A 113,772-nucleotide genomic window follows, 5' to 3' on the forward strand; every position below is an offset into this window, starting at 1 on the left:
CATCTTCACAAAATGATAAAGGTTAGCAGCAAATATTTAATTACAAGGATGGTCATAGTAGAATTATTATTATTATTATTATTATTATTTTAAGACAGAGTCTCACTCTGTTGCCCAGCTGGAGCACAGTGGTGTAATCAGAGCTCACTGCAGCCTCGAACTCCTGGCTTCAAGCAATCTTCCCATCTCAGCCTCCTGAGTAGCTGAGACTACAGGTGCTCGCCACCACTCCTGGATAATTTTTTTTTTCTTTTACAGAGGCAGGGTCTCGCTATGTTGCCCACGCATATTTTTTTTAAAGTGGAAGAAACATCTTAGATCAATACAGGATTGCTTACATAAATTATGTTCACACAATGGGAAACTAGGTAATATTAAAAAGGATTATGTAGAAATGTCTTCATTGATGTGGAAAAAATTCCATGATAGATTAGAAAGTGAAAATTAGAAGTTTCCTTGTTGCTTAGGTGTCCAGGACGAAAACAAGTCCTGACTGTGCTCTGAGCCTGAGCAAGACACTTGACCTCACAGACTCAGTTCTTCCATCTGTTATGTGTGGAATTTGTGTTACCCTCAAATTCATATGTTGAAGTCCTAATCCATAGTGCCTTAGAATGCAATCATATTTGGAGATACAGTTTTTAAAGAGGTAATTAAGTTAAAACGAGGCTATTAGGGGACCTTAATCCAATATGACTGATGTCCTTGTAAGAAAAGGAGATGAGTACACAGGCTGTACAGGGGTAAGACCATGTATACACACAGGGAGAAGACAGCCTTCTGCAAGGGAAGATGAGAAGCCTCAAAGGAAACCAACGCTGCCAACAACTTGATCAGAGACTTTTAGATTTCAGAACTTTCAGAAAATAAATGTCTGTTGCTCAAGCCACCCCATCTGTGTTAATTTGTTACAGCACTCCTAGCAAACTAATACACTATCCAGAAGAGGGAAAAAATCTCAATGTCATCTTTATTTAGCTCACAAGTTTGCTGTAAGTCAAACAGATGTAATCCCTTTGTAAACTGTAAAGCACTACATAAATGTGAACAATTGTTATTCACATGGTCCTTGAAAATGCAGTCATGTTGTTATGATTTGAATTTTATATTCCTTTAGTAGGGCAGACACTCAGTATCAGTACAGGGGACGGGGAGAAGCAAGAGATTTCCTAGGGCTGTAGCAAAAAACACAAATGATTTGTCATTGAAAGAAGAGGCAAAATAAAAGGAATAGTTCCTTACATTCATGCTGCAAATTTTAAAGTAAACAGATACCTAAACTACATATAATAACAATATCTGATATGTATTAAGCATTTACTAAGTACCTAGCATAATCCCAAGTACTTTTAATATGTGTTCTTGGCCAAGTGCAGTGGCTCACGCCTGTAATCCTAGCACTTTGGGAGGCTGAAGCAGGAGGATTGCCTGAGCTCAGGAGTTCGAGACCAGTCTGGACAACATGGTGAAACCCTGTCTCTACTAAAATACAAAAAATTAGCCGGGCATGGTGGCATGGGCCCGCAGTCCCAGCTACTCAGGAGGCTGAGGTAGAAGAATTGCTTGAACCCAGGAGGCGGAGATTGCAGTGAGCCAAGATTGCACCATTGCACTCCAGCCTAGGTGACAGTGAGACTCTGTCCCTCTCTAATTAAATCTCATATCCACCCTATGGTAAAAGTGCTTGTTGTGTGTATGTGTGTAGTGTACTCTGTGTGTGTGTGTGTATATAAATATATATATGTTTATTTATGTACGTGCATCTATTTTCGTTTTGTTACATGTATCTCTTTTTTTTTTTTTGGAGATGGGGTTCACTCTGTCACCCAGGCTGGAGTGCAGTGGTGCAATCTTTGCTCACTGCAACCTCTGTCTCCCGGGTTCAAGCGATTCTCCTGCCTCAACCTCCCAATTAGCTGGGAGTACAGGCGCCCATCACCACGCTGAGCTAATTTTTAGTAGAGACGAGGTTTTGCTGCTGGGCAGGCTGGTCCCAAACTCCTGACCTCAAGTGATCCACCCACCTTGGCCTCGCAAAGTCCTGGATGACAACAGCGAAATTCCGTCTCAAAAAAAAAAAAAAAAAAAACAGCTCTTTTAGGATGAAATACTATATTCCTCCTAAAGTGGTTTAGATAGTCACCAAACTAAGGATACCAAATATTCTTACACTTTCAATTGCAGTGAGCCGAGATGTCACCACTGCACTCCAGCGTGGGTGACAGAGCAAGACTCTGTCTCAAGAAAAAAAAAGGGGGGGTGGGGAGGAGGACTATCATTTTAACCTAGTAGATTGGCAAAGATTATTTTTTAAAAATATTTAAAATAATTAGTTCAGTAATTTTCCCTTGAGAATTTGTTCAAGGGAAATAATGAGACTAGAGTTAAAAAACATATGTGCAAGTGTATTCATTACACAATTGTTAATGGGTTTAAAAAATGCAAGTAATTTAATGTAGCAATTGACGTTTGGTCAAATTAACCAAGATATATATTCTTTCATTTAGCAATTCTGTTGGAATCTATCCCTTGGAATAGTAAATAAAACCAACAGTTCTTAGGATGCAACATTTACAAAAGCAGTTTGTAGAAGCAAAAAATGGCAAATCCACAGCACAGAGGAGGAAAAAGAAAAAAATTGCACATGGCCAGGCACGGTGCCTCACGCCTGTAATTCCAGCTCTTTGGGAGGCCGAGGCGGGCGAATCACCTGAATTCAGGAGTTCCAGGCCAACCTGGCCAACATGGCGAAACCCTGTCTCTACTAAAACTGCAAAAATTAGCTGGGTGTGGTGGCACATGCCTGTAATCCCAGCTACTCGGGAGGCTGACGCACAGGAGAATCGTTTGAACCCAGGAGGCTAAGGCTGCAGCGAGCCGAGATCATGCCACTGCACTCCAGCCTGGGCGACAAAGCGAGACTCCGTCTCAAAAAAAAAAAAAAAGGCACATAATGATCATCTTTATGCATTCAGGTAAGATATTGTGTGCACATTCACGAAATAAAAATAGACTAAAGAGTGGTTTATAGAATACCAAGCAGTTGTGTGTGTGTGTGTGTATATATATATATACATGGTTGTCTGAAGATATTTTGGGACTCCAAACACCTTGACAATGACCACTGAATACCCCATTCCACAATGGACTCCACCTAAAAGCTGAATTGGAGTTACAAGATTTGGTTACCAAGGCATTTATTTGAGTATTAACTTTTATCTTGCCCTTGAAAAGCTCCTAATTCTAGTTATCTTTACCCAAGCGTAAGAGGTTCAAGACCCGCCTGAAGATACAGATGCAAACTAAGACAATGAGCGAGTCTCACACAGCTCGGCTTTGTATTTTCAGACAACCCTTTACTTACAAACTCTTCTGGGCCAATGGTCTGAAAATGGTTGGGACTGAGGTGCTGGGGATACAATGATGAACTGCAGCCGCTGAAGCCCTGTCAGGTGGAGACCCGGTCACCTCAGACCCTCACTGAGCCTTTTCTTTTTTTTCTCTTTTGAGACGCAGTCTCCCAGGCTGCAGTGCAGTAGCTCACTGCAACCTCTGCCTCCCGGGCTCAAGCGATTCTCCTGCTTCAGCCTCCCGAGTAGCTGGGATTACAGGCGGCGCCACCACGCCAGGCTAATTTTTGTATTTTTGGTAGAGACGAGGTTTCACCATGTTGCCCAGGCTGGTCTCGACTTCCTGACCTCATGGGATCCGCAAGCCTCAGTCTCCCAAAGTGCTGGGATTACAGGCACCAGCCACTGCTCCCGACTACTGCGCCTTTTCTAAATCTTGGCTCCTACGCACTTATCAGAAGAGAGAGCGCAGAGAATCGGTCTACGACTTCCAGCCAATGGCTACACTTCTTTTCTCAGCCCTCGTCCACTGTTCTACTTAAACCAATCAGAAAGGTTTTTCAAACGTTTGCCCTCCCCGCTAAGTGCGCAGGCGCCTGGAAAGTTGTCTTCACTTCCGGGCCGCGGTCTAGGGCGGCTACGTGTGTTGCCATAGCGACCATTTTGCGTTAACTGGTTGGTAGGGTCTCTCCTGGGGGTTGAGCGACTGCGGGCCAGCTCTTCCCCTACTCCCTCTCCGCTCCTGGTGGCCCAAAGGCCTAAGCGGGGTCCGGCGGTCTGGCCTAGGGATATTCCCCGTTTCCCCTTTGGGGCGGGATGGCTGCGGAAGAAGAGGACCAGGTGGAGTGGGTGGTGGAGGGCATCGCGGAGTTCCTGCGAGACCCAGACTGGTCCATCCCCATCTTGGACTTTGTGGAACAGAAATGCGCAGGTAAAAACCAGAGTCCGAACCGACAATCCTCTTCTCCTCTCTCACACCAGCGGCGGGCAGGGGGTTGGTAACCACAAATCATCTCTCGTCTCCCCCATCCCCCGTGTCCACCCCTGTCGCCAGGTCTTGTTCCCCTCACCCCCTTCTCCACCCCCGTCGTCAGGTTTAGAGCTGGTTATGTAGGAGCAGTTCCTTTCACCCTGCCGATGTGTTCTTTCGCAGAGCTGAAAATGGGGACCGAGGCTCCCCTTCCCTAGGGCCCAAGCGCACGTCCGAGGAACATTAGACTTGAATCTTCAATTCGGTCTCTCACTCTGTCCCGAACGTTTCCGCCCTGGGCAGGTGGACTGTTTGGCTGAGCTTCTTCAACAGCTTTCCCAGACTTGAGAGGAGAAGCGTCGGTTTACCTGAGTTCCTTATGATCCCTAGCATTTCGCCCGGTGTAGTCAGCTTAGGAAATGAGAAATGATTCACTCCAAACCAACAGTTAACTGCAAAGGAGGGCTTGTGATAACTCCAGGAAGCCCAGAGCCGGTGATTTTGGTGGCCTGTATTCCCCTTGGTGAGCTCTCTACTCTTGGCTATACTAAAACTTTGCGAGGTGGCGCCGGGAACCATTCTTGGAACAAATGAGGCGTATAGATAGGGCATTATATTCCCTGTGAAGGACAGACATCTCCGGGTTCTGAGCAGTTCTTCACGCTTGGAGTTCTGCGTTCAGTTCGTGGAGACTTTGCAGCGCATTCGCAGAAAAGGAACTAGCAAACACGTCATGTAAATGAGTGCCCAAGCGTTATTGTGGTTGTTTAGTCGGGCAAGACTTTGAGGGTAGTAATATTCATCAGTTATTTGAACACCTGTTTTGTGTTGTAAGGTTCAATGGAATAGAGCTAGGGTCAGTTGGTACAAGCTACAGGAAAACAAATTTCAGTGAAGGAAGTGCTTCATGACAGAATGTATTCAAGATGAGTTAGCCTGTATCAGAAGGTAATGAGCTTCCCGGCTCCAGCTGTGTTTGAATGGATCTGATAGCGACTTAATAGGGTTAGAGGGATTCAGCTATTCAGCTATCAAATGGTCGGTTATCCTGGATGACCTTTTAAGACTTCTTTAAATTCCAAGATATCATGAATCTGGTAAAGATGAAATTCAGTTTGACCACTGAATCTTTTTATTACGTTTTCATTGCTATAATCGAAATTCAAATAGTAGTTATTAAAGGGTTGTTTTTACAGGTAATTTTAAAACAGTGTTCAAAAACAAAATAACTTCTATTTGTACTCTTTTTTTTTGGGTGGGGGAGACGGAGTGTCTCTCTGTTGCTCGGGCTGGAGTGCAGTGGCGCGATCTTGGCTCATTGCATTGTTTTATACATATGAGTATTCAGTAAACACTTGTTTTGATGTTATTTAACTTCATTATTTATCTGTGGTAACAAAAATGAACTGGTCACTTTCCATAACATTTACATCAGCAAAATTCCAGTACAATAAAATAATCTGGAACCTATTGTAAAAGGATTTAACCATTAACAATAATATTCCATTAAAAGTGATGAAGAAATTATTGCCTCATATTGATTGAAATGTGTTTTTGTCTTAAATATGAGGTAGTATTCATTTTAAATATTTTCTCAAGTAGGCAAAAAAGCTGGTTTACAATTAATAGTATATATACATGTGGTATATATATATATATATACTTTTTTTTTTTTTTTTTTTTTTTTTTTTGAGATGGAGTCTCACTCTGTCGCCCAGGCTGGAGTGCAGTGGTGCAATCTTGGCTCACTGCAACCTCCGTCTCCCGGGTTCAAGCAGTTCTCTTGCCTCAGCCTCCCGAGTATCTGGGTCTACAGGCGCGCGCAACCACGCCTGGCTGATTTTTGTATTTTTAGTAGAGACGGGGTTTCATCACATCGGCCAGGGTGGTCTTGAAGTCCTGATCTTAGGTGATCCACCCACCTTGGCCTCTGAAAGTGCTGGGATTACAGGTATAAGCCACAGTGCCTGGCCAATAGTATATATTTTTAGATATATTCGTTTATATATTTTTCAAAGATAAACCCTAAGAATTCAAAGCTGAAGAGCCAGGTTATAAGAATGATAGTTCTATTTCTAAGGAGTGGATTTTTAAATTTGCATTAATAAAATGATTTGTTTTTTACACTGTGTAATATCTTCTTTTAAATTTAGTTTTTGATGATGAAGAAGAAAACAAATTGACCTATACAGAGATTCATCAGGAATACAAAGAACTAGTGAGTATTTTTTTTCACTGATTTTTAAAGGTAATTAGGGTAATATTACTTATAGCTTTTCTAAATGAAGAAAAATATTTTTACATTAAAAATCCTTAATTTTACAAAAATCCAGTCTACCTTAACAATAGTGCTAGTTGTATCTGTCTCCACAGGTGCTCTGAGTGTCTCATTTGGATGACTTCTTATCTCCTGTACTCTACGTAATGATTTTACAATTCTTTATGGGTTCTTGCATGTATTCTTTATATCTTATTCTAATTTTGTTGATGCATCCAGGGACATATGATTCACTTAGTCATGGTTGTCCTATGATTTTTTTGTTTTTTATTTTTGAGACAGGGTCTTGCTGTGTCACCCAGGCTGGAATGCAGTGGCACTATCACAGCTCATTGTAGACTCCACCTCCCCAGGCTCAAGTGATCCTCCCATCTCAGCCTCCAGAGTTGCTGGGACTACAGGTGTGCACCACCATACCCTGCTAATTTTTTTGTATTTTGTAGAGATGGGGTTTCTGCATGTTTCCCAGGTTGGTGTCGAACTCCAGAGCTCAAGTGATCCACCTGTCTGGGCCTCCCAAAGTGTTGGGATTATAGGCATGAGCCACTGTACCTGGCCTGTCTTGTGATTTTAAAAAATGCCTCTGGCAGTGGGGCGCAGTGGCTCACACCTGTAATCCCAGCACTTTGGACGCCAAGGCAGGTGGATTGCTTGAGCCAAGGAGTTTGAGATAAGCCTGGGCAACATGGTGAAACTCCATCTTTATAAAAATTACAAAAATTAGTCAGTTGTGATGGCATGTGCCTGTAGTCCTAGCTGCTCGGGAGGCTGAAGTGGGAGGATGATCTCTTGAGCCCGGAAGGTCAAGGCTGCAGTGAGTCATCACTGTGCCACTGTATTCCAGTCTGGACAACAGAGTAAGACCCTGTCTCAAAGAAAGAAAATAAAAGAAAAGGCCAGGCGTGGTGGCTCATGCCTGTAATCCCAGCACTTTGGGAGGCCAGGGTGGCAGATCACCTGGGGTCAGGAATTCAAGACCAGCCTGGCCAGCGTGGTGAAACCCCATCTCTACTAAAAAAATAAATAAATAAAAATTAGTCGGGCATTGTGGTGGGTGCCTGTAGTCACAGCTACTCAGGAGGCTGAGGCAGGAGAATTGCTTGAGCCTGGGAGGCAGAGGTTGCAGTGAGCCGAGATCACACCACTACACTCCAGCCTGGGTGACAGAGTGAACCTCCATCTCAAAAAAGAAAGAAAGAAAAGAAAAGGAAAAAAAAAAGGCCTCTGGGTAGCAGAAGAGTTGTGCCACACTGAACTTTATAATCCTGACTTCAACTATTTCTTTTGGAAGAAATACAATTTCATGTGATTTTCAACAAAAATACTAACTTTTAATTTGTGTTTTGGTGAAAGACAATGTCACTGTCTTGTAATATTATGTAGATTAATATTTGCAAAAAATTCGATGATACGTTTCTAAACTCAATACTTAATATGCAAACTGTCATGTAGAATTTTTCTGTGTAATTATAAAAGTTAAACTTTTTTTTTTTTAGGTTGAAAAGCTGTTAGAAGGTTACCTCAAAGAAATTGGAATTAATGAAGATCAATTTCAAGAAGCATGTACTTCTCGTCTTGCAAAGACCCATACCTCACAGGTTTTTGCTTTGTGTTATTATGCTAACAAACAGTTTTAACAAATGCCCAGGGTTTCACTTAAATTTGAATGTTTGATTGACAAAGCGTAATATTTTAGACATTGTGAGAGGTAGAAAGATAATTCGTCACATAAGAGTTCTTTTTGAGAGCAACCCTGAAAAATGACACTTTGAGGCATTAATGAACTGATGCAACTCAAAGTGACCTTTCTAAACTCAGAACTAGAATACGATCACAGGGTTTATACAAACTACTGCTTTATTTACATAGATCTCCAATCATTCTGCAGTTGCTCCTTTTATAATTTTAGCAGATCCACAGTCACTTGCTCCTGCGGCTTCCTTCTCTTGGAACTACTTATATTATCTTACTGGTTGTGTAGTGCTAGGCTGAAGTAGTAATACATATGTTTATAAACTAATGTTTGTTTTTGTTGTTTTTTTTGATATGGGGTCTCACTCTGTTGCTCAGGCTAGAGTGTAGTGGTGCAATCGCAGCTCTTTGTAGAGCTCAGGTAATCCTCCCACCTCAGCTTCCCTAGTAGCTGGGACTACAGGTGCCACACCAGCACACCTGGCTAATTTTTGTATTTTTTTTGTAGAGACAGGGTCTTGCTGTGTTGCCCAGGCTGGTCTTGAACTCTGGGCTCAAGGGATTTGCCCATCTTGGCCTCCCAAAGTGCTAGGATTACAGGCGTGAGCCACCACACCCAGCTTATAAACTAATGTTTATTGAGGGCTTGTGCTAGTTGATATTTTGAGCACTTGACATGTTTTATCTCATTTAATCTTCCTGACACCTCTTAAGAAACTGGTACTATATAACTTCCATTTAGAAATGAGGAAACCAGGCCGGGCATGGTGGTTCACTCCTGTAATCCCAGCACTTTGGGAGGCTGAGGCAGGTGGATCACTTAAGGCCAGGAGTTTGAGACCAGCCTGACCAACATGGAGAAACCCGGTCTATACTAAAAATACAAAATTAGCCGGGCATGGTGGCGCATGCCTGTAATCCCAGCTACTCTGGAGGCTGAGGCAGGATAATCGCTTAAACCTGGGAGGTAGAGGTTGTGGTGAGCTGAGATCGCGCCATTGCACTCCAGCCTGGGCAACAAGAACAAAACTGTCTTAAAAAAAAAAGAAAAAGAAAAAGAAGGGAGGAAACCAAAGCACAGAGATATTAAGCAAATAGTCCAAAGTCCACAGCTAACTAAGTAGTAGAGCCAGTATCCCCAGTCCTGGCAAGCCAACTGAGTGTCCTTGCTTAGAGGGTGAGGATTGGGATCTGTTGCTACTACCCAAGTAGCCTTCTGCTCAAAAACTGAAAGCCAGGAAGTGACTCATGCCTATAATTCCAGCATTTTGGGAGACCAAGACAGGAGGATTGCTTGAGGCCAGGGGTTTGAAACCAGCCTGGGCAACATAGTGAGACCTCATCTTTAAAAAAAATATAAAAGTTAGCTTGTTGTAGGTTGTGGTGGTGTTCTCCCAGAGTACCCCTACTCAGGAGGCTGAAGTAGGAGCATCACTTGAGCCTAGGAGGTTGAAGCTGCAGTAAGACAAGATCATGCCACTGTACTCCAGCCTAGGCAACAGATTAAGACCCATCCCCAAAAAACAAAACACTGGCTTTGGCATCTCATTTTCTACCAAATAAACTGTAATTTCTTAGCAATATATGGTAAGAATTGTTTAAGATGAGACTCCACATTATATTTTTAGCCATGATCCCTTGCTATAGTTCCCCAATATATTATTTTCTACTGCCATTCCAGGTAACTTTCTCTCTTTTTTTTTTTTGTTTTCTTTTGAGACGGAATTTTGGAGTTTCGCTCTTGTTGCTCAGGCTGGAGTACAATGTTGCAATCTCAGCTCACTGCAACCTCTGCCTCCCAGGTTCAAGTGATTCTCCTGCCTCAGCCTCCCAAGTAGCTGGGATTACAGGCTCCTACCACCATGCCCGGCTAATTTTTTGTATTTTTAGTAGAGGCAGGGTTTCGCTATGTTGGCCAAGCTGGTCTCGAACTCCTGACCTCAGGCAATCCACCTGCCTCGACCTCCCAAAGTGCTGGGATTACAGGCGTGAGCCACCGTGCCTGGCCGCCACTTGCTCTTATAGGCATCTGTGCACCTACCTTTGCTCATGCTGTCCCTTAACCTGGAATATATGGCCCCCTCCCCACACCACTCCATCATTCCTTTCATAATGTGAAGAAATCCTCATTATCAGGGCCTGGTTGAAATGCTACTTGTTATAGCAGCTTTGCTGCTTATTCTAGTCAGACCAGGATTCATTCTACTTAACTAGGTCAATTTTAAATTGATATTTTTGTTACTCTACCTTGAATTATAGTTTCCTACAAGTCTACTTGCCCTACTAAATTGTAAGTCCTTTGAGCTGTTTTTAGTATCTCTGCACTCTCTGCTGGTAGAACAGAGATGAAAACTTAGTTCTTAGTACATAGTTCTCAATAAATGTTTATTAATTTAAATTATCTTGTTATGATGGCCTAGAAGAGGTTGCTTTGACTACTTTTTAATGCAGCACTTCCTCTTTTGCACAACTTTTCATTTGATGATTACCTTTAATTCTAGGAATAGAAAATATATTTTGTTTGTTTGTTTTTGTTTTTGAGACAGGGTCTTTCTCTGCCACCCTGGCTGGACTGCGGTGGTGCAGTCACAGTTCTATGCAACCTCTGACTCCTGGGTTCAAGTGACTCTCCTGCCTCAGCCTCCTGAGTAGCTAGGACTATAGCTGTGTACCATTATGCCTGGCTAATTTTTTAGGTTTTTTGTAGATAGGGGGTCATTCTGTGTTGTCCAGGCTGGTCTTGAGCTCCTGGCATCAAGCAGTCCTCCTGCCTCAGCCTCCCAAAGCTCTGGGGTTATAGGTATGAGCCACTATATTTTGGCTGGGTGTGATAGCTCCTACCTGTAATCCCAGTACTTCGAGAGGCTGAGGCAGGAGAATTGCTTTAGGCCAGGGGCTCAATACCAGCCTAGGCCACAGTGCAAGACCCCATCTCTACAAAAAATAAAAATATAAGAATTAGCTGGGCATGGTGACACACTGCTGTAGCCCTAGCTACTTGGGAGACTGAAGTGGGAAGATTGCTTGAGCCTGAGAATTTGAGGCTGCAGTGAGGTATGACTGTACCACTGTACTCCAGCCTGGGCTGCAGAGTGAGACTCTGTCTCTAAAATAATAATAATAATAAAATAATTAAAATGTTATTGGTATGCCCACATTAATGTGAAAAAATCTGGCAGTTTCCAAGAAGACATAACAATCTTTAATGTGTATGCACCTAATAACAAAGCAACAAAATGTGTGAGGCAGAAACGGAACTGCAAGGAGAAATAGATGAATACATGATTATAGTTGGAGACTTCAACACCCTCTATCAGTATCGGTCAGATCCAGTCCTTAGGAAATCAGTAAAGACATAGTTGAACTAAACAGCGCCTTCAGGCCAGGCATGGTGGCTCATGCCTGTAATCCCAGAACTTTGGGAGGCCGAGGTGGGTGGATCACTTGAGGTCAGGAGTTCGAGACCAGTCTGGCCAACATGGTGAAACCCCATCTCTATTAAAAATACAAAAAGGCCGGGCGCGGTGGCTCAAGCCTGTAATCCCAGCACTTTGGGAGGCCGAGACGGGTGGATCACGAGGTCAGGAGATTGGGACCATCCTGGCTAACACGGTGAAACCCCGTCTCTACTAAAAAATACAAAAAACTAGCCGGGCGAAGTGGTGGGCGCCTGTAGTCCCAGCTACTCGGGAGGCTGAGGCAGGAGAATGGCGTAAACCCGGGAGGCGGAGCTTGCAGTGAGCTGAGATCCGGCCACTGCACTCCAGCCCGGGCTACAGAGCGAGACTCCGTCTCAAAAAAAAAAAAAAAAAAAATACAAAAATTAGCCGGGGGTGGTGGTGGGCACCTGTAATCCCAGCTACTTGAGACTGAGGCAGGAGAATCGCTTGAACCTGGGAGGTGGAGGTTGTGGTAAGCTGAGATTGCACCACTGCACTACAGCCTGGGCGACAGAGGAAGACTCCATCTCAAAATAAATAAACAAACAAACAAACAAACAGCACCTTCAGTCAACTGAATTTAATTGACATACACCAGTTCATCCAACAATCAAAAATACACATTCTTCTCAAGATCACAGAGAATGTTCATCAAGACAGACTACATGATGGGCCATAAAACATACCTTAACAAATTTAAAAGAAGAGAAATCATACAGTGTCTGCTCTCAGACCACAACGTAATTAAACTGGAAACAAATAACTGTTGGAAAAAACCAAAATACTTGGAGATTAAACAACACACTCTAAAACTAAACACATGTGGGCCAGGCATGGTGGCTCATACCTATAATTCCAGCACTTAGGAAGACCAAAGTGGGCAGATTGCTTGAGCCCAGGAGTTTGAGACAATCCTGGGCAACATGGTGAAACTCCATCCCTATGAAATACAAAAAATTAGAAGGGCATTGTGGTACACACCTTCCACCATGTTGACCAGGCTGGTCTCAAACTGCTGACCTCGGGTCTGCCCACCTCAGCCTCCCAAAGCGCTGGGATTACAAGCATGAGCTAGTGTGCCTGGCCACAATTTTTGTTTTATAAAATTATAAGGAATTATGTAATTATACTATATATAAAATACATAATCAGAATAATCATAAAGTATTATATTTTATAGAATTATAAACAAGTGCCTCTCTTTATTCCTGATCCTCTTTCTTGTTCTGAGGTCTACTTTATCTGAAATTAAATGAAGCTACTTCAGCTTTCTTTTTTTTTAAACCACTTTATTGAGTTGTTAAACAACTTTATTGAGGCACTCAGCCTGGGCAACAGAGTGAGACTTCGTGTCAAAAAAAAAAGATATAAACTTCCTGATTGGTATTTGACATCTCAAAAAAAAGGAGACCAGAATTCAGTGATACTTTGGATTTCACAGAGTTCAATGTTCTGCCCAGCGATTATGTTTATGACACTGAGTATTTTTGAATGGTTGTAGTTGTTACTGTTGAGAGGTGTCCATCCTTTTTCTGACTTATGATTGTTAGGACCTTGGTAGGAAGCAGTGGTTCTTTTTTTTTTTTTTTTGAGACAGAGTCTCGCTCTATAACCCAGGCTGGAGTGCAGTGGCCGGATCTCAACTCACTGCAATCATAATATTCATCTTTTTGAAAACTTTTTTTTTTTTTTTTTGAGGAGTCTTGCTCTGTTACCCAGGCTGAAGTACAGAGGTGCGATCTTGGCTCACTGCAACCTCTGTCTCCTGGGTCAAATGATTCTCTGGTCTGGGACTACAGGTGTGCGCCACCACGCTCTGCTAATTTTTTAATTTGTTTTTTTAGTGGAGACAGGGTCTCACTATGTTGGCCAGGCTAATCTTAAACTCCTGACCTCAAGTGTTCTGCCTGCCTCAGCCTCCTAAAGTGTTGGGATTACAGGTGTGAGCCACTGTGCCCAGCCGAGAACCCTGTTTTAAAGGCTATTAAAATACATTTTAAAATTGTCCTTTTGAGACATCTAATCATAAATAACAATGTAGCATTCTTGAATTAATCTACTGTTTTGCAGTAGAAATGGTTTGAATGTGTGGGAAATAGTTTTAAAACTTGAATCTTCATTTCACTTGAGACTTCTTTCCACAGGCCATTTTGCAACCTGTGTTGGCAGCAGAAGATTTTACTATCTTTAAAGCAATGATGGTCCAGAAAAACATTGAAATGCAGCTGCAAGCCATTCGAATAATTCAAGAGAGAAATGGTAAAACGTTGAAGTTAGAAATCTAAGTGCTAAATGCTTTTTAAAATAGTTTTGACTAATTCTAATATAGTCTTAAATGTAGCTGTCTCGTATACATTTATTTCAAGTTTGAAAGACTTCAGCTGACTTGAGATTTCAGAGTATATGGCTGGGCACAGTGGCTCACACCTGTAATCCCAGCACTTTGGGAGGCTGAGGCGGGCGGATCACGAGGTCAGGAGATCGAGACCATCCTGGCTAACACGGTGAAACCCCCTCTCTACTAAAAATACAAAAAAATTAGCTGGGCGTGGTGGTGGGCACCTGTAATCCCAGCTGCTTGGGAGGCTGAGGCAGGAGAATGGCGTGAACCCGGGAGGCGGAGCTTGCAGTGAGCTGAGATCATCTCACTGCACTCAGCCTGGGCAACAGAGTGAGACTCCGTGTCAAAAAAAAAAAAAAAAAAAAAAAAAAGAATATAAACTTCCTGATTGGTATTTGACATCTCAAAAAAAGGAAACCAGAATTCAGTGATACTTTGGATTTCACAGAGTTCAATGTTCTGCCCGGCGATTATGTTTATGAAACTGAGTATTTTTGAATGGTTGTAGTTGTTGTTACTGTTGAGAGGTATCCATCCTTTTTCTGACTTATGATTGTTAGGACCTTGGTAGGAAGCAGTGGTTCTTTTTTTTTTTTTTTTTGAGACAGAGTCTCGCTCTATAACCCAGGCTGGAGTGCAATGGCCGGATCTCAGCTCACTGCAAGCTCCGCCCCCTCGGTTTACGCCATTCGCCTGCCTCAGCCTCCCGAGTAGCTGGGACCACAGGCGCCCGCCACCTTGCCCAGCTAGTTTTTTGTATTTTTTAGTAGAGACGGGGTTTCACCGTGTTAGCCAGGATGGTCTCGATCTCCTGACCTCGTGATCCACCCATCTTGGGCTCCCAAAGTGCTGGAATTACAGGCTTGAGCCACCGCACCCGGCTTTTTTTTTTTTTTTTTTTTTTTGAGATGGAGCCTCGCTTTGTCACGGAGGCTGGAGTGCAGTGGCGCGATCTTGGCTCACTGCACGCTCTGCCTTCCGGGTTTACACCATTCTGCCTCAGCCTCCCGAGTAGTTGGGACTACAGGCGCCCACTACCACTCTGGCTAATTTTTTGTATTTTTAGTAGAGATGGGGTTTCACCCTGTTAGCCAGGATGGTCTCGATCCCCTGATCTCGTGATCTGCCCACCTCCGCCTCCCAAAGTGGCCGGAAGCAGTGATTCTTAAGCGTTAGCAAGCATTGGAAATGTTTGGAGGACTGCTGAAGCACATATAGCTGCCTCCCAGTTTCTGATTTAATAGGTCTGGGGTACCGATAGTTTGTATTTTTAACAGTGATATGGTTTGGCTGTTTACCCACCCATATCTCATCTTGAATTCCCACATGTTGTGGGAGGGACCCAGTAGGAGGTAATTGAATTTTGGGGGCAAGTCTTTCCCATGCTGTTCTTGTGATAGTGAATAAACCTCATGAGATCTGATGGTTTTGGGAAACGGGAGTTTTCCTGCACAAGCTCTCTCTTTGCCTGCTGCCATCCATGTAAGACGTGGTTGCTCCTCTTTATCTTCTGCCATGATTGTGAGGCTTCCCCAGCCATGTGGAAATGTAAGTCCCATTAAACCTCTTTCCTGTGTAAATTGCCCAGTTTCGGGTATATCTTTATCAGCAGCATGAAAATGGACGAACACAAACAAGTTCCCAGGTGATGCTGAAGCTGCTGGTCCTGGGACCACAACAACACTCACTGTTCTAGGGCACTGGGCAGAGACAGATAAGCTTGTACCAGCATCATGTGGAAGAGAAAGTGGAATTCAAAGCCCTATTAACCCTCGTTGGCTTTATCTTTTCCCTGCCTCTGTGCTTAAGTTCACTTTCTCTCTAGCTCTTCCTGCTCTTGTTCCCTTATTGTGTACCTGAACTACATTTAACATCCGGACTCAAAACAGCTGAGTTTCTAACCATGCTACTTGTTATTGTGCCATCTCCTTTCTAACCCAGATTATCATCTCTGTTTCAAATTTCTTGCTGTGGTAACCTCGCCTTAATTTCTATGTCTTCCTTAGCTCAATAGATTGCCATGATATTTTTTTTTTACCATGGCCCATAACCTCTTTAATGGTTTGGCAGCAGGACCTTTCCTTTGATTGTTTCTTGAAGATAAGGGATCTATAGTTCAGTTGTATCATTGGCTCTTAAGGGCCTGGAACATGCAACAATAGGGCTTCCGTTGTTGCCTGGCAAACATGAGAATTTTGCAGAGCCCTTCTTGGGAAGTTTCCTTCTCATTTGACTGATGTGAGTAGAGACTATTAGAGCCAGCCACCATCATCATCATCTACTAGAATCCCAAGATGCTTTCCCTAGCAGCTAATAGCACTGTTGTCTGTGTGTAGGGGAAGAACACCACCCTAACCCTGAAGAATGCATGACACGGTGCTATTACTTTGATATAAATAAGTTTGGAAAACAGTCTCTTTCCACTATGGTTTGCTCTATAAAATCCTTTCCTCTGAATTTTCCTGAAAATATGCTTTATTCTGACTTATGGGTTAGATAATTTTAATAAGAATGTTAGTAAACAAATTTTTTTAGGAGATCAGGAAAAGAAATAGTGAACTTGACAATGGCATTCTTTAGTTTTCAGTTTGGAATTTTATTGGAAACTCATTTAGATTTTAATAAAAAGGGAATAAATACATACCTTGTATCATGTGGATGCCTCAGGCTGTCAGTAACAGAACACTCCAGTGAAGAAAAGATCTCCCAGAACAAGAAGTCCAGAGGAAGGGAGAGAAGGAAGACAGGTTCGGGATTGGTTAATTTAGTGGCTCCGTGATGTAATCAAGGACCCTGACACTTTGCATCTTTATACTCTGCCATTCTCAGGATCTTCTCTCATGATTGTACTCTGGCTGCATTGAATGCAGACTCAACAATGTCTTATGAAGAAATGGAATATTTCCTCCTCTACATCTCTTTTTGTTAGCAAGACAACAATTTCATGGAAACCCTCCAGTTTTTCCCTCAAGTCCTATTGATTAGGATGGGGGTCACTTGCCTTTCTTAAATCATCTGGCAAGGAGAATGGGACTTGATTTCAAGCCATTATGATTGGCTTGAACCAATTAGGAGTCACTCTCCTGGGATGGGGGAGGGCCCTGCCTCCAAGTAGTTAGCTGCCTGATAATTCTGCAAAAGCTGACTTCTATTAGCAAGGAAGGAGGAGGGGAATTATGTAGAATAATGACTGTTGTCAGGCCACAGCATGGGGCATTTTACTTACATTTAAACATAAGCCAATACTTAGTTTCTGCTACGGAATTTCTAATACATGTACTTAAGAGTTTTGCTGGCTGGGCATGGTGGCTCATGCCTGTGGTCCCAGTGCTTTCAGAGGCTGAAGCAGGAGGATCGCTTAAGCCCAAAAGTTTGAGGCTGCAGTGAGCTATGATAGCACCGCTGCATGCCAGCCTGGGCAACAGAGCAAGACCCTGTCTCAAAACTAAAAAAAAAAAAAAGAATGTTGCCTAACTAAGATCCAGGGGTGGATACCTTAGATTAATGTCGATTATACTCAAAACTGCAGACTAATTTGAAAATAGTTCTAATGATGAGAAAAATTCAAAGGCTCTCTGGATTCTTTTTATCTTTTTGGTATCTTATTAAATAATTTAGAGAAATTGCAAATGAGAATATTATTTTGATGGTTTTTTAACTACTTCATACTGTTGTATTATTCTTAGTACTTTCAGTTTTCCTCAGAAATATTATTAGGAGAATAATAGTTTTATATCTTTTGACTGAGCAAAAATACACTTAAGATTAATGGATTATTTAATGTCAGTTTTCTGGTTGTGATATTGTACTGCTATAGTTTTGTAAGATGTTACCACTTGGGGAAACTGGGTAAACAGTACATGGCAGCCTTCTGCATTATTTCTTACAATTGCACTTACCTCAGAAGAAAACATCTAATTTTTAAAAATGTGTTTAAACATCAGGAGGATTAGAGTAATAAAGCTACTTCAGAGTGGATCCAAAATCCTACAGTCATATGTGGATAAAGAAATGGAAGGTAAAAATTAAGAAGCATTCTGCTAATGTTGTGGAATGTAATAATTATAGATGCAAACAGAACAATTATTACCAGTCCACCTGCTTTGAAGGAAGATAAAAGTAATGAAGTAAATTAAACCAATATTTTAAGTTACCTTTTATTTTCTTGGGCTGAAGTTGCTACTTCCCTGGTTTATAATTATTAGACCAACATCTGAACAGAAGCTTCAAGGGCAGAGATTGTTTTATTCATCTTTGTATCCCCCCGGAGTGCTTAGCACCATGGTTTTATTACACATAGTAAGCAGGGCCCTTTTCAATAGCATCCATTATTATATAAATGAAGACTTCTAATGCTATTTCAATTAACAAAATTATATTTTGTTTTGTGACTCTTCTCATTTAAGGGACACCTTTGAGAGCAGTTTCATTATTAAGCCTAACTCAATGATTTCCATAGTATATTCTTAGACACTATATGATTATGGAAGAGAAAAACATATTAACAAATTTTTGTTGCCATACATTGTTATTTTTAATTGCCAATAAAATAATTACTAAGATATTTCTAGTTAAAAGTGTGGGGTTTTTGGTGAGGCTTATTCTGTAAAATAGGAAAAGGCTTAAAAGATGATAGTTAAAAATGGCTGGGAGTGGGCCAGGCGTGGTGGCGCACTCCTGTAATCCCAACACTTTGGGAGGCCGAGGCGGGCAGATCACGAGGTCAGTAGATCGAGACCATCCTGGCTAACATGGTGAAACCCCGTCTCTACTAAAAATACAAAAAATTAGGAAGGTATGGTGGTGGGCACCTGTAATCCCAGCTACTCGGGAGGCTGTGGCAGGAGAATGGTGTGAACCTGGGAGGCAGAGCTTGCAGTGAGCGGAGATTGTGTCACTGCACTCCAGCCTGGGCGACAGAGCAAGACTCCGTCTCAAAAAAAAAAAAAAAATGGCTGGGAGCAGTGGCTCACGCCTGTAATCCCAGCACTTTGGTAGGCCGAAGGGGCAGATGACTTGAAGTCAGGAGTTCGAGACCAGCCTGCCAACATAGTGAAACCCCATCTCTACTAAAAATTAGCTGGGCATGGTGGCCGGCAGCTGTAATCCCAGCTACTCCGGAGGCTGAGGCAGGAAAATCGCTTGAACCCAGGAGGCAGAGGTTGCAGTGAGCCCAGATCGTGCCACTGCACTCCAGCCTGGGCGACAGAAAGAGACTCTGTCTCAAAATAAATAAATAAATATAAAATGGATGATAGTTAAAAAGATAATAGCTTAGGATGTTACAGTGATAGATCTAAAGGTAACTTGTACGTAAGGAACTAGAACGGTGAGAAATTCATGTTTTCAATTGAGTTGATACTATTCCATGTGGTCTTTGGTTTTGAACAGGTATATTACCTGACTGCTTAACCGAGGGCTCTGATGAGGTCAGTGACCTTGAACAGGAAGAGATGAAAATCCTGAGGGAAGCTCTTAGGTACCATTCTTCAATTATTTTTAAAATGAATCATTATTATATGATCTGTACATATGCTTTTTGCCCAATAAATGTGAACTAATAAAATTGCTAAATTCTCTACTGAAGACTATCAAAATGACTTATCATTTTATGACTGTGAATATATTTCTTAATGACAGAAAAAGTTATTTTCAGGTAACTTATACCAGATCAGCCCAAATGAGAGGGTCTTTTTACACCCCCATCATAGGAATAGGAAAGTAGCTACCAGTGGGAAAAAGTTGCGGTAGACCTAGCCTGATCTCTGGAGAGAAGTATAATGACTTGAGCTAAACAAGCTGTTTAGCTTACTCCATGGCTTCTGGATCTCACTATGGAAGTGGCATATTCTAGGTGTCACATAGTAGGTGGCTGGGCATCCAGACTCCACAGATTGAATAGCTGACTTGGTGATAGTAACCTTCAAGGGAGGGAGGACAGTGAGAGGGGTCTATCCCAGATGAGTATCTTGCTGATCTCTTTGTTTCCCCAGTTACATGATTCTCAGCCAAATGCCTGACAAGGAGTATGCAGACCACTAAGGGGATCCACACAGAACTAAGAAATGTTAATGGACATTTCTTTTTCTTTTGGGCCTGTTGTGCCCTGACCTTTATGGGAATTTTGGAAGGAAGGGGCAGTAGTAGCTCCTAATTTTTAAATCTCCTGTGAGAATATGTTAGGTTTAGGGCAAAAGGATGCCTATAATCACAGTGTCACCTGCAGACTATGGCCTTGGCCTTTGGGGTCACTTCTTCTCCAACTTTACTACCACACATGACCATCTTCTAGCATCCTACAGTTCCCCCCACTTAGGTACTTTGTCCCACCTCCGAAGCAGAAGAGAAGATCCACCAATGGGCTGGTGGGAAACTATGGCAGGAGCTCCAGGACACAGCGCTTAATTTCAGGGGGTTTGAGTGATTATGGAGAGGGTGGCAGATAGGCAGGTGAACTCAACCCTTTCTTGCCAGATCCCTCTTTGGATGGCAGGGGCAAATGGGAGCCTGAGACAACACACAAAGCTTTGAGTTTACAGGTTTGAGAGGTAAGGGTGTTTGGTTCAGAGGACTGGTAAAGTTTTGATTTGGACTGGTTGTGTTGGTTGATTGGTGGCCTGAAAACTGGTCAACACTGTATTTTCAGATTTTATTTTCCAAGACCTTTTGAGGGGATATACTACTGTAAGTAATAGAACTTAGTTATGAACATGTATAACAGTTGAACTTGGTTACTTTCCAAAATCAGACTGTCTCAGCAGTTTACAAAAGTTGATGGGCTTTGGCACAGTGGTATCACAAGTGCTTGCTAATAGCTCAGATGCCACTGGAACAATGACATTTTATTGAGAGGGGTGTACTGGCTCTTATCAAGAGGGATGTAACTGATCACTCTAAAGAGGGAGATTGAAGTCCTTATTAATGGGATTTGCCATTCACATTTGGGTTCAGGATTTCAAATCTGTTGATCTTTGTTCAGCTAGGGTTCATTCAGAGTTCTAGAAGGAATGAGTAGACCTGTATTTTATGTCACTAACTGTATTATGCTGTATGCCTATGTATGTCTTTCCCAGTTGACTGTAAGCCACTTTAGAGCAAGGTTTGATTATCTTCCATCTTTGTGTCTAATGTGCCTTTTATTGTAAGCTTAGGTTACCATGTTGCTTAGTTGAATATTTGTTCTTTGACCAAAAAAGGAAATTTATCTTTTTACTTTATTTTTGGGTATTTCAGAAAATCAAAAGAGGAATATGACCAGGAAGAAGAAAGGAAGAGGAAAAAGCAGGTGCCTACAGAATATATAACAGAAGTATTTTATTGCTATTATCTCTTATTAAATTTACACCTAGTTCTTACTATTAAAATTTATACTTATGTGGAACTACATAATTTTAAGTACAATGTAAATATTGACCAATAATATTAATATATCAATAATTCTAGGTACTTTGTGCATTACTGCTAGACACCATGAATATTATATAGTACTGTATATACTTAACTGTACATAGTACCTACAAAGACAACACAGTACTAATTAATCTTACAGGACATGCATATAAGCAAGAATTAGATAAGTCATTTTTTTTTGGCGAGTTTAGACATTTGTATTTAACTTTTTATACTTTTTTCCCCTTTATTTTTGTCCTGGTAACTCACAGAACAACATTTTTTTTTTTTTTCTTGAGACAGAGTCTCTTTCTGTCACCCAGGCTTTAGTGCAGTGGTATGATCTTGGCTCACTGCAACCTCCACCTCCTAGGTTCAAGTGATTTTCCTGCCTCAGCCTTCAGAGTAGCTGGGATTACAGGCACATGCCTTCACGCCTGGCTAATTTTTGTATTTTTAGTAGAGACAGGGTTTCACCACGTTGGTCAGACTGGTCTTGAACTCCTGACCTTGTGATCTGCCTGCCTTGGCCTCCCAAAATGCTGGGATTACAGGCATGAGCCACCATGCCCGGCCAGAAAAGCCTTTTATACTTTTTTTTTTTTTTTTTTTTTTTTTGCAGACATAGTCTCACTCTGTCACCTGGGCTGGAGTGCAGTGGCGCAGTCTCGGCTCACTGCAACCTCTGCCTCCTGGATTCAAGCGATTCTTCTGCCTCAGCCTCCCAAGTAGGTGGGATTACAGGTGTCTGCCACCACTCCTGCCTAATTTTTGTACTGATAGTAGAGACAGGTTTTCACCATGTTGACCAGGCTGGCCTTGAACTCCTGACCGCAGGTGATCTGCTGGCCTTAGCCTCCCAAAATGCTGGGATTACAGACATGAGCCACTGTGCCTGGCCTAAAGTATATACTTTCTTATAAGAGTGTATGCTTTATACTTTCTTTTAAAGAGGCCAGACATGATGGCTCACTCCTGTAATCCCAGCACTTTGAGAGGCCGAGGTGGGTGGATCACTTGAGGCCAGAAATTCGAGACAAGCAACATGGCAAAACCCCATGTCTACTAAAAATACAACAGTTAGCCGAGCATGGTAGTGCACACCTGTAATCCCAGCTACTCAGGTGGCTCAGGCATGAGAATCGTTTAAATCCAGGAGCCAGAGGTTGCAGTGAGCCGAGATCGCACTACTGCACTCCAGTCTGGGTGATAGAGTGAGACTCTGTCTCAAAAGAAAAAAAAAAAAGAAAACTATAATATCTTTGGATTCTGAGGTTGCAGTGAGCTGAGATCACACTACTGCACTCCAGTCTGGGTGACAGAGTGAGACTGTCTCAAAAGAAAAAGAAAAAGAAAACTGTAATATCTTTGGATCCTTTAGATAGTGAATTAGTTAAAATGAATCTAAATTGTGTGTGTTTTTTTTAAACTGTATTATGGAATCCTGAAGTTATCAGAGGCTAAAACAGAAGAGCCCACAGTGCATTCCAGTGAAGCTGCAATAATGAATAATTCCCTAGGGGATGGTGAACATTTTACACACCCACCCTCAGGTAAGGTTGAGGTGTACTGAACTTTCTCCAATAATATGAATACATAAACACCATATAGAATGTGCCAGTTTCTCACACTTATTTAACTTCAAAAGCCCTGGGAGGGAGTATTGAATGTCTTTGGTATTTAACGTTCTTTGTGAATTTGGTTAAAGAGGTTGCAGATGAGATGCTGACCTGAAAGAGAGTGTATAGTCCCCAAGTTTCCACGTGAAGTCTGAAACCCAGAGTAGAGAGCAAAACTCCTTGAGAGAGTAACTGGCCTTTGTGCACGGCTGTAGCTTACAAGAGAGGTTCACATAACATTTGGTATTCTCTTCGATGCTCGTAGTTGTATGGTATTTGAGAGTGGGAAGCTGAACTTGGAAATATAATATCAAATTTCTTTTCTAATGAATTAAGTACAGCTAGAAAATAAGAGGTAGCCATTTTGTTCAGATATTTGGTCAGAAATCGTATCTTTGAAACCAAAATTGATAGGAATCCTTGTAGGAAATATTAGTGGATGACCTTTTCAACATGTGGCAAATCTATTTTCAATATGAACTGATTTTCTATATAAGAAAACAAGTAATTCTGAAACAGAAATTATGGTCACGAATTCAGTTCATTTTATTATGGATTCCTGTGGTTTTAAATAAATGTCCTTTTCTCAGTTAAAAAAAATATAACTCTGTGAGGTAGATATTATAATCCTTGTTTTTCTTTTATTTATTTATTTATTTATTTATTTATTGAGACGGAGTTTTGCTGTTGTTGCCCAGGCTGGAGTGCAATGACGTGATCTCGGCTCACCGCAACCTCCACCTCCCGGGTTCAAGCGATTCTCCTACCTCAGCCTCCCGAGTAGCTGGAATTACAGGCATGTGCCACCACGCCCAGCTAATTTTATATTTTTAGTAGAGACGGGGTTTCTTCATGTTGGTCAGGCTAGTCTCGAACTCCCAACCTCAGGGGATCCGCTTGCCTCGGCCTCCCAAAGTGCTGGGATTACAGGCATGAGCCACTGTGCCTGGCTACTCTTATCTTCTTTAAAAAAATTGTTTTTGTTGGGTGTTGCTGAGTTGCCCAGGCTGTTCTCAAACTCCTGGCCTGAAGTGATCCTCCTGCCTCAGCTTCCCAAAGCGCTGGGATTACAGGCATGAGCCACTGTACCCATCCCTTCTTTTTTTTAAAGAAATTCAAGGAAGCTGAGCGACTTGTCCAACCAAGATCACTGAACTCTTCAATGGTGAAATTATGGCTTACCTTTGTCTTCTGACACCAAATATATTCTTCTAAACCTTAGTTGAGAAGATATAATTGAGATTAGTGTGATGTTTACCCATTAATTTTTTAATGTAAGTTGGAGAACAACTTTCTTTTTTTAATATGCTTAATTTAAGCTGTTTTAGGTTCACAGTAAAATTGAGCAGAAGGTACCGAGATTTACCCCATATAGTCCCTGCCCCAGTACATGACTAGCATCTCCCATTTTCGACCCCCTCAAAAGTAGTACATTTGTTATGTTGGTGAACTTTCCTTGACACAACATTACCAACCAAAGAGCATAGTTTACTTTAGGGTTCACTCTTGGTATTGTATATTCTGTGGGTTTTGACAAATGTATGATGACATGCATTCACCATTATAGTATCATGTAGTATATGGTTTCACTGCCCTAAAAATTCTCTGTGCTCTGCCTATTCATCCTTCCCACCTCCTAACCCATGGCAACCACTGATCTTTTACTGTTTCCAGAGTTTTGCCTTTTCTAGAATGTCATGTAGTTGAAATCATACAGTAGTACGTAGCCTTTTCAGATTGGCTTCTTTCACTTAGTAATAATCCATTTAAGATTTCTCCATGTCTTGTCATGGCTTGGTAGCTCATTTCTTTTTAGTGCTGAATAATATTCCATTGTCTGGATGTGTCATGGCTTGTTCATTTATCTGCTGAAGAATATCTTGGTTGCTTCCAAGTTTTGACAATTATGAATAAAGCTGCTATAAACATCCATGTGCAGGTTTTTGTGTGGACATAGCTTTCAGCTCCTTTGCGTAAATACCAACGAGCATGATTGTTATATCTTACAGTAAGAGTATGTTTAGTTTTGTAAGAAACTGCCGAACTGTCTTCCAAAGTGGCTATACCATTTTGCATTTCCACGGCAGCAAATGAGAGTTCTTGTTGCATCCTTGCCAGCATTTGGTGTTGTCAGTGTTCTGGATTTGGACTATTCTAGTAGGTGTGTAGTGGTATCTCATTGATGTTTTATTTGCATTTCCCTGATGACATGATGTAGAGCATATTTTCATATGCTTGTTTGTCATCTGTGTATCTTCTTTGGTGATGTATCTGTTGAGGTCTTTGGCCCATTACATTTGTTGGGTTGTTTGTTTTCTTATTGTTAATTGGGTTCATTTTCTTCTTGTTGAATTTTAAGTGCTTGTATATCTTGAATAACAGTCCTTTATCAGATTTTGTCTTCTGAAAATATTTTCTTCCAGTCTGTGGCTTGTCTTCTCATCCTCTTGATACTGTCTTTTATATAGCAGAAATTTTCATGAAGTTCAGCTTATTATGTCTTTCATAGGGTGTGCCTTTGGTGTTGTATCAAAAAAGTCATCATCATGCCTAAGGTTACCTAAATTTTCTCCTATGTTATCTTCTAGGATTTTTACAGTTTTACATTTTACATTTAGGTCTGTAATCTATTTTGAATTATTTTTTGTGAAGGGTGTAAAGTTTGTGTCTAGATTCATATTTTTTCTTTCAGATGTCCAGTTTCCTTTCCTCATTGTATTGCCTTTGCTCCTTTGTCAAAGATAATTGATTATATTTATGTGAGTTTATTTCTGGGCTCTCTATTATGTTCCATTGATCTATTTCTCCATTCTTGTGCAAATACCACACTGTCTTGATTACTATAGTTTGAAGTCTTCAAGTTGGGTAGTGTCAGCCCTCCAATTTTGTTCTTCAATATTGTGTTGGCTATTCTGGGTCTTTTGCCTCTCCATATAAATGTTAGAATCTGTTTGTCAATATCCACAAAATAACTTGCTGAAATTTTGATTGATATTATATTGAATCTGTAGATCATGTTGGGAAGAACTGACATCTTGACATTGAGTTTTCCTGTCCATAAACATGGAATAGCCCAGGCATGGTGGCTTATGCCTGTAATCCTAGCATTTTGGGAGGCCAAGGCGGGAAGACTGTTTGAGCTCAGGAGTTCAAAATCAGCCTGGGCAATTTGGCGAAACCCTGACTGTACAAAAAAAATACAAAAATTAGCCAGGCATGGTGGTGCATGCCTGTGGTCCCAGCTTCCAGGGAGGCTGAGGCAGGAGAATTGCTTAAGCCCAGGAGGTGGATATTGCAGTGAGTCGAGATCGCATCATTGCACTCCAGCCTAGGTAACAGTGTGAGACCCTGTCTCAAAAAAAAAAAAAAAAAAAAAAAAAAGCCAGGAGCAGTGGCTCACACCTGTAATCCCAGCAGTTTGGGAGGCTGAGGTGGTGGATCACTTGAGGTCAGGAGTTCAAGACCAGCCTGACCGACATGGTGAAACTCCATCTCTACAAAAAATATAAAAAATTAGCTGGGCATGGTGGCAGGTTCCTATAATCCCAGCTACTCGGGAGGCTGAGGCAGGAGAATCACCTGAACCCAGGAGGAAGAGGTTGCAGTGAGTCAAGATCCTGCCATTGCACTGCAGCCTGGGCAACAAGAGCAAAACTTCATCTCAAAATAAAATAAAATTAAATTAAAACATGGAATATCTCTCTATTTGGTTCTTTGATTTCTTTCATTAGAATTTTCTAGTTTTCCTCATATAGATCTTGTGCATATTTTGTTATATTTTATATCTAAGTATTTCATTTTTAGGGGTGCTGTGCTAATGTAAATGGTATTTTTAATTTTAAATTCCATTTATTCATTACTGGTATAAAGGAAAGTGATAAATTTTTGTTTATTAATTTGTATCCTGTAACCTTGCTATATAATTATTCACTTCAGTTTTTCTGTCAGTTCGTTTGCGTTTTCTACATAGATGATCATGTATTGTGCAAATAAGGACATTTTTATTTATTCCTTCCCAGTGTACATTTTATTTCTTTTTATTGTCCTACTGGATTTCGTAGGACTTCTAGTATGATGTTGAATCAGAACGGTGAGAGGGGACATTTTTGCTTTGTTTCTGATCTTAGTGAGAAACCTTCTAATTTGTCACCGTTAAGTTTTGTGTTAGGTTTTAGAGTTTTTTGTAGATACTCTTTATGCAGTTGAGGAAGTTCCCCTCTATTCCTAGTTTACTGAAAGCACCATTAATTTTAAGGAGGTAGATTCTTATTTGACAAAACAATAAGAGTATATTGAACCAGAAGCAGATTTGTTAAGTTACTTTGCTTCTTTCTTTGCACCAAGTCAAACCATTTATCTCTTTTTTATATATATGCTACAGATTGTAAGTAGAAATAGCCTCAGTTTAATTATATCCATGAAAGCCCCCGCTTTAGGTTTGTCTATGCTCTAGTTTGCTGACCCAAATTAACTTTGTTTTATATACACCTAAGTACATATACTATTTAAATCGTGTCTAACATAATTTGAATAAATTTGCTTTGTCTGCTTTCTTATCTAAGTGAAGCTATAGAAAACTTGATCTCAAACCACATATGATTCAGTTATACACATTAATGGCACAGCATAAATGGTAATTTCAAAAGTAATGATTTGAGTTTTTAAAATTATTTTTTTAAATGGGCATATCTGATATTTCAGAGAATCACTTCATACAAAGTGATGGAAGCCCAGTATGAAAACCTGAGTTTGGAAGAATCATGAAGTTGTTTGAGCTCCTGTTTTGTCCTTTTGCCTGTCTTTCCCTCATTCCTGCTAGCAATTGATAGTATCTTTTCTCAGATTGATGCAGAGTTGCCAGAGATGAGATGATCTTTCTTTAGGTTTTCTGGCTGTCTGATCTTCCCATCCTAGAAATTAGAGAAGCTAAGTATTTTGGCTTCAAGTACTTTCCTTTCTAGGTCTGAGAATATACGTCTGTTCATAATTAACAAACCCAAGGCAAGAACTGTCCAGAGAAAGAACATGAGTGGAATATATATGCTTCTATGTATAGGTTCCCCCCTCCTCAGGAATTATTTGAACTGTCCCTTCTCCAGTTCTGTGAGTCCATTGAGGGCTAAGCCTACCTCTGCTAACATCGCTATCAGTAACAACAGCAGTGTTTTACCTCTATCTTTATTTCTGTTAGTTATGTAGCTCCCTGTCTAGGTTGGCTTGGAGTGCTGGTTCCAGCTTGTCTCTTCCATGGACATTTCCCCTATTGTCCAAGGGCCTGGAGAGCTTTTCTTCCTCCAACGTCTCTGGCACTGTAGTCAGTCTGGTCACTGCTAGAGCAGTGGTCTGCTGTCAAGTTTCTTGAACAGACAAAATTCTGTTTTCTGTTTTAGTATGTATGCTGGCAAGGTTTTTTTTAAACTGGCAGGATCAACCAGGTGTGGCAAAAATTTTAATCATTTAGAGACATGTGTGCCATGTTTTCCCATCATGCTTTTAAATCTTAGCATCATTTTAATGTCTTTGCTTGTCTCACTGTGCTTTCTTTCATAGCCTATGTATTTACACTGAAAATGTTTTCTCTTTTTAAAAACAATCACCTTATAATAATAAATGGCTCAGAGGAGCAATTAGAATGTTAACCTCTCTCTTGGTTGGCACGGTCACCAAATGGCTGGGAAGTATTTAGTGCTCATGTTTATATGTGCTTCCAAGTTCTGCTTGCTTTAGAAAACTTTACATTTTCATAATGCACTGGCAGGTTTATAGTTATCTTCAAAACATAATTATAAACAAAAATTATTGACATTACTGGCACACACTCTTGCAATACAAAAAATTATAGTTTTACATTAATTGTTCTGAAAATGTAGGCTGACTTTTTACATGCAAGCAAAAGTTTGGAAACCAATTACATTGTAGTAAGGAATTAGTATACTGTTTATTTGGCTTATGTGGCAATCTTGTATTATATTATAGTGTAGTTCTAATCTTTAGACAAGAATTTTACCTTTTTGTAGTTATAGTACTGTACAAACAGCAGGAGCGTGGTACTTGTTGAGATGTAGGTAAGAAACTAGTTCCAAGCTCCTTAAGGGTAGAGATATGATGTTTACTGTTCTTACCCAGTGGCTGGCACAATATAGGCATTGAATATATGTTGACTGAATATGAGGAAAAACAAGTATTATTAACATTAGCTCATTTTGGTAAGCCTAGCCTAATACTTAATATTTCTCATAATATTCTAATTGGTCTTATTGTCTACTTATTGCCAGAAGTTAAAGTGCCTTTTGCTAATCAGTCAATAGAACCTTTGGGAAGAAAAGTGGAAAGGTCTGAAACTTCCACCCTGCCACAAAAAGGCCTGAAGATTCCTGGCTTAGAGCACGTGAGCATTGAAGGACCAATAGCAGTAAGTAAAAGACATCACTTTTAATAACTATAAGCAAAATGGCAAGGAAATCAAACTTCGAATTGAATCAGTCAGTGGGCATCTGTGCTACTTAATAAATGGACTTGAATTTAGATAGCTCCTTTTCTTACTTGACCCAGAATTTATCAGTACTTGGAACAGAAGAACTTCGGCAACGAGAACACTATCTCAAGCAGAAGAGAGATAAGTTGATGTCCATGAGAAAGGATATGAGGACTAAGCAGATACAAAATACGGAGCAGAAAGGAAAACCCACTGGGGAGGTAGAGGTATGGCTAGCCTTAATATGTCAAGATTTACAAATCGGTAGTGGAACTCTCAAAATCAGAATAGGTGCAAGAAAGCCTCTAGTAAATTTTGCTTGCAGACCCATTCCTATTAACCACCTCCTAGTGCAGTAGCTGCTAAGTCTTTTCTAGGAAGTGAAATTGTTGTGATAAGGATTTTTTGAGGCAGAAAATAAGAGTGGTGTCATTATACATTTTTTCCTTATGCTGTTTCTTTACTTGGTCTTCTTTGAGTATGTCAGGGTCAGTGGTCTGTTTCACCTGAGCATTCTGAAATGTTTTATCATAGAGCAGCATCAGTAACCCCAGCCCCCACTTCCAAGAGGGCTTCTCCAAGAAGAGACTTTATGAAGAAGAGATTTAGGAAACCTAGTCTATTTCTGTCTCTCCCTCCACCCCACAAGAAAGTGCCCCTGATTTTTGTTCATTTGAGGCAGTATGTTGGGAATTTTAGACAAATGATCCTATTTCATACTGTAGACAATTTTTTCTTTTTTTCAGGAAATGACAGAGAAACCAGAAATGACAGCAGAGGAGAAGCAAACATTACTAAAGAGGAGACTGCTTGCAGAGAAACTCAAAGAAGAAGTTATTAATAAGTAATCACTAAGAACAATTTAACAAAATGGAAGTTCAAATTGTCTTAAAAATAATTTAGTCCTTCCACCGAGGTTTTTAGTTTCAAACACTTTTGCAAATCCAAGTATCTTATTATTTTAAACACTTTAGGTAATGGACAGTAGGGAAGGCAGCTACTCATACTGATTAGTTTAATACAAATTCCTGAATGTTTTCCCTTGGAAAGAGGGTATAGAAAGAAACCAGTTGATAGTATGTTCATTCATTCAAACTTGGTTACCTACTGTTTGTGCCAGGCATTGTGCTAAGCGCTAAGGATACAGTAGTCAACGAGATTGACAAGGTCATTGCCTTCATGGGGCTAGTGGAGAAGGCCCAAAGACCAAACTGTTAGAAAGGCAAAGTGTAGAGTCCTATGAGCAGGGCTGGCTAAGCCTCTTTAAGCTGAATGGAAGGTTAATTACACAAAGAATAGGTAAGGAACAACTCAGGTTCTGCAGCAGGAAATAAAGCATATACTGAAAACCTGGAATATACGTATGAGTGGAGAGGGTTAGCATATGAAATTGGAGACAGGTGGGGTACTGATAGTGCAGTCTTGTAGGGAATGTGAGGATTTAATTTTTTTTTTTTTTTTAGAGACAGGATCTTGCTTTGCTGCCCAGGCTGGAGGTAGCACAATCCCAGCTCTGGATTTTAAATTTTGTAATACCAGCAGTGTCAAGTCATTGAAAAATTTTAATGCAGGGGCTGGGCACGGTGGCTGACACTGTAATCCCAGCACTTTGGGAGGCTGAGGTGGACAGACTGCTTGAGCCCAGGAGTTTGAGACTAGCCTGGGCAACATGGCAAAACCCCATCTCTACTAAAAATATAAAAAATTAGCTAGGCATGGTGGCACACACCTGTAGTCCCAGTTACCTGGGAGGCTGAGGTGGTAGGATCACCAGAGCCCTGGAGGTCAAGGCTGCAGTGAGCTATGATCACAGCACTCCACTCCAGCCTGGATGACACAGGGTCTCAAAAAATAAAAATAAATAAAATAAATAAATAAATGAATAAAGCATGGAAGTTACATGATCAAAATTTTCATTTTTATTACTGTATGGTGACTAGTGCATGAGGTAGAGTAGTTCTGGGTGTCCCACGTATGAGACAGTCCAATCAAGGGTAGAGATACCCTGGGCAATGGTAAAGTAGATTTTACATTTATCATTTACACCTACATAAGGCAGGAGCAAATAGGACTTGGAAAATAGATGTGCGGGATGTAAAAAATAATGACTCTTTCTAGACAAACTATTACTAAAACACAGGCAAAGGGAATAATTGATTGAGCCTGTTGAAGGAGATGCCACCACTGGGTGTTGGTGTTTAAGAGAAGTGACCCTAGGATAGTTTTCTGTGGTCTATTTAAAGATAAACACAATAGGAGACCTACCTTTCAGAAACTTCCAGGCCTGGTGTGGTGGCTCATGCCTGTAATCCCAGCACTTTGGGAGGCCAACGCAGGAGGATCACTTGAGGTTAGGAGACCAGCCTGGCCAACATGGTGAAACTCTGTCTCTACTAAAAATACAAAAATTAGCCAGGCGTGGTGGCGGGCACCTGTAATCCTAGCTACTTGGAAGGCTGCGGCAGGAGAATCGCTTGAACCCGGGAGGCGGAAGTTGCGCTGAACTGGAGCTCACGCCACTGCACGCCAGCCTGGCTGACAGAGCAAGACTCCATATCAAAAAAAAAAAAAAAAACAACAACAAGGCCAGGCACAGTGGCTCACGCCTGTAATCCCAACATTTTGGGAGGCTGAGCGGGATCACTTGAGATCAGGAGTTCAAGACCAGCCTAACCAACATGGTGAAAACCCATCTCTACTAAAATACGAAAATAAGCTGGGCGTGGTGGTGCATGCCTGTAATGTGCCAGCTACTCGGGAGGCTGAGGCAGGAGACTCGCTTGAACCTGGGAGGTGGAAATTGCAGTGAGATCACGCCACTGCACTCCAGCCTGAGCAACAACAGAGCAAGACTCCATCTCCAAAAAAAAAAAAAAAAAAAAAAAAAAAAGTCCAATCTTGTAATATCCCACGTCCACCCTTTTCTAAGTACAGGATACTCCTGAGATTTAACTTATAATCACATTTTATCTCCTTAAGTCTACGATTATAAGCTTTTTAAAAAAAGAGGCCGGGCGCGGTGGCTCAAGCCTGTAATCCCAGCACTCTGGGAGGCCGAGACGGGCGGATCATGTCAGGAGATCAAGACCATCCTGACTAACGCGGTGAAACCCCATCTCTACTAAAAAAACACAAAAAACTAGCCCGGCGAGGTGGCGGGCGCCTGTAGTCCCAGCTACTCGGGAGGCTGAGGCAGGAGAATGGCGTAAAACCCGGGAGGCGGAGCTTGCAGTGAGCTGAGATCCAGCCACTGCACTCCAGCCTGGGCAACAGAGCGAAGACTCCGTCTCAAAAAAAAAAAAGGATACCAAAATTAATGTAACAAGAATTACTCAGTTTCAGTTACACAATTCCAACCTTCAATCTGCAGAAAAACCAGTATTTACGTTTTGTTACATTTTCATCACTAGATGGATAAGAGGAAATGCTAGTGATTAAAACACAGAAATCTGTTTCATGTAACTTTTTATTAAAAATAGTTTTTATATTGGATACATGTTTACAGATACCATTTTAAGAGGACCTAAGGCATACAAATGTGGGCTCTTGGCTTGCTTCACTGAGTAAAGATGAAGATACAAAAACCCAGATCTGTCTGAGAGTAGTCATTTAAAGACAGCTGCTAACGTGGAATTCTCACAATTGTTCTTTTAAGGGATATTTTAAGCCTTATTCTCTTATCGTCGTAGGTAAGCACTTGTACCATGAAAACCATAACCTGTACTTCAGGAAAATATTCACAATTCTACTACAAGAAAAGGTTCAGATGATGATTTAAATGTTTAAGACTTATGGCAGCTCTTCAGAAAGAAAAAGGAAGTCTTCATAAGATACAGAGACAGGGAGGCTGAGGCGGGTGGATCGCGAGGTCAGGAGCTCAAGACCAGCCTGGCCAAGATGGTGAAACCCCGTCTCTACTGAAAATACAAAAATTAGCCTGGCATGGTGATGGGCACCTGTAATCCCAGCTACTCAGGAGGCTGAGGCAGACAATTGCTTGAACCCAGGTGGCGGAGGTTGCAATGAGCTGAATCGTGCCACTGCACTCCAGCCTGGGCGATGGAGCAAGACTAAATCTCAAAAAAAAAAAAAAAAAAAAAAAAAAAAGAAAAATAGTACTTCCTACTAGGACTTAAAGTTACTTAAGAGGAGTCAAGAGTAATGAGGAGGGCTGGACACGGTGGGTCACACCTTTATCCCAGGACTTTTGGAGGCCAAAGCAGGCGGATCACTTGAGGTCAGGAGTTCAAGACCAGCCTGGCCAACATGGTGAAACCCTGCCTCTACTAAAAATTAGCTGGGTGTGGTGATGGGCGCCTGTACTCCCAGCTACTCAGCTACTCAGGAGGCTGAGGCAGGAGAATCACTAGAATCCAAAGGTGGAGGTTGCAGTGGGCTGAGATTGCGCCACTGCACTCCAGCCTGGGCAACAAGAGCGAGATTCAAACAAACAAAAAGTAACTAGGAAACTGTTTTACATGTGGGCTTATTATAAGAAGAAATTTAATAAAAGCTGAGAGATGGGTCTGGATAAAACTTGCTGATTCAAAGAAAGTGGATGGGAACTTTACTGATCTTGGTTTAAAATATCCTGAGTCACCTGCCTTATGAGGTGGAAGGTCTTTCTTTCTTTTTTTTTTTTGAGACGGAGTCTCGCTCTGTCGCCCAGGCTGGAGTGCAATGGCCGGCTCTCAGCTCACTGCAAGCTCCGCCTCCCGGGCTCAAGCCATTCTCCTGTCTCAGCCTCCCGAGTAGCTGGGACTACAGGCGCCCGCCTCGTCGCCCGGCTAGTTTTTTGTATTTTTTAGTAGAGACGGGGTTTCACCGTGTTAGCCAGGATGGTCTCGATCTCCTGACCTCGTGATCCACCCGTCTCGGCCTCCCAAAGTGCTGGGATTACAGGCTTGAGCCACCGCGCCCGGCCAAGGTCTTTCTTTCTTATTATATGTACGCCTTTAACTGAAGAGGTGAGAAAAGCTCCATACCATGATGCTTTGATTTCCCCAAGGCTTACCTTCTATAAGTAGTCAGTGATAAAGTGCCGTTGACCCGCATTTGTTTAGAATTATTTCATTAAAACTGGGGTATGACCTAGCAGTTTATAATAAATATTTATGTATAATTTTATTGCCTTTTAAAAGATACTGTAAAATTGACATATCTCAAAATGGAGTTAATTTATATTTACAACAAACCAAACACAAACATCAATTATGGAATTACAGGGTCACATTTTAATTCCTGAATTTTACAGTTTAGCATTAATATCACCACATGTATACAAATGGTGTAAAACAAGTACAGTGGTATTTTTAATACAAAATAAACATCTGTTTTATGGAAAAACTATACTTCATATCTACACAGACAGCTCATCTTTTCCAAACAGCCAAAATTAAAATTAACTACAAAATCTCCAAAACAGGGGAAACTGCTTCAGATTAAACTATTCCAGGAAAAATGGACCCATAACACATTACAAGGGTGATCTAAAGATTGTGGCTGGAATTACTATTAAAAATTTTTTTTCCCAATGCATGAAATTGTATTTTGGGGACATTTTTCTCACTTCGGCATGATCTCAGATCATAGATGAGCAAACTAACATTAAAATATGTACAGTTAACTTGTTGCTCTAAAAATAAAACGTAACTGTTTGCCTCAATTTAATTTTAAAATTCACTTACGTACATGGAATGTGCTTTTACTCTTCTTAAAAAAGCAGCTTTCATATCACACCCTTGTTTACAGAAAAGCTACATGTGCTGCATGCTGACTTTGACAAGTTGCTTCTTGGATCAAAATGGCTTCCAGATACTAAATGCCACTTAATTCAGCACTATTCTTTGTTGGTCTGTATAAGTAACACTTTAAAACTTGCAGCTCTGGAAAGAGAGAGAACTTTACTAACAAAGCAAAAAGTGATTTCAAAGTATCTTCCACAAAAGATTGTACTGGTAGGTGGTTGAAAACATTCTGTTCTATCCACTTTCAAATTTCTAGAGAAAATCATTTTGGAATACTACTGTACTGATTCTTGGCCTTCATTGTCTCTAAAAGTGCTGATTTTAACATTATCTTAAAACTGTCCAGTTTGAATTGAGCTTGTTTTCATCAATATACATATTGAAAATTCCTGGTGTAGAAAATTCAACATGTGCTGAATATGGGGTGTACTTCCCTTCAACTACCTAAAAGGCTGAACTTTTGTTAAATCTTAAATAAATGGTCCCAACAGCTTAACTTCATTTTTTTTATGATAGTTGAATGTGTTTTCCATAAAAATTTCTTTTAAAAAGAGGCAACTGATTAAAACAACAACATGGCCAGCACCATTATACAAGTAATGTTATTGAGTTTACAACTGAAGTTCTGTAAAATTGTTTTTAGATCAACACCCCGAGGAGCAACCCTGCATTATTTTATCAACCTTTTCCCCTCCCCTAAACTGTCCCAAAATCTGTGACTTTTCCTTGCTGAGAAGCTGTCTCCCAGGTTCTGGTTATTAACGTTTGTTTTGACAGCCTAAAAGGCAAACCCTTTAATTACTAGCAAGCAATGAAGTTCCTGGGAAGCCTGTTTTTTTATTAGAACTAAACTCCCTTAGCTGATATATTGAGTGTCTTTTGCTACTCCTTGTATATTTTCTAAGTTCAATTGAGAAAGCTTTCTGATTCGGATTTACAGCTCATTGAACAGTTGCAGCATTTTAAGACCACATGTTGAGGGTCCCCTAATTAAATATTTTATGAGCCAAGACGAGGTCTTTTCCTGGGGGACGTTTCTTCTTCTTCATCTTCCTCTTCATCATCTGGATAATCCACTAAGCCAACCAAACTTCCCTAATGAAGAATTAACAAAAATTTTCTTTAAACATATATAACAAAAAAGAGCTTTTAGTACAAATCCAATCACTTTTAAAGATATCAGAAATCATTTTTCTAAATCATTATCAGAAATTAACACATTTGAATTTGATAAAGGAACTGCTTGAAATTACGAACGTCTGAGTACTAATTAGTAGCACTTGCAGTAACCCTTAACTTTTCTATCTGGTTCTTGGATTATTAATGATACTTCAAAACTCAATTCTGCAAAATTTTACTGTGGGAAAATGCCTACTTTTCCAAATAGGGATAACAATTATAACATTTGGAAGCTAGAAAGGACATTGGAGATGCACTAGTGCATTTCTCTAATTTTATTACCACAAGAAATCCCTTTGTAGTCTTTGTTCATCTTGTGTATATTTCATCACTAAGTACACATCATTGTTTTCATTGTGCTTTTGAAGTATAGCTTAAATGGCTGAAGATAAACACATGAAATGATTCCTATAAAATAGTAAGTAAAACATTCAGGGCTGGCTCTCTGACCAAAAGAAAAATAAGGATGAGGTAATTCGTGGTCTTGGCCTTTGATGAGTAACTTCTGTGTGAAAATCCTAGAAAAACTCTGGGTACTCTCCAGAAAATTATACATCCACAGCGTTTCATTCATTTTGAGCCAATCCCATGAAAACTTATGTCCTATAGGTTAAGAGGGCTTCTGCAAACACTGTATTTAGTTCAAACCCTTCAGACCTCTAGGAGATAAACAAATGCAACAGAAGTAACTCATTCTTTATCTAAAGTACTGAGATACCTGGTTTTACCAGAATGTAACCAAATCACTATAATATTAACCAACCAAAAAAAGGCCTCTGGGCAGCTAGAAACAGTTATCAGAAAGACTTATATACCTGTCTGATAATCTGTTTCTCAATCACATACACATCTTAAGTCTGGATATGCAAGAAGCAACATGGCTAAATTGTTGAAAACAGGCTAACTGTAGGTCTGATGTCAAATTCTAATGACAGCACGTTTTACGTAAAACAACAACAACAACAACAAAAAAACAAAAAAAGCTTTGGGGGTGGGCACAGTAGCTTATGCCTGTAATTCCAGCACTTTGGGAGGCTGAGGCAGACAGGTCACCTGAGAGATCATGAGTTTAAAATCAACCTGGCCAACATGGTGAAACCCTATCTCTACTAAAAATAAAACATTAGCCTGGCGTGGTGCCAGGCACCTGTAGTCCCAGCGACTCGGGAGTCTGAGGAATGAGAATCTCTTGAACCTGGGAGGTAGAGATCACGCCACTGCATTCCAGCCTGGGGAACAGAGCAAGACTCCATCTCAAAAAAATAAAAAAATAAAACCACAAACCCTTGGGCAAGTAGTTTAATATTTCTGCCTCAGTTTGTCTGTAAAATTGGTATAGTAGTATTTAGGCCTCAGTGAACTATATTGAAAATTAAATTGATGGCCAGGCGCAGTGGCTCACGCCTGTAATCCTAGCATTTTGGGAGGCCAGGGTGAGTGGATCGCCTGACGTCACGAGTTCTAGTCCAGCCTGACCAACATGGTGAAGCCCTGTCTCTACTAAAAATACAAAACTTAGCCAGGTGTGGTGGCGCATGCCTGTAATCCCAGCTGCTTCAGAGGCTGAGGCAGGAGAATCGCTTGAACCCGGGAGGTGGAGGTTTCAGTGAGCCAAGATGGCGCCACTGTACTCCAGCCTGGGCAATAAGAGCAAGACTCCGTCTCAAAAAAAAAAAAACAACAATAAATAAATAAGTTGACAACAAAACATCTAAAGCACTTCAGCACAGTGCTTGGTATGTAGTTAGTGTTCAATAAGTGCTATTAGCTGCTATTACTACTATTGTTTTTCTATTATTTTGTTTCTAAGCCAAACAAATTGGACGAGAGGAAAAACAAAATAATTCTCGTATAAAAAGGCACCAATCTGATAATTAAAACGATGACAGCAAAGTTTTAATTATGCTTAATATTACATATCATAATATATAAACATATGTATTCCAAATGGTTAATACTTGTTTTTGCCCAAGATTAATAAATTGTCTGAAAAACTCAGTTATACAATTTGAGTTTTACTTATATTATCTCTGCAAACTAACATACATTTAAAACATGCTTACAATAAAAATAATAAAAATGCAAAATGTGAAATGTTGGAAGTAAAATGGCCTGAATCTAGAGATGCACTTTGTGAAGCTGATTCCATACTTTTAATATGTATCTAGAAACGTACTGTTTTAAAATAGCAGATTGAAATTATACTTACTCTTTTACAATCATGTTCATATAAAAAAAAGCTTTTGATGTCAGGACATAAAGTTCCATTTCATTGTTTTAAACTCTTGCATTCCATGGTATGAATATATATATATTTTTATAGTCTTGCTCTGTCGCCCGGGCTAAAGTGCAGTTGTGAGATCTCAGTTCTCCAGGGTGCAAGTGATTCTTGTGCCTCAGTCACCCAAGTAGCTTGGACTACATGCACGCACCAACATGCCTGGCTAACTTTTGTATTTTTAGTAGACACGGGGTTTCACTGTGTCTTTCACCAGGCTGGCCTTGTACTCCTGGCCTCAAGTGATCTGCCTGCCTCAGCCTCCCAAAGTGTTGGGATTACAGGAATGAGCCACCATGCCCAGCTTCTCATATACTTTAATTCCTGAGTTTCTGGTGGGACATTTGGGTTGTTTTTGCAGGGTATTTACGTAAGAAATTTAAAAAGTAAATACCAGCAAAGAAAACAGGAGAAGAGAAAACAGCAGTTTAGAGTTGCCAAAGCATTTCTGGAAAAGAGAAATCAGAGGCAAGGCAACTCATATAACAAGAAGAAGCCAAGAACTAAGTATTTGCAGAGGGATACAGAAACGAGAAACTGGCGTGTCTTAAGAGAACCCCAGAAAGAAGCTAGACAGTAAAGGCACCAAAATACTGGGGAAAGCAGGGAAGACAGTTAAATTATAGTAAAACAGACAACTGGTTCATTGATTCTACACCTCTGACAGCCAGGAGATTTCTGTCCCTCCACCATCACCAACTATAGGGAATTCTACAGAGAAAATGACTCTATAAAGAATAAACTCTATAGAGAATGTAATGAACTTTATAGAGCAAAGGACCGTATATTTCATGATTTTAGGCAAAGAAAAGGGCATGGGTAAGGCCAGGCTGAAAATGAAAGAATACATTTAAATTTTGTATACTGAGCAGACATGCTACCCTACAATAAGCTTTGCTATGTAGGCTCTCAGAACACTAACAACCACGCTTATACTTACAAGGTGTAAGAGACTAGCTTTGTCTGTAAAAATTAGATGGCTTCACAGAAGGGGTATGGGGGGAACTACAAACAACTAACACCTCCCCCAAAAAGCAGGGCACTACTAAGTCCATACCATAAAGTCAACTTTTTAAAGTGTGTAATTTTCACACACCATAAACTCACCCTTTTAGAGCATATAATTTAGTGGCTTTAGTATATATACAAGTCATGTAATCACTCACCACTAATTCCAGAACATTTCCATCATTTCACCCACCAAAAAAGTCCCCCAAAACAGTCCTCATTCCCCCACCACACCCCCCCCCCCCCAACCACCCAGCTCTTGGCAACCACTAACTTACTTTGTTTCCGTGGATTTGCTTATTCTGGACAGTTCATATAAATGGAATCATATAATATGTGGTTTTTTGGTGACTGGTTTACTTCAATTACCACAATGTTTTCAAAGTTAATCTATGCTTAGCATATCAGGACTTTATTCCTTTTTATGGCCAAATAATATCCACTGTATGAATATGCCACATTTTGTGTATCCATTCATCATAAGCTGAGAGACATTTGCGTTATTCCCACTTTTTGGCTATTATGAACAGTGCTGCTATTAACATTCATACACAAGTTTTACAGTGGACACGTTTTTAGTTTTCTTAAATATATACCTAGGAAATGAAGTAGTTGGGTCATATGGTAACTCTGGGTCATACGGTACTCTGACTTTTTAGGGAACCTCCTGACTATACTCCAAAGCTGTTATACCATTATATTTTTATTTATTTATTTATTTATTTATTTACTTATTTATTTTTTGAGACATGGTCTCACTCTGTTGCCCAGGCTGGAGTACAGTGATGTGATCTCAGCTCATTGCAACCTCTGCGTGCTGGGCTCAAGTGATCCTCCCACCTCAGCCTCCCGAGGGACCACAGTCATGTGCCACCATGTCCAGCTAATTTTTGTAGAGATGGGGTTTTGCCATGTTGCCCAGGCTGGTCTGGAGCTCCTGGGCTCACGTGATCCTCCTGCCTCGGATCTCCGAAAGTGCTGGGATTACAGGCATGAGACTCTGCACCTGCCTGTTGTGCTATTTTATATTCTCACTAGCAACGGATGTCACAGTTTACATTCTTGCTAACACTTGTTTTTGTGCATCTTTTTTATTATAGCTATCCTAGAGGATATGAAATGCTATCATATTGTGATTTTGATTTGCATTTCCCTTACTAATGATGTTAAACATCTTTCCACATGCTTACATGGGCCACTTGTGTATCTTCTTTGCAGAAATGTCTATTAAAATCCTTTGCCCATTTTAAAACTGGGTTGTCATGCCGAGGTGTAAGAGTTCTTTATATATTCTGGATACCAGTTACTTATCAGATATATCATTTACAAATATTTCTTCCCATTTTGTGGATTGTCTTTTCAATTTATGGTAGTATCCTTTGAGTACAACATTTTTAAATTTTGATGGAGTCCAATTTATTATTTTTCTTTTTTCAATTGTGGTATTTGTGTCATATTCTATGAAATCATTGCCTAAATCCAAGGTCATAGACATTTATGCTTTTTTTTAAAAAAAGAGCTTTAGACTTACAACTTTTACATTTGGATCTTTTCATCCATTGTGAGAGTTTTGTATATGATGTGAGATAGGCCTCTAACTTCATTCTTCTGCATGTGGATATACAGTTGTAACATTTACTGAAAAGGGTATTCTGGCCAGGTGCAGTGGCTCACACCTGTAATCCCAGCACTCTGGGAGGCCGAGGCGGGCAGATCACGAGGTCAGGAGATCAAAACCATCCTGGCTAACACAGTGAAACCCCGTCTCTACTAAAAATACAAACAATTAGCCAAGTGTGGCGGGCGCCTGTAGTCCCAGCTACTCGGGAGGCTGAGGTAGGAGAATGGCATGAACTGCGAGGTGGAGCTTGCAGTGAGCCAAGATTTCGCCACTGCACTCCAGCCTGGGCGACAGAGCGAGACTCCATCTCAAAAAAAAAAAAAAAAAAGAAAGAAAAGAGTACTCTTTCCTCCATCCAATTGTCTTGGCACTCTTATTAAAATCTGCCTTTTTTTTTTTTTCCATGAAAGGAAATCCTAAGATTACCACTTGAGTAGTTTCCAATGTGAATGAAAGGATCAAAATAAATGACAACAATAACCTATGAAAAAGCACTTTGGGAGGCCGAGGTCGGTGAATCACTTGAGGCCAGGAATTCTTGATGAGCCTGGCCTGCATGGTGAAACCCCATCTCTACTGAAAATACAAAAATTAGCCATGCATGGTGTCACACACCTGTAATCCTACAACATTATAATAAATGCACATTCTATACAGAAATACACATGTATATGAAACGATGTATGTAAGTGGTCACACATTGCAGCAATGATTATAACTACAAAAAGCTGGAAACAACTTGAATGCCCATCGATAGAGGCTAATTATAAATTAAGGTATATCCATACTTTTGAGTTCTATGCAGGAAATCTCTAATGTCCTGATATGCAGAATTCACCAAGATAAATTTGCTACATAAAAAAGTAAGATAACAGGTTTCTCTACTGTGAGTCTGTGACAAGTGTTTATTTTAGTATCCACAAATGGCTTCTCATTCTGATTTTATATTTTTCCTCATAGAAAACATGCAAGTTTTACAGTTATACAACTAAAGAAGTATTTTGTGTCTTTATGGCATTTATATCATAAAAACAAATGTTTTGTTTAAATTCATTACTAGCTAATGTCTAGCCAGCCTTCAACTATAGCAATTAACACTGTTGGTGAAACTGGCTAAACCAAAGGGCAACTGGTGATAAAGAATCTGCCACCCCTTAGGAATGTGGGCACACTTTGTTAAGAAGGCTGAGAGCAAATTAAAGTGGTGCTTAACTTCTGTCACCTCCTATCTTGCTTAATTTCAAAATTCTGTGTCTACAGTGATTGAGCAACTGTTTTCCGAGAACATTGTTTTTATCCCCGTCTCTAAAAAGGATGTATAACAGATGTATTCTGTAATCTGCTGTTAGTGTCAAGAAGAGTGAAAAAGGTGTTGGTGTTTGCATTTAATTTTGCTCATTCGTAAGTAAATTATCTGGAAGGATAATAAAAACTCAGGGAAATATCACAGAAAATATAATAGGAAAACAAAATGAACAGGATATAAAAGTAGGATAGAAAAGGTATGCAGTACTGACATATTATTAGAAATAAAAGACACAGCTAAAAGAGTTCAAAGGGGTCTTTGTGGAGGGGAACAGAGGGACTGATTTTTTTCTAATATAAACTTGCCTTTTGGTAATATTTGACTTTTGAAAGTAAGTGCATGTATTACTTCGATTTGAAAAAAAAAAAAAGCTAACATACATTGAGAAGGTATTAAGCAGTGTTCTCAGCATTTATACATTTGTTAAATAATTTAATCTTCCCAACAAGCTTATAAAGTAGCTACTATTTTATCCCTTTTTAAAACAAGAAAGTCAGCCAGGCATGCTGGCTAATGCCTGTTAATCCTAACACTTTGGGAGGCTGAGCAGGACTGCTTGAGCCCAGCAGTCTGAGACCAGCCTGGGCAACATGGCGAAAACCCATCTCTACCAAAAATACAAAAATTAGCCAGGCATAGTGGCATGCACCTGCATCCCCAGCTACTCGGGAGGCTGAGATGGGAGGATCAGTTGAGCCCAGGAGGTAGGGGAGGCAGTGAGCTGTGATCGCACCACTGCACTCCAGGCTGGGTGACAGAGTGAGACTCTGTCGCAACAACAACAACCTGGAAGCAGGAAGTTAGGCAGCTTAAGGCCCAGAGAGATTAAATAACTTATTCAAGGTGATACAGCTAGAAAGAGGCAGAGTCAATATTTGAACCCAAACAATACAACTCTATGGCAAATACTCTTTTTTGAGACAGGGTCTCACTCTCTTGCTCAGGCTGGAGTGCAGTGGCAAGATCACGGCTCACTGAAGTCTCCACCTCTCAGGCTCAACCAACTCTCCTGCCTAAGACTCTTGAGTAGCTGGAACCACAGGTGTGTGCCACCACACCCAGCTAATATTTTAATACTTTTTGTAGAGATGGCGTCTCACCTTGTTGCCCAGACTGGTCTTGGACTCCTGGGCTCAAGCGATCCTCCTGCCTTGGCCTCCCACAGTGCTAGGATTACAGGTGTAAGCCACTGTGCCCAGCCCAAACATTCTTAATGTAGTGTCACAATATCACTCTAAATTGTCCTACCATAAAGTTGAAAATTAATTTTAAAATTTTCCAGTTAAAAAACATAAAATATATTTCAAATACAGAATATCATGAAAATGCTACTGTCAAAAGCCTATCTCACTATACTACTGAATGAAAATTCTTCATTTTTGTAAAATAAACTTAGACTTATATTTTGTGTTCCAAACAAGAGGCATTCCTTCAGTAAGGTGTGCACTGCCATGGTGTTTCTGCTTGTCTTTCTATCTTTATACAATAGTTGTCCCATATTTATGCCTTTTTATTTTAAGCCACTCCTTTTTGGGGAAAAAGGATGATTTCATATAACATATGAACAAGAAAAATGTTTCATATAAAATTTAAACTTGTTTATAAAAAAAGGTAACCAAGGGAAATACATTTGTTATAAGAACAACAGAAAGTCTAATATCCTTAACTAAAGATTCATCAACAATAATATAATCCAATTTGCAGAGAAGAGCAGATTCATTGGGAGGCCGAGGCGGGTGGATCACAAGGTCAGGAGATCGAGACCACAGTGAAACCCCGTCTCTACTAAAAATACAAAAAAAAAAATTAGCCGGGCGCGGTGGCGGGCGCCTATAGTCCCAGCTACTCAGGAGGCTGAGGCAGGAGAATGGCGTGAACCCAGGAGGCGGAGCTTGCAGTGAGCTGAGATCCGGCCACTGTACTCCAGCCTGGGCGGCAGAGAGAGACTCCGTCTCAAAAAAAAAAAAAAAAGAAGAGCAGATTCAAAAGGCTAATATTTAGCCTTACTACTAATAAAGTATACACAACTGGAAATGAGATATTATATACTGTCTCCCCTACCTACCTGGCAAACACTAAAAATAATTATAGCGCTGGCAAAGCTGCAATTGGCCAGGCACACTCACACACAGTTTATAGTAACATAAACTGGCACAGACTTTCTGAAGATGAATGTGACTGTATGTATGAAGATATTCTACTACTCACCTATCCAAGAAAATAATTTAAAATGCAGTAACACTAAGTAGTCAGTGAAATATTAGAATCAACTTAAGTGCTCCAAAATAGAATGGGGGACAAGGAGGAAGGATGCTTACATTTATTATCATAAGCCTAAATAAAATGAAATTCTCCTTGGGAGGCCAAGGTGGGTGGATCATGAGGTCAAGAGATCAAGACCATCCTGGCCAACATGGTGAAACCCTGTCTCTACTAAAAATACAAAAATTAGCTGGGTGTGGTGGTGTGCGCCTATAGTCCCAGCTAGCTACTTGGGAGGCTGAGGCAGGAGAATTGCTTGAACTCGGGAGGCGGAGGTTGCAGTCAGCCGAGATCACTCCACTGCACACCAGCCTGGCGACAGAGTGAGACTCTATCTCAAAAAATAAAATAAAATAAAATAAAATAAATAAAATAAAATTCTACAATCAACAATGTTTTGATAACAAAAATTCTATTGAAATTGTTTTGATTATCCAAATTTTTTTCAGTAAACATGAAAAAATCTCACAGATGGGAAAAGCAAAGTTTGTGTGTCATGCTGTTTCACCTACCTTGGTGGCTGTTACTGACGTAGCCAAGTTTGTGGTTTTGGAAGAGGATCCATTAGAAGTTGCTGGTGTTGTCTGAGCCACTACAGATTTACTGTTTGTTCCATTAGCAGCACTGGCAGAGTGGGAGAAAGTAAATTTGAAGCCACCAGGAGATGTCCTTTTGGGAAGGTTTTCCTTGTCTTCACTTTCTTTTGCTAAAGCAAAAGTAAAATTTTGAACGTATATCAATAAATACTGCTAAGTCAAAACATCTAAAAAGAGCAATAATTTAAAAACTTATAAAACATTGCTGCCTGGGCACAGTGGCTCACGCCTGTAATCCCAACACTTTGGGAGGCTGAGGTGGGCAGATCACCCGAGGCCGGAGTTCGAGACCAGCCTGACCAACATGGAAAAACCCCGTCTTTACTAAAAATACAAAATTAGCTGGGTGTGGTGGCGTATGTCTATAATCCCAGCTACTTGGGAGGCTGAAGCAGGAGAATCACTTGAACCTGGGAGGCAGAGGTTGTGGTGAGCCGAGATCATACCATTGCACTCCAGCCTGGGCAACAAGAGCGAAACTCTGTCTCAAAAAAAAAAAAAAAAGAAAAAAGAAAAAAATTGCCTTTGTTTCCTAAGAACTTTTTTAAAAGTAGAGCACGATGTGTACAGTGATGATACGGTTTGGCTCTGTGTCCCCTCCTCAAATCTCAAATCAAATTGTAATCCCCACGTGTCAGGGGAGGCACTTGCTGAGAGGTGACTGGATCATGGGGGTGGATTTCCCCCTTGCTACTGTTGTGACAGTGAGTTCTCACGAGATCTGGTTGTTCTAAAGGGTGGCATGTCCCGCCTTGCTCTCTCTCTCCTGCTGCCATGTAAGACACGCCTTGTTTCCCATTCACCTTCCACCACAAGTTTCCTGAGGCCCCCCCAGCTATGTGGAATTATAAGTCAATTATACCTCTTTTCTTCATAAATTACACAGTCTCAGGTAGTTCTTTAGAGCAGTGTGAAAACGAACTAACACAGAAAATTGGTACCAGGAATGGGGTACTGCTATAAAGATACCTGAAAATGGCAGGGCGCAGTGGCTCACGCCTGTAATCCCAGCACTTTGGGAGGCTGAGGAGGGTGGATCACTTGAGGTCAGGAGTTCAAGACCAGCCTGGCCAACATGATGAAACCTCTTCTCTATTAAAAATACAAAAATTAGCTGGGGGTGGTGGCACACACCTATAATCCCAGCTGCTCTGGTGGCTGAGGCAGGAGAATCGCTTGAACCCTGGAGGCAGTGGTTGCAGCAAGCCGAGATTATGCCACTGAACACCAACCAGCCTGGGTGACAGAGTGAGACTCCATCTCAAAAAAAAGATACCTGAAAATGTGGAAGCAACTTTGGAACCGGGTAACAGGCAGAGGTTGGAACAATTTGGAGGTCTTAGAAAAAGACAAGAAGATATGGGAAAGTCTGGAACTTCCAAAAGACTTGTTGACTGGTTTTGACCAAAATGCTGACAGTGATATGGACAATGAAGTCTAGGCTGAGGAGGTCTCAGATGGAGGTAAGGAACTTATTTGGAACTGGAGTAAAGGTCATAGTTGCTATGCTTTAGCAAAGAGACTGGCAGCATTTTGCCCCCGCCCTAGAGATCTGTGGAACTTGAGAGAGACGATTTAGGGTATCGTCTCGATTTAGGCTCATGCCTGTAATCCCAGCACTCTGGGAGGCTGAGGCGGGTGGATTACTTGAGGTCAGGAGTTCAAGACCAGCTTGGCCAACATGGTGAAACCCTGTCCCTACTAAAAATACAAAAATTAGCTGGTGGTCATGGTGGCACACACCTGTAGTCCCAGCTACTTGGGAGGCTGAGGCAGGAGAATCGGTTGAACCTGGGAGGCAGAGGGTGCAGTGAGCTGAGATCATGCCACTGCATTCCAGCCTGGGCGACAGAGACTCTGTCTCAAAAAAAAAAAAAAAAAAAAAAAAAAAGGCTTCTGGCTGTTTCTAAAAGTGTATGCTCATATGCATGAAGAAAGAGATAACCTGAAATTAGAATTTATATTTAAAAGGGAGCAGAGCATAAAGTTTGGAAAACTTGCGGCCTGACCATGCAGTAGAAAAGAAAAACCCATTTTCTGGGGAGAAATTCAAGCTGGGCTGCAGAAATCTGAATAAGTAACAAGGAGCCAAATGTTAATTCACAGGCCCAGAGGCCTAGGAGGGAAAAATGGTTTTGTGAACTGGGCCCAGGGACCTACTGCTCTGTGCAGTCTTGGGACACTCTGCATCCCAGGTGCTGCAGCTCCAGTCATGGCTAAAAGGAGCCAAGGTACAGCTTGGGCCATGGCTTTAGAGGGTGCAAGCCCCAAGTCTTGGTGGCTTCCATGTGATGCTGGGCCTGTGGGTGTGCAGAAGGCAAGAACTGAGGTTTGGTAACCTCTGATTCTCAAACCATCTAGATTTCAGAAGACATATAGAAATGACTGGATGTCTAGGCAGAAATCTGCTGCAGGGGCAGAGCTCTTATGAAGAACCTACTAGGGCAGTGCAGAAGGGAAATGTGAGGTTGCAGCCCCCACACAGAGTCCCCACTGGGATACTGCCTAGTGCAATCATGAGAAGAGGTCCATCATCCTCCAGACTCCAGAACAGTAGATCCACCAACAGCTTGCACCATGTACCTGGAAAAGCCACAGGCACTCAACTGTAGCCCATGAATGCAGCTATGGGGGCTGTACCCAGCAGAGCCATAGGGGCAGAGCCAGCCGGGGCCTTGGGAGCCTACCTATTGTATCAGCATGCCCTGGTGTTAGACATGGAGTCAAAGGACACGATTTTGGAGCTTTAAGATTCAAAGACTACCCTGCTGGGCTTCGGACTTGCCCAGGGCCTACAGCCCCTTTGATTTGGCCAATTTCTCCCATTTGGAATGGGAGCATTTACCCAATGTCTGTACCCTCATTGTATCTTGGAGGTAACTAACTTTTTTCTTCTTTTATAGGCTCATAGGCAGAAGGGATTTACCTTGTCTCATATGAGACTTTGTGCTTGGACTTTTGAGTTAATGCTGGAATGAGTTATGACTTTGGGGGACTGTTGGGAAGGCATGATTGGTTTTGAAATGTAAAAAGGACATGAGATTAGGGAGGGGCCGAGGTGGAATGATAAGGTTTGGCTCTTGTCCCCACCCAAATCTCATTGTGAATTGTAATTGTGTTGGAGGAGATGACTGAATCATGGAGGCAGAATACCCCCTTGCTATTTTTGTGATAGTGAGTTCTCATGATATCTAGTTGTTTAAAAGTGTGTGGCACATCGGTCGGGCTTGGTGGCTCATGTTTGTAATCCCAGCACTTTGGGAGGCCAAGGCGGGTGAATCATCTGAGGCCAGGAGTTCGAGACCAGCCTGGCCAACATGGTGAAACCCCATCTCTATTGAAAATGTAAAAATTAGCTGGGTGTGGTGGTGCATGCCTGTAATCCCAACTACTTGGGAGGCAGGAGAATCGTCTGAACCCAGGAGGCAGAGGTTGCAGTGAGCTGAGATCACGGCACTGCACTTCAGCCTGGGCAACAAGAGTGAGACTACATCTCAAAAAGCAAACAAACAAACAAACAAACAAAAGTGTGTGGCACCTCCTTCCTTCACACTCTCTGTCTCCCGCTCCACCATGGTTAAGATATGCTTGCTTTCCTTGCGCCTTCAACCACGACTGTAAGTTTCCCGAAGCCTTTCAGCCATGTTTCCTGTTAAGCCTAAGGAACCGTGAGTCGATCAAACCTCTTTTCTTCATAAACTACCCAGTCTTAGGTAGTTCTTTATAACAGTACTAAACGAACTAATACAAGTGATAAGTCTTTATCAGCTAGAATCTTAGAAATCTCAGTATTAGGAAGGACCTTACGGATCATAACAAAATTAGCCATCCTATGCTAGAACTCTACATTGTGGTATCTAGCATATCCATCTAAAATCTCATGAGCTGTCTGACTCTTCCTTTTATTGTCTCCTTGTAGCTTCCACTCACTGATTCTACACTTCTTTACTCATTGTAAAAACCTAGTAATCTCTCTCACAAGTCAATATTCCAAATGCCTAATGACAATGATCAAGTCTGTAAGTCCTAAACATTCCAGGTTCCTTTTTCTGTTTGTTTTACGACATAGGTGTCCAATCCCTTTTAACATCTGGTTACTATTTTTATATATGATTCTTAACAGTGTCTCACTCAACACTGGATACAGAACTTCAAATATGGCTGTATTGCCTCTTTTGACTGTAGTCAGGGCAGTACCTATAATGAGTAAAGGCAGAAGAATTTGTCTAGCAAAGGTATCCATTCCTTAGGACATTTTAATAGGCTTTTTGCTCCACCACGCTGAGGCAAAAAAAACTTATCAAATTAATGAGTTGAAAATGAGTAGGAGCAATAGTTTCAAAGAAAATGTAATAAATAAATCTTCTGAGAATTGCCTTCAGAAAATGTCACATTTAAAATCACAAACTTACATAATAAATCCAAGAAAGGCTTTTATCTTCTAAGACATACATTTTTTTGTTTTTGTTTTTGAGATAGGGTCTTTCTCTGTTACCAGGCTAGAGTGCAGTGGCAGCTCATGGCTCACTGCAGCTTCAACGTCCTAGGCTCAAGTGATCCTCCAGCCTCAGCCTTCCTAGTAGCTGGGACTCCAGGTAAGTGCCACTGTGCCCATCTAATTTTTGTGTTTTTTTGTAGAGACAGGGTTTTACCATGCTACCCAGGGTCGTCTGGAACTCCTGGGCTCAAATGATCCACCTGCCTCAGCCTCCCAAAGTGCTGGGATTACAGACGTGAGCCACCATGCCCAGCAAGGTATAAATTTTAATTAAATATTTAAATGACATAGACAGGGCAGTATTCCAAAAAATGGTAATTACTCAGGCCACAGAAATAAAATGACTAGTTCTTTTGAAAGATATAGTACTAGCAAGATCTTCGTTTTATAAAACAAGTTAAGCACATCTGAAAGCCAGGGGAAGTTTTACTTTTTCACTTCTCTTGATAGTATAACTTTATGCAACTTTTGTAATTTTAAAATTTCAAAGAGCAAAGTTACTTGTTTGAGTTCAGTTTATCAGCTGTAAAAGACACAGGCAAAGTACTCTAGAAGGTTTCTATGAAGCTATATGGTCTCTGTTATTACTGAGAATTTCAGTATAGAAATAAAGCCAAGACTATTCACAGAAAGAAAAGTGTAAGTAGATAACTCAATTTCTAACTAGCAAATTAATAGCATTACAAAATGGCAAGTTTGAAGAGAAACATTTTAAACATGAAAAGAATTCCCAGACAGATTGGGAAAAAGTACATAATTTTAAAAGAACACAATTTGGTATAAAACTCTTTTCTTGCTTTATAAACTACAAACCTACCTTCACAAGCAACAAAGTAATTTCTACACTAAATAAGAGGGTACACTGTGCAAAAATTCAGAATTTGAATACCTTTTTTAGTCTCCATAAACTTTTCATAATTATCTGGAAAATCATCTTCTGGTTTAGATTTTTCCACTGGTGCCACAATCACTTTTCCTTCCTCTTCTTCATCTTCATTAAACCACATTTCTTCATCTTCTTCCAAGGCTTTTGCATCTCTGCGAAATCTGTTACTACGCAATATAGATGGTACACTGTAAGAAATATATCACAAATACTGAGTAGTGATTTAAAGGTCACGATCAGATTGAATTGAAGGAAAGATATGTATAACCAAGAGGAACTGAAGTAATTTTAACTGACTATAATTTATATCAAAATAATCTCTGTAATGATAGAAGATGTAGCCAGAGAACACTCCAAAATATTTTAGAATGTTGTAAATTAAACTAAATATTCTTCTTAAGTTACAATCTTAATACAAAAATTAAACTAAATATTCTTCTTAAGTTACAATAAAATACAACTACTTAAGATAAAGTAGTAATTTATCATATAAATGATATAGGGTGGGGGGGACACCTTACCCTCCTATTCAACTCTATGCTATCCAGTGATGAAAAGAAACTTCCTCAATAAATTTCCCATGGAAAATCTGAACTACAGACAATTTTGGACACAATTTTTTAGGCTATAAAAGCAGTATACTTAAACCATACCTGTTCAGTTTCTGATTTTGTCTGTCTTTTTCTTGTTCATATTTAGTCTTCAATCCTTTGAACGTCTGAACATATTCAATCGATTCAAGTGCTTTATAAAAGTTTTCAACTATATGTGCAGTAAGAGACTTGATATCTTCCTGTATAAGCACAAAATTTACATTTAATTAAAATATAATACAATGCTTATTAGAAGAAAAACTGTAAAATTTTGTTTTGTAGTTCTAAAGCTGATCAAAAAAGGTTTTTCAAAATCACCTTCCAAAATGTAATGTCCTGGTTTCTTTACACATGAGTCAGGACTGCACAGAAAACTTGAAAAAAAAGGAGAAGCAATTTACTGGAGCCCTTTTGTAAGACTATAAAGAACATTCGAAAAGTAAATAGATTTATTTTACATCTTCTGCTTATTTTTTGCATTTATATATATATATATAGCACTTTATAATTTAAAAAGCACTTTTACATACAATTTCATTTGATCTTCACAACAATTCTTTGAGATAGGTTTTATTATCCCTGTTTTAGAGAAAAACAAAATTGAGGCCCTAAGAGAGGCTGGATGGTTCGATCCAGAGCACACAGCTGGTTAGAGGGCAGATGTTAAAATTACGTTTTCAAAATACTCACGGTGATGGATATCCCAAATACCCGGACTTGATCATTACACATTCTATGCATGTTAAAATAAATATGTGTACCAAATACATCTGTACAGTATTATGTATTAATAAAAGAAAAACGTATTTTTCAACAAACAGGTGTTATTTAATGACTGCCTGTTTAACTGCTATCAAAATGGGATTTGGCTGTGGTGGTTTTCTTTCTGGTACATTTCTTAAGTTTTTGAATGAGCCTAACTCCGCCACATATATTACATAGGAGCTGGCAAAGGCTCGATGACAAAGAGATCTCTCACAAGTCTTTCTCACATCAGAGGGTGGCTCTCACACATAGAAGAAGAAAAAACAACAGAGGATACATCTTACCTAAGTAATAAGAAGCACAGATTTCTCTGACTATATTATATACACAGATCTGATAAACTATCTGGAATTCTACTTGTCTATTCCTATAGTCTTCCAATAGTATAATCTTTGTGAAATAAACTACTTGATAGTAATAACTTCTAAATTCTAAACCATCACTGCAGATGCATGCATGCCCAGTAGGCTTATTTAAAAAAAAAAATTAAAGTTGTGATTCAGGACTTTATAGATAATACTACATAGTAAGAAACCCACAGGCCATTTCTTAAAAAGATACACCATAATTTGGTTGCATTATGGAATTTAAGTCTTAAAACTAGTTCTCCTGTACATCTCAATTAAAAAAACATGCAAATTAGAAATTAGAAACCTAGGCAATAGCTCTGTAATATGTGAAACGAAAAAATACATTAAGTTTTGGGGCACAAGGTACACAGATCAACCACTCAAACTTATTTTCAGAAAAACAATTCCATCATGGGAATAGGGACGGGGCTGTAAACCCTACAATTTGCTTTATCTGTATCTCACCAAAATGTTAAAGGAGAAAAATATAAAGTAAATAAAACAGAAAGCTTTGATTTATTGTAGCAGTACAATGGGGAACTAGTGAGCTAGTTAACCATGTTTCTTCTTTTACAAGGTTAAAGACTTCTATCCCCTTCATCCTTTTAAAAATCATATACTTGGCAATTGACCATTTTTAGAAAAACAGTCCAGTCAGCTAAATAATCTTCATATGAGAACAGCATGTTATCAGCAGATATCTGATTTGTAAGAAATAAAACTAGAGAATGAATTTCTAGCTTCGACTTTCTTTTTTCAAATTATTTCCAGCCAGGTGCAGTGGCTCACAACTGTAATCCAACACTTTGGGAGGCTGAGGTGGGAGGACTGGTTGAGCCTACGAGTTTGAGAACAGCCTGGGCAACAGAGGGAGACCCCATCCCTTAAAAAATTTAAAAATTAGCCAGGCATTTTAGTGAATGCTATTTTCAACTACTCAGAAGGCTGACGTGGAAGGATCTGCTTGAGCCCAGGAGGTCGAGGCTGCAGTGAACTCTGATTGCATTATTGCACTCGAGCTTGGGCGACAGACAGCATGAGACCTTGTCTCAAACAACACAAAACAAAAAATAAAACCCAAATTCTTTCCAACCATGTGGCCATTTCCTCAGTAGAATGATTTCAGCATATTTAAGTACAGGCGAAGTAAATTTGTTGTAGAGGTTCTACAGTTATCTGTCGCACTCCTGTTATTCACATAGATTGCCCTCCAGACTGTTTATGACAAATCTTCTGTTGCCTAAAACTAAGCTGGGACAAAGCTTCAAGTTCTGACTGGTCCTGATTGTGCTACTATCCAAATGGATGTTCTTGAATAGGTCACTTAATAACTTTGGGTGTCTTAGTTCCCTGATCTATAAAATACAGTAATTGGAGTAGTCCATCTAACTTCCTGTTCTGTTTAACTTAAAATTCTAGGATTCCATTTTACCTTTTATGCACCTTGTATAATGTCTACCAAATGAATTTTTTTTTGAGACAAGAGTCTTGCTCTGTCACCCAGGCTGGAAGGAAGTGATGTAATCTTGGCTCACTGCAACCCCACCTCCTGGGTTCAAGTGATTCTTGTGCCTCAGCTTCCCAAGTGGCTGGGACTACAGCTGTGTGCCATCACACCCAGCTCATTTTTGTATTTTTAGTAGAGACAGGGTTTCATCATGTTGGCCAGGCTGGTTACGAACTCCTGACCTTAAGTGATCTGCCCGCCCAGGCCTCCCAAAGTGCTGGGATTACAGATGTGAGCTATCACACCCAACACCAAATGAATTATTTTTCCATCCTTACTCTTTTTAAATCACTACCTTTACAATAAAAATATCACCTTCTCCTAAAAGATCACGTGACTAAGGCATGATTGACTGAAATGTCCACATACACCAAATGAGATCATAAAACATTTGGCCAATAAAAATGGAACTGAGAAAATCAAGTAAATATGGGCTGAAAGACTATGCTGAATTTCACTTTTATATTTCACAATTAAAAATATTAGCGTCTAAAAATATTAGCGTCAAAAATAAAAACCACTAAACTATAACCATGTGGTAAATAAGAATTAAAAAGCTACTGATTTTTTAAATTTCAGTTCATTAGAAATAGATTCTAAGACACATGGAATATATAATTTCAGGGGTGAAAAGGGAATGAAGTCACTTTGCTTACATATAATTCTTTTACTTTTACATAAAAAATTATTTATATACATAAAATTACATATAATAACAGTTGTTTTATATAAACTTACCACTCTTATAAATTCAAACAACTCAATAACAGCTGAATTCAATAGATTGTACCGAGTTCCATTATCCAGAAGTGCATTTATAACTGGCTCAAAAAGATTTCCCTTGGTGATGTAACGATTATAAAATTCATCTTTAAGTCCAATTATCCGCCTCATAAAGCGAAGAGCACCTAATAAAACATAATATAGGGAATAAGTTAATGATCTTACTAAAATCAATTATTATACAGGTGTTTTCCCACCATAAAACAATGTATATGCTCTTCTAAAATGAAAAGTAAAACTGTGCACAAAGTAAAAAGTAAACTCCTTTAAAATGAAAAGTAAAACTGTGCACAAAGTAAAAAGTAAACTCCTTTAAAATGAAAAGTAAAACTGTTCAGTACAACCGGACTTGGAGGAAAACAGAGCTGCAGAGGACCGCTCAAAACCTGTACAACTCTGTAGCCAGAACTAACAACAACAACAACAACAAACAGTAATTGGAATCTAGGAGATAAACTACCCAGGCAGGTAGCTCTACGACAGAGATTAAAAAATATGCAAAATGCTAGCAGTATTTAGAGCAGTGCTGGTGGATGCTGAGACAATGCAGTGAAGGCAGCTCAGAATCAGTTGGGGGCACTGTCATTAAGGTGGGCACAGGAGTGGGCAACCTGCCATGAGCTAAGATTGCCTTGCCTCTCTGAGGGAGGGCGATTTAGAGGCAAAAGCTTGTTTTTAATTTTCTGAAAATACAGCTAAAGAGGCTCCTGATGCCAGATGCCAATCACATAACAGGAGATCTAAAGGTTTTTTCCTTCTTTGATGAAGGCTATTTCCACTCACACTATTCTACTTTTCTTTGCCTTGAAAAAAGATTTGTGCCAAGGCGGGCGGATCACGAGGTCAGGAGATTGAGACAAGCCTGGCCAACATGGTGAAACCCCGTCTATGAGACTCTGTCTCAAAACACAAACAAACAAACAAACATTTGTGAACCAATCCTATCTCCATATTATAATGACATCATTCTCTTATGTACCAATTGCTTACAAGCTATTTTACCTGGCTAAACATGCACTGTGGCAGATCAGATTGTATTTGTTAAAAGAAAAACAGAGTAATCAATAAGAAGTATAACTTCACTTCACATTTTAGGATACTGAATAGAAATCTCATTTTTAACTCGTGAGCAGCTAAATAAAGCTTACTAAATTTAGCAATATTACTGCTAAAAATTTTATGGAAGAGGAAGGACTGTAATTTCAATCCTTTAGTTTTATATTTGTTGATCCTTTAACTTGTATCCTTTCCCCTAAGTAGTTTAATTTATTCTACAGATACCACTACGCAAATCTTCAAAACACAAGGGTTCTGATTTTATAAGTCATTTTCTCATTCCAACCCTCTATTCATAGATGAAACTCATTAAATAAAGAAGTGTGCCTGTCACAAGAGGTTCTAAACATTATCTGAGAATAAAACAGAAATAGGCCACATAAGGTATAAATGTTAAACTGTAACACCAAACAAGTATGGGGAGAAATGTTAGACTTGCAATCTCCCCTCTTTTTGTGGCAGGATAAGAAATGGTTTACTTAAGATGCAACAGACTGAAGCACTGGCAAGTGTGTGAGCAAAGAGGCAGACTTATACACTGCTGATAAATGAACTGATACGTACACAAAACTATAGTTACAACAGCCCTGCTTACAATAATAGAAACCTTGAAATGATATAAACATTTAAATATTGGAAATTGTGGCTGGGTGCAGTGATTCACGCCTGTAATCTCAGTGCTTTGGGAAGCTGAGGAGGGTGGATCACGAGGTCAGGAGTTCAAGATCAGCCTGGCAAACATGGTGAAACTCCGTCTCTACAAAAAATACAAAAAATTAGCCAGGTGTGGTGGAAGGCGCCTGTAATCCCAGCTACTCGGGAGGCTGAGGCAGGAGAATCACTTGAACCCCGGAAGCACAAGTTGCAGTGAACCGAGACTGCACCACTATACTCCAGTCTGGGCAACAGAGCGAGACTCTGTCTCAGAAAAAAAAAAAAAAAAAAAAAAAAGGAAATGCACTCAATTGACATGTTCATATTAAGAGAAGTACTCTGCAGTCATCAAAAAGTACTATTTATAGAGAACCAAACAGGAAAATCTGTCTTAAGAACATCAACCATTCCAAAATTAATATAAAAATATAATGTAATTCCAATCAAAATGAACTGGACATAATCATTTAGTTATTATGAAAGAAAAAAATGTCTAAGAACAACCAAGAAAAGTATGAAAAACAAAAGTGAAGGGGTCTCAGTAGGTATTAAACCTTACAACAGAGACACGATAATGCCTGGCATAATATAATAAACACTGGGTTTTTTTAATTTGTTTTTTTTTTTTTTGAGACAGAGTCTTGCTCTGTTGCCCAGGCTAGAGTGCAGTGGAGCAATCTCAGCTCACTTTAACCTCCGTCTCCCAGGTTCAAGCGATTCTCCTGCCTCAGCTTCCTGAGTAGCTGGGATTATAGACATACACCACCATGCCTGGCTAATTTTTGCATTTTCAGTAGAGATGGTCATGTTGCCCAGGCTGCTCTCGAACTCCTGACCTCAGGTGATCCACCCACGTTGGCCTCCCAAAGTGTTGGGATTACAGGCGTGAGCCATTGCGCCTGGCCAACACTGGTACTTTTTCATTTGGTGAAATTAAACGACAGTCCAGAAATAAAACAAAAGTATATATATGTTAACTTACTGTATAAGAGAAATTATATTTCAATTCAGAAGGAAAGGGGAAAGGTATGGTTGCCTTAATAAACGTGCTGATACTGTTGGCTATATATCTAGGAAACACTCATTTCAAACACTCTCATTTCAAAGTATATGCAAAAACAAAGTTCACATGTGCTACATATATAAATGTAAAAAAGAAAATGAAGATATCAGAAGAAAGTGAGAATATCTGCATAATCTTAGGACATAGACTTTCCTAAGCAAAACAAAAAACCTAAAAGTCATAAAAGGAAAACAAAGACATTTTTGTCATCACAAAGAAATTTTAAAGTTATTTGGAAAACAATACTATAAATAAAGGCAAAGACAAAAGACAATGAAGATAGACATGTTTGTTCTCCTCAAAACATGATAAACCGTTAATATCTCTAATATACAAAAAGCTCTAAGAAAAAGATAACTGGCAATTCACAACAGATAAAAATGCAAAGTACACTAATATATGAAAAGATGCTGTCAGGGAAAATGCAAATTAGAATAACAATGAGATACCACATTTTCCATTATCAGATTGATAACATTTTAAAATTAGTAACACTGAATGCTGGGAGAATGTCAAAGTGCTTCAATTTTGGGGGAAGTAATCTGGCAGCTATATGGTAAATTAAAACTTAAAGGGATACATTAAAAAGTATAAAACAGATAAACATTTTGTCTTACCAATCCCATTATTGAGAATCTATCCTATAGAAAGAAATAAATCAGTACTTAAAAGATTTATGTACTAGACTATTTACTACAGTGAGGTTTGGAGTGGCAAAAAAGCAAAAACAATCTTGTAATTTATTCACTGGAGAATGGCAGAAGAATCTGTGGAAGAGCCACACCATAAAATCTTACTCAGCTATCTCCAGGAATAAAATCAGTCTACACAATATTGATTAAGCTAGAGTAGTATTAGGGAGCTGAGAAATGAGTTGGTATGATCCTGTTTTGTAAATATAAAAAACACAAAAAAATCCTCTATACATGTGTGAATATGTTTATTATTTAAATTGGTATGGGTATTAAAAAAAGAAATAATGCAGATAGTTAACACTGGCTATTTTAAGTCCATAAAAATAAAGATTAGGGAGATTAACATTTTCTCTTTACATTAAATTAAATGTCTATATTTAAGCTATAATTTTTATGGTCAGAATAAAACCACAAAGTCCTTTTCATTTGGAGAGAGGATGTTTCTTTCTGTTTGCAGGTGAAATTATGAAACTTTTTTAGTTTATAGTATGCCAAAAATCAACATTGATGCAAATATCAGGATAATTATAAAGAGTGACTACTAAATGACAGTTTGATGAAGTAGATGTAAAAAAAAACAGCAGGACTGGTTCTGTTAGTAAAATGCTGTCACTGCACATGGTATTGTATCACAACAAAAGTTAGGCTCATTGAATCTAAATGTGAGCAATATGTGGGTGGGAAAATCACTACAACCTAGTCCTCTTGCGCTTTACATAAGAACAAAAGAGTAGGACTTCTCACAATCATCTCATTCATAGAATATACACTGCTAATAAATAACTTCAAATGGGTAACTTCAGCTTTATCTCTATTAAAAATGTTGCTCCTTAAAACATTTTATACTTACACAAGGCCAGAAAAGTGTGCTTTGAATTCATCAAGACCAAGACTCTTCTTAGCAAGTCCTTGTTCATAATATAGTTTTTAATGTGATATGTGTGATGTTCCACACAAAATGTGAGTAACTCTAAAATTAAGGCAAGTAGCTGTGCTGTTTGATAATTATCTACAAAAGAAAGTAATCTCATGAAAATACTGAATATATCTAAATAAAGAATAAATAAAGCTTACATCCTATTTCATAACAAAATCTAAACTGTAATTACTCCTTTTTTTTTTTTTTTTTTTGAGACAAGGTCTCACTCTGTCACCCAGTTTGGAGTGTGGTGGCGCGATTATGGCACATTGCAGCTTCCACCTCCCAGACTCAACTGTTCCTCCCACCTCAGCTGCCAGAGTAGCTGGAACTACAGATGTATGCCACCATGCTAGCTAATTTTTTTTTTTCAATTTTTTGTAGAGATGCGGCCTCACTATGTTGTCCCGGCTGTCTCAAACTCTGGGCTCAAGCAATACTCCCACCTTAGCCTCCCATAGCGCTGGGATTACAAGTGTAAGCTCCTGCGCCTGGCCCATTTCCTCCATTTTCACATCCATTAAAAAGGCTGTAGATTTTTACTTTTTCATTAGGCAGAAGCATATTATCCGTTTTACCTACTAGATAACTAAGACTCATATTTGCATAAAATATGAAATACAGAAAGAAGAGCAATAAAAATATATGAACATGATAATAATACCTTGATGGCATTGAGGAGTTCTTGGTAATGTTTCTGTAATAAATGCTATATTATTAATATTAATAAATCTATAAAAGGGCCCACCATTAAAAAAAATACTTAAAACTTTTTGCCTAAAGTGGCTCAATACAAATTTCTCAAGAAAAATTCTATGCTTTTAGAAAAGACATTTTAAGAAAAGGATATTTTTGGCTGTTTGAATATCAAATGAAAAATATTACATCAAGATTCTTTTTTTTTTTTTTTTCATACGGAGTCTTGCTCTGTCACCCAGGCTGGAGTGCAGTGGCACGATCTTGGCTCACAGCAAGCTCCACCTCCCGGGTTCACGTCATTCTCCTGCCTTAGCCTCCTAAGCAGCTGGGACTACAGGCGCTCACCACCACGCCCGGCTAATTTTTTTGTGTTTTTAGTAGAGACGGGGTTTCACCAAGTTAGCCAGGATGGTCTCAATCTCCTGACCTCGTGATCTGCCCACCGCAGCCTCCCAAAGTGCTGGGATTACAGGCGTGAGCCACCACGTCCAGCCTAAGATTCTTAAGCATAATTTAATATAATTTCATATACAACTTTTTTTTTTTTTTTTGAGACAGAGTCTGGCTCTGTAGCCCAGGCTGGAGTGCAATGGCGCTATCTCGGCTCACTGCAAGCTCTGCCTCTCGGGTTCACGCCATTCTCCTGCCTCAGCCTCCCGAGTAGCTGGAACTACAGGCGCCCACCACCACTCCTGGCTAACTTTTTTTTCTTTTTGTATTTTTGGTACAGACGGGGTTTCAGCATGTTAGCCAGGATGGTCTCAATCTCCTGACCTTGTGATCCGCCCGCCTTGGCCTCCCAAAGTGCTGGGATTACAGGCATGAGCCACTGAGCCCCGACTATATACAACTTTTAAAATATCAACTCATGATATCCATAGAGAGGGACTTACTGAATAAACTTGCATTTTTTCTTTTCCTGAGGCTTTGGTTTATACATCCATGAAATGATTTTGAACTGCTTCTTGAACATCAAATTTTAATTTATGTCAAGGGCTCATATGGACAACCACACACCCCTATTATAAGTGCTTTAGACAAGGAAATATTTTCTTGTTGTTTCAGACAAGGTATCACTATGTCACCCAGGCTGGAGGGCACTGGTGCAATTTCGGCTCACTGCAGCCTCAACTTCCCAGACTCAAGTGATCCTGCCACCTCAGCCTCCCTAGTAGCTTGGGACCACAGGGACATACCACCATGCCCAGTTTATTTTTTGTAGAGACAAGGTCTCACTATGTTGCCCAGGCTGGTCTCTAACTCCTGGGCTCAACCGATCCTCCTGCCTCGGCCTCCCAAAGTGCTGAGATTACAGGTGTGAGCCACCACGCTTGGCTAGACAAGGAAATATTAAGCTGTAAGGAAATTATAAAATCACAGTCTTACAGAATTTTTTAAAAAATGACATCATCTAGTACAACTATTTTATTTACTTGCGATTATATACATAAATATTTTGGGGAACTACAATGCTATGGGGAATAAATTAGCATTCTTTCTAATAACAGAATGACCATCACATATAAATACACAAAATAAAATTCTGATATTTCAAGGACTGTTTATACTTTAAATGCAAGTAAAGAGTTTCACTTGCTCCAGACCAATTTCTACAACAGCCAGTACCACAGCCAAAAACTGAACTAGTCCCTCACCATTAAAGGCAATTCCTGGCCAGGTGCGGTGGCTCATGCCTGTAATCCCAGCACTTTGGGAGGCCAAGGTGGGTGGATCGCCTGAGGTCAGGAGTTTGAGACCAGTCTGGCCAACATGGTGAAACCCCGTCTCTACTAAAAATACAAAAAATACTAGTTGGGCGTGGTGGCATGCACCTGTAATCCTAGCTACTTGGGAGGCTGAGGTGGGAGATCGCTTGAACCCAGGAGATAGAGGCTGCAGTGAGCCGAAATCATGCCACTGCACTCTAGCCTGGGTGACAGAGTGAGACTCTGTCTCAAACAAACAAACAAACAAAAAAGCAATTCTTCTTTATTTCTCAATTCCCAAATTTTATTACAAAAGATTTTTTAACCTTGACCCTCAATGCTGTATGTGGAAATTAAATTGAAAAAACAAAAACAAGCCGGGCGCAGTGGCTCACACCTCTAATCCCAGCACTTTGGGAGGCCGAGGCAGGTAGATCACGAGGTCAGGAGATCAAGACCACCCTGGCTAACACGGTGAAACCCCATCTCTACTAAAAATACAAAAAGTTGGGAGGCTCAGGCAGAAGAATCGCTTGAACTTGGGAGGCAGAAGTTGCAGTAAGCCAAGACTGTGCCACTGCACTCCAGCCTGGGCGACAGAGTTAGACTCCATCTCAAAAAAAACCAAAACAAACAAACAAAACAAAACAAAAACCAATGACCTACAGTGTTAAACAAATGTCTTGTCTTCATAACTGGGACAAGAAATTACTCATATCTCTAAATAGTCCAATCTCTAAACAGCCTCCTTATTTGAAACTGCCTCCCCTTTGAGATTTGATGAGGCTGGCAGAAAAGGCATGGGACACTAGGTGTACACAGCACATGTCTTTATTAGTATCAAGCCCATACCTACTATGCCTGTTCTAAATAGGAACAACTACTTTTTGATTCAGATTCATGAACAATAAGCATAAAGTGGTCATGAAAGTTAGTTGCAAAGTAACTGGTCTTAGTTTACTACATTTCAAAATAAGAACTAAATCCTCGACTTTCAGACAATGCCTTCTCATAACAACGTCAGAAAACAAGCTATACATTTTCAGGGAAAAAACAACAGAATTCCAACTAGTTTTCTATTTTTAATACTGGAGATAGTGGAATTTTTTCTTTACAATACAGACAAAAGTAAATTTGTTCTTGGATTTTGTTTTTATGCCAAAATATGCTTTTCTTAGACTTATATAAGTGCATTACACTAAAAGCAGAAAAAAAGTTTATAATTTGCATGTATTCGTAAAGTATGAATTTATACTTACCAGGGCAAATTGTGTTGTTTTTGTTTGATCCAACTATATTATCTAATAAAAAAATTAAAAATTAAAATCAAATACTTCAGTAATAATATCCCACCTTTCCCTAGTACTTTATAATATACAATGCATGACTTCAATCATAATCCATTTTACCCTCAAAATAACCATTAAGACTTGGTTGCTTCAGCAAAATTATAACTGTATCTGCAATCTTTTACAAAAGTGGATGTAGCTGTAGAATTATTAAAAGACAACATAGCATATATATTCTGATAAAAAGTAAGATTACAACCAGGGATAAAACCGACATATCTTCTTTTACCTTCTCCTATTCATCATTCAACAATTAGGATATTTCTCTTCATATCATGTTTGTTTTTTTATTTTTAATTTTTTAAAATAATATTTGCATTTGATCATCCATTATACATATCATTTTTAAAAACAGAAAATACAAGAATTTTTAAAACTCCAGAGTAATAAATGTGTTTATGCTTTAAATTAAAAAAACAAAAAACTCAATTAAGTAGGCCATTATAAATAAGTTCCAATTTCTAGGCATACATTCTAGAGCACATCAAGGCACATGTGCATAGGGAAACACAAGAATGTAACTGGAGCATTATTTGTAATAGCAAAAAGCTAGAAACAAATGCACATTAGAGGCAGAATGGCTCTATTACAGCATACTCGTAAGAGAGGATTATGTAGGAGTTAAAAATAAATAAGAACTCTATTTCAATATGAATTAGATCAATATGAACAGGTATCAACACGAACAGATCTCAAAAATAACACTGGATAAAAAAATATGCAGAATAATACGTATGACAGACATTAAATTTATAGCAACTTTGAAAATATGAAAAATAATACCATATATACACATCATAACAACATAAGTAAACACAGGAGTGATAAACTCCAAATTCAGCATACCTTGAGAGATGGAGGAAGAGGGGGTAGAATGGGAATGGGAATGTGAAGGGGTACATACGAAACTCCAACTATATCTGTAATGTTTTAAAAAAAAATCTGAAAAAAAATATGGCAAGTTAGTTTTTATAAAGCCAACAGGGAGTATATGAGTGTCTGTTATACTATTATCTATATATTTCTGTAAGCTGGAAGTGTTTTATTAAAATGAACATAAAAAATGCATTATTTTTATTTATATAAATGGAACCATTCTGCAAGAAAACCCTCTGTGATGTGCTTTTGTACCCATTCACCTTGATATTTTGGGGAATTATTCAGTTGATACATCAAAATTCAATTATTTTAACTGCTATATAGTATTCCATTATATGAAAAAAACATATTTTATTCATTTTCCTACCACAAACAATGCAGCAACATTCTTGTACCTGTCATGCATATGCACATTCCCTAGAGTATATACTCAGAAATGGAACTGATAGTATTACACAGGGTGTGCTCATGTTTCAACTTATTAGTTTCATAAAATTCTCCTAACTAACTTCCTTTTAAGTGACTCTTCAGGTTAACAAATATTTTCAGATAGTGGCTAATGTTCTACTATGCTCCACATATTTCTGATTTCACTAAGTAAGTTGTAAGCTTTTCAAAGTCCTTTGCTTACGTTAGTATGTATTATGGTCATATGGTAACATATGAGATTGATGAAATCTCTGAGATTGATGAAATCTCAGAGAACTGTAATATCTATGGCTAAGCTGAATATAGTAGAACTCAATTTAAAAATTGCCTCCAAATTAGATATATGCAACTATGATTACCTAGAGGGATATACTAAAACCATAGTAGGATTCTGCACTCAGACTCCTTCAAAAATATTTTTAGATTTTCACTCCATTTTAATAAACTGAAACAGAAATTGCAGCTGATGAATTACGGGTGCTGATTATATAACAAAGAGAATATGGAAATGCAATTTTAAAAATACTAATGAAAAAGCCTTGCCCATATATATCAGCATATATTGGCATATGAATGTGCATTTGGAGACTAAGTTAAAATATTTATACTATTTGCTCCTACTCATTCTAGATATCAACTCTCACAAATTTGGGGACAACGCTTTCTTTTGATAAGTGTCTACATCTCAATTCCAAGTGTGTAATACTGTTTGCCACATTTTCTTTTTTTGTTTTCCGCCAGTGGTCTACACATTCAGAGAAACTTCTGTAGTAACAAACTACAGAAATGGCCCCTGAAAGAATAGTCTTGCCACATTTTACCATTCACTTCCATAACCCTAAGAAACAAGAAAATCATAATTTTATATTGCAGTTTAAGTTTTTCAGTCGTAATTTCCCTGTCATATAAAGTCTCAAGTAAATTGCCTGTTAGTTTAATATTTATCTCATCCTTCTTTAAAAACAGAAATCATAGTAGATAAATAAGAGATCCTACCCTTTTCACATTTGTCTTCTGAAGTATTGGTCAAAAGTGGTGCTGTGAGAACATGCATACAATGGTTGTAGAAGAAATTTAGAAATTCACTTTTTTCAGTTTTCTGAAACACAGAATGTTTAAAAGAATACTGTTACTTTTGTAAATAAAAAATATCTTCAAGATTAGCAGTACATACCTTTTCTAGAACCAAAACAAAACAAAAAGAATTAGCAGTACAGATCATATATAAGCAGATACTTTAAGATACTGTAACAAAAATCAAACACTTGGTTATATCTTGTGAAAGAACCAAAAACTAACTATATTCACTTTAATCTTATTTCTGTGGAACTGAAAATTAAGTCTACTTCATATTATATACTAAGTAAAAATGAAGGCAAGATCAGATAGCATCACAAAATGTTTTTTTGAGGAAAATTATTCAAAATAATTTTTTCCAAAAGATGCCTGTGATATGAATATGAAATTCAATGAAGAACCAATCTATTGTACAACATATATAATAACAATATATTACCAACAATTTATTACACTTGCAAACTGCTAAGAGAGCAGATTTTAAGTGTTCTCAACACAAATAGAAAACATAAAACACACACAAAATAAACAACATGTAAGTCAGAACAGCATACACCATAATCACTATTGATCCCATTTGTCTCTCTCTCTTTGCAGTGTATTGAGTTTTTCCCAAGAATGTAACAAAGAAAGAAAATTCTCTCAACTTTAAAAATAACATTCAAATGTGTGGAAAAGGCACATATGAATCTGTTTTGGAAAAATAAAAATATTTAGAAAGAAAAAGAACCAATTAAGCCCATGTGATAGCAACTTAACTACTTAAAATTTGGAACCCCAGATTTCACTAAATCTATCCAAATTTTAAAAACCACTGAATCACGTTATCAAGCCACTAGATGAAGAGACAAAATTTAAATCAATTTTTAGCATTTTAAAATTTTGTAATTTGAAAATTTGGAAAATAATGTCTATGGATTTTGCCACTATTTTTTACACAATTGGGCATACAAACTTGTAATGATTTAAAAACAACGTACATATTCTCTAAATATGAAGGAAATTTTATAAAGAAAATATCCCTCCATATTGAGAGAATGACTATTAATATTCTGGAGTATCTAATCCTTAAGTATTAAGGACTTACTCCTTAAATCTTTTTAAATGTCTTATGTAATTAAGATCATTCAGTATAAATTTTTCCTTTTTTATTGTGATAAAATCACACAACATAAAACTTGCTATGTAAAAATTTATTGGTCAGGCGCAGTGGCTCACACCTGTAATCCCAGCACTTTGGGAGGCTCAGGTGGGTGGATCATCTGAGGTCAGGGGTTCAAGACCAGCCTGACAAACATGGTGAAACCGCATCTCTACTAAAAATACAAAAATTAACCAGGTGTGGTGGCATGCATCTGTAGTCCCAGTTACTCGGGAGGCTGAGAAAGAAGAATTGTTTGAACCTGAGAGGCAGAGGTTGCAGTGAGCCAAGATTACGCCACTGCACTCCAGCCTGGCGACTGAGTGAGACTCCCTCTCAAAATAATAATAATAATAATAATTTTATCATTTTTAAGTGTACAGTTTAGTAGTGTTAAGTATATTCACAATGTTGTGTATTAAATTTCAAGAAATTAACACACAGAGGCCAAGGGCCATAAATGGAATTCTTAACATCTTACTAAGATTTTAATAGATTACAAGTTCGTATTTTACCACAAATGAATTGCTGTAAGAATCCACTGCTACTTAAATACCAACTGGACAAATACTTAAAATATTTGTTTCTCAAAATTTTTATTACAAAGCCACCTAAAACTGACTAGGTCAAAACATTTTTTTTTTTTTTTTTTGAGACGGAGTCTTGCTCTGTTGCCCAGGCTGGAGTGCAGTGGCCGGATCTCAGCTCACTGCAAGCTCCGCCTCCCGGGTTCTCGCCATTCTCCTGCCTCAGCCTCCCGAGTAGCTGGGACTACAGGTGCCCGCCACCTCGCCTGGCTAGTTTTTTGTATTTTTTATTAGAGACGGGGTTTCACCGTGTTAGCCAGGATGGTCTCGATCTCCTGACCTCATGATCCGCCCGTCTTGGCCTCCCAAAGTGCTGGGATTACAGGCTTGAGCCACCGCGCCCGGCTGGTCAAAACATTTTTATCTCAGAATAATTTCTTACGTTAGTTGTAGCCAGCATGTTCTCTGGATCAATTAGAGTACGAAGAAGTCCCATTAACTGAACAGCGCCTCCTAGCTCAGGATCAGTATCACAGATCATTTGTTCAATTACCACATTAATAAGAAGAATATCCTGGTGGCAAAACAAAACAAAACAAAACATATTTCCATTAGACCTAGTTTAGATCTAAGACAAAAACACCAACTGAAAGAGCAAAGTGAGAATCATACAGAGAAAAAACAAAGAATGGAATAGCTTATTTAAACTTTTATTCCTACTGCTTTTGAAGGTTCTATAAAATACTACACACTAGAGTGAAAAAAAATCCCACTCCGGAAAAAAAAAAAAAAAAAAAGAAGAAGAAGAAGAAGAAGAAGAAAACCCACAAAAGCAGAGCATGCTGCAACTTATAGGAAGTGGAAAACAATTCTTTAGCAGTAATTCTTATTCATTTTGAGTTTCAGTTTCAGGCATAAATTTAGAGGTTGACTAAACTAACAAGATCATGTAACCCTAAGACATAAATTATCTCAGCCTCTAACTAGTAAATCCTTCCTAGCAAAAAAAAAAAAAAAAGAAAAAAGAAAAAAACAGAAAAAATGACCAAAAATAACCCAGTACACAACTCTTCATGCAAGAAGACACTGTGTTATATAACAATCTAGTATCAGATAGATTTGCTACATTAGTAATATGCTCTTGGGTTTTATTTATTTATTTATTTATTTATTTATTGAAACGGAGTCTCATTCTCTTGCCCAGGCTGGAGCGCAGTGGGGAAATCTGGGCTCAGTGCAACCTCACAAACGAGTCTCCTGCCTCAGCCTCTTGAGTAGCTGGGATTAAAGGTGTGAGCCACCATGCCTGACTAATTTTTGTATTTTTAGTAGAGACTGTCCTGATTCTAAGCTGGCATCTCTATTTTGTGATTGGGAAATATAAATAAAATCAGATGTTTACATTTGTTTCATTGATTCTAAAACAGATTTCTTAAAAATTTTAACCTCTTGGCCGGGCGCGGTGGCTCAAGCCTGTAATCCCAGCACTTTGGGAGGCCGAGACGGGCGGATCACGATGTCAGGAGATCGAGACCATCCTGGCTAACACGGTGAAACCCCGTCTCTAATAAAAAATACAAAAACTAGCCGGGCGTGGTGGCCGGCGCCTGTAGCCCAGCTACTCGGGAGGCTGAGGCAGGAGAATGGCGTGAACCCGGGAGGCGGCGCTTGCAGTGAGCTGAGATCCGGCCACTGTACTCAAGCCTGGGTGACAGCGAGACTCCGTCTCAAAAAAAAAAAAAAAAAAAAATTTTAACCTCTTAAAATTAAGATACATTTTGTAATTGATGACATTTGACAGTCACTATCAGCCAAGTAGTAATCATGACAAAATTACATAAAAATCTTTTACTGACACTGTCTTGTAAGATCAAGGAAATATTAACATCTGCATATCTTAGGTTTGATGGATACAGTAAATAAGAGGAGAAAGGAGAAAAGAAGAAATGGCAAGAGCAAGAATATTTTGAATCAGAGTAAAAATAACTGGTGAATGTTGTGAAAACATTTCCAGTTTGCTTAATACAAACACAAGAATTTAATAAAAAGTCCATTAACTGGCTGGGTGCAATGGCCCACGTCTATAATCCCAGCCATTTGAGAGGCTGAGGCGGGAGGATGGCCTGAGGTCAAGAGTTTGAGACCAGCCTGGCCAACATGGTGAAACCTCATCTCTATTAAAAATATAAAAAAATTATCTGGGTGTGGTGGTGGGCACCTGTAAACCCAGCTACTTAGGAGGCTGAGGCAGGGAGAATTGCTTGAACCCAGGAGGCAGAGGTTGCAGTGAGCCAAGATTGTGCCACTGCACTTCAGCCTGGGTGACAGCAGGACTCTGTCTTAAAAAAAAAAAAAACAACCACTAACATAATTTGCTTTACAGCAACTTTAATGAATGCTTCTAAGTACGTGTGTGTGTGTAAGTAATACAGTTGGTCCTCTGCATCTGTAGGTTCCATGCTCATGGATTCAACCAAGTAAGGATGAAAAATACTCGGGAAAGGAAAAAAAAAAGGGATGGTTGTATCCATACTGAAACATGTACAGATTTTTTCTTTTATTACTATTGTTATTATTCTCTAAACAATGTTTATTCCCTCAACAATATAGTATAACAACTATTTACACAGCATTTGCATTGTATCAGGTATTATAATCTAAAGTATAAGGGAAGATGTGCATAGGTTATATGCAAATTTTATGCCATTTTATATAACAGACTTGAGCATAAGTGGAGTTAGGTATCCTAGTGTCCCAGTGGGAGGGGAAGGTGGTTTCCTGGAACCCATCCCCCACAGATACTGAGGGATGACTATATATAACATATACATACACATACATATATAAAAACCGATACTTCTTTCAACCCATTCTGATTTGAAGAGCGCAACTATAAGTAGCTCCTCAAGTTCTACAGAACGTAATGGTCCAACTTCTTACGTCTGTGGAATGACAAACAGCCTGGACAGAAAAAAATGAAAACTCAATCGTTTTGTTTTGTTTTGTTTTTTTGAGCAGGATCTTGCTATGTTGCCCATGCTGGTCTTGAACTCCTAGGCTCAAGAGATCCTCCCACCTCATCCTGCCAAGCAGCTGAGATTACAGGCATGCACCACCACCATATCTGGCACATTCATTTTTAAAAACTGGGGGGATTTCCTGATATGACACACTGAAGGAAATGATACTTCTATGCCATTTCTGCCACAAAGAAGTAACTAGAATCTATCTAACTGTGAGGAAACAACAGACCAACCAAAGTTGTTGGATAATAGATCAGAAACTTTTTGTTTTTGTCTTGGTTAAAATGGACATTACTGGGACAATGAATAAAATATGAATGAGTACTGTAGTTAGATGATAGTATTATAAAAATCTTAATATCATGATTTTGATAATTATACTGTAGTAATATAAGAGTTTTTAGTTGCTGACAGTGAAGTAACTAGGGGTAAAGGGACAGTTTGTCATCATTTCTGCACCTTACTCCTCAATGGTTCAGAAAGAAAATAATACCCACGTATGCATATGTATTTATACAAATGTAAGCATAGAAAGAATGACAAAACAAATGACAGATAAAATATTAACAATTGGGCCAGGTGCGGTGGCTCACGCCTGTAGTCCCAGCACTTTGGGAAGACGAGGAGGGCGGATCTCGAGATCAGGAGTTCAAGACCAGCCTGACCAACATGATGAAACGCTGTCTCTACTAAAAATACAAAAATTAGCCGGGCGAGGTGATACGCACCTGTAATCCCAGCTACTCAGGAGGCTGAGGCAGGAGAATCGCTTGAACCAGGGAGGCGGAGGTTGCAGTGAGCCGAGATTGTGCTACTGCACTCCAGCCTGGGTGACAGAGTGAAGACTCCGTCTCAAAACAAAACAAAAAAAACACAACTGGGGAATTTGTGTGAAGGGTATCTGGGAGTTCTTTTTGTTATTATTGTGACTTGGAGAAATTTTAAGAAATAAAATGTGACCTAATGCAAAATACTGAACAATCTATAGAGATTAGCTTATGTATTTCCTAACTTCTTTTTATGATAAATCTCAGATATATAAAGAACTAGAGAGGATAATATAATAAATCCCATGTATCCATCCCAGCTTCAACAATTACTAATTCACGGTCGATCTTGTTTAATACACCAACTTATCTCTACACTACAGAATTTATTTTGAAGCAAATTTCATATAAATATGCCAGCATAAATCTTTAAAATATAAGGATTCTTTTAAAATAACACAAATGTTATTATCATATCTAAAAAATTAATATGAGATTTTATTCTTAAATGAGAAAACACCTAACTAATCCAGTCAGGTTCTATAAGTTTTACTGAATGTTTCAAAGGCCATTAATATAAAAATACATGCAATCTGTGGTATAACAAAAAGATGACATTATTGCTAAATTTACCCTTTCTGCTTGGATAGAAACAATGACTATAGTAAAATATGTTAATATTTCCTTTTATCTTAATACATATTTAAATATTGTAACCCATGTTGCCATAATCAAATCTGCTCCATAATACTTTACCAAAAGGAAATGTTTGAATGCTGAGCATTTATTTTAAAAGGGCACTAAAATATCAACTGCCACTGAATATACAGATAAGTCATTTTCTGTTTCCTTCCTAAAGGTCACCACCAGCCCAATATAGAATTCAGCATGTAGAAGACTTAATTTGGGTTTCTTTTTGTAATTAGATTTATCTTCTCTTGTGGACTAAATTATTTTGAGGCAACACAGTTTTAAAATTGTAAAATTGTTACTTCTCAGAAAATTCAGGAAAATGAAACCCCTTGAAGGTTGTTATAAGAAAAAAAAACACTGAGAAAGGAACTTTTCATAGTGAAAAAATCAATCGCTGCTTTTCTAAGTCTTATGCATCAATTAAACAAGAAATATTTCTAATTAAAACAGGAACCAAAACTTGAAGAGTTAAGAATTCTGAAGTTAACAGTTTACTATGATCATGGTCTGAGATTGATTCATGGTCATTTTATGATAAATGGCTTTAATCACACACATCACTGAAGATGGAGCAATGGGAGTGTTAAATTTCAAAGTTATCTTTTGTAAAGGGTGGCATTAAGATAAACCAATGAGATTATAAAATTATTAATAAAGTAGGCATTTCTCTTTAAAGTCAGAATTAGCATTGTTTGATTTTTAAAATATATATATATAGAGAGAGAGAGAGAACACAAAATATTACTTCTCTACTGACTATACTGCATTAGCCCAAGTTGATTCTAAAATAAAATCACTTTAAAAAACATTGAAAATAACTAACAAACATAGAAAGCACAAAGCTAAGGACACATTACAAGATTAAACACAAAACACATAAAACAACTATAATTTAATTCAATGGTAACTCATGTAAGCATCAAACTAAAATTGGGAATCAAAAACTTTCCTTAAGAAGAGGATTGGACATGGTGGCTCATGCCTGTAATCCCAGCACTTTGGGGGGCCGAGATGGGTGGATCACCTGAGGTCAGGAGTTCGAGACCACCCTGAACAACATGGTGAAACCTCGTCTCTACCAAAAATACACAATTAGCCAGGCATGGTGGTGCATAGAGGTTACAGTGAGCCGAGAATGTGCCATTGCACTCCAGCCTGAGCAACAAGAGGGAATCTCTGTCTCAAATAAACAAACAAGAGGAAGACAATTATAATTACCTTCTACTTAAAACTAAGGCATTTTTAATGTAAAAAAAAAAAAAAGTACTTGGCCGGGCGCGGTGGCTCAAGCCTGTAATCCCAGCACTTTGGGAGGCCGAGACAGGCGGATCACGAGGTCAGGAGATCGAGACCATCCTGGCTAACACGGTGAAACCCCGTCTTTACTAAAAAATACAAAAAACTAGCCGGGCGACGTGGCGGGCGCCTGTAGTCCCAGCTACTCGGGAGGCTGAAGCAGGAGAATGGCGAGAACCCGGGAGGTGGAGCTTGCAGTGAGCTGAGATCCGGCCACTGCACTCCAGGCCCCGCGACAGAGTGAGACTCCGTCTCAAAAAAAAAAAAAAAAAGTACATTAAATTATAGCTCTACGTTCATCTTGTCCTTAAAATAGCTTAAGGGGAAAATTTAAATATATCAGTAGTGGGAAAACACAATATTGGTCTCATTATTAAACTTTCTTTTTAAATTTTTTTTATTTCCACAGGTGGTTGGGGAACAGGTGGTGTTTGGTTACATGAGGAAGTTCTTTGGTGGCGATTTGTGAGATTTTGGTGCACCCATCACCCAAGCAGTATACACTGCACCCTATTTGTAGCTTTTTATCCTTCACCCCCTTCCCACCCTTTCCCTGAGTCCCCAAAGTCCACTGTGTCATTCTTATGCCTTTGCATCCTCATAGCCTAGCTCCCACTTGTAAGTTGAGAACATAAGATGTTTGGTTTTCTATTCCTGAATTACTTCACTTAGAAAAATAGTCTCTAATCTCATCAAGTCATTATTAAACTTTCATTCCTACTTAAAACATATTCTTTGAACAAACAAAAGCAAATTTTTAGTTATCCTAGGTAAGTACCTGACCTGTAAATCTCCTAAGGCTTGAAATTACATTTTATTAACACTTGAAATTTAAGACCAATATTTACAAATCTGATTCTATTATAATCTGTTTATCTCAATACTGGTTCGAATATCTGGGTGTTTTTTTTTTTTTTTTTTAACAATAAACAAAATCAGTTGCCACATATTCTAATTTGGCCAAAGTCACAACTAGTCAGAAATCTATTATTTTATTCCCAAGAAAGATTAAGATTATGTTATGTTTTTTCTCTCAACAGTTTGCAAACACCACTTACTCTACAAGTAATTCACACAGAACCACAGCATTATTACTTACGTCATCACTCTGCTGAGCTTCTTGCATTACAAACTCTCGGACCATAGATGGACTAAATTCTACTAGATAAGAAAATATATCTGTAGCAGCTGATCTGACTTGCAAATCATCCATGCCCTGATAAAAGGAAAACTACGTTACTTAAGAGACTGTTAACAAAAGTTATTCTCACATTTCTTTTTTCTTTTCCAAATCCATACATTAGCTCTCAACTTTTTGGATTAAGATGTTTTACTGTAATCAATATGCATAACCTCGCCAGTATGGTCTTCCTTTCTTTTTATAAATATTAAAACTTTTAGGCAATTCAATGATCAGTTTCTACAGATTTTTACCACTGCAAATAAATATTCAGAGATTTTAAATATAATAATTGGCACAGGATTATAAGGCAATGCTTTACAAATGCTGTAAAAAATATGGGAAGGGGTTTTATTTAAATATATGTAAAAATTTGAATAATGTCTCCTAGCCAAGACTTCAAAGTCTTCCAGAATCTGCCTTTTGTCCTGAATTTGCCAAGGTTACCCTTAGTAAGTGTTTCTATTTTCTGTGACTCACCTAATAGAGCATGCTTTTGAAAACTCTTTTTGGGCACTTCTACCCTTTGGTGCAACTTAGTTTTCTAAGGTAGTAATCCTAAATACTTTTCCCTTCCAACACATGAAGAGTATGTGACTGATAAGTTACAAAATCTTGAGGTGATTCTGAAAACACTCCCCAACCCAGCAGTTCTCAAAAGTGTGGTCCAGGGAATCCTGGTGAGAGGAGTCTAACATCCTTTTAGGAAGTATACAAGATTAAGACTATTTCATAATAATAAATAATACTGAGGCTTTGTCATTTTCACTCTCATTCAATCATAAGTACAGTGGGGTTCTCCAGAGGCTGCGTGACAAATCATATCACCACAAATTAAACGTAGAAGCTGCTTTGTGAATCTAGACACCTTCTATAAAGCAAGGTATTAGAGGGATTAGCAGAAAAAAAAAAGTAAAAAATGGTACTCTTCTCACTAAATTTTTTGTTTTGAAAAAATTATTTTTTCATAAAAGTTATATTGATTTCAATCTCAAGAAAATGTGGTGAAAAAAGTTCTATTATTTATGTTAACATATAATGGGTTATCATTTTTAAATGAATACTTTAAAAATTTGTTTTAATTTTCCATAAAGTAAATACCAATGGGTAAAACTCATATAAACAAAAGTCTAAGAATTATGCCCTAACCCTGTGTTGCAGCATGAATCCCCTTGTTTCAGTCTGTCCTCATTCCACTTACTGATCTAAAAACAAAAGATATTTTACTGGCTTCTATGAAACATACTTAATACTGTTACAGAAAAGAACAGTCTTGCAAAAACGTGGGTTTTTTTTGCTCACTTGAAAGCATACTATATGCAAGTGATTACATACTGATATTAAAAATTAAATAAAATTCTGAAACTGAAGATATTCTTGTAGTAATTCAATATAAGATAGCTAAACTATAGAACTGAATATACATTATTATAATATACACTTTCTCATCCATAATATAAGTCTATTACAAATTCACAACTTCAAAAACATGAAAAGAAACAGCATAATTACCATTACAATTTCAAGAGCAGGAAGAATTCCCAATTTTGCCAATGTTTTGAAAAATGCATCCCTGTTTTGAGGTTGTAATGTCTGAGAAAACGCACAAAATTCCTTGAAAAAATTAACCTGTAATGTTAGAAATTTTAGTGAGACACTGATAAACATAAACTTGGGGCACACTATAGTAATAATCTACCATGGTGTGGTATTCACCCTTCTGAAGGATCTCATCTTTTTTGGAGTATCCTGGCTCCTCAAAACTACATTAAAAACAAATGAAAAACTAGCACCCCATTAAAAGTAAAACTTGCATTACTGGACGCTGCTAAGCAGAAAGAGAAATCCACCAGTAAAAGGTAAATGTAAGCTGGCTTTCTGAAAGATGCATCATAAGCTGCTTTTTTCTTTTTTTTCCAGTGAATAGCAGTGTTTGACAACACATCTTTCTAAGTGAACCTTTGAAATATGTTATTAGAACATTTTTCTTACTCCATTGGGACCTTACAGGTCAACAGAGGTATTTGGTGATAAAAGGCAAATGAGAGTATGCATACTTTGTTTAAGATGCTGGATGTGCCTATTGGTCTATTAGTATGGAAAAATGCAAGATATACTTTTAATGGGGTGCTAGTTTTTAATATGTTTTTAAATGTCAGTTTTGAGGCACCAGGATACTCTGAAAAGATGACATTTGGCGGGGCATAGTGGCTCGCGCCTGTAATCCCAACACTTAGGGAGGCTGAGGCCGGTGGATCACTCGATTCCAGGGGTTTGAGACCAGCCTGACCAACAGATGAAACTCTGTCTCTACTAAATATACAAAAATTAGCTGGGCATGGCAGCACACACCTGTAATCACAGCTACTCGGGAGGCTGAGGCACGAGAATCACTTGAACCCAGGTGGCGGAGGTTGCAGTGAGTTGAAATTGTGCCACTGCACTCCAGCCTGGGCAAAAGAGCAAGAAAGACTCTTTTTCAAAAAGAAAAAATTAAAAAAAGGAGATCTTTCAGAAGGTTAACATTGACCAATTAACTCTTTAAAGACATTCAGTGCAAAAATGCCAGGTAAGAAATTTGTTTTGAATTACGAACATATATTTTCACAGAAACCATCCTGTCACTCAACTCTAGCTGGGTCCCCAGTAATCTCTCAAAAACATAATACTGGTTTAAGGACTGAAATGCACATTAAAGCTTCCCTAGTCTAAAACACCACCATTACAATTGAGAAAACTAAGTAGGTTACTAATAAGTAACTACACTAAAGATGACTTACAGGTTTTAAATCAGCCATCTTTCATTATTTTGTGAAATACCAATAAATAAAAATCTGAAACTGAAGATATTCTTTTAGTAATTCAACATCAGATAGCTAAATTACAGAACTGAATATGCATTACTATAATATATACTTTCCCTTCTCATCTCATTATATTTGAAAAAAATGTCAAACATCTGGCAAATGGCAATCACTATTCTCTTCCTCAAAATGGTTTATATCTCAAAGAAAATGCTTATAATAAAAACAAAAAATTTCCAAAGAACCAAATTATTTACATCATTTATTCAGGAAGCATTTTCCTTACCTCTCGTTTAAAAAGAAAAGCATCATGGCTGGGTGCAGTGGCTCATGCCTGTAATCCCAGCACTTTGGGAGGCTGAGGCGGGTGGATCACCTCAGGTCGAGAGTTCGAGACCAGCCTGACCAACATGGAGAAACTCCGTCTCTACTAAAAATACAAAATTAGCCGGGCATGGTGGCGCATGTTTGTAATCCCAGCTACTCGGGAAGCTGAGGCAGGAGAATCACTTGAACCTGGGAGGCGGAGGTTGCGGTCAGCCGAGATCGCACCATTGCACTCCAGCCTGGGCAACAAGAGCGAAACTCCGTCTCAAAAAAAAAGAAAAAAAGAAGCATCGCTATAATGTAAACTTCTGCAACCACAAAAATGTCTGAGTTTTGTAATTGTGTTCTGATATAAGGTACTTATCTGGTTTGGGGATTTATAAGGCATACAATGGTGGGGGGTGATACATCAGAGTATCCTAAGAATTTTCTAAAATATACAAATTCTAGAAACAAATTTTAGAAACTCTGAACAACCATTTCATAGTTCAATTTAAATACACACTTTTAATCTCTTACTAATCTAATTACAAAAAATTGTCTCAAGTTAGCAAATTCAAGATTAAAAGCTGTGCATGCCAAAAGAATAAGTGCTCTTCAAGAGTTTAAATTTTGTAACTTACCAATTCACGCCGTTTATCATCATCTGTAGCCTCATCTGTTAATTGTGCAAAAACTTCAGACAAAAACTTCTCATCTTCCTGCATGAGAAAAATAATTACTATGAAATATTAACAAAAATATAAGGTTATACTCATTTATATGACTTACACAAATTATAAAAAATAGCTGAAAAGTAGCATTTTCATTATGAAACCTAATATTCTGGGGTATATTTGTGTGTTAAAATTTTCTAAAATTTGACTACACCATTCAATTCTTGTTATAAATACATCAATATCTACTTTAATTAAAAACCTCAACTACAAATAACTCTTTGGAAACCAAAAATATTTGTTCTAGAGGTGTTACGTGAAAACTCACTGAATTTAGATTCTCTAGCCCCCTTTCAGGGTCTACTTTCTCTTAATTTAAACATAATTCAAACAAGTCTAAGGATCTTATTGTTAGTCCATAACAGATTAGAAAAACAGAAGAATTGTAAGACAAGGAACAAGGAAAACAGTAAAGGAGGCTGAATTCTGGCAGCAGATAAAGTTACAAAGCTATTTAAAATACAAGAACTCATAAAATACAGTAACCTACAACCAACTGGTGCAGAGTCTTACACATTCTTGTGGTCCCCAAGGATATAACTAAATGATATAACACTACAATAACTGCTTTTCATACTAATGACTCTGAGGTATTAAAAAGAAAGACAAGTGCTAATTTCTCCAGGCATTGTTTAAAAGGACAAACAGAAAAATATAGTCAAGCACGTACTTTTAAAAAATAAATTTGTGGGCTGGGTGCGGTGGCTCACGCCTGTAATCCTAGTACTTTGGGAGGCTGAGGCGGGTGGATCACCTGAGGTCGGGAGTTTGAGACCAGCCTGACCAACACGGAGAAACTCCGTCTCTACTAAAAATACAAAACTAGCCGGGCGTGGTGGCACATGTCTTTAATCCCAGTTACTAGGCAGGCTGAGGCAGGAGAATCGCTTGAACCTGGGAGGCGGAGGTTGCAGTGAGCCAAGACTGTGCCATTGCACTCGAGCCTGGGCAACAACTCAACAACAACAACAACAACAAAATAATAATAATAAATAAATTTGTGTGTCTAAAGTCTAGAAGGAGTACAGGTTAGAATGTTAACTATGGTTATTGCTTGGTGATAGGTTATGAGTGATTTTCTTTTTTGGTTATCTATATTTTCTAATTTTCTACAACGACTATTAAATTACAAAAGAAAAAACGGGCATAAATATTAAAATTCACCTTAGAGAAGATTTCATCAAAATCTGCTAAAAAATTGATGGAAATTATTGGTGATTTTAAGCTTCAGTTATCTTCAAAATTCATTTTTATGAAATGTAATTTCCATTAAAGTAACTTGTTCTAAAAAAGTTTATAACAATAATATCTGTAGAGTTGATAGTAAAATAAAACCCTAACATTTAAAGGATACATCCCCAACTACCTGTCCTTTTTCTTACTGAGGATCATCCACTAAGTGGTATCAATCCCTTAAGTCCTTTTTGAAATAAGGTAGAGCATATATTTTTAAAAAATGAATAGAAACCACTACGTACAATCAGAGAGTATAACATGCTTTTCCACTAAAAATCAATTGGTGCTACTCAAAGAGAAGACACTGGTGGATAACTCATTTAGTTTGACTCAGAATGGTGTTTCCTTTGGTATTTCATTGACTCGTTTTGGACCTTATGCACTGCAGCCTGAACATCCATCTTTTGAGGGAGTTTATATGCATATGTAATCTTTTATTTAGCCCTTAAGTTACTTTTTCCTTTTTTATTTTTCTTGAGTCTCACTCTGTTGCCCAGGCTGGAGTGCAGTGGTACAAACATGGCTCACTGTAGCCTGGACCTCCTGGACTCAAGCAATCTTCCTCCCTCAGACTCCCATGTAACAGAGACCGCGGGCACATGCCACCATATCTGCCTAATTTTTTAAACTTTTTGTAGAGATGGTGGGGGGGGGATTCACTTTGTTGCCCAGGCTGGTATTGAACTCCTGGCCTCAAGCAATCCTCCCACCTCAGCCTCCCAAAGTGCCAGGACTACAGACATGAGCCACCATGCCCAGCCTACTTTTTCCAAATACTTGTAGTCTCAATATTTTAGGTTAGGGTGAGTAAGTACATATTTACCTCCATTCACACCTTTTATAAATTTCTATTTTCCTGCATCTGTTGTAGATTATATCTTCATCCTTTACTACCTGAAAATTTAACTTTTTCAAAATATTTTCATAAGAAAAAAGTTCCAACTCCTTGATAAATGCAATTTCCCACTTGAATTCTTCTTATATGATTCGGTACTTGTGAGCTGATAAGTAGAACTGCATAAAATATTACAGATAGAGGCAATCTCAATTATTACAGTCCATTAAGAGAATGTGGATTCCTAGTATTTTTTTCCTGATTTCCAGCATTACTCTTGTTATCATTAAGCTATAAAAGCACTCTGTTCCAATATATTTATGAAGGAAGCAAATAATCAATAACTTAAAGCCTATCATATAGTTGAAATACTTACTCCAAAATCTCTGGTTCTCCAAGTAATCAAACTAATCTCTTTAGTTTTTCTTTTCTATTTGGTTTTAACAGCTCTTGTTTTAATAAAACCTATATATTTAAGTCAAAATTTGTGTGGCTGCTTTTCTGGATAACATAAAAAAAACACTGTGGGGAAAAAAAGAGGTTGCTTCTAAACAGTCTAAATCAAACTCTTTTCTTTGCAGTAATATAAATACAGGCCAAACAAAAGAAAAAACAGAACCCATTCATTTTTAGAAACATATAAACACAGAAACTTAGATCAGATTTTGCAACATTGTTACAGAGACTATCAAGTGCGATTTTAAATTTCAAGAGACTGAGGTCCAAAAAGTGAATTTTTCTGAGGGTAGTCAGTGACAGATGGATTTAGAATCCAGGCCTCCCAAATAATTAATGAGGTTTTTGTCACTCCTACTAAGTAAACCACAGGACAGGTTCCTAGTATTTCAAACTTCAAACATAAGTTTGAAGTTGAATCAAACTTATGAATCAAATCAAAGCAAAAGATACACACACAAGCCGGAATGGGCCAAATCTAGTAAGATAAAATTTAATATATTAAATCCTGTACTTGAATCCAAAGAAAAATCCTAAAAACAAAATGAAAAGCCCTATTACTCTAAACAGTCTTTTAAAGAGTATTTGAAGATTTTACATATTTAATTTGTAACTGGGATGGAAAGTTAGAAATTTTTCTCTCTTGGTGCCAAAACCTTAGTATCTGCAAAATATGTTAAAAAGAAAACTAAACTGCTGATCCTGCTGGGCTAATTTTAAGCTTAACTCTTACCTATGGAATAGCAGAAATATGTATATAATATAATATATGTAAATGTGTTAAAATGTCAACATTTGAGATTCCTGTCCTCCATCATTTCTAGTAAGGAGAGAAATTAAAACGTTCTATTCTGAAAAGGATCTTATTCTGTAGCTGTTTGTGCAGAAATAACCTCACTTTATTTGCTTTCAAAAATTTAATTTCTGGCTGGGGGCAGTGGCTCATGCCTGTAATCCCAGCACTCTGGGAGGCTGAGGCAGGCGGATCACCTGACTTTGGGAGTTGGAGACCAGCCTGGCCAACACAGTGAAACTCTGTCTATACTAAAAATACAAAAATTAGCCAGGCGTGGTGGCTGCTGCCTGTTATCCCAGCTCCCGGGGAGGCTGAGGCTTGAGAATCACTTGAACCTGGGAGGCAGAGGCTGCAGTGAGCCAAGACAGTGCCACTGCACTCCAGCCTGGGCGACAGAGCAAGACTGCCTCAAAAAAAAAAAAAAAAAAAAAAATTAATTTCTATAACATTTTAAAAGAATGTTGCTCAATTCTGGGCTCAGGGGATTTTGATCTGCAATTAGGTAGAAAATTCAGAGTCGCTGAAGTCTTCTGTCCCTATCATGCTTAAGATATTGTCAACATGTATTAGCATACATACTAGGAGCCAGTGACTATGCTAAGTACTTCCATATAATGCATCAGTTAATTAACCTAATTTAGGCTAGGATTTATAAGGACCTTTGTACTACCTCACTTTGGCCCAGTTACATAAAATTCTTACATATTCACTTGCCTTCTACAACTCACACAGCAGCAAGTTAATGCTCATTAAGAAACCACAGGTGGCCAGGCATGGTGGCTCACTCCTGTAATCCCAACACTTTGGGAGGCCGAGGCGGGCGGATCACGAGGTCAGGAGATTGAGACCATCCTGGCTAACGTGGTGAAAACCCGTCTCTACTAAAAATACAAAAAATTAGCCAGGCTAGTGGTGGGTGCCTGTAGTCCCAGCTACTTGGGAGGCTGAGGCAGGAGAATGGCATGAACCTGGGAGGTGGAGCTTGCAGTGAGCCGAGATCATGCCACTGCACTCCAGCCTGGGCAACAGAGAGAGACTCCATCTCAAAAAAAAAAAAAAAAAAAAAAAAAAGAAACTACAAGTAAGTGTACTAGATAGCCAGATAGGTATCTGGAAACACCTACTACCTAGCCAAAAATTTCTACATGGAAATCTCAGAGTGAGACTTTAGGAAATAAGGGCTTAGAGGCCACTGCAGGGCCAGGTATGGTGGTTCACGCCTGTAATCCCAACACTTTTGAAGCCTCGGCACCAGGATTGCTTGAGGCCAGTTAAGAACAGTTTAGGCAACATAGCAAAACCCCCACCTCTACAAAAAATAAAATAAAACAGAGACCACCGGCCACAATCTTATTTCTTTCCTTTTCACACATAGTTGAAAACACAATTCATACCCAAAGGAAAAAAACGCATTATGTTAAAAAGACACTCGCACTTGTACATTGATCGCAACACTATTCACGATAGCAAGTCATGGAACCCACCTAAGTGTCTACCAAAAGATGATTAGACAAACAAAATGGGGTGTATATATACACTGTGGAATACAAATGAAATGTTAAAAAAGAATGAAATCATGTCTTTTGTAGCAACGTGAATGGAGCTGGAGGCCATTATCCTAAGTGAACTCAGAGGCAGAAAATCATACAGTGCACGTTCTCACTTACAAGTGGGTACACATGGACATTAAGACTGAGATAAGAGACACTGGGAACTCCAAAAAGGGGTAGGATGGGAGGGGAGTGAAGGTTTAAAAATTATCTACTGGGCACTGTGTTCAACATCTGAGTGATGGGTACACTAGAAGCCCAATTTCCACCATTACTCATGCAATACCCATGTAACAAATAAGCCTATGCACCCTCTGAATCTAAAAAAAAAAAATAAAAATAAAAAAAATTCAACATCTTTGCTGGCACATAAGAGATAATTAAGTAGTAAACCTTACGTAAATAACAGTTCACAGAATCTGGCTATTTCATGAAATGCATCTCATGAAGCAGAAATGAATAAGTCTTCTTTTAGGAAAAGAAAAAGCTGCACTTGATTTACATAATTATAGCCTTCACAAATAAACCTATTATAAAATACATAAAATGACATACAAAGGTTTACAAATATTTATAGTTTACATAATTTATTTTCTGAATATATAAAAGTATTTACAATTTACTATTATGAATTTGGAAACCCTTCTGAAGACAAGAACACTCATTTGAAAGCTACATTTGAGCTTCTGTTACTGGGTCCCCTTTTTATCAACTACAGATTGTGACTCTATTTCCAATCTCCTAAGATTATTAAATGTTTTTGTGTCAACAAGTGAAACAGCACCCTGAATTGTATACTATGGTTTAAAAATAAACAGGTCCTATATATTATAAAAAGAACCTGATGTGTACATCTAAACTTCCCCGCACTCATTATTGGGGAATAACAAAAAATTGGTAGGTGAATAAATGATACGAAAGAAAAGTAAATCCTACACAAAAAAATAAAGTAACAATAATAGGTGGCTATTGGTGGGAAATGTCACAAAATGAAGTCTATTAGCTGGCACTAAGTCAGAGATAGAATCTCAATTATTTGTATCAGGACCCTTTTAAACTCTTTTTTTTTTTTTTTTTTTTTTTTTCAGATAAGTCTCACTCTGTCACCCTGGCTGGAGTACAGTGGCACAATCTCAGCTCACTGCAACCTCTGCCTCCCAGGTTCAAGCAATTCTCCCACTTCAGCCTCCTGAGTAGCTGGGATTACAGGCACGTGCCACCATGCCTGGCTAATTTTTGTACTTTTCGTAGAGATGGAGTTTCGCCATGTTGGTCAGGCTGGTCTCAAACTCCTGACCACAAGTGATCCTCCTGCCTTGGCCTTCCAAAGTGCTGGGCCAACGGGTGAGCCATCACACCCGGCCTAAACTCTTAAGAATTATGCAGAGGCCGGGTACAGTGGCTCACACCTATCTCAGCACTTTGAGAGGGTGAGGAGGATCACTTGAGGCCAGGAGTTTGAGACCAGCCTGGGCAATACATCAGATCCTGTCTCTATATAAAAAATAAAATGAATTTTAAAAAATTATGGAGGACCCTGAAGAGCTTTTATTATGCAAGTTATGTTCATCAATATTTACCATAATTACAATTAAAACCAAGACTTGTGAAAATATTTATGAATTCAGTTTTTAAAATAAGTTATTTTATGTTTATGTAAATGTTTTAAGAGAAACAGCTATATGATCCAAAATTTTAAACTTTTAGTAAAAAGAGTAGCCCCTTTTACATTTTTGCAAATCTCAACATCTGGCTTAACAGAAGACAACTAGATACTCATTTATCTTTTTTGTCATTCAATTTGTTGCAGTATGTTCTTTAGGCAAAAGTATAAAAAAAAAAAAAACACAGCCTCACGCTGACATCAAACTAGAAAAAGGAAAACCTCATAAATGCCTCTAAGAGGGTCTCAGGGACTTCCAGAGGTCCACAAACCACACTCTGAGATCCATAACAGTAAGTATATAGTAGGTGCTCAATAAACTTAGTGATTGATATGGAAATAACAAAAGCAGTTATGCAGAAAGCTTAGTATAGTCTACCGTTACAAGTACTTTAAAAGCATGCTTTTTATACTGTTAGGGTGTAAAGGATTAACATGATAAATATAGCATAAAGCTCCTATTTCACAACTCAGTGAGACAGAATAAAATCACATTCTTATAGCAAATAGCCACATACTCATATACACCCCAATAATAACAGTATCTCTCAAAATGGAAGAAAATATACTTTTAACCCTTTCCCCAATTAGAAAAAAAAAGTGCAGCTTACTGCCAGCACTCATTTCATTTTACATAAACACGCTCTTTGAGGCTGAAACAAATCTGATTTTCAATGTGAAAATAAAATATAAAAACTGTTCCTGGAGTTACTTCTAAACAGAACTAACATCAGAATTGTTTGAATCATCAGAATCGTCTATTTAAAAAAAAATCAGATTCATCAAATGAATCTTTGGCCAACAAATGTTTGAGAACGACATTAATATCATGTGCAGGAATGCTATGTTTTCTAGGATTAATATACCACAGCAACGCAAAAATAATAATAAAAGCTAGGTATTTTGTGGCAAAGCTGTCTCAGGGTAAATGCTGCAGCCAAGCATTATTGGCGAGTATTCGCAGGACAGACAGGAAAAAGGTTAAATACAGCTGCATTACCCAGGCGCGGTGGCTCATGCCTGTAATCCCAGCACTTTGGGAGGCCAAGGAGGGTGGATTACCTGAGGTCAGGAGTTTGAGACCAGCCTGGCCAACATGGTGAAACCCTGTTTCTACTAAAAACACAAAAAAATTAGTCGAGCGTGGTGGCACACCTGTAATCCCAGCTACTGGGGAGGCTGAGGCAGGAGAATCGCTTGAACCCAGAAGATGGAGGTTGCAATGAACCAAAATCACACCACTGCACTCCAGATTGGGCAACAAGAGTGAAACTCCATCTCAAAATAATAACAATAATAATAATAATAAATAGCTGCATCATCGATATATATAATAAGCAAATTCAGAAAGAGTAGAACAGTGATTACCAAGAGCTGGAAAGAGGGAATATGGGTAGTTACTGTTCAATGGGTTCAGAGTTTCTGTTTGGGATGATGAAAAAGTTCTGGAAATGGATGGTGGTGACTGTTGCATAACACTGCGAATATACTTAATGTCAATGAACTGTACACTTAAAAATTGTTAAAACTGGCTGGGCGCAGTGGCTCACACCTGTAATCCCAGCACTTACTGAGGCCAAGGTGGGTGGATCACCTCAGGTTGGGAATTCGAGACCAGCCTGATCAACATGGAGAAACCCCCCTCTACTAAAAATACAAAAAATTGGGCCGGACGCGGTGGCTCACGCCTGTAATCCCAGCACTTTGGGAGGCCGAGGCGGGTGGATCACAAGGTCAGGAGATTGAGACCATTCTGGCTAACACGGTGAAACCCCGTCTCCACTAAAAACACAAAAAATTACCCTGGCACGGTGGCGGGCGCCTGCAGTCCCAGCTACTCAGGAAGCTGAGGCAGGAGAATGGCCTGAACCCCGGAGGCAGAGCTTGCAGCCAAGATCACACCATTGCACTCCAGCCTGGGCTATGGAGCGAGACTCCATCTCAAAAAAACAACAACAAAACAACAACAACAAAAATTAGCTGGGCGTGCTGGCTCATGCCTGTAATCCCAGCTACTGAGGAGGTTGAGACAGGAGAATCACTTCTCTCTGCCAAGAGGCGGAGGTTGTAGTGAGCAGAGATCATGCCATTGCACTCCAGCTTGGGTAACAAGAGCAAAACTCCATCTCAAAAAATAAATAAATTGTTAAAACGGTGAATTTTATGTTATGTATATTCTACCTCCATTTTAGAAACACAAATATTAAATCTTATAAAAAGTTGAAACACAGACCACTTAAAAATATAAAAGGCTGGGCCAGGCACAGTGGCTCATGCCTATAATCCCAGCACTTTGGGAGGCTGAGGCAGGTGGATTGCTGAGCTCAGGAGTTCGATACCAGCCTGGGCAACACAGTGATACCCCTTCTCTACTAAAAATACAAAAAATCAGCTGGGCATGGTGGCGCACACCTGTAGTCTCAGCTAATTGGGAGGCTGAGGAAGAAGCATTGTTTGAATCCGGGAGGCGCAGGTTGCAGTGAGCCGAGATTGTGCCACTGCATTCCAGCCTGGGTGACAGAATGAGACTCCAATTCAAAAAAACAAACAAATAAAAGGTTGCACTAAAACCACAAGATATAAAGTCCTAATTTATTTTGTTTACTTTAAACGTACTTAATAATGCACTTAAACAAAATAAATCTTTCAAAAAATGAGGGTAAAAACACCAGCTTGAACTATTAAGGGAACTAAGTATCTGAAAAATGGAATTGTGAAGAATATCTTTTTACTTACCTGCAACATGCTGACTATCTCAACTTTGTTGAAGAAAATAAAAGACGTAAGAGTAGAAAGAAAGTTCTCTTCAAAAACAGATGGTGTGGGCAAAATGATGTCCTGAATGTACTGTACCCTGTAAGTCTGATGTATTTTTTGCCTTAGTTCAGAGTCTGTTATTGGTATAACTTCCTTAAACTTTGCAGTTTTGGTCAAGAATTCTCTATGTCTTTTTGGCTGAGCCAAAGCAGGGTCATATTCAAGGCATCCCACGACATCCATGATACACTCATCAGAAAACATTACCTCAAAAAGAGTTGCCTTATTTAGGAATAAAATTCCTCTAATAATTTCATACAAATGGTGTAACCCTTCAGTGTTTTCTAGGTTCTCACAAGCTTGGAACAGCTGCAGTAGTTTTTTAATATAGCCTTCATTTTCCAAGGCGAGAGCCAGCTTTTCCCTACGGATAGGTGAGGAGAGCACTGAGGTAACTAAGTCAGCAATCTCTTCAAGTTTATTGAGTTCACATGTGGGCAGGTCAATCAGATGACTAGTTTCAGGCATTTCTTCAAATCGTTCTTCTTCAGATTCATCAATGAGGTCCTGTGTGACTTCCACTGATGGGTCTTTACCTTGAACCTAAAAATATCCAAGTATACAGCTAATTACCTTAAAATACAAAAGAATTCAAAATTTTGGAAATCAAATCTCTGACTATTGAATTTAAGTAAAATATCTTGCAAAGAATAAATATTAGTAATACTCACTACTAATTTATTATTATTTTTAATAGAAACAGGATCTAGCTCTGCTGCCTAGGCTGGGGTGCAGTGGTGCGATCACAGCTCACTGTGACACTAAACTCCTGGGCTCGAGTGATCCTCCTGCCTCAGCCTCCCAAGTGGCTGAGACTACAGGCATGTGCCACCACACCTAGCTAACATTTTTACTTTTTGTGGAGACAGTGTCTCACTATGTTGCCCAGGCTGGTTTTGAACCCCTGACCTCAAGTGACCCGCCTGCCTCAGCCACCTAAAGTGCTGGCATTACAGGTGTGAGCCCCCGTGCCTGGCCTAGTCTTCACTTTCAATTACTAGTGACTAGCTAGGCACGGTGGCTCATGCCTGTAATCTCAGCACTTTAGGTGGCTGAGACAGGCGGGTCACTTGAGGTCAGGGGTTCAAAACTAGCCTGGGCAACATGGTGAAACCCCGTCTCTACTAAAAATACAAAAATTAGCAAGGTGTGGTGGCATATGCCTGTAATCTCAGCTACTCAGGTGGCTGAGGCAGGAGAATCACTTGAACCTGGAAGGTGGAGGCTGCAGTGAGCTAAGACTGAACCACTGCAGTCCAGCCTGGGAAACACAGCAAGACTCTGTCTCAAAAAATAAAATAATAACATAACATAACATAAAATAAAATGAATTCTCTTCCAGGTTGGTCCCTGAATGACTCACATGAGCAGGGCCCCTTCCCCTATAGGTCAAACAGCATTAAGGAGAAATCAACTTTTGTTGTGACAAACCATTGAAATTTTAGGATTGTATTGCTACAACACAATCTGATCATAACATCTCAAAGACAGCCATGAACTCTGCTGTATGGATTCACAATAAATCCACACTATAGATAGGGTTTTTCTTTTCTTTTTTTTTTTTTGAGACGGAGTCTCGCTCTGCCGCCCAGGCTGGAGTGCTGTGGCCGGATCTCAGCTCACTGCAAGCTCCGCCTCCCGGGTTCACGCCATTCTCCTGCCTCAGCCTCCCGAGCAGCTGGGACTACAGGCGCCCACCACCTCGCCCGGCTAATTTTTTTGTATTTTTTAGTAGAGACGGGGTTTCACCGTGTTAGCCAGGATGGTCTCGATCTCCTGACCTCGTGATCCGCCCGTCTCGGCCTCTCAAAGTGCTAGGATTACAGGCTTGAGCCACCGCGCCCGGCCTAGATAGGGTTTTTCAATAAAAATTCTCTATTCCATAATCCTATCGTCATCCATTACAGCCGCTGCTTTAAATTTTTTTTCACTTTCCAACTTCTCAAACATTACCTTCACCTTTAAGTCTCAGAAGATAAGAGGTTTCCTTTGAATAAAAAGTCCATCAGTACTCAACTTCCTCTAACATTTCTCCATCTCATAACTTACCTTCACGGCCGGGCGCGGTGGCTCAAGCCTGTAATCCCAGCCCTTTGGGAGGCCGAGACGGGCGGATCACGAGGTCAGGAGATCGAGACCATCCTGGCGAACACGGTGAAACCCCGTCTCTACTAAAAAATACAAAAAACTAGCCGGGCGAGGTGGCGGGCGCCTGTAATCCCAGCTACTCGGGAGGCTGAGGCGGGAGAATGGCGTAAACCCAGGAGGCGGAGCTTGCAGTGAGCTGAGATCGGGCCACTGCACTCCAGCCTGGGCGACAGAGCAAGACTCCGTCTCAAAAAAAAAAAACAAAAAACAAAAAAGAAAAACAAAACTTACCTTCACACATTTCCTTCATTCACTTCAAAGAAAATGTCCATACCATTTCCTAAGGTTAACATTTCCATATGTACTTCTAAATTTATGCTTTCTCATAGCTAAACATATAAAAATTATCTTTGCTCTTGTTTTTAAAATTTATGTCTCTACAATGGTTCTTTCTATTTCATCATTCTCCATTCCCCTTAAGACACACTGAACTATCTGAACCACCAAACTTTTTCAGGGAAGCTTTTTTGTTCTATTTTCTCATTATAAGGGGTTAAGCTTGGGCATGGTGGCTCACTCTTGTAATCCCACCAATTTGGGAGGCCAAGGCGGGCAGATTACCTGAGGTTGGGAGTTCAAGACCAGCCTGACCAACATGGAGAAACCCCGTCTCTACTAAAAGTACAAAATTAGTTGGGTATGGTGGTGCATGCCCGTAATCCCAGCTACTCAAGAGGCTGAGGCAGGAGAACCGCTTGAACCCAGGAGGCGGAGGTTGCAGTGAGCCAAGATCACACCATTGCACTCCAGTCTAGGCAACAAGAGCGAAACTCTGTCTCAAAAAAAAAAAAAAAAACAAAGGCAGGGGAGGGGGGTGGTTAAGAAATAATTAAGTAATATGGCGCTTATTGAAACTGAAACTGTTCTTTCAAAGATCAGCAATGACTTCCCAGAACTGAAAAAGTAAAACATGACATATGATTCTGTGAAATATCATGCAGTAGTTAGGAGCAAAAAACTAAATACATATTCAGCAACATGCATAGATTTTAAGAAGTGGAGTACTGAGTGGTATAGTAAAGAGTTAACTTTGCTGGACCATCCCTTCCATCTAATATCCCTTCCAAAGGTGGAAAAGTCTGAATAAAAATCAATGACAAAGAATAAACATAAAATTAAAAAAAATAATGACAAATGGATAGGAGAAACAGTAAAAGATGAAAAAAAAAAAAATGAAACAATGAGTAACATAATGTAAGAAGGAAAATTCAGTATTAACATTGGTGCCTAAGCTGGGCGCTGTGGCTCATGTCTGTAATCTCAGTACTTTGGGAGGCTGAGGCAGGCAGATCACGAGCTCAGGAGTTCAAGACCAGCCTGTGCAACATGATGAAACCTCGTCTCTACAAAAAATACAAAAATTAGCCAGGCATGGTGGTGCACACCTGTAGTCCCAGCTATTAGCAGGCTGAAGTAGGAGAATCCCTTGAGCCCGGGAGGCAGAGGTTGCAGTGAGCTGAGATCACACCACGGCATTCTAGCCTGGGGACAGCCAGACCATGTCTCCAAAAAAAAAAAAAAAAAAAAGGCAGTGATGCCTCAAGAAAGGCTGAAGGCCAAGAGATGACATTGTCTCTTAGCTCAGTTACAACAGATGCCTGGAAGGGTGAAGCAATAGGTTTGCCAAGACCACTCCTCCTCTTGAAACCTGACTAGGTTAAATGGGAGCCTGTAAGCTTCGAAGAATGATACTGCTCTGGGAGACATTTTGCCATACAATATGATGATGAACCAGACCAACTGTTGTTTTTTTTTTTTTTGAGACAGAGTCTCGCTCTGTAGCCCAGGCTGGAGTGCAGTGGCGCTATCTTGGCTCACTGCGAGCTCTGCCTCCCAGGTTCTCGCCATTCTCCTGCCTCAGCCTCCCAAGTAGCTGGGACTGTAGGCGCCCACCACCACGTCTGGCTAATTTTTTGTATTTTTAGTAGAGACGGGGTTTCACCGTGTTAGCCAGGATGGTCTCGATCTCCTGACCTCGTGACGCGCACGCCTTGGCCTCCCAAAGTGCTGGGATTACAGGCGTGAGCCACCATGCCCAGCCCCAGACCAACTGTTAATGACTAAGTGGGATTCTAGTAATGTGCTAGAATCTATCAACTCTTACTTTTCAGGTTATATCTACTACCATACTGTGATATGGTGTAACACTAGTATTGTTGATCCAACTACCTTATCTACATAAATCTTATAATACTGATATTGATGATCAAATGTACTGGGAGATTGAGTTAAAGCTTCCTGAGGATGTAATGCTGATAGAAAAATCACTGGCCCATGCTGAGTTATTTGAATAATTAAGAAAAAGGAAAGTCACTGGCCCTACAGAATCATGGTCTGGAACCTAAGAAGAAAAAAAAAATCACTGGACTGACAAAAAGCTATTGACTATCAGTTTCTATGGTATACCGTTCTGTACAAGTTTATCATAAGGTAAAATCTGCAGATCAAGGAGAGAAATAAGAAATCAAAGTAGTACAAAAGTACAAAAGGTATGACATGGTTTTATAGGAAAAGTTAGTTGTTTCTTCAAACCTGTTTCTACTCCACACTGGCCCGAAATGCTAGGCATATTCATACTGATATTATTTCTCCATCTGTGATATAAATCCTATGCTAAATGTAGATGCTCACACAAATATGATCATTTTGGTGTAAGAGAGTCTTGGTCAAGGAGTGGCCTGTGCAGTAAAGGACTGACCTTGCCAAAGGAAAAGTTTGGCCCTTATCTAGCTCCAGAGAGGTAAACTCTAAGCACTCAGAATATCCTGCTTCATAATAGTGTTTTTGTTTACCTGGGGGCCTTCACCTATGCCAGACATACTATGCTAACAATGTGGTATATGGTGGGGGCCTTGGACCACAAGATATTCTTGACCTCTGGAGGTGCTGGAATAAGGTTAGCCACACAGGTGGTAAGCCATGCTTACGTAAACCCTAATCCCCAATGAAAACCCTGGACACAAAGGTTTCGGTAAACTTCTCTGGTTGGCCATACTGAACGTGTGCTGCCATATATCACTGTTGGGAGAATTAAGTGCTGTCTGCATGATTCCACTGGGAAAGAGAATTGAAGCTCAAGCCTGGAACTCTCCTAGACCCTACCCTATGCACCTTTTCCCATTGGTTATATGAATCTGTATCATTTTGCTGTAATAAACGGTAACTGTGAGTATAATGTTTTGCTGAATTCTGTTGAGTCTTTCCGATGAATTATGGAAATTGAGAGCGTTCTTGGAGACCTCCTGAAACTACCTAAGTGAAAGCAGTAATAAACAAATTTCCACAAAAATTTCTAGGACGAACACTTTTTTTTTTTTTTTGAGACAGTCTTACTCTGTCGCCCAGGCTGGAGTGCAGTGGCATGATCTTGGCTCACTGCAACCTCCCTCACAGGTTCGAGCTATTCTCCTGCCTCAGTCACCCTAGTGGCTGGGACTACAGGCATGCACTACCACGCCCAGCTAATTTTTGTACTTTGAGAAGAGATGAGGTTTCACCGTGTTAGCCAGGCTGGTCTCGAACTCCTGATTTCAGGTGACCTGCCTGCCTCGGCCTCCCAAAGCGCTAGGATTACAGGTGTGAGCAATTGCGTCCGGGTGGACAAATACATTTATATCCAAGAACATGTATTAAAAAGTAGGTGTTGGCCGGGCGCGGTGGCTCAAGCCTGTAATCCCAGCACTTTGGGAGGCCGAGACGGGCGGATCACGAGGTCAGGAGATCGAGACCATCCTGGCTAACACGGTGAAACCCCGTCTCTACTAAAAATACAAAAACTAGCCAGGCGAGATGGCGGGCGCCTGTAGTCCCAGCTACTCGGGAGGCTGAGGCAGGAGAATGGCGTAAACCCGGGAGGCGGAGCTTGCAGTGAGCTGAGATCTGGCCACTGCACTCCAGTCCCGGCGACAGAGCGAGACTCCGCCTCAAAAAAAAAAAAAAAAAAAAAAAAAGTAGGTGTTGGCCGGGCGCGGTGGCTCAAGCCTGTAATCCCAGCACTTTGGGAGGCTGAGACGGGCGGATCACGAGGTCAGGAGATCGAGACCATCCTGGCTAACACGGTGAAACCCCATCTCTACTAAAAAAAAATACAAAAACTAGCCGGGCGAGGTGGCAGGCGCCTGTAGTCCCAGCTCCTCGGGAGGCTGAGGCGGGAGAATGGCGTAAACCCGGGAGGCAGAGCTTGCAGTGAGCTGAGAGCCGGCCACTGCACTCCAGTCCAGTTCGGGCGACAGAGCGAGACTCCGCCTCAAAAAAAAAAAAAAAAAAAAAAAAAAGTAGGTGTTGACATATAGAGGTGGGGTAGTAGGATGGGACAAGGTATAATCTTATACAGAAATCACTAGAATAAATATCCACCATATAAATTTATGTTCCAGCAGATATGTAAATCAATATCTTAGTTATAAATAAGAGATGTTTGTCTTCTCCATTATAGTTATATTTTCTGTAAATCTAAAACTGTTCTAAAATAAAAGGTTTCTTTTAAAAAAATTCTAGTTACTTAAGAGTTACCATATATTCTATATATCCTGCTATACTCTAAGTTCCACATAAACTGAAGTCATGAATACTGTTGATCATTAGTGCCTCGTACAGTATTCATAAACATTAGGCAAACATATGACCAAATATTTATTATTTTTAATCTAAAAGCCTGACTTAATTACTTAATCTTCTTTTGGTTTGTTTAAAGTACTTGCCACTCTATAATATAAGGTATTAATTATGAGTATATGCTATCAAAATCTAAAGTGGTAAAACAAAACTATGACAAAGTTGTTTTTAAAAAACTTGAAGTAAAATAATTTGCTGTAGAATATTAAAAAATTTCAAGTTATATTATCAAGTCTCACATTAAGACACTATCTCTCCACATCCTAATACATGTTTGAAGTAAAAAGGAAAGAAAAATTCAAGAAAAGGTGCAAATGTTAAGTTAAATATTATAAAAAGAAACTCACCTGACAAATTTTTTCCCAGATCTCATCACAGCCAGCTTTTTCCTGAAAACTCAGAGCCAAATCATAGTTCTCTGCTTCTGACCAAACAATTAATGTATCCTGTTTAAAAATAAATATTTCTATATCATCACACTAGAAAAGAGATATCTACAAAGTATAAATAAAAATCAAGAGGACTGAAAACACAGCAATGATAAATGCCCTGAGAAGAGTAATTAATGTATATTCGATTGGCATTATTAGTAATATATTGGCAATAAAATAGCTTTGGTACTAAAAATGACATTGAGCAATTTTCTAAAACAAAAAATATTAAAATAGGTTAGTAGGCTCTGACTCATGTTACCCAAATAATATTTATAAAAAGGCTAGCCATTCTTGGTTAAAACTGTAACAAAGACATTCCAACCATCTACTTCCTGTTGCTTCCAGAAAATCAGCTGTCCCATTCACTAACCACCTATGTATTTATCCTTCCCTTTGAGCTGGTTAAAAGTAAGCTAACTAATATCTGAAAATAGGTTAAGGCTTAACTCTATTTTTGCCATTTTTTTTTTTTAATCTGGAAAAGACTTCAGGATCTTAAGAAATGCAACACCATGGTGAAACAAAGCTATTTGCTCTTATTTACAAGTGCTACCAACAGCACCCAGTTCAGTACTTTAGGGTATAAAAAAATTAGCCTAAGGTTTAGGTAACCAGTCTCCTAGAATGTCTTCGATTACATGCCTACCAAAGGGTTAGTTACGCTTTTAGGAAAAGGTTGTCAACCCTTGTATTAGAAACTAAAGTTTGGATTTAAAATAAAGCATACCCCCCCCGACACACACACACACAAATCATGTGTGTGTGTGTGTCATGACTCACTGCAGCTTTGACCTCCTAGGCCCCAGCAATCCTCCCACCTCAGCCTCCCGAGTAGCTGGGACTACAGGTGCACACACCACGCCACACTAATTTTTTGTAGAGACAGGGTTTCACCATTTTGCCCAGGTTGGTCTGGAACTCCAACTCCTGGGCTCAAGCGATCCGTCTGCCTTGACCTCCCAAAGTGCTGGGATTACAGGTGTGAGCCACTGCACCCAGCCTACACACACATTTTTAAACACTAAAAACACTATGCAATACTCAAATGAACAAACTTTAAAGGATATATAATAATGAAAGTTTAATATGGCTAAAACTTTGATTTTCAAACAAATACAAATTGAGTTTATACTCTACCAAAAATATAATCTACAAAACACCTTATATGTAATAATTTGTTCATTTAACTAGTACTTATAAATATTATGACCTGACATGAATACAAACTAAAAATCATCTCCAAAGACAAAGTTTTGAAAATGGGAACATTTCAGTACTTTTTGGCTTTAAACAGTAAATGAAAAATATTATTTAATTAATCCAGGCCTCAGATTAATACTTCTTATTTTCTGTGTCATCAGGTAAAAATAGCTAGAAATCGGTGTTCTACCTTCTTCCTGGCTATGCTGTTTGGGAGAAACTTGCTACCAGAGTTAGTCTAAAATTCTCTCAAGTCACTCCTTTGTTTAAAATCCTTCAGTTTCGGCCAGGCGTGGAGGCTCACACCTGTAATCCCAACACTTTGGGAGGCCAAGGCAGGCGGATCACAGGGTCAAGAGATCAAGACCATCCTGGTTAACATGATGAAACCCCGTCTCTACTAAAAATACAAAAATTAGCTGGGCGTGCTGGGGTGCGCCTGTAGTCCCAGGTACTTGGGAGGCTAAGGCAGGAGAATCGCTTGAACCTGGGAGGCAGAGGTTGCAGTGAGCCGAGATTGTGCCACTGCACTCCAGCCTGGCGACAGTGCAAGACTCTGTCTCAAAAAAAAAAAAAAAAAAAAAAAAAAAAAAAAAATCCTTCGATTTCTCTCATCATCCACAAAAGTTTTCAAACGTTTTTAAAAAAAACCAGAACCCCTTTTACAACCAAAAATTTACTAAGAACCTCCTTATATAAAAAAGATATAAACAGAGCTACTCTGGTCAGCGCTGGTTAAAATACCAGGGTACCCACTCAGGCTCCCTACATTCCCAAGTCATCTTCTTAGAGCCTTCCTCAAAATAGCTTCATGAACAGTGATCTCCAGAACATTTTTGACTGCAGTTTAATTTGCTTATATATTATATACAAGAATATATTAGTATATTAATGCATTATAAAACACATGCTGAAATAGAAAAGGCTTATAAGAACATAAGCAAAATTTTTAAATGTTTGAACTGTAATGGCTCCATATCATTAGTTGGTATTAAAACTCAATACACACTTAAGGCATAGGATACCCAAACATAACAGTGGATATAAATCCATATTTAAAATTATCCTTTGGTAGAATGCAATGGCTCGTCTGTAATCTTAGCATTTTGGGAGGCTAAGGCAAGTGGATCACTTGAGGCCAGGAGTTTGAGACCAGCCTGGGAAATGCAGTGAGACTCCCATATCTAATTAAAAAAAAAAATTACCGGTCAGGCACGGTGGCTCACACCTGTAATTCCAGCACTTTGGGAGGCCGAGGCGGGTGGATCACCTGAGGTCAGGAGTTTGAGACCAGCTTGGCCAACATGGTTGAAACCCCATCTCTACTAAAAATACAAAAATTAGCCGGGTGTGGTGGCAGGCACCTGTAATCCCAACTACTCGGGAGGCTGAGGCAGGAGAATCACTTGAACCCAGGACGTGGAGATTTCAGTGAGCCAAGATTGCACCATTGTACTCCAGCCTGGGGGACAAGAGCGAGACTTTGTCTCAAAAAAAAAAAAAAAAAAACTTTTTAATAACTGAACTTTTTAAAAGGGTAACTTCTGGTCAGATCTATTACATCATTGTTTTTGCTTTGTCGCATGGTTGATAGTTAAGCAGTAAATGTTAATTTAACCATTATGTAGTTCATTTGTACTTACATCATTATCAACCCCTTTTAAGGCACCTATCCATTTTGTTTGAGTTAGGACAGTTTAAATTACAAAATATTTGCAGTTATCTCCACATATAGGCTACAATAATTCACAAAAGGTGGGTATGAGAATATAGGAATAAATAAACTGTTTCTCATACTACACTCTCACAATACAAATCAGTGCTGTCACCTTCATCACCAAGAAGTGTGGGGATTTCTCCCCACCAATATCAATCAGTTCTATACTAGACACCAGGTGGGTATTCTCCAATTCACCTTTGACACTGTTTACCTGGAGACACCGTCAGATACCACAGTTGAGGGCTCAGCCCTACAAGACTGCCCCTACTTCTAACGCCAACTGCAAGACTGGGTTGTTTTACCTATGCTTCCAACCAAATGGCTATAAATCAGGCTTCCCATGACCCTCTCCTTGGATTTGATTAATTTGCTATCACAAAACGCAGGGAAACAGTTGTATTTACCAGTTTATTATAATATAAAGGATATTTTAAAGGATACAAATGAAGATAGGTATAGAGCAAGGTATGGGGTAAGAGGCTCAAAGGTTACATTACCTCCCTGGGGACATCATCCTCCAGGAACTTCCACTTAGTTATCTGGGAGCTCTCCAAACCCAGTCCTACTGGGCTTTTATGGAGGCTTCATTAAACAGGTATGTTTAAGTAAATCACTGGCCACTGGTGATTAATAAACCCTCAGCCCCTCTCCCCTTCTGGAGGTTGGGGGATAAGGTTCAAAGTCACAATTTTCTAATCATGCCTTGGTCTTTCTGGTGTCTAGATCTATAGACAGTAATATCTACAGTCAGGTCAATGGATATGACTAACAGAATGAAATCTAAAACCCTTTATCCAGCCATCCAATGCCTTTCCCATTTTGGCTACAATCAATGTTCTGAGAGAAGGTCCAGGTAAACACTGAAATCTGAATTAAGGTAACTGAGCACCTTTTCATCATCACTTTCTTTTGCTCTTCTTTTTTTTTTGATACAGGGTCTCACTCTGTTGCCCAGGTTGGAGTGCAGTGGTATAATCTTGGCTCACTGCAACCTCCATCTTTGGGTTCAAGTGATTCTCCTGCCTCAGCCTCCAGAGTAGCTGGGATTACAGGTGTGTGCCCCCACACCCGGATAATTTTTGTGATTTTAGTAGAGACAGGCTTTCACCATGTTGGCCAGGCTGGTCTTGAACCCCCAACCTCAGGTGATCTGCTGGCCCTGGGCTCCCAAAGTGCTGGGATTACAGGTGGGAGCCACTGTACCCAGCCCCTCATTCTAAACTTCAACTTAAATTATTTTCTCTGATCTCGTCAACATACCAGAAACTAAATGGGGCTTATATTTAGAGTTATTTTCCAATGCTAAGGACTGACCTTGGGAAACAGTCAATGGTTACGGATCTTCCTTCTTCCTGATTACCAACAACTGATCCATCGCACGTCCTGTAAATTCTACCTTCAATATGTATCACAAAATCCATCCATCTCTGTCCATCTCTATCACCTCAATCCAATCCAACATTATCTTTTGCTTGGACTATGCAGCAATCTCCCAATGACTTTCTGACTTACTGCTTCTCTTCAATTCCACAGATTGATACCAAGTATTCTGGATCATGCCATCACTTTGCATAAATTCTTCAAAAGCTTACTTTAAAAATCCCAATGGCCAGGAGTGGTGGCTCATGCCTGTAATCCCAGCACTTTGGGAGGCCAAGGCAGGCAGATCACCTGAGGTCGGGAGTTCAAGACCAGCCTGACCAACATGGAGAAACCCCATCTCTACTAAAAATACAAAATTAGCTGGGCATGGTGGTGCATGTCTGTAATCCTAGCTACTAGGGAGGCTGAGGCAGGAGAATCGCTTGAACCTGGGAGGTGGAGGTTACAGTGAGCCGAGATTGCGCCACTGCACTCCAGCCTGGGCAACAAGAGTGAAACTCTATCTCAAAAATAAATAAATAAATAAAAACAAAAATCCCAGCTTGGCTGGATGTGGAGGCTCACGCCTGTAATCCCAGCACTTTGGGAGGCCAAGGAGGGAGAACTGTTTGAGTGCAGGAGTTTGAGACCAGCCTGGGCATCATAGTGAGACCTCATCTCTACTAAAAATTAAAAAAATTAGCCAGGCATGGTGGTATGTGCCTGCAGTCTCAGCTACTCAGAAGGCTGAAGTGGGAGGATCGCACCTAGGAGGTCAAGGCTGCAGCGAGACACGATCATGTCACTATGCTCTTGGCTGGGAGACAGTCTCATCTAAAAACCACCACCCTGCCTCCAAAAAGTTCCAAACGAAAGACAGTGACCAGCCAGAAGCAGCATTCAATGAGGTATTTCTGGATGAATGAATAAATGTGGTCAGATCAACACGACTCAGTCTTGAGCTCTGTTCTTTTCTCAATTTATAGCTAGTACCTCAAAGGAGGTTACCTTGCAGCTAAAAATTCATAATTAATCTGATTTTTTTTTTTTTTTAAGGCTGGAGTGCAGTTGGCTATTCACAGGTGTGATTATCACGAACTACTGCCTCAAACTCCTGGTCTCAAGCGATCCTCCTGCCTCAGCCCCAAAAAGCTGGGACCACTACTGGCACGCCAGGCCTTTTATGATTCTTAAATTACAATCTCCTGCTGGAAAGTCTTACCCTATCTCTATTCCCAGATGTTACTTTTGAGACCTTTTCATGGGCTGGGTGTGGCCCAGCACTTTGGAAGGCCAAGGTGGGTGGGCTGCTTTAGCTCAGCAGTTTAAGACCAGCCTGAGCAACATGGCAAAATCCCATAACTACAAAAAATTAGCCAGGCATCGAGTGCACACCTGCAGTCCCAGCTACTCAGGAGGCTGAGGTGGGAGCCTGAGCCCAGAAGTCAAGGCCATGATCCATGATCATGAAGCCATGAGCCATGATCGCGCCACTGCACTCCAGCCTTGGCAACAAAGCAAGACTGTGTCTCAAAAAAAAAATAAAATAAAATAAAAAATCTCTTTCCATTTATTTTACTATATTTATTATAAGCCCAGATGGAAAAAAAAAAAGCAACGCACAAAATAGTACATAGTATGCTACCATTTATACCAATAAAAGGGAAAAAATACATACAATTGTATGCATATTTGCTTACATATGCATATCTCCAGCAAGATATATAAGAAACTGGTGATGTGAGTGGCCTCTAGCGAGGGAAACTGTATGGACAGAATCTGGCGTGGGAAAGAGACTTCAATAAATACCTTTTGAATTTTTAACTGGGCTAATATATTACATATTAAAAAAAATTTTTTTTAATAAGCCTCAAACCAAAAGATTAATGTAAACCTGCTTAACTTCCCACTTTCTGGAAAGAACCATCATTTTCCTGGCCAGACTCAAAAACACTACCAGTGACCTTTGATTCCTTGTCTTTCATATTTAATCATTTACCAAATTTTCCAGCACTTTCTTGAAAATATACTGGAGCTCTGTTCCTTGACGTCCATTTACCATGGTGGAATAGACTTTCATTTTTTGTATCTGAATTACTGTAAAAGGTTTTGCTACTCAAAGATCTTCTGCTCCACCCTATCCCTCCTCCCCAATGTATTATTCATAACATTGCCACACTCTTTTCTTTAAACACAGTATCACTTTAGGCCCCTACTCAAGAACCTGTAATGCCCCCTTCTGAACCTGTGTATTATCACATTTGGGATTAAGAGGGGGAAAAAAAGAAACCACTGCTACAAATAGGTTTAATACCTTTTGTAGCAGGTATATTTCCTTCCCTATCACAGTTCCTTCCACTACCACCAGGAATGAAGTTTTCCTTAATGATTCCAGCTTACATTAACCTCTTCCTTAATTTTCTATTGCTCTAAGTCTGTGGAATACAAGTTTACTTTTTTTGTGTGTGTGTCAGCACATACCTGCCGTATAATCTCAGTCAAGAATCTTACCCTTTCTGTACCTTTGTTGCCTCATGTGTGAAATGCTTTCATGGGCTTTCAGTGAAGACTGCGGTAAAACATTTGTTATCAGCTATCTTACTATCATTCTGTATCTGTTTCACCTGTTACATCCTGCCTCCAAATAAAACTGCAATGAGGATTTTCCTAAACCCAGTTAATACACAATTGTGTTAAATAGGTATACATTCATATGACTCTTTTTTTTTTTTTGAGACAGTCTTGCTCTATCGCCCAGGCTGAAGTGCAGTAGCACAATCACAGCTCGCTGCAGCACTGCCCTCCTGGGCTCAAGCAATTCTCCCACCTCACCTTCCCAAGTAGCTGGGTCTACAGGTGTGTGTCACCATGCCCAGCTAATTTATTTTTATATTTTTTGTAGCGAGAGTCTCAGCATGTTGCTCAGGCTGGTCTTGAACTCCTGGACTGAAGTGATCTTCCTGCCTCAGCCTCCCAAAGTGTTGAGATTACAAGTGTTGAGCCACTGTGCCTAGTATGACTCGTTTTTATTATTTTTTTAAGATATGTTGCCCAGCCTGGGGTGCAATGGCCATGCACAGGCACAATCATAGCATACTACAGCCTCAAACTCCTGGCCTTAAGTCATCCTCCAGCCTCAGCCTCCCAAGTAGCTGGGACCACAAGCACATGCCACCATACCTGGCTTTGACTCTGCTTTTGATTCAGTCAGTATCAGTGGGACTGATGTTAAGTAACTTAAAATTTCTGTCACACCTATCAGGTATCTTATTTCATGTTGTATCATATAATGATTCTCTTCTCTTTCCAATATGTTTAAATGCTTAAGTTTATTGAGTAAGTATATCTTCTTCCATTAACTACTTCAGTATTGTGCACGGTAAGGAAGAAAGTGATGTAAATCAATAACGACTTTTCAATATCCAGTCATATGACATTCAGCTTGACTCATTCTAACTCCTTTTAAGCTCACAATTCGGTACTTCATTTTTGAAAGAAAAGATGTATCTTGAGCACACAATTTAGTAGTTGGCTCATTTTAAAACTGTAATGTTAAAAGAAGAATGTTAAACATCTCCTCTGAATTTACTCAATTTTTTTTTTTTTTTTTTTTTTTTTTTTAAGACAGGGCCTGGCTTTGTCTTTCTGACTGGAGTGTAGTGGTACAATCATGGCTTACTATAGTCTTGACCTCCCAAGCTCAAATGATCCTCCCGTCTCAGTTCTCAAAGTAGCTAGCACTATAGCTGCACACCACCACACCTGGACAATTTTTGAATTTTTTTTTTTTGTAGAGATGGGGTCTTGCTATGTTGTGCAGGCTGTTCCCAAAATCCTGAGCTCAAGGGATCCTCCTGCCTTGGCCTCCCAAAGTGCAGGGACTGCAGGTGTGAGCCACCACGCCTGGCATAGTCAACATATTTTAATACAGCAAAATGGCCTATAACCATCTCATTCACTTACTCATTAAGTTTTTAATAAAAAACCCACTAATGGAAACAAAAATTTTTTTTAACCCATTACTATAGTCCCAGCTATTGGAAAAGCTGAGGTCAGAGGATCATTTGAGTCTAGGAGTTCAAGCTCAGCCTGGGCATCATAGCAAGATCCCATCTCTGAAAACAAATTAAAAAAAAAAAATTTAACTCCACTAATGAACAACAGACTTCATGTAAAATTTGGAAATTAGTAACTTTCTTTCTTTTTTTTTTTTTCTTTGAGACGGAGTCTTGCTCTGTCACCCAGGCTGGAGTGCAGTGGCCGAATCTCAGCTCACTGCAAGCTCCGCCTCCCGGGTTTACGCCATTCTCCTGCCTCAGCCTCGTAAGTAGCTGGGACTACAGGCGCCCGCCACCTCGCCCGGCTAGTTTTTTGTATTTTTTAGTAGAGACGGGGTTTCACCGTATTAGCCAGGATGGTCTCGATCTCCTGACTTTGTGATCTGCCCGTTTCGGCCTCCCAAAGTGCTGGGATTACAGGCTTGAGCCACTGCGCCCGGACGGAAATTAGTAACTTTCTAGACTAATTTATTGAATAATCTAAATGATGCCTTTCACAAAGGATAATTCTAACAAACATAGAAAAATATTACTGTATTTGGAAATTTCAATTTGTGTAACTTCAAAAAACTACAAATTAAGCTGAATACAGTGGCTCACACCTGTAATCCCAGCACTGTGAAGGTGCTGAAGCAAAAGGATCACTTGAGGCCAGGAATTCAAGATTAGCCTGGGCAAACATAGTGAGACCCCGTCTCTACAAATACAACAACAAAAATTTGTAATAAATTTTTTAAGGCCGGGCGCGGTGGCTCAAGCCTGTAATCCCAGCACTTTGGGAGGCCGAGACGGGCGGATCACGAGGTCAGGAGATCCAGACCATCCTGGCTAACACGGTGAAACCCCGTCTCTACTAAAAAAATACAAACAACTAGCTGGGCGTGGTGGCGGGCGCCTGTAGTCCCAGCTACTCCGGAGGCTGAGGCAGGAGAATGGCGTGAACCCGGGAGGCGGAGCTTGCAGTGAGCTGAGATCCGGCCACAGCACTCCAACCTGGGCGACAGAGCGAGACTCCGTCTCAAAAAAAAAAAAAAAAAAAAAAATTTTAAAGTGCAAATTTAGCCTGGACAACATAATGAGACCCCATCTTCACAAAAGTTTTTAAAAATTAGTCAAGCATGGTTGCTCACATCCATAATTCCAGCTACTCAGAAGGCTGAAACTGGAGGATCGCTTGAGCACAGGAGGTTGAGGCTGCAGTGAGCTGTGATCAAACCACTGTACTCCAGCCTGGGGGACAGAAGACCCTCGCAAAAAAATTATTTTCAAAAGTGCAAATTGAAAATTTGGGTGAAAATATGAAAAACCACATCCATTACAAGGAACTAAGTTTAACATAACCCCTAAATGGGCCTATGATTTCCATTAGAAAAGTGTACTCGATTTAAACAAAACTAAACAGGCAATATCATTCACACAAGTTTTTCACTCTTTTATAGCGTTTCAATATTCTTCTCATTACCAGAGTTATCTTATATACCTCAATGTTATGTTGCCAAAAAAAAAAAAAATTAAAAAACAAACTATTAAAAAAGCCCTGCCGGGCGCGGTGGCTCAAGCCTGTAATCCCAGCACTTTGGGAGGCCGAGACAGGCGAATCACGAGGTCAGGAGATCGAAACCATCCTGGCTAACACGGTGAAACCCCGTCTCTACTAAAAATACAAAAAAAAAATTAGCTGGGCGAGGTGGCGGGCGCCTGTAGTCCCAGCTACTCGAGAGGCTGAGGCAGGAGAATGGCGTGAACCCGGGAGGCGGAGCTTGCAGTGAGCTGAGATCCGGCCACTGCACTCCACCCTGGGGGAAGAGCGAGACTCTGTCTCAAAAAAAAAAAAAAAAAATTAAAAAGCCCAAATATTGTATTATTTACATGTGATTATAGAAAACATTTCCAAACGGTGTAGTTTTTCTAAATAATGCAATTTTTCCAACACTTTATACTTAGTGTATACAAAAATGCTAATTATCTAGAACTAATTTTCTAGTAGAGTAACATTATACATGAAATTACCGACATGTCCTAATGATTCTAAAGTATTCATAGAACCACTGTGTATTTTTAACTTACGCTGGGTGACTATTTTAAATACAAACCTACTCCATAATGTGATCTTTCCAAAGTAACAACAGCTAAAGGATCTTATATACAATCTGAGAATGCATTATTATAACTATATTTGTAGGGAACTGCTTATGACTTAGTTACATTTAAGAACAAAGTTCCTGATAACTTTATATTCATGCAGATAAGTGAAATACTGTTAAAAAAAAATTAGTATTTCTTTCCCCACAAAGAAGCAAGCAAACAAAAACAAACTAAAAGTGATTATCTGGTAAAAATTCAGTATAAAGACAGAGAGTAAGAGCTGCTTGGCTAACTTAGAAATTAAATTTACTCAAATGTCTACCTTAAAATGTCTAAGGTATAGGAAACATCTTCAGGTTTTCAATTCATGACAAATGTTTAATTTGCTTCTCCATCAAAAAAGACACACAATATTTTCTAAACAGAGAAAATAAGCTATGAATTGAATATTGAAAATTTTAAAGTATTTCAAATAACTGATTAAGAATGTGTTGTATACATAAAACAATTGTTTAACAGTAAGACTTTGTATTAATAAGCTGCACAACAGACAGAAGTTTATTCCTCCAACTATGAAGTACTTGTTTCTGGGCATCCAAATTTTCATACACCTTGAAGTGGGCACTGATGCTGTAAATGTAATCCTAAAATAATTTATCTTCCTTCAAAAATCTCTGCCATCGTGACTTTACATACCACACACATACAAAATACCTGGAAATAATTCAAATGTATAACAATAGGTGTATGTCATACATAAGAATACTATACAGTTTAAAAAGAAAACTAGATCTACATTGTTAACATGAACAAATATTCAAAACGAATGTGTGAAAAATGCAAGCTGCAGAATACATGTAAGAGTACGATATCAACTGTGTAAAGTTTAAAAACATACAACAGACTACATATTATTTATGGATACATACATATGCAGAAAAGGTATAAAAGCATGTACACAAAGAATACACATCAACTTCAGAATAGTGGTTACCTATGTAGGGGATGGCGAATGTAAAGAACGGGATGGATACAAACAAGCTTTAACTCTATCCATAATGTTCAATATTACAAAAGTATTTGAAACAAATATGGCATAATGTTAACATTGTTAAATCTGGTGGTGTTACAGTAGACACCCATTATTCTCTGTACTTTTCAATTTTAATATATTTCATAATAAAAATAACATTCACAGAATAAAAAAAGCTCTAATCACTGCTACCATTTTCAGATTAATCAGGCATGCTAAAACACAACACACATTTTCTTTCCCAAATAAGACAATAAATATTAACAGAAGATGTTACATAATTGGCAATGTACACTTTTATAAAGTATCCATTGATTACTATATTAAAAATACATAATTAAACAGCAGGATTTAATGCTTCTACTTCAAAACCTCTACCTTTACTTGAGTCAAAGGATTTAATTTCACACCACAAACAGGCTTTCCTTGCTTTAAGAATATCCCTTTGAATTTTGTTTTACGTCATTTCCTTTAAACATGATTCAGAATAAAAGGTTTTGTGTACAAGGTATAGAAGAGACTTGACTAACTAGTTAAATAATACTAATAAATACATCTTAGAATAAACCGACAGTGGCTCAATCCAAAAATGATAATGATCACCAGTACAAAAACTTTCACTTTTCATTCTGAAACTTTTAACCTGCAAGAGAAATACACATGATCTCTGTTTACCAAACATGTTTTTTTCTTGTCAGGAAAGTTTTCCCACCTTTGTCAGATTAATACTTCCTTGATCACAGATGAAGTCTTTCAAATTAAAGATAAACAACTACTTGCCTGTTGTTTCTGATATGCAGTATTTGGATTTATCTTTGATTCCAAGAGTAGTGATCCTGAAAGATAAAAAATAATATATAATAAGTCTCAGATGATAAAACCCTGAAAAAAATAAGCATACACATTAAAGTCGGGCACGGTGGCTCACGTCTGTAATTCTAGCACTTTGGGAGGCCGAAGCGGGCAGATTACGAGGTCAAGAGATCGAGACAATCCTGGCCAACATGGTGAAACTGTCTCTACTGAAAATACAAACATTAGCTAGGAGTGGTGGCACGTGCCTGCAGTCCCGGGTACGCGGGAGGCTCAGGCAGGAGAATCGCTTGAGAGAGAGAGAGGAGGCAGAGGTTGCAGTGAGCCCAGATCACGCCACTGCACTCCAGCCTGGCAACAGAGCAAGACTCTGTCTCCAAAAACAAACAAACAAACAAACAACATTAAAAAAACACACACCACCCCCAAACTTTTCATGTCTTCTTACCCAGCTGGATATCTTAATAAAATGTATTCAAATTCACATTTTCTCTCCAAATCCAGGCTTCATATTTAATCTAAAATATTTCACCCTATTCCCATACACCCTTAAAGAAAATATTCATCTAAAACCAACATTCAAACCAAGGAATAAGGAGACTAGATGACTATTAAAATATTATTGAAATAAAAATTTTAAGGTCTAAATGACCACTTCAAGCCATTCTTTTCAATAAAAGTTGTTTTATTGCATTCCCAGTTTAACAAATAATGCAAATTACAAAACAAAATCATGACAGGGATTAAATACTTAGTGTAGAAATTACAGTGCTGCATTTATCCTTTTCTCGTGAAGAACAAAAGAATACCTTCTGTAGAAATAAGTGATAACTATTTAAAATAAAAGGGAACGAGCAAGAATACAAAATATGTCAAGAATAAACCTAAGATTATTTATCTAACTGCCCATACCAGTTGTTCAAATCAAGTCCAGATTACACTATAAAAGGCATTTTAATTACGGCTCTACATTTTGTAATTTAAAATACTTCACATGACTACAATAAACCAAAGAATACATCAGTTTACAACCCGCTTTGGTGTCCCAACTTGCTTAGATTGTAAGGCATTCACTTTCTCATAGCGCCTTCTACAAAGGCAGCCCGAAGGAATCCCAGACTAAAGATGTATGTGCTTGTGTGTCTATGTATCGTGGCAACAGTCAGCAATACAGCCAGGAAAAGGTGCCTTTTGGGTTTCCCCAGCACCTGTCGACTGTGGCACCTGGTTAGTACAATCGTTTTGTTTTTTTTTTTTTAACGAAACTCGGAAAGAAAAGTTTCGCTAAACCGTTTGTACTACACGTATAATGGATAAGAAAATAAAGGAATAAACGGGGAGGAGGGTGTCAGCTCCTAGGGCGACATCAGTACTTAGTCTCTCACTACTTCCTCCCTTCTCTCTCACACTCTCCCCTCTTTAAAAGAGGAGGGACTGGAAAGGAAGGAGTCCAATCCTTAAGAGGGATGGGAGGCGGACAGAGTCTCGGTCTCTGAGGAGAAGTCCAGTCAAAAGTACAGTAGTTTGTTTTTGCCGTACACAAGAGTCAACTCAGAACCAACGCGCTGTCCCGAAGTGGTAGCAACGGTAACGGGCCCAGGGCCCTAAACCCCAGACCAGATCAGAGGCACTATCCCCTATTCTACGGTTCCGATAACCTTACCGTCGGACTCTGCCCGAACGAGCAGCGACATCCCCTTGAGCTCCTCCACGTAAGTGGAGGAGACGTGCCCGGTGCCTCGGTCGTCCCATTGCCGGTCTTCGTTCAGGGTATAGACCTTCACTCGCCGCCGCGTATCCGACATGGTGGCTGCTGTCTCCACCGCTCCAGCCGCCGCCTCCTCGCTCACCTCGTCCGCGCCCCTCACTCTTGGGAGACGGTAGAGGCGGTAGTGGCGGTGGCGGCGGCGGCTCCGGAGGGGCCCGAATTCACCATGGCTTCAAAGGTTCAGCCGCGAGAAGGGGTGACAAGAGCCACTGAGACCCTCCGCCCGGAGGCCCGGTTACCTCTCACTTCACCCCCGCATACACCCACCCTCCCGTCCCTTTGCCCCACAGGGCTCGCTCGCTCTCCCGCCGCCGCCGCCGCCGCGGTAACTACTACAGAGCCGCCATCTTGTAACCCGACTCTCTCTGCCTTTCTCTTCCTCCTCCAGCAGGCTCGCACGGGCTGTCCTAGCAGGGGCTACGGCGGCCGACAAGTCCCATGAACAGCACCTCCGCTTCTGCACGCGCTTCCCAGGCCGGAGTGCTCGGCGCTCTCGCGAGGAGGGTACCCGACTAGGGCGGGAGTACTTCAGCGAGACTTCCTCCTCTTTCGGCCCCGCTTTCTGGCGCGGGGTCGCAATTGGACGGGAGGTTCTCGCGATCTCCCGGTCCCCGCTTGAGCCGCGAGAGGCCGCTGGGTGTATGCTACTGCCGTTCTGCACTTCGTCGGGTTGTTGGTTGGCTGGCAACAGGGTTTGACGTTCCGAGCGACTCAGCTCTGAGGAAGAAGCAAAGCAAACCGGGGAAGTACGTAGCTTTGAAGCGGAGTAACCAGGGACAGAAAGGAAGGAAAAGTGCTTTCATACCTTGACGGAAGGAAGCTCACTCCGTCCGCCTGAGGGGGAAAAAAAAGTTTAAACCTTTCTGTTGAAAAAGAAAAAACGTGGAGCCCTTTCAGCCGAATGGAAGCCCACTAAACCTCGTTATGGAGTCTGTTACATTTAAGCATTTGCCCAGGAATTGTCTATGGACACGACTCTCCAGGCATTTCGTGCAAAAGTGTGTTGACGAATTCCTGTTTTCCGCAGAGCGCCTCACCGTTAAGGCTCTTAGTAGCTGGCGATTGAAAAGCACATTTTCCGCTTCATGAAAATACAGTGCTGTTCTTTTTGTAACCTTGCAAAGTAAATCTGCAGATAAGTTTAGGGAAGTGGCGGGGAGCTACTTTCCTAACACATCTGTGATTTTTTGGATACTTCTGAGTTTCTCGTGGGCATTTCCTGCGTTCTCTATAGGGGTATTCTGCACTGAATAAGGGAAGGAGGAATTCTCTCTGCATTGAGGTTATTATCGCACATTGTGCGGTGGATATAGTCACGCGCTGGGTCGTAGTAGCGTGTCGTTTACTTCAGTACCAGCTCGCTCTTGGTAGAATCCCTTTATTCGTTTTGTTGTTGTTTTTGATAGTCTCCTCTCTGCCGCCCAGGCTGGAGTGCAATGGCGCGATCTCTACTCACTGCAGCCTCAGCCTTCAGGGCTTAAGCGAGCCTCTCACCTCAGCCTCCCGAGTAGCTGGGACCATAAACGCCCGCTCCCCACCCCCGCTATATTCGTTCTTTAATACAGTCTCTCAGCTTGTTCAGCTGCCAATTCGGTGCAGCTCGTTAGCCAGATTGGTGAAAACCAGGCGAGAAGCGCACGCTGACCCTGCAGTGCATCATGGGAGTTGTAGTCATAACAAATCAATGGTCTTGTTAAAACGTGCTTATGTTTTGACCAGATCCCTTATGTGTGGACACCCTTCAGCAATACACTACGACGTGGGTCAGTGTACAGAACACATGCTGATAGAAATAATTTCAAAATCTGCATTCATCGTTTTTTTAAATCTGCAGGAGACCTCAGAAAATGTACTAAATCATAATATAATACATAACAATAGAGCCAGTTAATCGATGTGATGAATGTGGACAAAATGTATTTTGACCTTAGAGAAAATAACATCTCTGCCTTGGAAGAGTCAGAATGCTTCACACAATTTTTGAGCCTGATGTTAGACACTCCAGCCTTCTGTCCAAGCCTCACCCTTTGGTTATTCCTCAGGAAGACTGAACTTGGGAAGAGGATTATGCAGACCCTGGAGTCAGGCTTGGCTTTTGGGGTAGGGAATTCTAGAGTGCCCACAGCATGGTTTGAAAAAGGGAAGGTGGGCTACACGTGGCTGCAGTCCCATGATTCCATGGATTTCAGACCTCTCCAAAGCACAGGGCCCAGTGCTTGCCCAAGTCTGAGGGCCCCCCACAACCACATTTTCCCCAGCAGTTGTTCTTTAATTCAGGCAGTCATCAAAGTTCCACTTCAAAGAGTTGTTAAATAAGCCCACAATGTTCCTTTTTTGTTGTTTTGAATAACTAATGCCTTTACACATATGAAATTAAAAAGACAGGCTGGGCATGGTGGCTCACACCTGTAATCCCAGCACTTTGGGAGGGCGAGGCGGGCGGATTGCCGGAGGTCATAAGATCGAGACCAGCCTGGCCAATACGGTGAAACCTCGTCTCTACTAAAAATATAAAAATCAGCTGGGCGTGGTGGCGGGGGGGGGGGGGGGGGGGTGGTGGTGCTGTAATCCCAGCTACTTGGGAGGCTCAGGCAGGAGAATCGCTTGAAGAGAATCGCTTGAACCAGGGAGGCAGAAGTTGCAGTGAGCCAAGATTGCGCCACTGCACTCCAGCCTGGGTGACAGAGTGAGAGACTGTCAAAAAAAAAAAAAAAGCAAAGGTATATAGTGAAAACTAAGCCTTCTTTTTTAGTCTTTGTCTCGTGACACTCATGGAATTTTCCTCTTGGAATCACCTCTATTCCATTTTCCTGTGTATGTTGCCAGAGCAGGGCTGGCTTCATGGAGGTGACCTGTACAGATAGGCACTTGGTTTAAGTTTTGCTATCACTAACTTGAAATTCAGAAGTTTCTGAACAAGGGCCCTGCAGTTTTGTTTTGCACTGGGTCCACAAAGTATGTATCTAATCCTGTTCCAGAGATACTCTATGCATATACAGGTAACTATATATAAATGTGTATGTAGTGGTCCAGTAGTGGTCCGGGGCCTGTTAGGAACTGGGCAGCACAGCAGAAGGTGAGTGGCCGGGGAGCCAGCATTTTGGCCTGAGCTCCGCCCCCTGTCAGATGAGCAGGGGCATTAGATTCTCGTAGGAGCGAGAACCGTATTGTAAACTGCACATGCAAGGGGTCTAACTTGTACACTCCTTATGAGAATCCAACTCCCCCCTTCCGTGGAAAAATTGTCTTCCACAAAACCAGTCCCTAGTGTCAAAAAGGTTGGGGACCTCTGTAGTAGGCTACACCATCTAGGTTTGTTTAGGTACATTCTATGATGTTCACACAACAAAAAATCACCTGATGATGCATTTTCCAGAAAGTATCCCCATTGTTAAGGAACACATGACTGTAATGGAATACTATTCTTTTCCTTCCTTTTTATTTTATGTATTTTTTGTGGAGACACGGTCTCTACATATTGGTGCCCAGGCTGGTCTCAAACTCCTGAGCTTAAGGATCTGCCTGCCTTGACCTCCCAAAGTGCTGGGATTACAGGTGTGAGCCACCATATCTGACCTCCTGACCCCCACTTTTTTCTTTCTTTCTTTTTTTTTTTTTGAGACAGTCCAGGCTGGAGTGCAGAGGCGTGATCTCAGCTCACTTCACCCTCCGCCTCCCGGGTTCTAGCGATTCTCCTGCCTCATCCTCCTGAGTAGCTGGGATTATAGGCACCCACCACCACGCCCAGCTAATTTTTGTATTTTTAGTAGAGATGGGGTTTCACCATGTTGGTCAGGCTGGTCTCAAACTCCTAACCTCAGGTGATCCACTTGCCTCAGTCCCCCACAATGCTGGGATTACAGGCGTGAGCCACCGCACCTGGGACAGCCTTTTTTGGGTCAGTGTATGTATAGAGCTAACTCATTCTACTTAATGGCTACATAGTATCCCACTGTGATAGCCGCAAGAGGCAAACAAATCCTAGGCAGACAGGGGCAGGTTCCTGGTGAAACCATTCCTTCAAGCCGAGGGCAGTTTAAAGGCTAGTCACAAATCCAGGATAAATCCACAGACCAGATTGAGAACCTCTCTTCCCATTTGGCGTGCTTTCTTCTGATTGATCCCCACCCTTCACCTATTTTACACATACCTACCCTTCCCTAATTGTTTTTTTTTACACCGTCATGCCTACTTTTGAATGGTGCCGTTGTTTTAGCCTTTTTTGCATACTCACAAACCAATCAGCATGCACTCCCTCATTCTGAGCCCATAAAAGCCCTGGACTTAGCCACATTGAGAGAGACCATCTGACTTTGAGTGAGGGACCACCCTTGCATCCTTTCTTCCCTGAGAGCTGTTTCATAGTTCAAATAAAACTCTTCTCCACCTTCCTCACCCTTTGTCAGCTAACCTCATTCTTGGACATGGAACAAAAACTCGGGACCAACCACAGATACAAAGAAGGCTGTATACACGGTGGCCCTTCACCCTCTACTGGTGGAGGGCAACCACTCCACACAATGCGATGGGAAGCAGCAGTGGGGCAGAGCCAGTCCTGAAGCCACGGGCCCGAGTGGGGCAATGGGACTAATAGAGCTGTTAACATGCCACTGTCCATTGGGCTGCAGACAGTGGAACTAACAGAGCTCTTTGCATACTGTAACACCCCCTTAGCCGGGCGCGGTGGCTCAAGCCTGTAATCCCAGCACTTTGGGAGGCCGAGACGGGCGGATCACGAGGTCAGGAGATCGAGACCATCCTGGCTAACACGGTGAAACCCCGTCTCTACTAAAAAATACAAAAAACAAGCCGGGCGCAGTGACGGGCGCCTGTAGTCCCAGCAACTTGGGAGGCTGAGGCAGGAGAATGGCTTAAACCCAGGAGGCGGAGCTTACAGTGAGCTGAGATCCGGCCACAGCACTCCAGCCTGGGCGGCAGAGCGAGACTCCGTCTCAAAAAAAAAAAAAAAAAAAAAAAAAAAAAAAAAAAAAACACCCCCTTCTGGGGCTTCGGGGTCATGAGCCCCCCTGTTTGGGTGCCACCACATTTCCCTCAATGCGACACACCTGGTCCATCTACAAGCCCCGCAGAGAGCCCACTCTTGCCGTGCACTTGCTCACTCACACACCCCCTCCTGCCAGGGGCTGAGGCCGTGGTGGCTGCAGGATTCGAGTCTGAGCACAAGCCAAGTAGATGGGGTGTTGCCAGCCAGAGGTCTCCGGCTGTCAAAGTGGTCAAGAAAAATCCTGCA

General features: G+C 39.7%; 2 protein-coding genes, 1 non-coding gene and 1 pseudogene across 12 annotated transcripts; 2 read left to right on the top strand and 2 right to left on the bottom strand.

Annotated features, from left to right (window-relative positions):
* Positions 1 to 3,956: 3,956 nt before the first annotated feature.
* CFAP36 (cilia and flagella associated protein 36) lies at positions 3,957 to 31,223 on the top strand. Its single transcript, XM_033239086.1, has 10 exons — positions 3,957 to 4,281; positions 6,474 to 6,538; positions 8,095 to 8,196; positions 13,875 to 13,989; positions 19,463 to 19,550; positions 21,305 to 21,356; positions 22,911 to 23,013; positions 29,355 to 29,491; positions 29,632 to 29,781; positions 30,301 to 31,223. Exons 1-10 carry the CDS (start codon positions 4,167 to 4,169, stop codon positions 30,400 to 30,402), a joined length of 1,029 nt encoding a protein of 342 aa, XP_033094977.1. The 5' UTR covers positions 3,957 to 4,166; the 3' UTR covers positions 30,403 to 31,223.
* Positions 31,224 to 34,765: 3,542 nt separating this feature from the next.
* Positions 34,766 to 110,173, bottom strand: PPP4R3B (protein phosphatase 4 regulatory subunit 3B). 10 transcript variants are annotated; one of them, XM_033239089.1, is made up of 18 exons: positions 108,417 to 110,173; positions 106,721 to 106,776; positions 94,396 to 94,494; positions 87,206 to 87,829; positions 77,841 to 77,918; positions 75,599 to 75,715; positions 74,006 to 74,122; positions 67,570 to 67,701; positions 65,379 to 65,481; positions 63,921 to 64,016; positions 62,985 to 63,026; positions 59,985 to 60,017; positions 59,252 to 59,410; positions 54,889 to 55,058; positions 51,589 to 51,728; positions 50,939 to 51,102; positions 45,468 to 45,661; positions 34,766 to 36,396 (listed from the first exon to the last, which is right to left on the bottom strand). In XM_033239089.1, the coding sequence occupies exons 1-18, from the start codon at positions 108,556 to 108,558 to the stop codon at positions 36,301 to 36,303; spliced, it is 2,562 nt and encodes an 853-aa protein (XP_033094980.1). In that variant the 5' UTR covers positions 108,559 to 110,173; the 3' UTR covers positions 34,766 to 36,300. The 10 variants fall into 10 exon arrangements, with proteins under 10 accessions (XP_033094980.1, XP_033094978.1, XP_033094983.1 ...); XM_033239087.1 differs by having other exon boundaries at positions 50,939 to 51,123; positions 108,417 to 108,611; XM_033239092.1 differs by lacking the exon at positions 63,921 to 64,016 and having other exon boundaries at positions 50,939 to 51,123.
* On the top strand, positions 52,396 to 52,543 carry LOC117063153. The gene has a single exon (XR_004428768.1). It is a non-coding gene; the product is annotated as a small nucleolar RNA SNORA12 (small nucleolar RNA).
* On the bottom strand, positions 65,119 to 65,191 carry LOC117063197 (annotated as a pseudogene).
* Positions 110,174 to 113,772: the final 3,599 nt, after the last annotated feature.

Source organism: Trachypithecus francoisi, unplaced genomic scaffold (assembly GCF_009764315.1).
Source record: "Trachypithecus francoisi isolate TF-2019V2 unplaced genomic scaffold, Tfra_2.0 Lachesis_group17, whole genome shotgun sequence".
In the NCBI taxonomy this organism is placed as follows: domain Eukaryota; kingdom Metazoa; phylum Chordata; class Mammalia; order Primates; family Cercopithecidae; genus Trachypithecus; species Trachypithecus francoisi.

Bases quoted from the DNA above. Each gene is read 5' to 3' on its own strand.
- CFAP36 (XM_033239086.1), top strand. From the start codon at position 4,167: ATGGCTGCGGAAGAAGAGGACCAGGTGGAGTGGGTGGTGGAGGGCATC. The intron at 13,990-19,462 runs GTAAAACGTTGA...GGTTTTGAACAG, and splicing joins AATAATTCAAGAGAGAAATG to GTATATTACCTGACTGCTTA. The intron at 21,357-22,910 runs GTGCCTACAGAA...GGAATCCTGAAG, and splicing joins AAAGGAAGAGGAAAAAGCAG to TTATCAGAGGCTAAAACAGA.
- PPP4R3B (XM_033239087.1), bottom strand. From the start codon at position 108,558: ATGTCGGATACGCGGCGGCGAGTGAAGGTCTATACCCTGAACGAAGAC. The intron at 106,777-108,416 runs GTAAGGTTATCG...TTTATCTTTCAG, and splicing joins CGTTCGGGCAGAGTCCGACG to GATCACTACTCTTGGAATCA. The intron at 55,059-59,251 runs GTAAGTATAAAA...ATGTTTTATTAG, and splicing joins GCACACTTTTCTGGCCTTGT to GTGCTCTTCGCTTTATGAGG.